General features: G+C 42.1%; 2 protein-coding genes across 6 annotated transcripts in view; one reads left to right on the plus strand and one right to left on the minus strand.

The window, feature by feature from the left end:
- The window catches only part of MCC (MCC regulator of WNT signaling pathway), a 387038-nt gene extending 364630 nt beyond the window's left edge, over positions 1-22408 (minus strand). Inside the window, exon 1 of one of the 3 annotated variants that reach the window (XM_061624167.1) lies at positions 21982-22408. In XM_061624167.1, the coding sequence (XP_061480151.1) occupies positions 21982-22136 (155 nt within the window). In that variant the 5' untranslated portion in view covers positions 22137-22408. The remainder of the gene's footprint in view (positions 1-21981) is intronic. The other 2 variants (XM_061624176.1, XM_061624184.1) reach the window with 2 other exon arrangements.
- A 28839-nt stretch (positions 22409-51247) lies between these two features.
- YTHDC2 (YTH N6-methyladenosine RNA binding protein C2) lies at positions 51248-118566 on the plus strand. Of its 3 annotated transcripts, none has more exons than XM_061624231.1 (31): positions 51248-51627; positions 54243-54333; positions 56836-57032; positions 58003-58202; positions 60088-60254; positions 61447-61549; positions 64011-64167; positions 65875-65982; positions 71292-71437; positions 71737-71872; positions 72760-72886; positions 74785-74850; positions 76439-76617; positions 77106-77202; positions 77288-77375; positions 77455-77535; positions 78252-78334; positions 81493-81598; positions 83232-83351; positions 83835-84107; positions 85401-85527; positions 86342-86547; positions 100981-101176; positions 106537-106646; positions 107516-107808; positions 109148-109210; positions 109875-110055; positions 110964-111167; positions 115642-115824; positions 116174-116276; positions 116742-118566. In XM_061624231.1, exons 1-30 carry the CDS (start codon positions 51426-51428, stop codon positions 116252-116254), a joined length of 4371 nt encoding a protein of 1456 aa, XP_061480215.1. In that variant the 5' UTR covers positions 51248-51425; the 3' UTR covers positions 116255-116276; positions 116742-118566. The 3 variants fall into 3 exon arrangements, 2 of the variants coding, with proteins under 2 accessions (XP_061480215.1, XP_061480226.1); XM_061624242.1 differs by having other exon boundaries at positions 51249-51627; positions 109878-110055; XR_009762306.1 differs by lacking the exons at positions 116174-116276; positions 116742-118566 and adding an exon at positions 114541-114698 and having other exon boundaries at positions 115642-115728.
- The last annotated feature ends 25613 nt before the right edge of the window (positions 118567-144179 follow it).

Raw genomic sequence — 144179 nt, forward strand, 5'->3', positions numbered from 1 at the left:
GCTGAAAGCAGCTCACAACTAAGCAAATATACAAATATTTCATTACTACAACAATCAAATACTAAACTATTTCAAAACAACACAACAATCCAACAAATAACTCAGTTTGTTTTATGACTTTAAAATTTTATAGTGCTCTATAATGAAATTATCATTAAAATGTATCACTTATTAATAAACATTCCAGTGCAATCACATATCAACAATAATATAACCAGTAGCCACTGTGTAGCAGACTGGCAGTCCTATACCAAATGGTACAAAAACGAATGAAGTGTACAAAATGTTTCATAGTGACTAAAAATTTAAAGTTGATATATAACAAAATGAGCACATTAATTGCATTCACAGAAAACTTTACATCCAGCCCTAAACTATGGTCCACAATTGGTGCTAAAAGTCATCCCAGAGCAAGAGGAAAAGCCACAATATGCGCATAGCATCTAAAATCAGAATTATTTATTTATTTATTTATTTTATTTTATTTTATTCAATTTCTATACCGCCCACAGCCAACGGCTCTCTGGGCGGTGTACAACATAAATATAAAAATACAGTAATATAATAAAATCACATAGTAAATACAAACATACCACAAAAATTCCCCAGAGCTAAAAACATATTACACAATTTAAATTTAGAATACCAGAATGTGCTAAATATGCTAAAATATGTTAAAATGCCTGGGAAAAGAGGAAGGTTTTAACCTGGCACCGAAAGGATAACGAAGTTGGCGCCAGGCGCACCTCATCAGAAAGACTATTCCATAGTTCGGGGGCCACCACTGAGAAGGCCCTAGTTCTTGTTGTCATCCTCCGGGCCTCTTTATGAGTTGGTACCCGGAGGAGGGCCTTCAATGTTGCACGCAGTGTACAGGTAGGTTCATATCGGGAGAGGCATTCCATCAGGTATTGCGGACCCGCGCCGTGTAAGGCTTTATAGGTCAAAACCAACACTTTGAATCTTGCCCGGAAACGTATAGGCAACCAGTGCAAATGGGCCAGAACAGGTGTTATATGTTCTGATCGGTTGGTCCTTGTCAACAGTCGAGCCACTGCGTTTTGCACTAGTTGCAGTTTCCGAACCGTTTTCAAAGGCAGCCCCATGTAAAGCGCATTGCAGTAGTCCAATCTTGAGGTTACCAGAGCATGGATAACTGAGGCGAGGTCATCACTGCCCAGATAGGGACGTAGCTGGGCTACCAACCAAAGTTGGTAGAACGCACTTTGTGCCACCGAGGCTACCTGGGCCTCAAGTGACAACGAAGGATCTAAAAGAACTCCCAGACTACGAACCTGCTCCTTCAGGGGGAGTGTAACGCTGTCCAGAACAGGTGGAGTATCCACCATCTGATCAGAAAAGCCACTCACTAACAGCATTTCAGTCTTGTCAGGATTGAGTCTCAGTTTATTAGCTCTCATCCAGTCCATTATCGCAGCCAGGCAACGGTTTAGTACATTGACAGCCTCACCTGAAGAAGATGAAAAGGAGAAGTAGAGCTGCGTGTCATCAGCATACTGATGACTACGCACTCCAAAACTCCTGATGACCGCCCCCAGCGGCTTCATGTAGATGTTAAAAAGCATGGGGGACAGAACTGACCCCTGCGGGACCCCATACCGGAGAACCCATGGAATCGAGCAATGCTCCCCAAGCACTACCTTCTGGAACCGAACCCAGAACTTAGCCGCCCTCCTCAGTGCTCTCACCACCATCAGGTTGTTCTGCGGCTACCGGACATTCACTCGGGCGGCTCCGCGTTGTTCTCCACCCGGCCGCCAGGGCCGTCCCGTTCCTCCAGAGCCTTCTTCCGCGGCGTTCTCCACGCCCAGAGCCTGGCCTCCCTCCGCGGTGCTCTCACCACCGCTGGGCCCAGGCTCTCTATGGCCTCCGCACGCGACGCCCCGAGCTCGGCCGCCTTCCTCAGTGCTCTCACCACTGTTGGCAGGCCAATTCTCTCCGTGATCCTCGGCGGCAAAGGCAAGCCCAGCAGTCCAACCGCCTCCACAGCGCTCCTGCTCCTACTCCACGACAAGGGGGTAAGCCTCATCAAGAAAGGGGTGTGTGAACTATATATCGCCACTCACTTATGAGGGTGTAAAGGCGGTGAATTCAGTTCATGGAGCTCCGACTAGTACGTCTGCCCTCTATGCCGCCATCTTAGAATCAAAACAGTAAAGGTCAGATGTACAATAGAGCAGCTCCTCTAAACAGCTGCTTTTCACAGAAGAGGAGGATGGGCAAGTCTTTCCATTGGGTGTGTAGCTCATTGGTCTAAATTCACGAGTGTATATTAAGAAAGGAGCTTCTCGGACTTCCCGGAAGTGAGTGCTCAGCTGGTGACTGTCTCTGAGAGATCTCTGCCTCAGAGGAAGCTTTTTTCAGTTTAAAAGACAGCCAAGAGGAAACTTTGACTGGCTTAAATGTTCTCCAAGGTATAGGAGAACCGATCAGATTTTCCACAGGACTTCGTTGAGCTGTCGGCTGCTGGAATTGATCAGGAAATCCCTGAGATAAGAAGGCATGCCGATTGGCTGAAGATGGAGTCAGGACTTCCAGCAAGCTGTACTGGAAAAAAGCGAAGCGTTTTTTTTTCTTCTTAAAAAACGTCCTTAACCAGCGAGCCTACTTCTGTCTAAATCTTATCATTTGGCTTAAATTACTACAATAAAAGGGATTTGTTTACGAATCAGCAACTGAGAAATCTGGGTGAGTCATACTTTTTCTCTTTTAAATATAATTAAGGAAGAAAGAAAATGTAAACAACTTATAATTTTTTACGACAAAAAGCTGGCCTGAATTTGGAGTTTTAAAGTTTAAAAACGGATGAGAGGTAATTATTATTTGATGGAAATATATTTTGGACTATTTTTCTCCTTGGACTATTTCTTTTTGGATGAATCTGCTGTTCGTATATGTTACTAATCGCTTGGTGTTGTGAACCAGAATTGTTTTGCATTCCTGGACGTAGAAGAACTGTGCTGTGCTGGCCGGACTATAATAACAGGCCTGGAATATTAACTCTTTTGTTGGTGGAGGAAAAAAAAAGAAATAGACTGCCTCTAGGTTTTGGAACAGTGGTTAATATCAGAAATTAAAGGCTTCTTTCGAGAATGACAACTAAAAAAGCAACTAAGGCCCAGGAGCGAAGAGGTTCAATTGACCCACAGGAAGGGGCTATACCCCCAGATATGTTTCAAAAAATAATGGAAGGGATTAATGATATAAAACAGGAAATGAAAACTGAATTGATAGATATAAAAGACTATATTAAAACACAAGTGGATGAGATTAAAGGGACAATTGGGCAAATAAAGGAGGATGCAAAATATACTAAAGAAAAGGTACAAATCTTGGAGAATAGAACAGATATATTAAATCTGGAATTAGAAAAAAACTTGGACTATATGGCTGTGACTGAATTGAGAAATAAAGAACATTGTTTGAGATTCCGTGCAATCCCTAAGGAAACAGGTGAAGACATCAGAGAGAAAATTGTTAATGCTTTAGTAAAATTTCTGGATTTGAATGAAGATCGGATGAAATTTGAAATAGACAAAGTTTATAGAATTAATTCCAGATATGCAACAATGAAAAAAATTCCAAGAGATGTGCTTGTTCACTTTATAAAGAAGACGACCAGAGATATGGTATTACAACAACACTTTAAAAATACCTTTAAAATTGATGGTAAGGAAATACTGGTGATGAAAGAAATTCCTATTAGACTTTTACGTAAGAGAAAAGACTATGCTTTCTTTACAGAAAAACTTAAGCAATGCAAAATTCAATTTAGATGGGATGTTCCAGAAGGAGTGATCTTTACATTCAGACAACAGAAATATCGATTGAATACTGTTCAAAAAGCAAGGGACTTCTTGAGAAAAGCTTCAAAAGACATGGAAGAAGATAAACTCAAAGATATGGATATAATTCCTGGGAAACAAAGTCAACAAGAACATGCAGAGGAGGGGAAGGAAGATGATGGATTAAAAGGAGCATCAGGCACATTTTAAAATACACGCTTAAAGATGGATTACAAATATCTAACTTGGAATATAAATGGAGCTAACACGGCGCAGAAGAGGAAGAAAGTGTTTCATTATTTGAAAAAATTAAAATTGGATATAATTTGTTTACAAGAAACTCATATTAAGAAGAAATTCCAAATATTTGATTTGTAAAAATTTGGGTGAAGAATTTATTTCGGCTGGACCAAAAAAAAAAAATGGAGTTGTTCTTTACATTAACCCACAATTGCTTCCTAAATTGGTATTACTGGATGATAGTGGTAGATTTGTGGGGGTTGAAATTACTTTACAGGGTACAAACATTTTGATAGTGGGTATTTATGCCCCCAATGAAGATAAAACAAGGTTTTACACAGGACTTATGGAAAAATTGTCAGAGTTTTCATATGATCATTGGTGCGTCACGGGTGATTGGAATGGGGTAATCTCACCAAAAATTTATAGACTTTCTGAAAAAAATATTAAAGAGACACAGGGTAAATTACCGAAGATTTGTTTTGAACTGATGGAACATTTAGAATTGGTGGATACCTGGAGATATATAAATGATAACGCAAAGGAATTTACTTATTTTTCAGAAAGACATAAAACATTCTCGAGGATTGATATGATTTGGATGTCTAAAATTCTAGCGAAGGATATTTTTAAAATGGATATATTACCAAAAACTTTTTCGGACCACAATCCTGTGATATTAACTTCAAAAAACAAAAAATCTTGGATTTAGATGGAGACTAAATGAATCTTTATTACAGAATGACAAAGTAGTACAAGAATGTAAGAAGAAATTAAAAGAGTTTTTTGAACATAATTTACATAAAGGAACAAAGGAAAATATTGTTTGGGATACAAGTAAGGCATTCATGAGGGGATATTTTATTAAATGTAACTGAATTAAAAAAAAAGAAACAACAGAAAATGCAATTAATTTTGGAAGAAATAAAACAAAAAGAGGAAGAATTGAAAAAGAATCCAACTAAAGTTTCTATTGTAAATCAAATTAAAATGTTACAGAAGCAAGTATCAATGCTGACAGTTAGAGAAATTGAAAGGAAACTAAATTTTGCCAAACAAAGGACTTTTGAATTTGCAAATAAACCAGGGAAATGGTTAGCATATAAATTAAGAAAAGAACGTCAAAAAAATATTATTTTAAAGATACAAGAAGGAGATGAGACGCTGACAGATAATGTAAAAATCAAAAAGATTTTTCATCAATATTATTCAACATTGTACAAGTGTCAGGAAATTCCATCTGAAAAAATAGAAGAGTATATATCTAAACAGAATTTGCCTAAAATTACAGACTTTCAGAGACAAGCTATTAATGGCCCTATTACGTCAAGAGAGATATCTGAAGCTATAAACAAAATTAAATTAGGAAAGGTGCCAGGACCAGATGGGTTATCTGCAATGTATTATAAATGTTTGGAGGAAGAACTCTTGCTACCTTTACAGTCTACAATGAATTTTATTCTGCAAGAGAGAAAGATACCGGATAGTTGGAAAAATGCTAACATAACATTAATACCTAAAGAGGAGCAAGATTTAACTAAAACAAAAAATTATCGGCCAATATCTCTATTAAATAATGACTATAAAATTTTTACAATGATCTTGGCAGAAAGATTGAAAATAATATTGCAACAATTTATCCAGGAAGATCAATCAGGGTTTTTACCTAAAAGACAATTACGTGACAACGTCAGGAATGTCTTGAATGTGTTGGAATATTTAGAACAACGAAATGATAAACAAGCAGCTTTGATTCTTTTAGATGCTGAAAAAGCATTTGATAATTTGAATTGGAAATTTATGTTTCAGGTTTTGGAGCAAATGGATTTTGGAGACAATTTCATAAAATGGATTAGATCGATTTATACATCTCAGAAGGCTCAGATAATTGTTAACGGAGATTTAACGGATTCATGTGAAATACAAAAGGGTACAAGACAGGGATGTCCATTATCTCCCCTTTTATTTATTCTGGTCTTAGAAGTGCTGCTTAGAGATATAAGGCAAGATAAAAGGATTTTGGGATTAAAGATAAAAAAAGAAGAATATAAATTGAGAGCATTTGCTGATGATTTGATAATTGTACTAGAAAACCCTTTGGAAGAAATTAATGTATTGATGGACAAATTAAAAGAATTTGGACCGCTAGCAGGATTTAAGATCAACAATCAAAAAACAAAGATGTTGGTGAAAAATTTAACTTTAAGGGAACAGAAAGAGTTAATGGACAAGACAGATTTTACAATAGAGAAAAAGTTGAAATATTTAGGTATCATTATGACAAATAAAAATTCAAAGTTGTTTCATAATAATTATGAAAAATTATGGACAGAGATTAAGAAAGATTTGCTAAAGTGGGATAAACTACAATTGTCATTAATGGGTAGAATATCTGTGATAAAAATGAATGTATTACCGAGAATGATGTTTTTGTTTCAAACAATACCTGTAATATCCTCTGATTTACCTTTTAAACAATGGCAAAAAGATATCTCTAAATTTGTATGGCAAGGAAAAAAACCAACAGTTAAATTTAAACTAGTACAAGATGCCAAAGAAAGAGGAGGACTGGGATTACCAAATCTGAGACTTTATTTTGCTGCCTGCTGTCTAGTCTGGATAAAGGAATGGATCTTATTGAGGAATAAAAGACTATTGGATTTGGAGGGCCATAATTTGAAGTGGGGATGGCATGGATATCTATGGTATGACAAAGTAAAAGTAAATGTAGACTTTAACAATCATTTTATAAGACGTCCTCTGTTGAAAATATGGAATAGATATAAACCAAGGTTTTATTCGAAAATACCATTATGTGTCTCAAGTCAAGAAGCGTTTTACAGAAGAGAAATGGCTGGAAAAGAGAAATGGTTAACTTATCAAGAACTATTAGAAAATGTACATGGAGAATATATAATGAAAGAGAGAGAACAACTGACAAAAGAAGGATATAGTTTTCAATGGTTTGCCTATTTACAATTGTTAGAAAGATATAAAATGGACAAGAAAATGTATGGGTTTGAAATAAGTAAATCTGATTTTGAAATAGGATTGTGTACAAATGATGAAAATATAATTGCGAAAATGTATAAACTCTTACTGAAAATGGATATGGAGGAAGAACAAGTAAAAGAGTGTATGGTAAAGTGGGCAAAAAATTTTGGTTATAACATACAAATGGATCAATGGGAAAATATGTGGAAAAAAGGCTTGAGATTTACACTATGCTATAATCTTAAAGAAAATTTCTATAAAATGGACCATTGGTCTCACCTGAAGGGTGATTTTCCTATGAGTCCGGACATCACAGCGGGTATTAGCTCCACCTATCGTGCGAAGGCAAGAATGTCTTTGAAGTCAAGACTAGGGGCGTCAGGCCCCTCCCACTCTCCAGTTCATTCGCAGCGAGTCTAAGGAGAGATATCTAAAAATACAAGAACAAGGCCAACAGGCCTGGCAGCAGGAAAATAACACAATAGTACCATGCATAGTAACATGACTCCAACATAGCGGTATAACAGAACTAGAAGTCTTGACTTCACTTTTAAATTTAAATATAATAGCGTAACAGTAATATATAACACATTAGAAAATATATAGTCATCCTCCAACTGGGAGGGTCGTGATGTCCGGACTCATAGGAAAATCACCCTTCAGGTGAGACCAATGGTCCATTTTCCCTATGAGTCCGGCCATCACAGCGGGATGTACCAAAGCAGCCCATACAGGGTGGGACCGGATGCTAATCCTCATTAATAACCCGTTGCAACACTCGTCTGCCAAAAGATGCGTCAGCAGAGGCATAGCGATCAATTTTATAATGCCTTATAAACGAGTGTGGGGTAGACCAGACTGCAGCCCTACAAATATCGGCAACAGGAGCATTAGTGGCAAAAGCAGCCGAAGTGGCAGCTGACCTGGTAGAATGAGCCGTTATACTAGCTGGAACTAACAGCTTCAGAGACTCATATGCTAAAGTAATACATGCCCTCAACCAACGGGATAAGGTAGGATTGGATACTTTATGCCCCATAAACCTTGAATGAAAGGATACAAACAGAGACTCCGTTCGTCGAATCTCTTGGGTCCTAGACAGGTACGTCTTGAGAGCCCTCCAGACATCTAACGAATGCCAAGACTTCTCGAGAGGATGGGTAGGATTCGGGCAAAAGGAAGGCAAAACAATGTCCTGGTTGCAATGAAAAACTGAATCGACCTTGGGACGAAAGGAAGGATCAGTCTTCAGCACAACAGAGTCCTTATGGAAGACGCAGAGGTATCGAGCAGAAGACAATGCGCCCAACTCCGAAATGCGTCTGGCAGATGTGATTGCGATCAGAAACAAGACCTTGAAGGACAGCATACGTAGGGGCATAGTCCTGATGGGTTCAAACGGAGGGCGTTGCAAAGCCTGCAGAACTTTTGGCAAACTCCATGAGGGAAACCGATGGACAACAGCCGGAGAGCGAAGGGCGACTCCCCTCAAAAAACGTTTGATGAACGGATGTGAAGAAATAGGAGCTCCAGGAGAGGACACTGAGAGAATGGACGACAGAGTGGACGCATGTCGATGTAGAGTGTTGGGTCGAAGTCCCATCATAAAGCCGCTATGGAGAAATTGCAGCACCTGATGCTCAGTGGCCTGGGATGGATCATGGTGGTGGGACTGACACCACTTGGAGAAAGCCACCCAGGTATGTTGATAAATATGAGTAGTGGATGGTCTTCTCGAGGCCAAAATAATATCAATCACAGCGTCAGACAGTCCAGCTGACCTCAAATGTCCCCGTTCAAACACCACGCTGTTAGATTGAGCCAAGTAGGGTCCTGGTGCAGTACTGGACCCTGGGATAGGAGGTCTGGCCTGATTGGAAGTGTCCAAGGATCCATCATCGACATTGCCAGAAGATCTGAGAACCACGGTCGGCGTGGCCAAAATGGTGCTATTAGAACCAGCTGTGCCCTCTCGGCTCACGCCTTCCTCAAGGTTTTGGCTAACAATGGTATGGGAGGAAAGGCGTACAAGAGACCGTCTGGCTACGGTATTGTCAGAGCATCCATTGCTTCCGCTGATGAATCCAGGTATCGGGCAAGGTACCTGGGAAGCTGGCAGTTGCGACTGAAGGCAAACAGGTCGATTGAGCATTCGCCGAACCGACTCTGAAGACGATGGAAAATGGCTGAGTGAAGTTTCCATTCCCCCGGAAACACCTGTTGTCTGCTGAGCCAGTCTGCTGTCACATTCCAAATCCGTCTGAGATGTTCTGCTTTCAGGGATTGTAGATGTTGTTCTGCACAGACGAAGGTGAGGGAGGCTAAGTCCTGTAGAGGACGAGACCTGGTGCCCCCCTGTCTGTTCAAATGTGATTTTACACGCGTGTTGTCCGTTCGAATGAGGACATGGTCCAAAGGGAACAGAGACTGAAAATGAATTAGAGCAAAATGTACAGCTTTAGCTCCAGCCAGTTGATGCTTTGAGTCTGCTCCGTGGTGGACCAAACCCCCTGAACGTACTGGGAGTTGCAGTGGGCTCCCCAGTCTATGAGGCTGGCATCTGTGGTTACAACAGATCTGTGTGGTTCTCTGAACGGCGTGCCCTTGGAGAGGTGTTGGGACCTCGTCCACCAGCGGAATGATAGGCGCAGTGCGGGGATCAAGCGAACTTTGCAATGGTTGGAGCTGGCAATGTCCTATTGAAAGGGCAGTAAAGTCCATTGCAGATGCCGAGTGTGGGCTCGAGCCCATGGCACAATATGGATTGTAGAAATGAACATTCCGAGCACCCTGGCTAGAAGCATGATGTCTGCTGATGTTTGTTACATCAGGGACCTTGCGATGCTTGTGATGGCAGTGATGCGATCTGGAGCCAGGAATACCATTGCCTGCAGGATATCCAACATTGCCCCTAGATGTAGTAGGCGTTGGGTTGGTTAGAGATGGCTTTTGTCGACGTTGACAAGCCAGCCGTAGGTCTCTGCCCTGGAAGCGTTGGTTCCAGGAGCCCCTGAATGAATTGGGGTCATAGAATCTGACATTGTGGGCTCGTCCTCCTGGCCGCGTTCCTCGAAAGGACTGGTTAGTACGGAAGGAAGGAAAGCGCCTGGAAGGCCTGTGGTCGATGTTCTGGACAGTGGCCAGAACCGGTTTGTGGGCGTCTTTGGGATCAACCAGCACTGCCTTTAGAGCTTCCTCGCCGAAGAGTAACGATCCGGAGTAAGGAGACCTGGCCAGATTCATTCTGGCCACTGAATCAGCCTGCCAGTGGCGAAGCCAGAGGGTCCGTCGAGCGACTATCTGAGCCGTCATGGCTCGTGCCCCCAAATGAGTGGCATCCAAGGTGGCATCGGGCACAAAAGCTGCTGTCTTACGCAACTTTACCAGTGACCTTCTGAGGGCGACAGGATCAGGGTTAGTGTCCTCTAGAAGACCATCCAGCCACATCATAGCTGCTCTGGGGAAAATGGAGGCTGAAGCGGAGGCACGCGTGGATAGGGCAGTGGCCTCATGGTTTTTGCGGAGGGTGAAGTCTATTCGACGCTCAGTAGTGTCCTTTAGTTGGGATTCCCCTTCCCTGGGCAAAAGGGATCGTGAAACGAGGCGAGCGATTGGTTCGTCTATGCCAGGGACGTGTAACTTGGTGGCAAAGTGCGGAGCTAGGGCGTAAAGCCTGTCAGCCAGGTTCTTGAAGTGGCGAGATTGAAATGGGTGAGCCCATTCTTCAGATACCAATTTGGCAATTGGGTCCGGCACCGGGATGTAGTGTTCAATAAGTGCAGGAGATTTGAGAACCTTGGCCCCTTTGATGGCTGGTGCGGAAGAAGTTGAAGGCGCAGTCTGTAGACCAAGGGTATTAACTACCCTGCGTGCCAGGGGCTGATAGTCTGAGACATTAAACAAGCGATACGATGTATCCTCCTCATGATCTGAAACGTCGCTCCAGTCATCTCCTTCAACGTGGTCAGTGAAGGTTGACTCCTCCGCATACGAGGCTTCGTCAATACATCTGCCTCTGGCTATATCGAAGGGATTTGGTGAGCAGGAAGGATGAGCTTCATGACACGCACGTTGGTCCATGTTGAGTTGAGGTATGGCCGGAACTTGTGGTAGTGACTGCATTTGGGTGATAAATGCCAGCATGGCTTGAAGTTGGGAGAGGGAATCAGGGGACAGCTGTAGCCCGGTTGTGGCAGATGTTTGTGCCTGAGCCGGTATTGGAGCAGATGTTTGGGGCGGTAAAACGGAGGGAGGCTGGTTAGGTGAAAACTGAGTGGAAAAGCCAGCAAAAACCTTCTCGTCAGAGGAAGCAGCAGGGGAATGAAGTATATCGTTTATGTGTGCCTGAGCTGCTGTGGTAGTGGTGGTGGTTGGCACAGAGGCATAGCGTGGCCGCTTTGGTTTGTTATGGCTGGAAATATGTTTTGTCTTAGCCATTACTTTAACATGCTTAGACTTAGTCACCTTAGAGTGTTGTGGCTGGGCTGTTTGTGACATGCCTGGCTGATCTGGCATCATATTGGCTGATTGCGACATGCCTGGCTGTTCTGCCATCTTATATTAACTTGGGTGCAGTACACTGCCACGGAGGGGGCAGGATGTAAAGACCCGAACTGGCACAGCGTACAACCACGGAGGGGGTAGAATACACTGGCAGATGGCTAAGTGCACTGCCACAGAGGGGGCAGAATGCACTGTGGCATCAGCGTTAGTATAATATAGGCTGTATTTTAGGTTTGGTACACGGCCACAGAGGGGGCAGGATGTACAAAATATAGTTCAGATTAGTGCTGTAGGCTGGATTTCAGGCGTGGTACACGGCCACAGAGGGAGCAGGATGTACTGAATATAATTCGGATTTAGTACAAGTCAGCACTGATATTAAAGCTCCAGCCTTGATGATACTGAATATAATTCAAATTTATTACCAGTCAGCCACTGATATTAAAGCTCCAGTCTTGATAATACTGAATATAATTCAGATTAGTACAAGTCAGCCACTGATATTAAAGCTCCAGCCTTGATAATACTGAATATAATTCAGATTTAGTACAAGTCAGCCACTGATATTAAAGCTCCAGCCTTGATAATACTGAATATAATTCAGATTCAGTACAAGTCAGCCACTGAAATTAAAGCTCCAGCCTTGAAAATACTGAATATAATTCAGATTTAGTACAAGTCAGCCACTGATATTAAAGCTTCAGCCCTGATAATACTGAATATAATTCAGATTTAGTACAAGTCAGTCACTGATATTAAAGCTCCAGCCGTGATAATACTGAATATGATTCAGATTTAGTGCAAGTCAGCCACTGATATTAAAGCTCCAGCCTTGATAACACTGAATATAATTCAGATTTAGTACAGGTCAGCCACTGATATTAAAGCTCTAGCCTTAATAATACTGAATATAATTCAGTTAGTAGAAGTCAGCCACTGATATTAAAGCTCCAGCCTTGATAATATTGAGTATAATTCAAATTTAGTACACGTCAGCCACTGATCTTAAAGCTCCAGCCTTGATAATACTGAATATAATTCAGATTTAGTACGAGTCAGCCACTGATATTAAAGCTCCAGTCTTGATAATACTGAATATAATTCAGATTTAGTACAGGTCAGCCACTGATTTAAAGCTCCAGCCTTGATGGTACTGAATATAATTCCAATTTAATACAAGTCAGACACTGTATTAAAACTCCAGCCTTGATGATACAGTCACAGTAATTTTGTGTGTGAGGAAGCCCTGTGTAACTCTGTCTACAACACACAGACAACACACAGACAGATAGCTTGCAGGGAAGGTATCCGATGGTTAACAAAGGTAACAAAAAAGGCGGGAAATTTGAATTCAACAAAAATGATCTAAAAATGGCGGGGAAAGACAGAGCAATGGCGGCCGTCTGGTAACGAACTGGGGGAAGGGTAGCTCAGCACAGCCTCGCAGGGGGAGCCGCAGGGCCGATAGCCGCACTAGCGGCTCCAAGAAACCCCCAAGAAGAAAGAGCAGATAGAAGCCTGTGCGGGATAAGGCAGCAGTAGGCAAGCCGCTGCCGCCGCCGGGAGCAGGACTCTCCGCGGCGAAATCAAAGTGCCAAGAGAAGCCTGTAAGGGATGAGGCAGCAGGAGGCAAGCCGCTGCCGCCGCCGGGAGCAGGGCTCTCTGCAGCGAAATTAAAGTTGCGGAGAGAGAGCCGGATCACCAGGCTCTAGGGAGGCAGAACCCCGGCAGGTAAAAATAGGTTGGAAAAAAGGCAGGGAGCCGCAGCCACAGGCTCCCGCCTGGGAGAGAACCGCAGCCGCGGTCTCTCCAAGGGCTCCACAGAGCGCGGCTTGAGGCAGGGAAAAACCGCTACGGGAGAGAAAGAGCTGCGATCTCCCGAAGCTCAAAACAGCCAGAAACCACAGAACACCGCAGCCGCGGTCTCTGTGGGGGTCCTCAGACAAGAAGGAGAATAAATGAAAAATAAAAGGTTAAAGACCAATCAGGGAGAACCTCAGCCGCGGTCTCTGAGGAAAGAACCTCAAACAAGCAACAGAGATAAATGACATATAAACACAAAGTAATAAATTAGCTAAATTCTACGCTATAGGATCTCAATGATAGGATTTCAATCTTGTTCGCAGGAAGGCAAGAATGAACTGGAGAGTGGGAGGGGCCTGACGCCCCTAGTCTTGACTTCAAAGACATTCTTGCCTTCGCACGATAGGTGGAGCTAATACCCGCTGTGATGGCCGGACTCAAAGGGAAAATGATGTACCGTTGGTACATGACTCCAGAAAAGTTGTCAAAAATGTATAGTAATGTTTCTAATGTTTGTTGGAAATGTAAACAACAAGAAGGATCATTTTATCATATGTGGTGGCTGTGTAAAAAGGCAAAATCATTTGGGGCACAGATAGGTAGGAAGATGCAAAAAATTCTAAAGATAAATATTCAGTCAAAACCAGAATTTTTTTTATTGGGTTTTATGGATAAACAAATAGAAAAGAAATATGGAAGAATAATATTATATATGATTACGGCAGCAAGATTATTATATGCACAAAAGTGGAAAATGGAATCAACACCAACAACGGAAGAATGGCTATTGAAATTAATGGACTTAGTAGAAATGGATAAATTGACATGTCTACTTAGAGAAAAATCGACAGATACATTTCTTAAGGAATGGAAGCCTCTCTTAGACTTTTTGTTGAAAGATCAAAATAAAATGATGATATTGGGATTTGACGATTAACTAAGACAGCCTATGGAGAAAAGTGATCCTGTATGTATACATTAAGGGACAGGTTTGATGTATATTATATACTTATAGCTGATCTGCGACAAATCGGAAGTCAACTATTTTATTTTTATTTTTTTTGTTGTATTGTTATGTTTTTTTACTTTGTTTTGTTTGTCTTTTGAAAAATTTGAATAAAAATTATTAAAAAAAAAAAAAAAGGAAGGAGCTTCTCTGCAACAGAAGGTCCTTTCCCTAACAAATTGTCCTTTCCTGTAAGTCAAATCAGTTGGTTCAGATATAGTCAGCAGTGGATACAGCTCTTCTTTAACATAAACAATTTACTGTTTCAAATGTTCAATAAAATTATTGCCACAGGAACTATTATTATCTGGACAAGTGCTCAACTTGCCTTTACAGTTGCTTATTCCCATTCAGGTTTCACACATCAAAGAGGCACCTGTAGTAAGAAGCACAAAGCAGAAGAAAAGTGCCACAACAGCCTTCATGGTGATGGCAAGATCTCAGTGTGAGACCTAGGGCAAAAATGTTGAAAATGAAGCAAATGTCACGGCATGAAGGATCTTTGTACTGTAGGCTAGATCAGTGGAGGGTGGTAGAACCTAAACTTGGTGGGGCGCCTCACACAGGCTGAGCCTATGCCTGCTTCTTTTTAAAAAGCAACATACTTTTGAAATTTTCAGGCTATGATGATTAACTAGACACTGACAGAATTTTCAATAATCCTATCTTATTTTTCACCTTATAATATAGAATAATAAAGGGAAAGAACATATGTTCAAGTTATCACAAACTATATGTTGCTGTTGCTTGTGCAGTGCATTGCTGTGTAGTTGAAATTAATGCTCTGAGTGAAGGAAGAATAAAGCACACCTCCTATCTATTTAAAAAAACAAAGCCCCACAAACCGTATGTAGGGTACACAAAGAGAACTATAAAACACATTTGTGAACTAGACTCATTATTGTATTCTCCTATGTCATTGGTAATTAAGGTGGCCTGATTTCTAATTACAAACCTTATCTAGTGCAAACATACATGACTGAACACAAATTTAAGGCTTACAATGGTTTACAGAAAAATCTGGGAAAGCAATTTTGTAAATCTGTAAAAATAATTATGACGCAAAACAGAAGTGTACTCTGAGATAATGCAGCATTTTCAATGTTTCTGACACTAATTTATATCCTGGATTGGAGCACATGACTCAGCTTTCAGGTTGCCTATTAAAATTACATGTGTAAGCTTGCAGGAAACAAACCACCAACTTGAGAAACAAGGTACAGAGGGGTCTAAGGAAGGCCACCAGTGGGGCAGGGAACAGAGTAGGAAAAGATAGCCACAGAGAAGCACACACACCCAAGCCTAGGAAGGACCATGAGTCCATATACCAGGGAAGGCAGGGGGACAAGATGCAGCTATGAAAATGGCTCATAGTTCCCTGCAAAATGGAGCTTATAAGAAGTGACTGAAAACACCAGATCCCAACAACCAGAGTTTGTCTTTCTTCTGGTCAGGCCAGAGAAAAATTCAGTCATGTAGAACTGGTTCCTCAGTCCTGGCCTGGAAGCTATGTCAGATCATTTCAGAGAAAAGATAAAGTGTGGCTCAGGGAATGAAGAGTCTGTCTTCAAACTGACAGAATGAGAGAGAGCCCCCCACCCCAACCCTCAGTGTCTAGGGTAGACTACTGGATAACAACACATAGGGAGAAAATTCAACTTGGTCTAGCACATATCTTTTATCAAGTACTTTTTAGCAAACAATAATATACATCCCATGTTGACCATCTTTAAACTAAACCACAGCTCAAAACCTGAGAGGCATCTTTCCTAAGAGTCCTAATAATCCTATCAGACATTCAGTAGTTTCCCAAGAAACATCTCAGCTTCTCAGCCAGTAGTCTCATCATTTTATAGCTAGGATACTAGCTTTTTTGCAAGAATAGCTAGAATAATCTTTCTTCCACATGCGAAATTGAGTCACATGTAGTTTCACCTGCCAAGATGTCTTTGTGTGTGCAAAAATTGCAGTGACTGCGACCTGCCTCAGAAGACCAATAGGAGGAAGAGGTTTTTAAACCATTCTGATGGTGTTTCTGCTGAAAATGCCACCTTTCCATCAACTTTTTTTCCCCTATAGGAAAAATGCACCCACCTCAGTGATGTATATAGCTCAGCCCAAAGATTTTGTCTATATTATGTAACCTCCAATGTCTTGTAAGCCAGTGGTGGGCAGAACATAGACTGGGATCTATATCTGCCCTGTTTCCAATAGATCAAAAACGTTCAAATTCCTTAACAAAATGAAGAACATCATGGGTTTTCTGACCAAAATTAGAGTACTGAAATGAAGAAAAAGAATGAGGAGTAGACTTCAGTGTGAAAGGACTGTGAGCTTAATTCTGGTACTGCAAACAAATTCCAAGACTCAGAATGTGCCGAGAGGCATCCTATTCTTTAATTCTAATTGTATGTCCTTTGCAGCTGGTAGATCTTGGGGTGCTATAAAAAGCAAAAATCTAACGAGCCTTGAAGTCTGCCCCTCCCTGTCGTAAGCCTTTCAAACAAGCAAAACTAGAAGCTTCTGATTTAGGTAAGGCTCAGAGCAGTTGAGTTTAAAACGTCCCACTAGCCTTCCCAGCCATACCTGGGAGGAAGACTCATCTCCCCTCTTTCTTTAGTTAGATGTTTATTTCCTGCAAGCCCACAGATGTAATGTTAATAGATAACCTGAAGCTGATGTGTTCCAAGACAGGAGCAGAATAGAATTCAGTTAATTCTAAAGGTAGCAAGAATATTTCTAAACTTTAACCCCAAATAGACAAAAATAAAATAGCCTATTCCCTTTAAAACAGTAAGGATGGGATTTAACACAGTAATATGCCTAAATGTTTAAAATTCTAGCTACCATCATTTTTTATTTAAAAAATTACCAGAAATTTTACTGACATGCACTACAGTATTCTAAGTAGACATTATTGCATTTTGATAATTTAGTTACAAAAATGTCTATATTCTAGCTTTGCTGACCATATGGTCGTAATAAACTATCTATCTATCTATATTCTAGCAGGAAAACATAATGCATGCCATTTAACTAGGTGGGTTTCAAATTATGCTCCACTACCAAATTTAATTCCCTTCCAAAATCAGTCAGCAATTATTCTTTTATCTGCCATTTTAAAATGTCAGCTTAACTATCCAAAGACTGACAATTAATTGTTCTCTCAGGAGGTGCCCTTTTCTCTCTCCATATGTGGCTCTACTACCCAGCAAGTATTTAGAGTTTTCAGTTTAATGTACAACAAAGGATTCCAACAGCTGAGACTCTATATAACTTCATTATGTATGCAAATAGCTCATCTCCATATCCTAAATGAAGATATATGCAATGGAAAAGTGTTTGCCTTTACTGCAAGAATAAAAATCAGTTCTCCCGAAAACTTAAGAAGTTTCAGATGGTTTTTAACGCCAAGAAGCAATTTCACAGACATGCAAGTAAAGGGAAGAAAAGTACTTTTTAAAAGGCTACATTAATTTCAGAGCTGCATGAATTACAGAATTGATTTGAATTTTTTTAAATATTCATAACCCTCAGAACAAATTGAACAATTAGAAGAAAATTATTCCAGTCACTCTCAAATTGTACATTGTGACTGTTGGTGGTCTATCCAGGATTTACTGGTTCAATGGTGCTCAAAGAGTTGGGCATTTATAAGCTTTATGTTTCTCTTCTTCCAGTTACGCATACAGATGTCTGAACTATTTACTGCAGAGCAAAGCAAAGCCTACAGGCTTGCCTCTGGAAACAAGCAGTTAAAATTAACCTTCAGCTTCTACTGGGGCATGACTATGTCTTGAGAGGAGGCAAGGAAACATAAGCTACACCCAAATTAATTCTATCAGCATCCAGGAGGGATGGCAAATACAGCAAAGCAGGCTGGAGAGCTCAAGATACACAGCCATTTCCCAGAGTGTCTCAGAGCACCTTTATAAATGCTTCATCTCTGATTCTTGCTCCTATGTTGGTGTGGATATGCATAAAAGCCTTAGCCCATATGGTTCTTCTGGAGATTTAGTATACCACACAAACAACACCCGGTACCTCACTTGCACGTTATGCTAAACTTACCACCAGGGCAACTGTGCAGAAAGAAGATTTACATGGATCCAAATTGCTGTGGAAGAAACTAAAGGGGAAGTGGTAACTAGCTGGAAGCACATGTAGAGTATGGTCATCGTGCAAGAAGAGATTAATTGAGGGAACATCAAGAACAAGCAGACATTAGTACACAGCCTGAGGCATAAAAACTGTGTCCATTCTCTCTAAATTTATGGGACCAAGATAATGCCTTGGTTTGTCCCAGCCACTAATCCAAACATATGTGAATGATGCAAGAGAACACTGACATTGTCTTTCCTGCCTGTAGGGTTCTTGTCTTGGACAAATATGAACATTTGAGATAAACTCCATATTATAACCACTTATAACCACTTCAAGACTAAAGTAGATACAGACTTATGTTGTACTTAGACAATTTTACCCTCCAAACTTGTAAAAAAATCCTACTCATATGTTATACAAGGAATTATAGAAACACAGTAGAGCTGTAAGGAGTCTATAAGGCCATCAAGTCCAACCCACTGCTCAATGCAGGAATCCAACTTAAAGGAAGGAGTTTCAGATAAGCAAACTGCCCATTAAAAACCATCAACATGCATGGAAACATTTTTACTACACTAAGGATGAAATACAAAGATGTGTGTGGTGTACTAGTAGCAAGAGATATACACTTTGCCTCCTGGCCCAGTAAGAATGTAATACAATGATTTGAGAGTGTCAGTAAGTATCTGGAGACTCACTAGTCTTTCTGTCTCCCTATGAAGACTTACCTTACACTTTGAGACTGATAGCAGTGCATTCAAGAGACAGCTCCAGATTCAAAGGGTCCCCAAGAAGGTGCCTCCTTTCCCTGGCCATGGGCTAACCTGGCAGCCGTAACTAAATCTATGACACTTCCCACTCTTTAAGTGTTAAGTGCTCTGGGACACTGGGAAATGATAGCTGGCTTCCCAGAAACTAGCGCTGCTGCCAGACAAGCCTATGGCTGAGGGAACAGCAAGGTGGGAATGCCAAGGCAGGCATCAGCCATGCTGGGTTACTTGGGCCCTGGCAGTTGCTAAAGGAAGCTTGGAGCTTAACATCAACACCTACCCTGGACATTTTATTCTTAACCTGAAGCAGTTTCATTACCCTCATTCACTTAAATGCTAAAATGCTCATTTCCAAAAAGCACTCCACTGCTGGAAAGCACATGATTCTGCTCACTCTTGAGCTGCCATCGCCCAAATGCCAGGAACCCCTTGGCACAGACAAGTCCTAATAGAGAATGTTTGGAGGCTGACAGGTTTAGGGAGTGGGAGAAAAGAAAAGGGTATTTAGTGCTCAGGAGTTGTGAGCCCAATAGCACAGTTTCCAACCCTGTGTGTGAAAGAATATCCTCTGTTGACCTTTAGTCAAGTTCTTCTGCATGAGATTCTGCATGTATGTTTAAAGGTGCCTACACAAAGTTTTGCACCAAAGCACATAGTACTATTAGCTTTCCAGTCATTTGCCCCTTGTTTTGCTTGAAGAAGTTACTTGTTGTAACATGTTAGGTGGTTGTTCAAAAAAATGTATGGTATTATCCAACTGTGACTTCTGGATGCTTACAATCAGTGCTATTCAACAGTGAAAAGGCTCTTCAGAACTTTATGTAGAAAATGCTTAAGAACCTTTTCATAACCCTCATTCACTTCAATGCTAAAATGTGCACTTCCAAAAAGCACATCACTGCTGGAAAGCATATGATTCTGCTCACTCTTGAGCTGCCATCACCCAAGTGCCAGGAACCCCTTGGCACAGACCAAGTACTGACCAATCACCATTCAAGTAACAGTAAAGACACACTCTTTGCTCTAAATTGGGCATATTTCTATGTCTATAAGCAGACAGTCTGTCTGGAGACTTGAGAATTCCAGCCCAACAGTCCAGTCTTAAACTTCCAATGGGATAACTTTCCAGTAAGTATGCTTCAGATTCTAGTCCTAGGCACTGTCTACTAATTGAACTCGCATATTTATGAAGATCACTTGGAGCAGCTTCTGAGAAAACACATTTAACATCCACTAAATTCAACTTGACTTGTGCATAACTGTTCTTAGAACTGGCATAAGAGTTGTACATTTCATCTTGATTTCATATTGGGAGTAGTCTATCAGGAATTTGGTTGCTTCTGCTCTTGTGCCTCTACCCACTAGAGGAAAAACAAGGAACATGAACATGGGTTCCCTACCTAAAAGGAATAGTATATAAATGACCCATCTAGACTAGTTCGTTTATTTATTTATTTATTTCTTAAATTTATATCCTGCCCTTTTTCCCAGGAGGAGGAATACTGGTACTGGTGTATTGGCAGCACTGCAACTATGTAGCCTCTTTATTAAAGACACTCTTCACAAGAGTTATATATGAGCATCCTCTGTTTCTTCCAAAGTGCTATCCATTGGAGATCATCAACACAACCACATCAAGGATAAGCATTACCAAGTCTTTTGCTATCCATCCACTTTTTTTAGTTACATCACTCATTCATAACAAATGAGGCCATCAACCCCAGGATCATGAAGGGTCCCAGTATTTATAACTTCAAACAGATCTCAGCAATATACAGAAGACCACCAGTGGGTTCTTATGTTATTATGTACAGCATGGGAGCTACAGTAGTGCCTCTCCATCCTCCTCCACCAAAGTAACATTATATATATTCTGGACCAGAAAGGAGAAACATGTGGCCCTCCAGATGTTATTGGACTACAACTCTCATCATCCTTGACCACTGACTATAGCAGCTAGGACTAAGGGAGCTGGAATCCAAGAAAATCTAGGTCACAGGTTCCCCACCCCTGTCCCCTATGCAGGGAGAGCCCACATTTAGGCCAGTGTCCAGTCCTTTGACAATTGAGTCAGCCATTGGACACATGTGGAGGAGCAGGAAATGTAGCCTTCCCACTCCTTGGCATGCAGAAAGCAGTGTGCTTCTGCTACCACAATGCCAAGCTAATGCAATCCAAGCAAAAGGACCTTAAAATTCAGGTATAAGAGAAAAACTGAAAATCTGGCTTCTACTTTTAATTTGTCCCCTCAACTTCTATACAAATAAACCTAAAACTAACCGCTCAGTTTAATATGAACTGGAGCATAGTATGCCTCTGGGCATGAACGGGATGCCTAGAGACACCATCCCTATATAACTACAATCAACACTTGTATATTTAGAGGTTCTCTAAAAAAAAAAAAAAAGCAGCACAGCACCAAAAGGAGAATAAAAGTCTTTGGTACCAACTCATAGCTTCAAAAAATAGCTAAAAACAGTTAACCACCGATTTCTACGAGAAAAGTTTCAGAATTACAACGACCAGTTTGCTAGAAAGGTCGTCACGCTGAACTGTGTGCGCTGTTGATCCATCCCGCGCCCCTTGCACAAGAAGCACCAGTCAGCGTGTGGGCACCTTTTTTGCACCACTGTCCTGCAGAGTGCACTTTCAACGGAGAAACTTGCTAAGAAGTTAAGCTGCCACTTCCCGCGGGTGTGCATGCTCAGAAAAGCTCCTATTTCCTATCCCTAGCTGCACCAGCGGCTGCTGTTACCTGCTGATATAACCGTCGCCGTCGCCGTCGCAGGTCTGGAAAAGGCGCCTCATCCTCTCCTCCTCGCCCGTGCTGGAAGTGTCGCTGCTGCTACTCCCGGTGCTGCTCATGCTCACCTCTACCACCACGGCCGGGACGGCCGCTGCCGCCATCATGCGCGCTTCTCCAGAGGAGGAGGAGACCACAGAAGCCCAATCTCTCGAGTTCCTCGGAGACTTCGGTCCACGGTCCCGCAAACACAGACGCGCGCACACACACAATTCCTCCCGGCCGGGCCGTCGCGCATACAAAGCGCGAGCTGCAGCACAATGCAAACAAGAGGGTGGGGAATTACAGGCGCTTCTCCTCTTCTCGGGCACGAATTCAGCGCGCGCCGTCAAACGCGCCAATCAGCAGCGTCCTGAGTACGCGGCGCGCCTTTGCAGGAGCAGCCGTCTTCAGACACGTTCTTCTTGTGAAGGAGAAGGGGCCGGGGTTGCGCGGTCTGTGGGAAGGTCTGAAGAAAACGACTGGCGCTTGTCCGGTTGCAGACTACTGCCCACTTAGTGGCATAGGAGGAAGCAGAGCTGGATTGTCACCCAAGTGCGGCTCAGCCCTAACAGCACATATTAAGAGTGTCAAGATTTAGTTTTGGAAGATGAAATAAATAATAAAGAGTATCTGAGCGTGCACAGAGTGCATTTCCATTAATAAGCGCAGTTTGAAGTTACAGATTCCAAGTAATGGGTCGTTACTTCCAGGCAGCTAGTGTCCTGATTTTGTTTTTTTGTGTTTTTTTTAACCCTATCTGGAGCTCTGTTCTTTCTGTGATTCTTCTTGTTACAAGAAAACACTTGATGTATGACCACACCAAGCAAACCTTACACGACGTGAAGAGTGTGTAAGTCTTGATTAGTACACTGCCGACTCGGAAACTACAGTACCTGTGTTTATAATGAACGTCTTTATAAGAGTAGTATATGGATATTCTGAAGTTTAGCCCAACATAAACATCATTCGTCCTCTTTGTTCCAAAGATCCACCCTTTCTGTAAGGGAACATATGTGCAAAGAACACACAAAAGAATGTTAGCAAAAATTTCCATCCATGCACATTTTTATGTACCCTTTATATCACTCATTAATCACATGTCAATCCTCATTACCCTCAAAGCACCTTTTTGTACAATCGCATTCCAATCTGACTTGCAGAAATCAAACTTTGTTAAAAATCAAGTGTAAATACCTATTGAAAATAGACACTTCCCCAACATGACAAGAATTATTGCTTTCAGCTTCATGTTTGGTGACCTTATATTTTTAGATTATCGTTACAGGTCTTATATTAATTCATTTCCATCTTAAATATACAAGAAAATAAAATTGTTTAGTTCCAAGTTTGCATCTATTATGTATATTTTGATCTCTTCACTTGCTGATGAGAATTTGGTCTCATCTACATTTGTGCAGGTAATCCCATGCATGTCTGCTCAAAAGTAAACCCCATTGAATTCAATGGGGTTTACTCCCAGGTAAAAGGGATTAGGATTGCAGCCTAAATCACTGCTACAGTCCCTTAAACATAGGAAGTAGCTGGCTAAGTGGTGGCCAACAAGCCCACAGAAAGGCACAGGCCAGACACTTGACCTCCCCAAATCTCCTCTTCATTTTTCTATTCATTATTCAATCACATAATTTTTTTTGTGCCATGTGATAGTAATAGTTGCTAATGCAGTCAACTTAATCTGTGCTGCTTGTCATTAACACTGCACCACAGCAGTTCTCATGCCTTATTTTGTGTGCTGCTCTGTAAATGCAATAGAATGCAAAATCGGGTTAAAATTCAAGGGTCCCGAACCCATCGCTCATGGGATCAGGTAGTGCCTAGAATTATTTTCAGCAAATATTACTACACAATAAGTGTGAATGAATGTTAAAGAATCCCCCTCCCCCCAAAGGCAAATGTTAAAACTTTGCAAAGAGGCTTTGTCATGTCTCCTGCTTTGTAGGAGCGAAAGACCAGGAACTCATTTAGAATTCACTGTATAAACTATAGCTGGTATAAATTCATGGAGGATACAGCTACCAATTACTACTAGCCATGATGACTCTATTACTTCCAGGTTTGAGGCAGTATGTCTCTGAATACTAGTTGCTTGCATACACAAGTGGGGAAAATGCTGCTTTGCTCAGATCCTGCTTGCAGGCTTCCCGTAGGCATCTTGTTGGCTATTGTGAGAAAAGAATGCTGGCCTAGATGGGTCTTTGCTCTGATCAGCAGGGTTATTCTTATGTTCATCTTATGTCTTCAGATAACAAGTCTCAATGTGACTGAAAAAACACAATCTTCATGTCCACCAGATTTTGTTTTGGCCAAGTTCTCTTTGGAATGTTATTATTTATCTATCCCCTTTATAGACCACAAGATTCTCACAAACAAGGTGGTATCTGGAACACCACCAGTACCTGCCAATTGGGGACCATCCTGATGACTAGAACTTGGAATTGTACAATGAACATAGGAAGCTGCTTAATACCAAGTCCACCTAGTTCAAGTATGCTGACTGGCCGAGGCTGTCTCTAGTTTGAAATATTTTTTCCCAGCTCTTTCTCAAGATGTCAGGGATGTCTCAAGATGTAATAGCTAATAGTAGGTCTTCATATTGTTTACCAAATGCTGAGAGCAAAAAACTTTGAATAGCTATCACTATCAAGACCAGCTTTTCAACTTCCCAAGAACATCTGGATTACCAGTACTAGAATTAAAATGCTGGACTAAATGGTTCAGCCTTCCCAACCTTGTGCCCTCCACCTAATCTGTTGCTGTAGTCCAAAGCAGCTAGAAAGCACTAGGTTGAGGAAGGCTGCAAATCCAAAGAGCAGATAAAATGTCTTCTGTTTGCATGTATAATATAGAGAGCAGCCCCATCCTAACCTAAAACAGCAGCTACCTAACAAAGATATGGCCACAGGGGGCAGACTACTCTGGCAACACTTAATAAGGTCACCCACAAAATCAGAGATTCACACCTCTTCTTTCAGTGTGATATATGCCATCATATGCTAGCAATGAATTCTGCATAGGACAAACAGGCCAGTCTCTACACAATATAATTAACTAATAGACAAAAAAAACCATGCAGTTTAAGAACATACCGATAGCCCACAGGTATTTCTATCAAACTTTAAAAAGCAGGGAAATTGGGCAGCTATAGTGAATGCACCATGGGAGCATGAGACCGGACCTCCTCTCTGAGATATTGGACTGCCCTACAAATTTGTAAAAATGCAAACACAATTTGAGTTGGTCTTTCACAGTCCAATCCACTTTTCTGTAGCTTCCATGAAATCATGCTTAAGATAGGTAAAATCTGACCATGGAGGAGGAGGAGAAGGGGGGAGGGGAGAGAAGAAGGAAGGAGGAAGGGAGGGAGAGGGGCAAGGGCAAGGGCAGGAGAGCTGAAGGAAGGGGGAGGGAAGGGGCAAAAGGGAGGGTATAGGAGGGAGGAGGAAAAGGACAGGACGGCAGGTTTGATCATTTGCATGCTTTTTGAGTTCAATGGGATTTCCTCCCATACAATCATATTTAGGATAGGTGAAACTGAGCTGGGGGGAGGGGGCAGGGGGAGAGAAGGGGAGGAGTGGTAAGGGTAGGGAAGGAGGAAGGAAGAAGATTGGGTGGGAGGGTGGGTGGGTACTGGGTAGAGGGAAAACCCCTTTCCAAAAGGAAAACATTGAATACAGTATCATTGTTTTTCAGGGTTTCCCCCCATCTTTTTATTCCACAGCAGGCACATGTTGTCTCCCACCCAAATTTAAACCAAAGCTGACCTTAGCAACATCCACACCAGACCTTTATTTCACTTTAGACAGTCATGGCTTTCCCCAAAGAATCTTGGGAAGTGTCGTTTGTGAAAGGTCCTCAGAGTTGCTAGGAGACGTCCTGTTCCCCTCACAGGGGTACAATCCCCAGAAGTGGGGCTGACTGTTAAACCACTCTGGCCGCTGGAGCTCTGTGAGGAGAATAGGTGTCTCCTAACAACTCTCAGCACTCTTCACAAACTACACTTCCCAGGATTCTTTTGGGGAAGCCATGACTATCTAAAGTAAAACAAATGTCAGGCATGGGTGTGGCCACATGATTAGCCAAGCCAAACAGCTGTGAGTCTGGCTTTTAGAACATTGATAGCTGGTTTTTACTGAGCATGCACATGCTTATCATTGACTCCAATATTAATTTTTTTAAATTAATTAAAAATCAGGCAGGCATTTTTTAAACATTTAAACTCCAGAAGATGAAGGTCAGAGTATGGGGCAAGGTCAGTAATGGGATTTCAGCTACTCTGTGAACATGGCTGATTTTTCATTAATTTCACAAAATATGAGATCTCTGACAGAAAAAAAGCCAACATGGGTCTGGATTTTTTGTTCTCTTTTGTTTTACACTTTGAACTCTTGTTATAATTGTACTTATATGTTGTATTTTAATTTTTATGTACGCTGCCTAGAGTGGCCGTTAATTCGGCCAGATAGGCGGCTTAGAAATAAAATTTTATTATTTTTATTATTATTGATTCTCTCTGAGTGTTTTGTGTATCACCATGAAAACTTAGAGGGTTGTTAACAAGAGTTTCTGAGTTCAGGAATATACGTTTTGTAAGGTTTTGTTTTGAAATGAACTTGTGGGAAACAACATAATGGCATGAGGGGTATTTTCAATTTAACATTTCAGAATGTGAAAAATCCATGCTGGCTATAGCATTCAGCCACTCTCATGGCTATATAATAAATGGACACAAATCTCACATCAGCTGCAATACTGAAAAACCAGTGGGGAAATATTTCAACCTCTCAGGACACTTAACAGAGAACTTCAAAGGGAGTCTACAACATGAAACCACTGAATTACAATTCCTCAAGAGATTCAGGCCCCATCTGCACTATACATTTAAAGCAGTATTATACCACTTTGAACAGTCATGGTTTCCCCCAAAGAATCCTGGCAACTGTAGTTTACTAAGGGTGCTGAGAGTTATTAGGAGACCAGTATGCCCCTCACAGGGCTACAGTTCCCAGAGTGGTTTGACAATCAACTCCTCTTGCCAGGGAACTCTGGGAATTGTAGCTGTGAGGAAAATAGGGATCTACTAAGAACTCTCAGCACCCTTAACAAACTACATTTGCCAGGATTCTTTGGAGGTACCACAATACTCTCTGATATTTTTGCTGCAAACAATATGCGTATTTCATGTCAGTCATATATCAGATGGGGAAATATGTCTAAAATGTTGAATAGACCTAAGATACTATAACTTTTTTATTATTCTTGTTTGGCTACTATGTGGTTTTCATTAGGCTTGGCATTAGCAGCTGGCAAGCTAGGTGTCTCTGCCTCAGGTCTATTATCAAGGGAGCACAGCCTGGGCCACTGCTTCATCCTGCTGATGCTGTTATAGCCCAGTGGAAGAATGTAATAGCAGTAAGGAGAAGGCACAGCATCAGAAGCAGTGTTCTCTCACTTGGGGCCTCCAGAAACCTGGCACTAGGCCTGGTTTTATTTACCCTAATAAATATTTTCCTCAAGTAGGAAGGTTTTCCCAACTCTTATTTACTACTTCTGTCAAGCCACTTTGTTCAATTCCATTCTGTTCTATTTAACTGAACATGTGCTAAACTTCCCCATAATATTCACACTGGTTTTTCACAGGTCTAATTTAAACTAAAGGACGGATAGCTGTCAGCAAACCCCTCCCCTTTTCATATTCTGAAGAGGTGTGCTCTCTTTCTTTCACCTCCAGTCAGAGTAATGCACAAGAAAACTTTAATGTAAGCAGGGAAGTGGGTACACAACTAAGCTACCCAGGCACAGCAGCTCCAGACACCTCCAACATGCCTCACACATGCTGATGTGGGCCCTTCTGAGGTGTGGCAATGATGCTCAGCACCACAGCAGATAGCAGGCACTTGTGTATTGGTGGTAGCGGCAGCAGCACAGAGACCCCCATCATGATCGCAGCCTGCACCACTCCCAATGGCCACATTCCCCTGGGCAGCAATCCAGCCACCTGGATCACCTCACAAACGTTCTCCATGCGTTGGAAAACGTGATCAGCTCAGAGCTGATTACAAAAAGTAATTCATTACTTTTTTGAGGAACGAGTGGGTAATTCCTTTACATTTTTATTGTAATAGAACTAGGAGTAATTTTATTACTTTTGTGGAGTAATTGTAATGTTTCCAGCCTTTCCTTTGGGCATTACTTGGGGTGGAGAAGCAGGGGAAGTCTTCTGCTCCTCTGATTTGTGGATGAAAATCATGTGCCTCAAACTGGTCTTCTGTGCAGTCTCGCTCTTCCCTCAAGCTCTGTGGGTGGGTAAGAGGCGACAAGGGGCAGGGGGAGAGTGAGAGTGAGAGGGGTGGAGTGGAGAAAATAATTGTTTAAAAAAATGGATGGTGCTGGTGAAGAATGGAGCGGAGGGAAAAAGGAGTCAGAGGGCAAGAACATGGATAAAGGAGGAGAAGGAGGCAGCAGCAGAATGGAGATAAAGTACTGTGGAGGTGAAAGATGATAGCGTGTATGTGTGAATACTTGGCACACAAAGTGGCCTCCACCACCCTCTCTGGCTATTGTGCTGCATTTGCAGTTTTTAACTTTTTTGCATCTCAGGGGAAAATGTTTGCTTGGGTGAGTGTCCCTTAGTTGGTGGTGGGCAGGTTCCGGGAGGTGGTTAAGTGAGAGAGATTATGCTTGCTGGCTGAGTGGGGGGGGGCACTTAGTTTGATGTGTAAAGATCTGAGTAGTGGTCTCTGCCTCCCTCCCCACCTCCCTTACCAGCGCAGAGACCACCATTGCTAACTTATGGATGAAAAGAGTATGTGTTTGTTTATTTTTAGTGTTGTTTTAGGCAACTTAGATGTACAGCAGCCAAGGCCAGCACCTTGTAGGCTTTTTTTTAAAAGTAACAAATGTAATTGTAGTGATTACTTTTGAGAAAAAGGAAAGTAATCAGTTACTTTCAGAGCAATTGTAATTTTAACGGTAATTACTTCTATTTGGGGCCAAGTAATTGTACAGTAACTGTAATTTATTACTTTTTAAAAGTAATATTCCAAGCTCTGGATCAGCATGAGGCAAGATGACCTCCCCTCAGCATGCCCTGCCGTGCCCCATTGTTGAATGTTATGCTGGGCAGATTGGTAGCAGGCTTGTGTTTTGCCCACTGGTTTACCCATGGGCAAATGGATGGATTTCCAAGGTGAATATATTTCCACGCATGTGGGTTCCCCTCTACTGAGTTGTACCATATCCTAACCTCCTCCGACCTTGGAGAACCAGCACAGTAAATCTGGATCTTCAGATTAGGAGGAAAGACGATTTAATCAAGTGCCTATAAATTACCTTTGTTGGTTTATCACTGGTAACCTCTCTGTTTTACGTTATTTTAAATCTACTTTTTGAACACTTGTTGATACACTAAAGCTTAAACTAAAGCAAAGCTTTATAATTTTATGGTATAATTGATCTCTGTAATGAATTTGTATTTTAAGTAAAGGATCAATGCAACACCTTTTGTCATTCTCTTAGTAAAGTTTTGATCAGTTTCTGATAGGAAAATGGGACCCCTGTGCCTAATTTATTTTCAGTTAAAAAGTGGTATTAGCCCATTAAAAGTATAATGCTAATCTCAAATGTTTGCTTAATCAAGCTTTTTTATCATGTACAAATGTCTCTTATGCACTATCTACTTGTTTACAATGACAAAAGTTATTTTTGGTATTTTGAATGTGTCTGTATTACCAATCATATGAACAAATCAACTTTAATCTGTAGACAATTTGGATTTATGCGACATCTCCAACAAATTAATCTTCTCTTTGTTTTTAGGTAAATTGGTTGTGGTGAAGTAAGATCATGGAAAAATAATATTAAAATATTGATTATCACAGTTCTGCTTACTAGACCCAGCATCAGCACCCAGCATATTGCCCAGCACTTGCCAAACTTACATGGCTCCTAGATGCAGGTGCTTCCCAAATACAGGTGTGTGAGTGGTGGAGGGAGGTTTGTGTATTTACATATTGGAAAATGCTACATTGGTTCATTCTCTGTTCTAAAGTTGGCATTATTCTATGTTCCTACTTCATATGCCTTCCATCAAGCTACAAGCTATTGCCCAAGAAGCTACATTTTCTGTGGAGACAATAACAGTGTGTTACAAACAGGCTGTCCCAGCTCTGAAGTAGTTTCATTACTGCTGACACTGCATCTTTAACTTTTTCAATCTTTGCATCACCGCACAATCAGGATCAGATCTCTTCTCCTGCACTTTTTCTTTAATCACATCTAGAAAAGGCCTCCAGTAATTTCCTGCATTGTATTATATCTTCAGAACATCTGATTATAGACTAACAGTGCAATCCTATGTATGTTTACTCAAAAGCAAGTTCCATTGTGTTCAGTGGGCCTTACTCCCAAGTAAATATGTTCAACGTTGCAGCCTGAATATTTTTTTATTGCAAGTTTTTCACAAGTATAATTTAGAAGAAATATACAATGAATAAAAGAGAAAACATTCTTCTGGATATCCACCAGAAACAATTTGCTACGTTTGTTGAGATATTTGTTCAGATAGATAAATATATTTTAAACAGATGTTAATAGGAAATAATCCAGCCTCCTCCTCCTCCTTCTATTATTAATTACCCGCCCTTCACCAGCAGGTCCCAGGGCAGGTTACAGTAGCTTAAAATTCAATATTAAAAACAAAACAAATTACAATGAACAGGAATAGGCTCTTGAATTGATAAAGGCCTTGTCTGAACCAGCTCAATGGCTATGTTTTGTTTTTACTGTTAGGAAGGAGCCATAGTAGTACAGCACATGCTTCATATGCAGAAAGTGCTAGGTTCAATCCTTGTCACCTCCAGGTACAAGAACCTCAGCCAGCGAGGGTGGGAAGGACCCTGGCTGAAATCTTGGACAGCCACTGCCAGTCAGAGTAGACACTATTGGACTATTGCCCAAATATTCCATTCAAGACAAGGCATCATTATTATATATACTATCAGCTCAGTGGTGCCAGAGAGATTATTTCTAAAGTATATTGAGGGTGTTCTACTGAAAGTATTGCCTTCAGGGCATAGCAGGATAGTAGAAAGACACAATGAGTACTTGCTTTTGTAATAATACACCAGATGATGATTCATATAGCAATAATGCAGGGCTGTCTACTGCCTTCTTAGCAGCACCCAGCAAGGTGAACAAGACAATCTTAATCCATGCCTACAGATTACATTAAAAATGCTCCAAGAATCAATTGCAACAGTCTTATACTTCTTCTAGAGCTTGATTCTACAGCAAGCCTTCAACCTCCTTTTATGAGAACTTCCTGATGGCATGAGCTGTTCCAACAGTGGAACACATTTGCCTATGAAGGCAATGGGCTCTTCTTTGTTACAACCTTTTACAGATGCTGTAACAGTTAGCCAGACTACATAAACTTTGAGGTCCCTTCCAATTCTATGATCCAATGGCACAAGCCTTCTATTGTGTCATTAACTTCTTCAAGGACAGAACAGACTGCCTGTTTCTGATAATCCTCACCCACAGGATCAACATCATCTAATCCACTATCATCATATCTGCACTTAGGCACTCTACGTGCTTGATTGTACATCTTACCTTCAAGAAGTTCCATTACTAAGTCTGCACTGAAGCAGGCATCACTACAGAAAAGGTAACGAAGGCCAGAATCCTGAAAAAGCTGTATACCAAAGGACTAATAATCTAAATTACTGCCTCCCTGTTGTAAGGAGGCTTTCTCTATGGATGTTGATATGCTGTGATGGGGTACAGAGTTTTGCCATCCTGTACTCTGTCATTGGGTGTTGGGTAGCAAGGAGTAGGGTAGGGTTTTGTTTTTTTCAAATAGCCCCTGCCCCGCTTGGGTTCCATGGGTGTAATTGTAATTATGTCTGTTCTGAGGTAAGTGCAAAGTTGTGTCATCTTTGGCGGCAGGAACAGAGTTTAAAGCAGTATAGGATTGAGCATAAATCTGCTCCTCTGATGTCCCACCCGCATCACCATCCCATTTTTTGGCCTTAAGCTGGTGGAGTAGATGTGCCAGCAGAAGACTGCACTGTGGTAATTGTGCAGTTGTGCCAGTGTAACTCAAGGTGTGCTGGTGAACTTTATTTTTTATTACGTTATCTTGAATATTGGATTGTGCCCTTAGCTCTTAATTTGAAGACCCTGCATATTAAGCTATGAAAGTATTATTGATTGTTGTTATGACTATTAATATACAAATTTATAGACTGTTTCACAGCATAAAGTCATTGAAGCACTGTACAAGATAAAAACAGAATACACACACACAACCTCTAAAGCAATAAAATCAGTTAAACTAACTCTAAAAACAATGAAACCATCCATGCAAACTCTAAAAACAAGAAAACCATTTCATTAGATATAAAATTTATAATTCTAAAAATGACTGGGTTACACCTCAGCAAAAGCATTCCTAAACAAAAGTGTCATCATTAGACATCTAAGCATCATCACACTAGGTGCCTGTCTGATTTCAGCTGGCAATTGATTCCAGAGAGCTGGAACTCTAACTCTAAAAGCCCAGATTCTAGTAAAAACATTTTATACAGTAGAGCCCCACTTTACGGCGCTTCGCTTTACAGCACTTTGCTAATGTAGCGGTCTCAATTAGATGCAATTAGACTAAAGCCCCACTCATGCAGCGCTTGTTCCGCTTTTATAGCAGTTTTCGGGCATCACGTGCCATTCTATTCAATGAGTTCTGCTTTTTGGCGGTTTTCGCTTTTCAGCGGGGGTCTGGAACATAACCTGCCATATGAGTGGGGCCCTACTGTATATAAAACGTTTTATAAGGTTTTGTTAGAGAGACCCTCTTTCACAAATGGTCCCAGACTATGGTCTGAAAGCACATGAGGCCAGCTCCCAGGTTCAGGTCTGGTCAGTGCCTGGATGGGAGACTGACTGGGAGCCATATGTAAGCTGCCTTGGGTTTCTATCATGAAAAAAGAAAGACGGGGTAGAAATGTAATAAATAAATAAGTGGTAATTCTAGCTACTGGCAAATTCCAGTATAGTTCCAGTGTATTTGAACTTAATATGTTAACCCAGAGAAGGCAATAGCGATGCAAGTCTAAAAAGGACCAAATTTCCCTGCTATCTTTTTGTTTGTTTTATTAAGGCTTATGGAGTCTTACCTTCTCCTCCAGTGAAATAATACATTTTCCAGGTTGTGACATGCAACTGGGACCCAGTCTCTCTTGGATGAGAGACTGATTTTCTAGATCTGTTTCAATTAGGGTGTTGGCCCAGTTTTAGCACAGAGACTGCCTTGCTCATTCATCCTGTATGGTGACCTTTGTTAAAGAAACATGGGGAGTGTGTCCCTGTTTATCCTCTTTGATTTCTCAGCAGCTTTCGATACCATCAACCATGGAATTCTTCTGGAGTTGCTATCCTAGTTGGGGATGAACCCCACTGCATTGTAGTGGTTCTGATCCTTCTTGGAAGGCCATCTCCAGAGGGTGGTGTTTGAAGAGTGTTATTGACCCATCTCCCATGCTGTTTAACATCTACATAAAACCACTGAGTGGGGTCATCAGAAGTTTAGAAGTGCACTGGCACTTGTCAGCAATACGCTGATGATATTATACAGCCACAAGAGTGGCTGTATACTATAGTCAGTGGGGATTTTTCACATTCCACAATGTTAAATGGAAAATATCCCTCCATGCCATTCTGAGGCTTCCCATAAGCTCATTTCAAAACAAAACCTTACAAAACTTATAGTTCTGAACTCAGAAATGCTTACTTAACAACCCTGTCAATTTTCATGGCGATACACAAAACAGTCAGAGAGAATCGAGAGTTCAAAGTCTAAAAAGAGAGAAAAAAACTCAGAGCCCTTTTGGACTTTTTTCTGCGAGTTCTCATAATCTGTTGAAATTCATTAAAAATCAGCCATGTTCACAGAGTACCTGTAATCCTATTACTGACCTTGCACCATACCACAAGGTAGTATTGTCCCTTCCCCCTACCCAACTGTGAAAGATACAGAAGACGTCTTGGTTGGCAGGCCCAGCCTGGTCAATTTTACCTATCCTAATAATGATTGCATAGGAGTATATCCGATTCAACTCAATAATCATACAAATGATCAGACCTGCCTTTTCCCTCCTTCCCCTTTCTTCTCCCTTTCTCCTCCCCTCTTCCTTCTTCTGCCTTCCCTGCCCACTCCAGCCCTCCGTCCCTCCCCCCCAGTCAGTTTTAGTCCCTCCCCTCCAGTCAGTTTTACCTATCCTAGTCATGATTGCACGGGAGTAAATCCCACTGAACTCAATAAACATGCAAACGACCACATCTGTCCTTCTTCTCCCCTCCCCCTCCTGCCTGCTCCCATCCCAGTCCTCCCCTCTGCCTTTCCACACCTCCCTCCTCCCCCTCCTCCCTTCCCCATCCCCTGTGGTCAGTTTCACCTATTCTAAGCATGATTGCCTGGTGTGTGTGTGTGTGTAAATCCCACTTAACTCAATAAGCATGCAAATGATCAATCCATTCTCAGCAAACTTGCACAGGATCCCATTTCTTACCTCCCGGATTAAAAAGCAGGGAAATTCACTAATAGGCAAAAAACCTTGCGGTTTAAGAATGTACCTATAGCCCACAGATATTTCTACCAAACTTTAAAAAAGCAGGGAAATTGGACAGCTATAGTGAATGCACCAGGGGAGCAGGAGACCTGAACTCCTCTCTGAGATATTGGACTGCCCTACAAAGTTGTCAAAATGCAAACACAATTTGGGTTGGTCTTTCACAGTCCAATCCACTTGCTGTGTAGCTTGGAAGAATTTGGTAACATGTGCCTCTGAGCATATGGTGAGTGGTGACAACACCTGTAATCAGCCCAAATAATAGAAAGAAGATATGTCCTGTGCTGATCTTGTTTTAGCCGGGAGGAAGCAACATTATTAAGACAGTTGATATAGTTCAGATGGTCACTTTAAATGTCTGATTTACTTTGCAATTTTAGTGAAGTTTTCTATAGGAAATCGTTTTCTTTTGCTTTTGTTTCTATGAATATGTGAAGTACAGCAACACTTTGCAAAATTTATACTAAAAAAACTCCAAACATAATTGTGGAATAATGGCACTGACTTCTGCAAAATAGTCTCCAGTGGACCTCAGAAGTGTCTCAATTTGCGCAAGATAAAACAGTGGGAGGTGAAATATATTCTAGCAAAATTCTAGGTGTGCTCTATGTTTTTAATTGATCGTGAACACCTTGCCTTAAATAAAGTGGTTTAAACATAGCAGGCTGAAAACATGCATCCTCTTTTTTCCAACAACTAGAGTCATTGCTAAAGTAGCAGCATATTGTAATCAGTCTGATTTTACATTAAACTGCAGTTTCAGGTCCAACTGTTAATGCACCCAAAATAGAAATAGACCATAACCTCCAGTTTGAAACAAAAAAGGCTATATTCACTATCATATGACATTGACCAATAAAAAGGCTTTGAAATTAATAAAAATAAATTTGACACAGATTTCTAGGATGAATAATGAGGGAAATACAATTTTCTAGTTTAGATTCTCTGTAGAAACGTTAGTAACACAGGAAAGAAGCAAAGTAAGAAAAACACCAACAAACATACAAAAATATAATTCTCCATCTTTGGAGATGGCAGGTGTTGCCACCACTCACCATATGCTCAGAGGCACATGTTACCAAATTCTTCCAAGCTACACAGGAAGTGGATTGGACTGTGAAAGACCAACCCAAATTGTGTTTGCATTTTGACAACTTTGTAGGGCAGTACAATATCTCAGAGAGGAGTTCAGGTCTCCTGCTCCCCTGGTGCATTCACTATAGCTGCCCAATTTCCCTGTTTTTTAAAGTTTGGTAGAAATATCTGTGGGCTATAGGTACATTCTTAAACCACAAGTTTTTTTGCCTATTAGTGAATATATTTACAAGCTTCTCATATAAACATAAGAAGCTGCCTTGTACAGCATCAGTCCATTAGTTTCTTTATCCAAGTACTGTCTACTCTGACTAGCAGTAGAATGAGAGAGGGGGGTGCCAGATATTGAACTGGGAACCTTCTGTATGCAAACTACACATGTCATCTACCCCTAAGCTATAGCCCTAGACAACCCATAATCCTCTTTTGCAAAGTCTGGTCACTCATACTTTAAGTGTTCTATCATGCAGCACGATTCTAAGTATATTTATTCAAAAGTAATTCTTACTTAACTCATAAGGACATACTTCCTAGTAAATGTGTTTTCAGCTTTATGAGAATCCTGTAAAGTATGCCAGAAATGAGGCATAGTGGTTTGCTTAAGAAGAAAGAGTTTATGTAGGAGTGAGAGATTATGCACCATTCATAAACTGCTTAGAGGTTTTTACAATCAAGCAGTATATAAGTTTTGTTAAATAAATAAAAAATAAATTACGGGTAGGATGTCATATGGCATCTACTCCTTCTCTTTTAATACTGGCTGCCATGATGCACTAAGATCCCACAATCTACATGTGGGTTGCACATTATTTCCTACATGTAAGTAATTTCTATGTAGCAAAAACAAAAGTGGCAACTGACCCCTAGTAGTGATAGCAGGAAAAGGGGATAAGGAGTTATAGAATACTTGGACCCTGGGCCGGCTCCAAAGGGCAGCCAGGTGGGACCCTGGCTGAGGGTCCTGCAGCCCACAGGAGCCCCTGAAGGGCCCCTTGTTATGGCGGGGGAGTAGCGCTCCCCTTCCATAGCAGGCTCCCTGCTGTGGATTGCAGGGAGGGAGATGCTCGCCCACTCGCCAGCCTGCCCATGCCCACTTGCCTCCCCCCTGCCCACTTGCCCTGCGTCCCTGCCCGCTCCCTCGCTTGTCCTCCCCTCGCCTTCTCGCCTTCCCCCCTCCTGCTCGCTCGTCCTCTCCCAGCCTGTTCACTCAGTCGCCCTCTCCTTCCGCTCACTCACCCATCCCCCTGCTTACTTGCTCTCCCGCTGCCCCCACCCACTCCCTTGCTCACCCTCCCCCCGCTCACCCTCCCCCTGCCTGCTCACTCACTCACCCTCTCACCTCCGCTCGCTCGCCCACCATCCTGCCCCCCACCCACTCACTTGCCCGCCCGAACTCCTGCCCCTCCACCCATGTGGTAGGTAGGTACGTGGGGCGTGCATGCGTGCAGGTGCCAGGGCCCAGGGCAGGCTGGCGCCCAAGGGCCCCGGCATGCCTGTGGCCGGCCCTGCTTGGACCTCTAGTTTCACTGTAGTATATAAAGCTAAAATACTTCATAATAAAGCATCAAAAACATACAGAAAGTTAAGTCGAACATCCTAACCCCATTTTCCTGGTAGTAAGCCCTACTGAATTTAATAGGACTTACTTCTAAGTAGTCATGGTTAGGTTTGTGCTGTTCATTGTTTCAATCAAGGGAGATGATGGATGAAGAAACTGACACAACAAACACAGCATGTGAGCACATGAACAATGGCTCTATGTTTCCAGTCAAAAATATTTTTAAAGATCTTTCAGAGCTTCAGTTACAGACAAAGATTAATTTTGATTGAACTGGAGTTTACAGGCCACATGTTTATAGGCTACTAGTTAGGCCATTGGATCTTCTAGACGGTTATTTTTTCAGCAGAAACACTTCAAAACTGTTCTCGCACTAGGTGGTTTATCTCTAAAGCCTTTCAAGATACCAGTGCAAAGGAAACTTTAATTATTAAGAACATAAGAACATAAGAACATAAGAAGAGCCTGCTGGATCAGGCCAGTGGCCCATCTAGTCCAGCATCCTGTTCTCACAGTGGCCTACCAGGTGCCTGGGGGAAGCCCGCAAGCAGGACCCGAGTGCAAGAACACTCTCCCCTCCTGAGGCTTCCGGCAACTGGTTTTCAGAAGCATGCTGCCTCTGACTAGGGTGGCAGAGCACAGCCATCATGGCTAGTAGCCATTGATAGCCCTGTCCTCCATGAATTTGTCTAATCTTCTTTTAAAGCCGTCCAAGCTGGTGGCCATTACTGCATCTTGTGGTAGCAAATTCCATAGTTTAACTATGCGCTGAGTAAAGAAGTACTTCCTTTTGTCTGTCCTGAATCTTCCAACCTTCAGCTTCTTGGAATATCCACGAGTTCTAGTATTATGAGAGAGGGAGAAGAACTTTTCTCTATCCACTTTCTCAATGCCATGCATAATTTTATACACTTCTATCATGTCTCCTCTGACCCGCCTTTTCTCTAAACTAAAAAGCCCCAAATGCTGCAACCTTTCCTCGTAAGGGAGTCGCTCCATCCCCTTGATCATTCTGGTTGCCCTTTTCTGAACCTTTTCCAACTCTATAATATCCTTTCTGAGATGAGGCGACCAGAACTGTACACAGTATTCCAAATGCGGCCGCACCATAGATTTATACAACGGCATTATGATATCGGCTGTTTTATTTTCAATACCTTTCCTAATTATCGCTAGCATGGAATTTGCCTTTTTCACAGCTGCCGCACACTGGGTCGACATTTTCATCGTGCTGTCCACTACAACCCCGAGGTCTCTCTCCTGGTCGGTCACCGCCAGTTCAGACCCCATGAGCATATATGTGAAATTAAGATTTTTTGCTCCAATATGCATAATTTTACACTTGTTTATATTGAATTGCATCTGCCATTTTTCCGCCCATTCACTCAGTTTGGAGAGATCTTTTTGGAGCTCTTCGCAATCCCTTTTTGTTTTAACAACCCTGAACAATTTAGTGTCGTCAGCAAACTTGGCCACTTCACTGCTCACTCCTAATTCTAGGTCATTAATGAACAAGTTGACAAGTACAGGTCCCAATACCGATCCTTGAGGGACTCCACTTTCTACAGCCCTCCATTGGGAGAACTGTCCGTTTATTCCTACTCTCTGCTTTCTGCTTCTTAACCAATTCCTTATCCACAAGAGGACCTCTCCTCTTATTCCATGACTGCTAAGCTTCCTCAGAAGCCTTTGGTGAGGTACCTTGTCCAACGCTTTTTGAAAGTCTAAGTACACTATGTCCACTGGATCACCTCTATCTATATGCTTGTTGACACTCTCAAAGAATTCTAATAGGTTACTGAGACAGGACTTTCCCTTGCAGAAGCCATGCTGGCTCTGCTTCAGCAAGGCTTGTTCTTCTATGTGCTTAGTTAATCTAGCTTTAATAATACTTTCTACCAGTTTTCCAGGGACAGAAGTTAAGCTAACTGGCCTGTAATTTCCGGGATCCCCTCTGGATCCCTTTTTGAAGATTGGTGTTACATTTACCACTTTCCAGTCCTCAGGCACGGAGGAGGACCCGAGGGACAAGTTACATATTTTAGTTAGCAGATCAGCAATTTCACCTTTGAGTTCTTTGAGAACTCTCGGGTGGATGCCATCCGGGCCCGGTGATTTGTCAGTTTTTATATTGTCCATTAAGCTTAGAACTTCCTCTCTCGTTACCACTATTTGTCTCAGTTCCTCAGAATCCCTTCCTGCAAATGTTAGTTCAGGTTCAGGGATCTGCCCTATATCTTCCACTGTGAAGACAGATGCAAAGAATTCATTTAGCTTCTCTGCAATCTCCTTATCGTTCTTTAGTACACCTTTGACTCCCTTATCATCCAAGGGTCCAATTGTCTCCCTAGATGGTCTCCTGCTTTGAATGTATTGATAGAATTTTTTGTGGTTGGTTTTTATGTTCTTAGCAATGTGCTCCTCAAATTATTTTTTAGCATCCCTTATTGTCTTCTTGCATTTCTTTTGCCAGAGTTTGTGTTCTTTTTTATTTTCTTCATTCGGACAAGACTTCCATTTTCTGAAGGAAGACTTCTTGCCTCTAAGAGCTTCCTTGACTTTGCTCGTTAACCATGCTGGCATCTTCTTGGCCCTGGCGGTACCTTTTCTGATCTGCGGTATGCACTCCAGTTGAGCTTCTAATATAGTGTTTTTAAACAACTTCCAAGCATTTTCGAGTGATGTGACCCTCTGGACTTTGTTTTTCAGCTTTCTTTTTACCAATCCCCTCATTTTTGTGAAGTTTCCTCTTTTGAAGTCAAATGTGACCGTGTTGGATTTTCGTGGCAATTGGCCAGTTACATGTATGTTTAATTTAATAGCACTGTGGTCACTGCTCCCAATCGGTTCAACAACACTTACATCTCGCACCAGGTCCCGGTCCCCACTGAGGATTAAGTCCAGGGTTGCCGTCCCTCTGGTTGGTTCCATGACCAACTGATCTAGGGAATAGTCATTTAGAATATCTAGAAACTTTGCTTCTTTGTCATGACTGGAACACATATGCAGCCAGTCTATGTCCGGGTAGTTGAAGTCACCCATTACTACCACATTTCCTAGTTTGGATGCTTCCTCAATTTCATATCTCATCTCAAGGTCTCCCTGAGCATTTTGATCAGGGGGACGATAGATCGTTCCCAGTATTAAGTCCCTCCTGGGGCACGGTATAACCACCCACAACGATTTTGTGGAGGAGTCTGCCTCTTTTGGGGTTTCGAGCTTGCTGGATTCAATGCCTTCTTTCACGTATAGAGCGACTCCGCCACCAATACGTCCTTCCCTGTCCTTCCGATATAGTTTATATCCAGGGATAACCGTATCCCACTGGTTTTCTCCATTCCACCAGGTCTCGGTTATGCTCACTATATCAATGCTCTCCTCTAAGACCAAGCACTCCAGTTCTCCCATCTTGGTTCGGAGGCTCCTAGCATTAGCGTACAGGCACTTGTAAGCAGTGTCTCTCTTCAAGTGTCTTTGGCACTTGTGGTTAGGCCTGTGGTAATTTTGCTCTTCTGAATTTATATCCTGTGCCCCTGCTCTCACAATGCCTACTTCTAGGCCTACCCCTTTTAAAATTTCATCATTTCTTTGGTTTTTATCCCAGGGGGGAGGTTTATTCCGAACCGGACCTTTCTCAGCTCCTGTCGGGTTTCCCCCCTCAGTCAGTTTAAAAGCTGCTCTGCTACCTTTTTAATTTTAAGTGCCAGCAGTCTGGTTCCATTCTGGTTCAAGTGGAGCCCGTCCCTTTTGTACAGGCCCGGCTTGTCCCAAAATGTTACCCAGTGCCCAGTGCCTAACAAATCCAAACCCTTCCACCCGACACCATCGTCTCATCCACGCATTGAGACTGCGAAGCTGGGCCTGTCTGGCTGGTCCTGCGCGTGGAACTGGTAGCATTTCAGAGAAAGCCATCTTGGAGTTCCTGGCTTTCAGCATCCTACCTAGCAACCTAAATTTTGCTTCCAGGACCTCACGGCTGCATTTCCCCATGTCGTTGGTGCCAACGTGCACCACGACCACTGACTCCTTCCCAGCACTGTCTACCAAACTATCTAAACGACGGGCGATATCCGCAACCTTCGCACCAGGCAGGCAAAAATTAATGAGCAATATAAGATATAATATAAGATGCTTACAGTTAATATTAGTTTTGTTTCTTTTATCTTATACTTTATTCCATACAAGAGAATTTTCCTAGGAAGTAACTTGCATAGACACAGAGGAGAAAGTAAGTGTCTAGACAATGACAGACAGTTGTACTAACTGTTATTAATACATTTCTACACATGAAGCAAGGATGAATGCTGTCTTCTCCATGTCAGCATGGAAGCTCTATTCCACATGTGGGGAACCTTTGGCCCTCCACACGTTGCTGCACTACAACTCCCATCAGCCCGAGCAAGCATGGCCAATGTGCAGGGTTGATGGAAGTTGTAATTCAGCAACATTTAGAGGGCCAAAGGTTCCCCGCACCTGCTGTATTTGAAGATATATCCATAGGGACAGTTTACAGCAGCACAATGTACCATTCATTTTCCCAAGAGAGAGCAGAAACTAATACCAGTGTGACAAGCTGGGAAGGAAAAAAAACTCAGATAGGCCAGAAACATCTACATATACTGCAGGTTGGTAGTGTTTATAAGATTGCAATATTGTGGGATTACTAAGGAAACAGCTGTAGTACTGAGGGACTGGAGAAGACCTGCCCTGGGAGTGAGTATCTGAGCATTTGGGTGCTTGCTTGCTTGCTCCTCTGGGTTGCTGTCTCTTGAGACAGCTGAAGTCCCTGGTACGTGCTGCAAGGACTGGGACCCCCTGCCAGACCCTGACTCCAGAGAGAGGCCGCAGTTAATCTTTCAGCCCCTTGTATCAGCTCCTGCCTGGATCAGGGGGAATAAAAGCCCAGCTGCCCTTGAGTGGCCAGTCTGCTGCCAGCAAGGTCACCCCTTGGGGAGTCCCAAGGGTGTGGATGTTACCCACTGCTATTTTTTTTAACCAATCCAAGGAGATTGTTAGGGGGGAGGGTGTTTGGTGAATGTGTAGTTCCTGTGTAGGCTGAGACTGAGAGCTTGTGCAGTGAACTGAACAATAGGAGAAAGTCGCCAGATGCCTTCAGAGTGAAAATCTGTAACAAGCAGAAGGCTGACCCTCCCTGGGTGTGAGATGGGGGGGGAGTAGATGTGCCCTGTGTGAAAGATATTGACTGGGTCTGTTCCCAATTCTCTCAGAGGCCTACTAGGATAACTGGTTCAGGTAGGTTTTGTTGGTGGGCTCTTGTTGGGTCCATATCAGGTGTATAGGAGGCGTCTTAGTAAGGAAGAACATGGGTGATGCCACCCCAGTTTCAGTGATCATGGGTAGAGGGAGGTATAACCATGGGGAGGTAGTGAACTACTATAGAAGATGAGGACAAGGCTATCTATCTCTTGTTCCTCGCTCCCACTCCGCTCATGGATGGGTTCCTTGTTGCTCATCTGCTATGCCCACTGGCCTATGTGAGTTGTTGTCTACAACCAGGTCGGTACACAATAAGACCACACTCATCCATTATTTGATTGTGGATGAAGGTGCCGATTTGGTGTGCATTACCAAGACATGGGTGGGTGAGCTGGGAGGAGTTGATCTGACCCAGCTTTGCCCACCTGGATACTCGGTGCAACACCAGCACAGGCTGCAGGGACAGAAGGGAGGAATTGCTGTGGTCTATAGAACGTCCATCTCTGTCACCAGGAAACTACTCTGTCTTGGAGCTGGCTGTGAGGGCCTGTACCTTGTGTTGGGCCAAGGAGAAAGTAAATGAGGGTTGCTGCTGGTGTACCATCCACCCTGCTGTGCAGCAGCTTCTCTGACGGAGCCTGTGGTATTGGAGGAAGCCAGAATGATAGACCTGGGTAATTTCAATGTTCATGCTGAGGCTGCCTCTACTGTTCCTGCTCAGGACTTCATGGCCTCCATGATGACCAAGGGGCTGTCTCAAGTTGTCACTGGCCTGATGCATAGGGCAGGGCACACCCTTGACTTGGTTTTTGCTCCAGATATAGAAAGGGGTGGTATGGATATGAGGGGGTGGATGTCACCCCATTGTCATGGTCAGACCACTTCCTGGTGAAGTTTAGACTTATGGCTCTGATCCTCCACTGCAGGGGTGGTGGACAGATTAAGATACGTCACCCCCCGGAGACTAATGGAATCCACTGGATTCCTGAATGCCCTGGGCGTGTTCCCTGTAGATAGAGCAGGTGACCCTATTGAAGCCCTTGTCATGCTGTGGAACAGTGAGGCGCATAGAGCTCTTGACATGGTTGCCCCCGAGCACCCTCTCCTGCATTGTGGAGCCCAGTTTGCACCTTGGTACACAAGTGAGCTAAGGGCAATGAAAGAGTCTGGATGACAACTAGAACGCAAGTGGCGTAAGACGTGCTGTGAGGCTGATTGGGCACGAGTAAAACATCATAACAGTGCCTGCTGTGTGGTGGTGAGGGTGGCGAAGAAGGCCCACTTGTCTGCCACCACTGCATCCTCAAGTAGCCATCCAGTGGAACTTTTCCGTATTGTCAGGGGTCTGTTGACAACAACTCCAGGAAACAGAGTTTTAGACCCTTCAGAGGCTCACTGAATTGGTTGCAAGGCACTTTGAGGGTAAAATTGCTTGCTTCCTTAGCAATCTTGATGCCCCATCCACATCTACAGTAGTGAGGTGTCCAGTGCAACATCTGCTACAACCTCTTGGGAATGCTTTCAGTTGATGCAGCCTGATGTTGCGGACAAGGTACTTGCAACGATGTGGTGAGCAACATGTCCTCTCAACCCTTGCCCTTCTTGGCTTATTAAAGCTTGCCGAGAGGGTTTGACTGAGTGGATCCAGGGTGTGGTGAACGCATCTTTGTGTGAGGGAGTGGTTCCAGCCGCCCTGAAAGAGGCGGTGATCCAAATGCTCTTGAAAAAGCCTGCCCTGGACCCATTGGTTTGTGACAACTACCGAACGGTTGCAAATACTCCCTTTTTAGGCAAGGTGATTGAGAGGGATGTGGTGCAGCAATTTCAAGTACTCTTGGATTAAACAGATTATCTTGACCCATCTCAGTCTGGGTTCAGGCCTGGTTATGGGACTGCATCGGTCTTGGTCGCCCTGATGGATGACCTTTATTGGGAGAAGGACAGGGGGAGTGCGACCCTGTTATTCTTACTTGATATCTTGGCAGCTTTTGATACCATTGACCATGGTATCCTTCTGGGCTGACTTTGTGAGATGGGTATTGGAGGCACTGTTTTACAGTGGTTCTGATCCTACCTCAAGGGTCGTTTTCAGAAAATAGCATTGGGCAATTGTCTTTCAGCCCCCTGGCAGTTGTGCTATGGGGTGCCTCAGGGTACTATCTTATCCCTGATGCTGTTTAACATCTATATGAAGCCCTTTGGAACGGTCATCAGGAAATTTGGGGCGAGGTGTCAGCAGTAAGCTGATGATACCCAGCTCTCTTTCTCTGCAACATCTGAATCAGTAGAGGCCATGCAAGCTCTGGACCACTGCCTGGACTCAATGGCGGGTTGAATGAGGGCCAATAAACTGACTCTGAATCCTAGCAAGATGGAGACACTGTGGGTTGGTGGTTCCCAAATTCAGATAATTGGTCTGTTGCCTGCTTTGGATGGGGTTGTACTCCCTCTGAAAGAGCAGGTCCATAGTCTAGGGGTGCTCCTTGATTCATCTTTGTTACTAGAGACCCAGATGAACTCAGTGGCTAGGAGTGCTTTTTACCAGCTTTCGCTGATAAGACAGCTGGGGCCGTATCTGGACCGGGATAGCCTGATCACTGTTGTCCATGCACTGGTAACCTCCAGGCTGGATTACTGCGATGCGCTCTATGTGGGGCTACCCTTGAGGTTGGTCTGAAAGCTGCAGCTGGTGCAAAATTTATTTATTTTATTTATTTAATTTTTTAGTCGCCCATCTGGCTGGTTGTCCTGCCACTCTGGGCAACATACAAGATAAAACAATACATTAAAACATTAAAATTTAAAACCATAACAGTAAAAACCTAACCCACCCCAAAAGTCTGCCTGAAGAGCCAGGTCTTCAAGGCCTGGCGGAAGCTTATCATAGAAGGGGCATGGCAGAGATCATTTGCGAGAGAGTTCCACAGGGTGGGGGCCACTATTGAAAAAGCCCTCTCTCTAGTCCTCACCAGTCTAGCTGTTTTAACTGGTGGGATTGAGAGAAGGTCTTCTGAGGCTGATCTTGTTGAGCGGCATCCCTGATGATGCTGGAGGCGCTCCTTCAGATAGACTGGGCTAAAACCATATAGGGTTTTAAAGGTCAAAACCAACACCTTGAATTGGGCCCGGTAAACAACCAGTAGCCAGTGCAACTCCTTCAGCATTGGAGTGATGTGATCTTGCCGGCGGCTGCCTTTAATCAGACGAGCCGCCGCATTCTGTACCAGTTGCAGCTTCCGGACCGTTTTCAAGGGTAACCCCATGTAGAGCGCATTACAGTAGTCTAGGTGAGAGGTGACCAGGGCATGTACTACTGGTGGGAGCAGATGGTTGGGAAGGTAGGGGCACAGCCTCCGTATCAGATGGAGTTGATACAGCACTGCCCGGCTCACAGCCGAGACTTGAGCCTCCATGGTCAGCTGGGAGTCAAGAATGACCCCCAGGCTGCGGACCTGGTCTTTCAGGGGCAAACGTACCCCATTGAGCACCAGGTCCACATCCCCCAGCCTTCCCTTGTCTCCCACAAACAGTACCTCGGTTTTGTCAGGGTTCAGCTTCAGCTTATTCCTTCCCATCCAGCCACTCACCGACTCCAGGCACTAGGACAGGGTTTCTACAGCCAACCTTGGTGAAGATTTAAATGAGAGATAGAGCTGCGTGTCATCCGCATACTGATGACATTGCAGCCCAAATCTCCTGATGATTGCCCCCAGCGGCTTTATATAGATGTTGAACAGCATCGGGGAGAGGATGGAACCCTGTGGCACCCCACAAGTGAGAGGCCAAGGATCCGAAACCTCATCCTCCAATGCCACTCTTTGGTACCTACCAGACAGGAAGGAATGGAACCACTGCAATACAGTGCCCCCCCATGCCTAACCTCTTCAGGCGGTCCAGGAGGATAACGTGGTCAATGGTATTGAAAGCCGCTGAGAGATCAAGGAGGACAAGGAAGGTGCATTCGCCCCTATCCCACGCCCTCCTCATATCATCTACCAAGGCGACCAAGGCTGTTTCAGTCCCATGTCCAGGCCTGAAGCCCGATTGAAATGGATCCAGATAATCCGCTTCCTCCAAGTGCGCTTGCAACTGTTTTGCCACCACCCACTCAATCGCCTTGCCTAAAAATGGCAAATTTGAGACTGGGCGAAAGTTGTTCAGACCTTGCGGATCCAAGGAGGGCTTCTTTAAGATTGGTTTTATTACTGCCTCCTTGAGCGATGATGGCATTACTCCCTCTTCGAGAGATGTATTTACCACCATCTTGATCCCCTCACCCAGTCTATCTTTGCAGCTCATAATGAGCCACGATGGGCAAGGATCGAGTAAGCAAGTGGTTGGCTTTAAGGTTGAAAGCACCTTGTCCACTTCATCAGATGGAAGAAGCTGGAACCGATCCCAGACCACCAGAGCACCACTGGTCACCTCTGGCTCGCTCACTGTGTCCACAGCGCACGGAATAGCACTCTTAATACGATCAATTTTCTCCGCAAAGTGTTTAGCAAACTCGTCACAGGAGGCCTTAGCATGTTCCATTGGTTCCGGAGCAACTGGACCGACCAGGCTCCGGACCACTTGGAACAGTCTCCTGGGACAGCACTCTGCAGATGCAATAGAGGCAGCATAAAAATCTTTTTTTGCTGCCCTTATTGCCACATGATAGGCTGCCGCAGCCGCTCTAACATGTGTCCGATCGTCATCAGAGCGAGATTTCCGCCACCGGCGCTCTAGCCGTCTCACCTCCCACCTCAGAGTTCGCAACCGTGGGGTGAACCACGGTGCCGTCTGAGTTCTATTCAGGGGGAGAGGGCATTTTGGAGCCACCCAGTCTAATGCCCTGGCGATTGCGGCATTGCACCCCTCCACCAGGGTCTCAGCTGAGTGACTGTGTGCATGCTCCAGAGAATCCCGAAGCGCATTCAGGAATCCATCTGGATCCATCAGACGCCTGGGGCGGACCATTTTAATAGGTCCTCCACCCCCACGGAGGGTTTGTGGCACCGAAAGGTCCAACCTCACCAAGTAGTGGTCTGACCATGACAAGGGGGTGATGGATGTACCCCCAATTTTCAGATCACTCCCCTCCTCTCCCGAGACAAACACAAGGTCGAGTGCATGACCGGCTACATGGGTGGGACCCATTGTAATAAGGTGCAGCTCCCAGGAAGCCATGGTTTCCATGAAGTCCCGAGGCGCCCCAGTAAGGATGGCCTCTGAATGTACACTGAAGTCCCCCAATACCAGCAGGTTTGGGGACTGTACACGCACAGCCGAGACCACCTCCAGCACCTCGGCCAGGGAGTCCGTCGTGCAGCAGGGTGGGCGGTACACGAGCAGAATCCCTAGACTGCCCTTTGGGCCCAACCTCCAGTACATGCAGTCTGCCACCTTGGTCTCACAGAGAGGAGGTCTGGTGAGAACCAGGGACCTTCGGTAAATAACCGCCACTCCCCCTCCCCGACTACCGACCCTCGGCTGCTGTGCATACGAGAACCCAGCCGGACACATGGCCGCAAGAATAGGAGCAGCAGCCTCATCCAGCCAGGTTTCTGTAATACATGCCAGGTCCGCGCCCTCATCCAATATCATATCATGGATGAGGGATGTTTTTTGGGCAACAGACCTGGCATTGCACAGCAGCAGTCGAAGGCCAGAGTGTGACGTCAAGCATCCCCCAGCTGTCTGTTGGCTCTCGACAGGCCCGGAACAGGGGACAGATTTTATGCATCTCTCCCTAGTTCCTCTTACCTGACGTGACCTGCCCCTAGCTTTCCCCAGCATCTGCCGCCCAGCCTCGGTATACATTGGCCTCCCACCCTTCCCCCATCACTCCCCTGTGATTGACACATGCCCCGATGTAAGCTTCCACCACTCAGGCAGGCACCCAACCTTAAAACAACCCCCCCAAAAGAAAAGAAAAGAAAACAAAAACAAACAAACAAAAAACAGACACAGCACACACAAAAAACCCAGGCCACCTCAGCCAGCCAGCTTATGTATCCCTCCAAGAGGGACAGGTGATGGGAATCAGTCACAGCTGGCTGGGTACCTGGGGCCTGGTCCTGCAGATGTACATCTGCCAGGCAGAAGTCCACAGGGAAGGATGGTGGAGATGGTGATCCAGCAGCAGCAGCAGCAGCAGCAGCAGCAGCAGCAGCAGCAGCAGCAGCAGCAGCAGCAGCAGCAGCAGCAGGAGGAGGAGGAGGAGGAGGAGGAGGAGGAGGAGGAGGAGGAGGAGGAGGAGGAGGAGGAGGAGGAGGAGGAGGAGGAGGAGGAGGAGGAGGAGGAGGAGGAGGAGGAGGAGGAGGCTCTCTTTCCCTGGGCAGTGGTGTTCTTCTCTTCCTGCAGGTACTGGGTCTCCCAGGCCACCTCAGCCAGCTGGCTTATGTATTCCTCCAAAGAGGGACAGGTGATGGGAATCAATCACAGCTGGCTGGGTACCTGGGGCCTGGTCCTGCAGATGTACATCTGCCAGGCAGAAGTCCACAGGGAAGGATGGTGGAGATGGTGATCCAGCAGCAGCAGCAGCAGCAGGCTCTCCTTCCCTGGGCAGTGGTGTTCTTCTCTTCCTGCAGGTACTGAAGTGACAAGACTGCTCACTGGGGCAGGGTATTGTCAACACCTATACAGCTTAGGACCAGGATACCTGAAATACCGTCTTATCCCTTATATAATCAGATGAGAGCCTCCTGCAGATATCATCTTATCAGCAGGTCCATTCTGCATAACACAGGAAACGGACCTTAAGTGTAGTTGCGCCTACCCTCTGGAATTCTCCCCCTAAAATATTAGACAGGCACCATCTCTGATAACTTTTCGGTGCCTACTGAAGACCTCTCTCTTTCAACAAGCCTTTTAATTTTAGACCTTATCCCAGTGTGCTTCTGTGTTGGAATTGCTTTTTAATATGTTTTTAAGCCTTTAAAACTAAACAATGGCCCACAGACTGGAAGTGTTCAATATACATCCCAGTTCCAAAGAAAGGGGATCCCAGGGAATGCAGTAATTATCAAACTACTGCCCTAATATCCCATGCAAGTAAAGTAATGCTCAAGATTCTACAGCAAATGCTCTTACCATATATGGAGCGAGAAATGCCAGACGTCCAAGCTGGATTTAGAAAGGGAAGCGGCAACAGAGATGATATCACAAACATACGTTGGACAATGAAATGGACCAAGGAATTTCAGAAGGAAATCACCCTGTGCTTTATAGATTACAGCAAAGCCTTTGATTCTGTAGCTCATGAAAAATTATGGAATGCTTTAAAAGAAATAGGGGTGCCACAGTATCTGATTGTCCTGAAGCGCAACCTATACTCTGGACAAGAGGCTACAAGAGGGTTCCCCATCGGAAAGGATGTGAGACAGGGATGTATTTTATTACCCTATTTGTTTAATCTATATGCAGAACATATACGGAAAGCGGGATTGGACCAAGATGAAGGAAGTGTGAAAATTGGAGGGAGAAATATCAATAATTTAAGATATGCAGACGATTCCATACTACTAGCAGAAATCAGTAATGATTTGAAATGAATGCTGATGAAAGTTAAAGAGGAAAGCACAAAAGCAGGACTACAGCTGAACGTCAACAAGACTAAAATAATGACAACAGAAGATTTATGTAACTTTAAAGCTGACAATGAGGACATTGAACTTGTCAAGGATTATATACCTCCGCACAGTCATTAACCAAAATGGAGACAATAGTCAAGAAATCAGAAGAAGGCTAGGACTGGGAAGGGCAGCTATGAGAGAACTAGAAAAGCCTCAAATGCAAAGATGTATCACTGAACACTAAAGTCAGGATCATTCAGACCATGGTATTCCTGATCTCTATGTATGGATATGAAAGTTGGACAGTGAAAAAAGTGGATGAGAAAAATCAATTCATTTGAAAAGTGGTGTTGGAGGAGAGCTTTGTGCATACCATGGAATGTGAAAAAGACAAATAATTGGGTGTTAGAATAAATTAAGCCAGAACTAGAAGCTAAAATGATGAAACTGAGGTTATCCTACTTTGGACACATAATGAGAAAACCTGATTCACTAGAAAAGACAATAATGCTGGGGAAAAAAGAAGGGAGTAAAAAAAGAACTGGATGAGCCTTAAGTATGTATAGGATTTGACTACATGTTTTATTAGATTTCACAAAATAAGTTTAATTCTTTGGTGATATTGTCAGACCCAGGTCAAGTGATTTCGTACTGAGCCTTCACGCACGAAACACAAGACACAGTTGCTGGATTGGCACCACCTTGTGGCAAATTTATTTTTATGCGGACAAAGGTACAGAGCCTGAAATTTCTTGCGCAGTGCAGCATGGTTTTCAGGGGTGTGCACACATTTTTAATTTGTCCCATTTGTTACCCTCGGTTAGACAGGCAGGTCCTGTAGTGTTCTTCTATCTCAGTAGGGGATTAAATCCTACTGAGAACAGAGCAAACTGTTTCCAAGCAACTACGCATAGCATCGGGCTCTACATACAGAACTTGTTTTGGGGTTTTCCAGGTATTTAGGATTATAAGAGCATAAAGAGAAATCAAGTCGGCTTGACCTGGTATATTGTGTAAACTTGAATGTAAATCTCAACAAGCTAGTCTACTGGAACGTGAAAAGTGCAATAGGGCGTGCCCGCGCTCTCGCTTAGCTCCTCCCCGTCCCCGCCCATTTACAAAGTGGTCCTTCTCCCCCTCCTATTTCTAGCCTTCGTTTCCCGCCCAGGAGCTCGTGACGTCATCACGCGCAGCCTCAGACCCCGCCCTTCGTGACCATCCTAGGAGGCGCCGCCTCCTTTCACTTTCCTTCTCGGTTTCCGGGCGCTTTCGGCCTAGCCCAGCCCCCTCTAGCGGCGCTGCCGAGATCCGGGCAAAGTTTGAGCTCCGCGGCTTTCGGGGATGTCCCGTCCGAGCAGTGTGTCCCCCCGGCCTCCTGGCAGCGGCGCCCCAAGCGGGGGGCCGTCGACCGCCTCCGCCGGTTCGTCGTCGTCCTGTTCCGGCAGCGGCCGGGCCAAGGGGCTGAAGGACATTCGCGTCGATGAAGAAGTGAAAATCGCTGTGAACATCGCTCTGGAGCGGTTCCGATATGGGGACCAACGAGGTAACGGCTCCCTTCCTTCCCCGAGGGCGGTGGAGACCTGGTCAGAGTCGTTCCGTGCAATGAATTGGGGAAGGGGAGGGACCTGAAAGCATCCATGAAGGGCTCCGGGATTAACAGAGACGAACTGGTTTGTTCTGGGTCTTCCTAGGTCAGTGCCTATTTCACCAGGGTATGATGGAGTTAAGGTAACCAATTGCAATCGGGGACTGGCCTCGTATTAAAACGGAACTTTATTTATTTATTTATTTTTGCAACCTTATACAATATGCTGAACTTCACCTGCCTGTTCTGGTTCTCGTACGTCGCTCATAAAGGGACTGGAGTCTTGGCCTCTACTGTATGTACTTGCTACAGATATGGCAGCCTAACTATACGCATATATATCAAGCTTTGTTGCTTATTAGATTTGTTAGTTGCTTGATAGCCGAAGGTCTCCAAGTGACTTACAACAATGTTACGACAAAAACAAATATATCATACTATAAAAACAAAACCATTAAACAACAACACTGCTGTGCAGCCACAGGAAGCTCTGGCAGCATACTAAACAGACAACATCACCACATTTCAGCCTATCAAATGCCTGGGAAAAAAGGTATGTCTTTATCTGTCTTCAAAAAGATGTCAATGAAAGTTCCAGGTGGATATCACTGGGGAGCGTATTCCATGGATAGGGAGCCTAGGTCAGATCATCAGCCCCTCTATTTTACTGGCTGGCTCCTCTCTAGGCCAGTGGTTCCCAACCTTTATGAGCACGGGACCCCCTTTATAAGCTGAAATTTTTTTGTGACCCCCTCCCCCCAGGGAGGCAGGCTGGTTGCCAGGAAGGAAGGGGGAAAGCAGCCTTTCTTTGCAGGCTTGCTTTTTTTTTCTAAGTAAGGGCGTTGCCAGTAGCAGCAGTGCAAGGAGACTGGAATCAGTGATAGTAATCCCCTCTTCTTCCTGGTAGCTCCACCCTCAGCCTCCTTTGGCATCTGCCATGTATTTTATAGGCAGATGCCTGCCCTTAGTGCGCCTGAAAGATGCTTTGCCACTTCAGCAAAAGGCCTCCCCTCTTGTTTGGAGCAAGGGGGAGGTGTCATCTGCAGTGGCAGTGGAAAGCAGACAGTGTAGAAGGAGTGAAGACTTTTAAAAAAAATTAATAAATAATTCATTTCTTTACTGTTCAAGACCCCCTCTGGATTACTTCACGGCCCCCAGGTTGGGAACCACTGCTCTAGGCTAAGGCCTCGACCTTCAAACTATTTGGTCCTGCCGGGATCCACCTTCAGCTGAAGTATGAACATAGGAAGCTGCCTTCTACTGAGTCAGACCATTGGTCCATCTAGCTTAATATTGTCTACACTGACTGGCATGAGCTCTCTGGGGTTTCAGATAAGGAGTCTTTTCCAGCCTGACTTGTAAATGTCAGGGATTGAACCTGGGACCTTCTGCATGCAAAATAGATGCTCTACCATTGAGCTATGGCCTTTCCCACTAAATATGACCTTTGGGCCAGTTTCTTAACTTTTTACTGTATATCTATATTTTTAATATGTTTTATTTTACTATATATCTGTACTGCTAGCATTACCTGCCTTAAGTTTGGCTGTGACCTGCTAATGATCTCACCTGGTGAAAATGTGTACTAATCTAGGACAAGGATAGGGAATCTGTGATCCTCCATCTGTTGAAATGCAACTCTCATCATCCCTGACTGTTGGCCATACTAGCTGGGGCTGATGGAAGTTGGAGTTTTAACATCTGGAAGACCACAGGTTCTCTGTCTCTGTTTTAGGATGTCATTCAGTGAGACTTTCCCCCCACTTCCCCGATCTAGATTCTTTTCATTGACCACTAGCGTTGTCCAGTCTGACTGACTTGGCTATTGAGATTCTTTTAACTGGAGATGCTGGGGACTTTACCTGGGATCTTAGGCATGCAATGCATGTGTCAGGGCTGTGGAGTTGGAGTTGTGGAGTCGAAGCAATTTTGGGTGGAGTCGGAGTCGGAGTGGACAGTAGAAAAATAGAGGAGTCGGAGTCAAAGGTTTGACGTACCAACTCCACAGCCCTGGCATGTGTTGTATCACTTAGCTGAAGCCCTTCCCATATTTGAGTGTATATATACATGCATACTGCAATTATTTTTGCTTTCACATGCACTTATACAGCAAGGAGCATAAGAATTGTCATGCTGGATCAGACTAAGTTGTTGCACTTTGTTTCCAACAATAGTGAGTCTTACACCTTCAAAAGATCACTAGCCAGATGATGGCCAGCTCTCATAGTGGCCTTAACAGCTGATAGATGTATCCTTCAGTGATTTGACTTAATTCTTTCTAAAACCAATTACAGACAATTACCACATCTTGTGGCAGTGACACACTAATTGTTTTAAACTGCATTGTGTGAGATACCTCCTTTGTTATGTCTTCATTCTATTGCTAATCAAATTTATTGAGTGATACATAGTGCAATCCTATAAATGACTGCTCTGAAGTAAGCCCTATTGAATTAAATGGGACTGACTTCCAGGTGAGTGAGTGCAGGACTGCTCTGTTTACTTTCCTTAAGAAACAGTTGTTCCTGGTTTATGCAGGGGTGGTATATTTCTGCTATGCTTTTCCCCTCCAGAAATGGAATTTCCTTCATCCTTGACCAGTACTGAAAGAGCCTTCATTCACCGATTGAGTCAGTCTCTTGGTCTGATTTCTAAAAGTAAGGGGTAAGTCAGGACCTTGTTAAATAGTAGTTGCATAAATGGAAGACTATATGTCTTTCTGGTCCAGTTTTGTTTTCCTCAATTCTGAGTAGTGTCTTGAGACAGTTCAAGTGTCCATGTGTGCTACTGTTTCAAACAGTTCTATGTTCATTTACTGTCAGGCCTTGGTGAGATATATTCATGCTTGGGGAGCATTAATAATTTGGCCTTTGCCAGATTGCCCATGACAAGTAATTGCTGCTTTCAGGTAACCATATTTATCTGTTTTATTTATTAAGTGTATACTCTGCCTTACAAATGAGCCAATATGTTTGTACTTCAGGCCCTGGTTGGCAGCATGTATCCATTTTTACAATAATTTTTCACCTGCTGCATTCTACTTGCTTTTTGAGGCAGAAGAGACTAACTGTTGTAGATATAAAGCTGTCATTATCCTTCCTTTTTGAGAGCCAGTGTGGTATAGTGGTTAAGGTGCTGGACTACAACCTGGAGACCAGGATTTGAATCCCCACACAGCCATGAAGCTCACTGGGTGACCTTGGGCCATTCACTGCCTCTGGGCCTCAGAGGGAGGCAATGGTAAACCCCCTCTGAATACCGCTTACCATGAAAACCCTATTCATAGGGTTGCCATAAGTCGGGATCGACTTGAGGGCAGTCCATTTCCATTTCCATCTTTTTTCAGGTGTAAATGGCTTTTCAGAAAATAAGAGTAGAGATGAATAGCTGTCTTCCTCCTTTAGCAGCCCAAGCATTTCTGTGCTGAACCCAGAAGAGGAAACTTCCCTCTTGTAGCAGCCTGCTTGGATTCCATGCTGAGCACAGAGTTCTTTTACCAGACTATTCTCTCACTTACATACAATTCCTTCTTACCTGGGTGGCTAGTTGATTGTATACAAGGCTGTGTTAGGGTAAAATAAGTTCAGTTATCAGTTTCCTCCTATATAGTAAAAGCCTTTTCACAAAAGACAACTCAGTTTTACATATTGCACAAGCAGAAGTCCCCTTACAGTTCTCCCTACCCATCAGCCTCCCGGAAGTGCTCTGAAGCAGATTTGGAAGTGAATTGGTGGGGCTGGAGGCTGCAGAGGGAAAGAGAAGAAGTAGTCCTGTTGTGCAAGTGCAAGTCTGTTCCATTCATGGACAGGCACCATTGTATATCACCCACTTTATTTTACTTTAAAATATCGTACATGCTAACTAATACTATACCTACCAGTTTCATTGGGGCTGAATTGTCCTGGATTACACTCTCTAAACAGTTCAGGTTGCTGTGTTTGTGCACTCATGGATAGTTTAGAAACAAACATGAGCTACTTGGAGTAACTTGAGCAGGACGTTGTTAGTAATAACTTTCTGTGATGAAAGTCCTAAGAAATATATAATTTGATGTTGTTGTATAAAAAACTGGGGCCCTCATGGCTGATCCAGACATACCATATGTCCTTTGCTGCGGATGTTCTTTGCATAGGTGACTCTGAATCCTTGGGATACTGTAGTGTTCATTGAGGTTGGCTGGATGATAATATTTTGGCATGAGCCCTTTGTGCATGGAACATATTTACTCTTTCCTTCATTAAAGTCTCAGTTAAACCAGGAAGCTTCTAATTAACCATAGTTTCCTGTTTGGATCAGTTGAGGAAATCATTGTTACCAGATTTGGAACAAGCCTGGATATTGAACTACCTTCAAGCCATGGTTTAATATCTTGGCTTGTTCTGAAGCTGACAACCATAGTTTCCTTGTTTGGAAACTCTGGAAAACTATGATGTATAGATGCTTCCTTAGTAATTCATTTTCAGTTTTCCCAACCTGGACTCCCTAGACAGCATAGTGATAGTCGGAGATGATTGAAGTTGTAGACCAAAACATCTGGAGGGCACCAGGTTGGGGAAGGCTGGCCCTTGCTGTGAAGAGGCGTAAAGAGTTAGGGTTGTTCATATCTTGGCCTACTAAGCTGAGATATGATTGTCCATATCCCTAATGCGAGTGTGGGGAACCTTTGGCCCTCCAGATGTTGCTGAACTACAGCTGCCATCAGCCCCAGCAAGCATGGCCAATCACCATGGATGATGGGAATTGTAGTTCAATAACCTCTGGAGGGCCAAAGGTTCCCCACATCTGCCCTAATTGTGACCACTCTGTTAGGCAGTGAACAGATTCAAAACCTACCTACTGAAAAATAAGACCCAGCCAAATCATATTTGAAATTGAATGTTTAATATATAGTGAAAGTTAAGAGACATTGATATTTTATCTTTTGGCAAGTACTTAAAACCTGGATCCTAAATCTAGAGTGCCTAGACACCTGGAACTATATGTTAATAGAAACTACATTTTAAAAGCACAATGATATATATTTTGAAGTTTAATTCTTGTATTTGGGGATCCTTACCATATCTTAACATTTTGAGAAAGTTATTTCAAGTATGGGTCATCTAATTAATCTGTCTTGTAAAGGTTATTCCTGGTGCTACATGTGAAATGCCTCCATTTTTTTTTCAGGAAAGGTGCAAGCAGATACCTTACTGTGAAGAAAAAAGATGGATCAGAGTTGGCACACACAGTAATGACATGTAATTTGATTCCAAACACAAAATGTGCTATTAGAAGCCTAGTACAGCGATTTCCTGTCACCAACAAAGAGCGCACAGAACTTCTACCAAAGACAGAGAGAGGAAATGTATTTGCTGTGGAAGCTGGTATGTTTAGTATATTCTACTAAGAACTACAGGCATCCCCCGCTTTAACGTACGCAGTGGTACCGGAGCGTGTATGTAAAGTGAAAATGTACTTAAAGTGAAGCAATTATCTATGCATGTACTGCACAGGTATGGGGGTGTATGGAGCATGTACGTTATAGCGAGGCGACGTTAAGTGAAGCGACTTTAAGCAGGGTATGCCTGTGTAATGGTATGAACTATGGATGGAAAAATGTATTGCAGAACATAGGGTATGCTTAGTAAATGCTATAGGGCTATACTTATATGCCTATAATAACAGAATTACAATTGGATAATGTTTGTCATGACTGGCACACATATGTACCCAGTCTCTGAGGATAGTTGAAGTCTGTCTTTGTATCTAGAGATAACCATGCCCCAATGCTTTTCTCTGTTCCACCAGCTTTCTGTTATGCCCACTGTATCAATGCTGTCCTCTAAGACAGCACTTAAATTCTCCCATAGCTTCTAGCATTAGCATATACACACTTGTATACAGTATTTGGCACGTGTGTTTTGGCCTGTGGTATTTTGGCTTCTGTGGATTGCTATCCCATGCCCCTACATTCACAATGCCTTCTACACCTATCCCATTTAAATTTTCCTCAATTTATTTGTCATCATCCCAGAGGGGAGATTTATTCTGAACTGGACCCTCCACAGCTCCTGTTGGCTTTCCCCCTGTAATCAGTTTAAAAGCTGCTGTGCCATATTTTTAATTTTAACAGTTTGATTCCATCTCTGGTTCAAGTGGAGGCCACCCCTTTTGTACAGGCTTGTTCCAAAATGTTCCCCAGTGCCTAACAAACTCCCCCCCAATACTATTGTCTCATCCACGCATTGTCTGCAAAGCTGTGTCTGTCTAGCTGGCCCTGTGTGTAGAATCTGTAGCATTTCAGTTTAGATTAACACAAAGTTTGGTGTAGTAATTACTTTTGTCTTTTCATAGAGAATAGAGAAATGAGCAAAACAAGTGGACGACTTAACAATGGCATCCCTCAGATCCCAGTGAAGCGGGGAGAATCTGAATTTGATTCATTTCGGCAGTCTCTACCAGTTTATGAAAAACAGGATGAAATCGTTAGAATTATTAAAGAAAATAAAGTTATTTTGATTGTGGGGGAAACTGGATCAGGCAAAACTACTCAGGTATGTAGTCTTATCAGAATTTGTAATAGAACTAGTCTATAAATTGCATATCTGAACATACTCATATATTCCAAAATAATTTAAATCTCAAATATTGTTTAGTCTAGTATACTAATGGAAATAAACTTTTCATTTTGGTGACTTCATTTTTTTCTAGTTCCTAATAACAAAATGTTTCAACAACTTTGATTAATCTCAGGTTTTTCATTCTTGAAGAATCTTTCTTTAAGCATCTTTCTGCAGTGAACTAATCTTTATTTGTGACACTTTGAATGGATTTGGATATAATGCTAAATCAAAGATTAATGTTACAGGCACAAGCTCTTCCTCTCCAAACTTGGACAAACTGACTAATTTAAAGTATGGTTTGTCTGAACAAGCCAAGATCAAACCATGGGTTCTGATTCTGGTTTGTTCGGATATACAATATTTGAAGGCAACTGCAGTTTCCGATTTGGGTGAAATTGCAATGTGCAGTTAGTTTAAAATGCAAACAGGTATTTCTGATCTGCTCCTCATGGCCATGCTGGAGGGGAGGAGGAAAGCAGATTCATACCTGTAACATTGAACTCTGATTTAGCATTGCTCTTTTGGTGGTGTTTAGCATTGCTTTTGAAGAAATCATTGTGGTCTAGATTTTGTGTATGTTGGGAGAGGGATTATCGGATAATCTAATTTTACATGTAAAAGGTAATGCTGTCTCTCTCCCACCCTCCCCATTTTCCAATATTCTATGCAACAAAGGCTGTTTATTACAACAATGCCATTCTTTCTGGTATGTGTACCTTTTTTTCCTTATTGGCTCCAAATTGAAGCTTGGTGATTTAACAAGGCCAGAAGGCTATACAAAGAAACAGAGTGGGTACTCATGTTTGCAAAGTTGGCAATTGTAATGTATTGTGTTCTAATGGGGATATCTTAAGAGTGCTCAGCAAAAAGCTTTGTTTGTTCAGGCCAGTTGTATTTTTTTAAACTGCTGTATTGTTGTGAATTGACATGGAATCAATTTTTATTAACTTTATTGCACCTATGGAATCTATTTTTATTAGCTTTATTATGCCCTCACAGTTCAATTTGTCAAAACAGGACAGTAATTCTAAGCCAGTAACAAGATTTAATTGTGCGGTAGTGCAAGAGCATCTGAATTCATCGGGCCTCTTTCTAACAGCTTTTCCTGAAAACTCATTTTTTTAATTTGGGAGTTTAAAAGGTGGCATGGGAGGGTTAGAAGTGAGAAACTGTTGAAGAGCAAACACCATAAATTCAGATGCAGTTGTAACAAATCCAGTCTTGAATGTGTTGGAACCTTATAGTCTTCTCCAGTTATTTCTACTGAAAAGTGATTATAAAAATACCCTTGCTGGTTGATATCCAACTAAGTAATGCTCAGAGTAGACCCACTGAAATAATTTAAGTCAATTGATTTCAGTGAGTCTGCTCTGAGTTTGACTAAGGTTGGATATCACCTACTAATAGGCTTATTGTTATATCTCACTCTCAGTAGTAATAAACTATGGCAAGTTGTGTTAAGCCAAACTATAGTTTAGCACTGGTCATGCTAAGCCAAACTAAGGCTACTTGAGACAAGGTTGCAGTTCTTTGCTCCTTCTCAGTTCTTTTTTTCTGCTGCACCTAGGTTTGGTGTAGTATGACTTCTGAACCATGACCTGTATCCAAGAAGCCCAGTTTGGACAACACATTAAGTCAAACCTGGGCGTAGATTGGCACGGCACAGCAACAAAAGCACCTGAGAGGAGCAAAGTATCTGTGAACTCTGCTGTGGGCCCCCACATAGTTTGGCTTAGTGTGACATGTGAACCAGGCTTTTGTGACGAGGGTCCAAATTAAACCTTTTTTAGTGTTAAGACTAATTCTCTGTGTTCAGATTCCTCAGTTTCTACTTGATGACTGTTACAAAAATGGAATTCCATGTCGCATATTTTGCACTCAGCCAAGACGTTTGGCAGCAATTGCTGTGGCTGAAAGGGTTGCTGCTGAAAGAAGAGAGAAGATTGGACAGACAATTGGCTATCAAATCCGATTGGAAAGCAGGTCTTGCCAGTATTCCTTGTAGCCTTGGATAGAAAGTGTTTTAGAAATCTTTTAAGGAAAATTTGAGCCACAATGTAATATCTGTTGTGATGTTCTTGCAAATTAAAATTTAAGGGGAGTAATTACTCACTTTTTCTCTCCCACACACTTTGCTTTCAGCCCTTGGGGCTATATCTCTATTCTTTCAGAGATTAGGCAGGTAACCACAAAGGGCTCCAACCATTGTTGCTATGATGTTTTGCAAAACTTAATACTAATGACACCTGCTAGTCACATATGTACCTAGCCAAATGTTAAGGCCATCTTCTGAGTCTTTTCCTTGGATGCCTTTGCCGTCCAAGGTTAAGACTCACAGAAAGGTGTTTTGTTTTCAGTTATGGTGCTCCATTACTGAATGTTCACCACAGAGATGCTGGCCTGATGCAAATTTTTTATATGCATCAGGCAAAGACCTCTCTTTATTTGCCTAGGTCTCTCAAAATAGTCTTTTAGACCTGTTCCAATGGTGCTCATGTGGTCCTTCCCTTGTTCTACTGTTTTTAGAAACTTTTTTACTACTTATATTCTTGATTGTTTAAATTGTAAGTCACACTGAAACTTGTGAAATTGAAAGGGTGGTATATCAAATATTTTAAATAAAAAATCTATATTGCACACAGTCCCCATGCCATTGTTAAACAGGGCTACTTTCTGGAGCCTAATGGCATGACATTCCTTCATTGAAAGAAAAAGAGCTCTTTGACTCAGAAGGTCCCAAAATACATCATTATAAAAGCCCATAGAACTCATACATGTAAGGCTGCAAAAAGACAGTCTAGTGACCTGCTTTCAGAAGGCAGTGTGTTGAGCTGTTACCTGCATTCTGTCAGTGGGGGACAATGGTGTGTGTGTGTCATAAAGACAGTAGATGTTTTATGGGACCTTTCAAAACATATTACTGTAGAAAGCATGGCTTGTCCTGAAAGCAGCATGAGGGGCTGTTCTCTCTCAGGCAAGTGGGTTTTTACAATCTTATGTCAATAAAAGATGTATATCAAGTGCCATCTATACATAGTCAACAACCTTATGCACAGTTGGGGGTGATAAAATTGTGATAACAGTGCAGACATTTGCAGTGACTTCATTTCTGTGATGTGTGCAAATACTTTTCTGTAATGTTAAGCTCTAAAGCTATTTTGTACTTTTTAAATAGAGTTTCCCCAAAGACACTTTTAACGTTTTGCACCAACGGTGTATTACTTCGTACACTAATGGCAGGAGACAGTGCATTATCAACTGTAACTCATGTCATTGTGGTAAGTTTGACCGATTATTTCTTATGAAAGTAACTATCAATTTTTGAAGCTGTGAAACCTGGCTTAAATGTCTTTTTGTCGGTTCTAGTTTAAATTTTATTTATAAATTAACAGTGTGTGATCAGATTAATGGTCTTGGACTTGGCTGACATACAGAGACATTTTGTATAAGCCACTTGTATTCAGATATGCTTATGCCAGATGCCCAAGAGGCTATGAATGACTTGATAGGCACATAGAACTTTATAACTGCAAGGTTTTATTTAATCTTCAACAGATTCTAAAAGGGGAATAAATAGACTAAGCATTTAAAATTTCTTAAATTGTGATTACATTGGCTTTAAAAGCTACTGGGTTAAAAACTAGGCTTCTGGTTTTTACCTGGGAATATATTTGTTGCCACTCTTTAACAAAACATCTAATTTCCATGTTCTGCATCATTTTAAAACATGATCAAGTATCAGCCCCTTACAGCTTTCTGCAAGTGAGCCACAGAGTCGCATCTGGGACATTCTTATTCCAGACTGGTTTTCTAGACTGACTTGGGTGAGGCAAAACTTTGGATGACCTGGCAGTATGATTTTTAAAAAATTATTTTGTCAGATAGTAACAGCTAATACAGTGCAGCAGGAAGGATAACATTTTCATTTGTAGCAGGATCTTAATACTGGAGAGGAAAATGCAACAGTTGGAGCAAAAGTCATGTGAAATGAGCTAAAAATGAATATCTCAACTACAAAATGGCAGCATTACATGTAGCATTCAGAAGGCTTTGTTAAATCAATAGCAAAGTGATTGAAGTTCCAACAGAATACTAAAGCTAACGCTCTTTGGAGTCAAGTGCAGCAGGAGAAAGACAGCATGAACCCAGCTGTAATTCAATAAAGTTGACATTGTTTGACAACAAATTGCCAATAAAAACTAAAAGATAGTTCAACTGTCATGTTTGCTATCATTTATGGTGACAGTTCTTTATCAGTAAGCTGGAGAAGAAAACTGCTGTTAAGCAAAGAACTGTGGAATGATACGTGCACTATCTCTTTTCCTGACCAAGTGAAGGAAATACAAGAGTACACAGGTGTAACATGTATCCTACAACATCAAATGTGCTAGGTTGATGAAATGGTGAAGCTTTGTGCTCAGCAGGGGAAAGAAATGTTCATAAGAGAAAGAATGGGTTGATAAGAGAATAGAGTGGTGTGTCTGGAAGAATGGACGAGTAGGAGCTGGATAGAATATAATACCTAATATGCTTAATACACTTAAACTAGTAAACTGTTAGTCATAGTTCTTAAGAATGCCTGGTTTGTAAGGTTGTTAACTAAAATGGTTCTGTAGCAAGGAATTGTGGGGAAAACATCTTGCCTGAATTAGGGCCCCTGAGAGGCCATGAGACTGCCAGTTCTCACAGCTGAACTCAGTTAATTAAGCAGTAAGCAAGAACACCTGCTTATCAGCCTGAGACTGGTACCTCAAGGCCACAAGCCTGGAAAGGTTGGAGATGCCTGTGACCATTAGGCACGAAAGCTCCAGAAGATGTCATCATCAGAAAGCCCCCTGATTGGCTAATTAATTCCTGGCTGTTGCTGGGCTTTTCCCCATAAAAATAGAACTACGAGTCTTTGTTCCCCAATGTTCTTTGGTGCTGCCTGATGTTGCGGTTCCATCTTCCATCTGCTATCCAGGCTATAAATCTCTGGGGAGATGTGGAACCATGAAGTTACTCTGCTGGTTTACCTATATGGTGTGTAGAGATTAGGCTAGACAGCTTTGTTATTTTTTACCTGTCACTTGAACTCTCTGCCTTTTGTATATTACCTAACCTTTGGGGTGTTTGCTTTAAGGGATTATTTTGCTGTTACAGTTTTGCACTGTTATTTTAATAAAGCTACCTTTTACTTACCAGTGTGTGTTCATTTCAGGGGGAAATTGGCTCTGACTCCAGCACCTTGGCCAATTAGCCACAGACTACCATATAGTTGGGTATTTTGCCTTAAGGCTCCAAGATGAGTGCATCTTGGCTCTTGTCTTTTGGAATCCTTGGCAGGTCTATTTCTGGCGCTTTGGGTTTCCCCTTGGCCCAGAGTGGGTGACCAGATTTAAGGTGTGGTGGCAGTCTACCTACCTTGCAGGGTTGTTGTTGGTTTAACTCAACCCTGGTAAGGGAGGCATGGGTTGTGCCTGGCTGGGATCAATTGCCCTGGGCTTGGGAATTGACCCCTGTGGGAACTTGCAAGTTCTTGACAATAGTAAGTTCTTCTAACACTTCTACTAATATGAAAAAGATTAGTGCTTCTGGATGAATATCATGTTAATTCTATATAGATAATGAGACATGTTAATTGGCATGTTTGCAAAGGATATACATCTATTGCCAGCGTGCCAAGATTTGTAAAACAGGAGTTATGTGGTACCGTCTGTCAAAAGTTTTGTTCTGAAAAGGGCTGTCTTAATGTTGCAGGATGAAGTCCATGAGAGAGATCGGTTCAGTGACTTCTTGTTAACAAAGTTAAGAGATACGTTACAGAAACACTCATCTTTGAAACTCATCCTTTCTAGTGCTGCCCTTGATGTGAACCTCTTTGTCAGATATTTTGGAGGCTGTCCAGTGATATATAGTAAGTTCAAATACTAGTAGGAATCTAGCTACTCAATTTAGTTGAATACATTGTCCTCAGCTTGGTGTAGTACATGCCAAATGTTAGTAACAAATCATGGTAACAATTAGCATACCTTGAACTTTGTCAGATATCAAAGTATTAAAGCTGCATTTTTACAAGTCTTATATTGCTTTTGTTTTATACATGTTTACTGTCTGTACATGGAATATGACAAATAAATGTGCTGCCCTGGGCTCCTACTGGGAGAAAGGGCAGGATATAAATCTAATAAATAAATGATAAATTTAGCATCTTGGAGCCTGTAAATTGTAATATATTAACATTTACCCTTGGGGTTATATACTCAGAATTCAAAACAACCCATTATTGGAGATGAAGGAACAGACAGTATGCTTCTTAGTGTGTGTACTAAATGGAATTGGGTTTAGTTGAATAGTGCCATCTTAAGATCCAGTTCTGTAATCTTCAGTTTCAAATTTAGACTGGGAGTCTAAAAAGATGCTTTAAGCGTGTTCAAGGATGTGCACATGCCTATTGTTTTTAACATGTGCCTTTGAAATTCATGTTCATATGATATGACCAACTGCTGTTATAAACAGCCCTCTTTAAAAAAAAAATGGCACAGGGTGGAGAGATGTGAGAAAAACAGTCTAAAGTCTCCTTGTATGCATAGAACTATTTGTGTAGTTATTAAATCATAGTTTAAATACTTTAGTCTGTTGCATGGTAGCATACCTTCTCCCCTCCCCCACTTGCAATGTATTTTGAACCTCAAAGGAATTTCAAAGGCAGTTCAGTATGTAACATGGGCAGCAGCTCTTCAGAGTAAAAGCCCCCTGAGCTTCTGGAAGCCTTTGGAACTGTCTAATGGAGCCATCTTAAGGATTGTCTTGTTTATGGCATTTCTTTCTGTGTGCTCCATACTTGGTAGACAGTGAGATTGAAATTTGCTTCATTCACTGCCAACTTTGTTAGTTTGCAGTGTTCTTAACATTTGTATAGGGTTGTGTATTATTTTGGCAATTGGAAATTTTTGGCTCCCCTACTTTTGGTTTGAGATGAGTCTCGTTGCTAAACTAATGTAGGATTTAGAGACCCACTTTTCTGACATTGTGGTGATCTTTTTCAATCCCCATACAGTACATTCTATGCACAACTAAATTATGCAAGTTATCAGGTCCACAACCCCTGTATTTTCAGTGATTCAAACTTTTTTGAAAATGCAATAGACAGAGTTGATCATCTGTTGAGCCTGAGAAATGCATATGGGTCCCGGTGTAGTGGGCTTTGCATGGGACATGGGTGCAGTGGTTTCTACAAAGTGGTCTCAAGCTAAAGAATAATGAAAGGAAACTACTAGTGAAGTGGACTTTTAGCAAAATTGATATGGCCATGGACTTCCTAAACTTTTATTTTTATACCACTTTCAAAACAGAATAGAAAGACAGGTTGTTTGATTAGTACTTTTGAGTTTCCTGATTAGATACAATGTATTCCTGTATTAGCAAGAGATTTTTTTGGACCAATTTGTTACCAAAGTGGATGACCATGAGGTTCATGAAATCAATTAAAATGTGAATGTTCTGAAATTTTGACTACTCTTCTATGTTCCCTAATAGCACATGTCTATTGATTACAGCTTTAGGTATGATATTCATAATCTAGCATAACCCTGATTATTTATATTTCTGCTTATATCTTTAGTACCAGGAAGACCATTTGAAGTAAAGGAGATGTTTCTGGAAGACCTGTTAAGGAGTACAGGCTATACAAATAAAGAGATGATCAAATACAAGAAGGAAAAACAGCGAGGTTATTTATTTATTTATTTATTTATTTATTTTTTATCCCGCCCTTCCTCTCAGCAGGAGCCCAGGGCGGCAAACAAAGCACTAAAACACTTTAAAACATCATAAAACCAGATCTTAAAATACATTAAAACAAAACAGCATTAAAAACATTTTAAAAAAAACCTTAAAAAGGGTTAAAAACATTATTAAAAACATATTAAACAATTCTGACATAGATGCAGACTGGGATAAACGCCAGATAGGTGCATGATAAGATCTCTCTCATTCACAATTTAATTGTGGATGAGGCAGCCGATCTGGCGTGTATAACCAAGACCTGGGTGGGTGAGCAGGGAGGAGTCAGTCTCTTCCAGCTATGTCCACTAGGGTACCTGGTCCAGCATCAGGGTAGACCTGAGGGTTGGGGAGGGGGGGTTGCTGTGGTTTATAGGAGCTCCATCTCCCTCTACAAGCACCCTGTCCATGTGACTACTGGTCTGGAGCGTTCGCACCTTATGTTGGGTCAACGGGACAGACTGGGGATTCTGTTGGTGTACCGCCCCCCTGCTGCCCAACTGAGCTGACGGAGGTGGTCGCGGGGATACTGTTGAGATCCCCCAGACTGTTGGTTCTGGGGGATGTCAACATTGATGCCGAGGCCGCCTTATCTGGGGCGGCTCAGGATTTCATGGTTTCCATGACAACCATGGGACTGTCCCAATACGCCATTGGCCCAACACATGTAGCAGGGCATACTCTAGATCTGGTTTTTGCGACTGGACATGGAGTTAGTGATCTGAATGTAGGGGGGCCTTACATCAGTCCCTCTGTCATGGACAGATCACTGCTTGCTGAAGTTTAGACTCACAGCAGCTTTTCCCCTCTGCAAGGGTGGGGGACCTATTAAGTTGGTCCGCCCCCAGAGACTAATGGATCCATATGGTTTCCAAAGGGCTCTGGGGAGTTTTCTGGCTGATAGGGCTGGCGCTCTTGTCGAAACCCTGGTGGAACTGTGGAATACAGAAATGACCTGGGCGGTTGGCATGATTGCTCGTGAGCGCCCTCTCCTGTGTAGAGCTCGTACGGCTCCATGGTATACCCCAGAGCTGAGAACTATGAAACAATATTGGAGACTGCTTGAGTGCAGATGGAGACGAACTCCTTGTGGATGCAATTATACATTGGTAAGTGCCTATGGTAAGCTGTATTTAGGGGCAGTAAGGGCAGCAAAAAAACAATATTTTGCTGCCACTATCGAATCATCACTCTGCCGCCCAACGGAGCTCTTCAGAATTGTCCGGGGGCTATTACGCTTTGGCCCCAGGGACAAGGTAGAACCATCTGAGGCCCGCTGTAATAAATTTGCTAGGCACTTCCAGGATAAAATCTTTAGCATTTGCCAGGACTTAGATTCCAATGTTATAGCAGGTGAATCAAGTGGGGTATCCAAAGCACAGCCTTGTCCTGATTTCTTGGATGAGTTTCAGTTGGTGCAGCTTGAGGACGTTGACAAGGTTCTTGGAGAGGTTCGTGCAACCACTTCTGTGCTGGATCCTTGCCCTTCTTCACTAATAAAAGCTAGCAGAGATGGAACAGCCAGCTGGGCCAGGGAGGTGATTAATGCCTCTCTGTGAGAGGGGGTGGTCCCTGGCTGCCTGAAAGAGGTGGTGGTGAGACCACTCCTGAAGAGACCCTCCGTGGACCCAGAAAATTTTACTAACTATAGGCCGGTAACAAATGTTCCATTCCTGGGCGAGGTCCTGGAACGAGTGGTTGTGGGCCAGCTCCAGACACTCTTGGATGAGACCGATTATCTGGATCCATATCAGTCGGGTTTCAGGCCTGGTTTTGGCATGGAAACAGCCTTGGTCGCCCTGTATGATGACCTCTGTTGGGAGAGAGACGGGGGAGTGTGGCTCTGCTGATGCTCCTTGATCTCTCAGCGGTTTTCGATACCATCAACCATGGTATCCTGGGGAGACTGTCTGAGTTGGGAGTGGGAGGTACTGCATTGCAGTGGTTCCGCTCCTACTTGGCAGGTCGCCTCCAGAAGGTGGTGCTTAGGGAACATTGCTTGGCACCCTGGACTCTCCAGTATGGGGTTCCGCAGGGTTCAGTTCTGTCCCCCATGCTGTTCAACATCTACATGAAACCGTTGGGTGCAGTCATCCAGAGCTTTGGAGTGCGTTGCCATCAGTATGCTGATGACACGCAGCTCTATTTCTCCTTTTCATCTTCTTCAGGTGAGGCTGTCAATGTGCTGAACCGGTGCCTGGCTGTGACAATGGGCTGGATGAGGGCTAATATACTGAGGCTCAATCCAGACAAGACTGAGATGCTTCTGACCAGATGGTGGATGTCCAACCTGTCCTGGATGGGGTTGCACTCCCCCTGAAGGAGTAGGTTCGTAGCTTGGGGGTTCTCCTATAACCATCTCTGTCACTTGAGGCTCAGGTAGCCTTGGTGGCACAGAGTGCCTTCTACCAACTTCAGTTGGTGGCCCAGCTACGTCCCTATCTGGACAGGGATAACCTGGCTTCAGTTGTCCATGCTCTGGTAACCTCCAAATTAGATTACTGCAATGCACTCTACGTGGGGCTGCCTTTGAAGATGGTTCGGAAACTGCAGCTTGGGCAAAATGCAGCGGCCAGATTGGTAACAGGGACCAGATGGTCTGAACATATAAAACCGATTCTGGCCCGCTTGCACTGGCTGCCTGTATGTTTCCGAGCTCGATTCAAGGTGCTGGTTTTAACCTATAAAGCCTTACACAGCTTGGGACCACAATACCTGATGGAACGCCTCTCCCGACATGAACCCACCCGTACACTACGTTCAAGATCAAAGGCCCTCCTCCAGGTGCCTGCTCCAAGGGAAGCTTGGAGGATGGCAACAAGGGAGAGGGCCTTCTCAGTGGTGGCCCCCAAATTATGGAATGATCTCCCTGACGAGGTGCACCTGGCGCCAACACTGTTATCTTTTCAGCGCCAGGTCAAGACTTTCCTCTTCTCCCAGGCATTTTAGCATGTGTTTTATACTGTTTAAATTTTTAAATTGTGTTTTAAATTGTTTTTATAAGATCTGTTTTAAATTGTATTTGTTTTAATGTTTTTAGTTACTGTAAACCGCCCAGAGAGCTTCGGCTATGGGGCGGTATTCAATTATAGTAAAATAAATAAATAAATAAATAGGTCTCAACTTAAAAGGCTTGTTGAAAGAGGAAAGTCTTCAAAAGGCGCCGAAAAGATAGCAGAGATGGCGCCTGCCTAATATTCAAAGGGAGGAAATTCCACAGGGTAGGTGCTGCCACACTAAAGGTCCATTTCCTATATTGTGCAGAAAGAACCTCCGGATAAGATGGTATCTGCAGGAGGCCCTCACCTGCAGAGTGAAGTGATCGACTGGGCGTATAAGGGGTAAGACAGTCTTTCAGGTATCCTGGTACTGAGCTGTATGGTGCTTTGGACGCCAAAACCAGAACCTTGAACTTGGCCCGATAGCAAATGGGCAGCCAGTGCAATTCTTTCAGCAGCTGGGTGACTTGTTGGCGGTACCCTGCTCCAGTGAGCAGTCTCGCCGCTGCATTTTGCACCAGCTACAACTTCCGGACCAACCTCAAGGACAGCCCCACATAGAGTGCATTACAGTAATCCAGCCTAGAGGTTACCAGTGGGTGGACAGCAGTGGTCAGGCTATCCCGGTCCAGAAACGGCCGCAGCTGTCTCACCAGCCGAAGCTGGTAAAAGGCACTCCCAGCCACGGAGGTCACCTGGGTCTCTAGCGACAAAGATGGATCCAGGAGCACCCCGAGGCTATGGACCTGCTCTTTCAGAGGGAGTACGACCCCATCCAAAGCAGGCAACTGACCGATTATCCGAACTCAGGAACCACCAACCCACAGCGCCTCCGTCTTCAGTTTATTGGCCCTCATCCAGCCCACCACCGAGTCCAGGCAGCGGTGCAGGGCTTGCACAGCATCTCCCAATTCAGATGTTACGGAGAAATAGAGCTGGGTATCGTCAGCATACTGCTGACACCTCGCCCCAAATCTCCTGATGACTGCTCCCAAGGTCTTCATATAGATGTTAAACAGCATGGGGGACAAGATGGTACCCTGAGGCACCCCACTGCACAGCTGCCAGGGGGCCGAAAGACAGTCACCCAGTGCTATTCTCTGAGAACAACCCTGGAGATAGGATCGGAATCACTGTAAAACAGTGCCTCCAATACCATGGTCAATGGTATCAAAAGCTGCTGAGAGATCAAGTAAGAACAACAGGGTTGCACTCCCCCTGTCCTTCTCTCGATAAAGGTCATCCATCAGGGTGACCAAGGCCGATTCAGTCCCATAACCAGGCCTGAACCCAGACTGGGATGGGTCAAGATAATCTGTTTCATCCAAGAGTACTTGCAGTTGCTGCGCCACAACCCTCTCAATCACCTTCCCTAAGAAGGGAGTATTTGCAAGCGGTCAGTAGTTGTCACAAATGAATGGGTCCAGGGTGAGCTTTTTCAGGAGCGGTCGAATCACTGCCTCTTTCAAGGTGGCTGGAACCACTCCCTCTCACAATGATGCGTTGACCACACTCTGGTTCCACTTGGTTGGACCCCCTCAGCAAGCTTTAATAAGCCAAGAAGGGCAAGGGTTGAGAGGACACGTTGCTCACCGCATAATTGCAAGCACGTTGTCCACGTCATCAGGCCACATCAACTGAAACCGTTCCCAAGAAGTTGCAGCAGTCGTTGCATTGAACATCTCATTGGGGACTACTGTAGATGTGGATGGGACATCAAGACAGCTACGGAGACGAGCAACTTTACCCTCAAAGTGCCTTGCAAACAATTCACAGTGGGCCTCCGAAGGGTCTAAGACTCCCATTTCCTGGAGTTGATGTCAACAGACCCGTGACAATACAGAAAAGCTCCACCGGATGGCTACTTGAAGATGCGATGGAGGCAGAGAAGTGGGCCTTCTTCGCCTCCCTCACCGCCACACAGTAGGCATGGTTATGATGTTTTACTCGTACCCGATCAGCCTCACAGCACGTCTTTCACCACTTGCGCTCTAGCCATCATCCAGTCTGTTTCATTGCCCTTAGCTCACTGGTGTACCAAGGTGCAAGCCGGGCTCCACAGTGCTGGAGAGGGCGCTTGGGGGCAACTGTGTCTAAATGTGGTTGGTGTCTATATGTGCAGGTATTGGAAGGATGATGTTTCTATTGCTATTCAAAAGTTGCAAAACTAGTACTGAGAAATACTAATAAGAAAATATATGTTCTCATTTTTATTCTCTTTCTTTCTGTAAAACAAACAAACAAAAATGTGCTTTAGAGGAGAAACAACAGACCACTCTGACTGAATGGTATTCTGCACAAGATAACAGCAAGCCAGAATTCCAACGACAGAGAGCAATTCCAAATGTAGTTGAAGAATATGATCTTTTGGATGATGGTGGTGACACAGTTTTCAGTCAGTTGGTATGAACTCTTATAAATATTTCAACATTTCATGTTGATAGGAACAACAAATAGGTCCACTGTGTATGGCTCTCCCTGCACATTTCTGTGGACTTTCTTCCACTTTACATAATGGATTTCTTCCAGGTTGATAGTCATGAATAATAAACAATATAGAAAGTGGCATTATTAAGTTATGGAAATTTTGAAGCATGCTATTTTGTCTGTTTCAGGATATATATGGAAATACCTTAAAACAATAGAGGGACTGTTGCTCTTAGATAGCTTTCAAACAGAAGGTGGTGTTTTCTTATTCACAGGCTGAAAAAGATGTCAACTGCCTTGAACCTTGGCTAATTAAAGAGATGGATGCTTGTCTATCTGATATTTGGCTGCATAAAGACACTGATGCTTTTGCTCAGGTGTTTCACCTTATTTTAACTGAAAATGTCAGTGGTAAGTTCACATTGGTAGCTTCCCCTTACTCAGCTGTGCACCTGAGCCATAAATGCATTGTAATTTGCCTTGGGAAAAAAATCAGGTTCATACCTTTTACAAATAAGACGTGTTGTTTTGGAGTTCCAGTTTTCAGGAACTCTTTAGAACAATTTGTGGCATATTTTAGTGTTCTGCAAGATTAAACTGAGTAAGTGGATTGTGAGTCATGACTGATCACTATAGACAAGTTCCAAACCTCTGGAGCGAATTTTGAGATGTGTGCAGGAGGCTGCAGGGAGGAGGAGAGGATGGATAAGTTCCATTTCCACAAGAGAAGTTGAATGTGCAAGTGGGATGCCACAACTGTAAATACCTGGTATTTTTGCGATGTTCATATTTTCCCAAAACATAGGGAACTGCCTTATACTAAGTTATACCACTGGTCCATATAGTTCAGTATTGTCCACACTGACTGACAGTGGCTTTCTAGGGTTCAGACATGGGATGTTCCCAGCCCTTCTTGCAGATGCTGGGGATTGAACTTGGGACCTTTTGCATGCAAAGTGGGTGCTCCACCACTGAGCAACTCATTTTCCTTAAACATGCAGCTTAATTCTTCTTCATATTTACTCTGGAGTAAGTCCAACTCAGTATGCATAGGATTACACCCAAAGTAATAAGGATGGTGAATTCATGCAAAGGGCAGTTTTGGATCCTGAGTTAGGTTAAATCAATGGAGTATGTTATAACTTAATTTTTTATTTCAGTGGGAATTAAGTGCAATTAACTTAGTCTGGATCCAACCCAGTATGTTCTGAAAATCTTTTGGAAAAATAGTTAAAATAGTTGGAGCGATTGAGCAATTCTTTAAGAAACACTAATGTTTTTTCTCCTTCCTGTTCTAGTTGATTACAGGCACAGTGAGACAAGTGCAACAACTTTAATGGTAGCTTCTGGAAGAGGTTTCTTGAGTCAAGTAGAACAGTTGATTGGTATGGGAGCAAATGTTCACATCAAATCATCCAATGGCTGGTAAAATAAAAACAGTGCAACTTTTTGACATTAATTTCTGTGTGTGTATACCTGTCTGTGTATGTAGAGAGAAATCATGGATTATTGGAAGCGGTAATACATTGAGGATAACCTAATAATCCAGTTGTTCCTAAACATTTTATCCTCACAGACCACTTGAAATTGCTGATGGTCTTGGTGAACCACTTAATGATTTTTCTATCTGCTGTTGCAATTTTAAGGTATATGCTAGATGAGATATGATTTGTAATTGTGATTTTATCGCTTTTATTTCTTATTTTATAATTCATTGTATTTCAGTTTGCATTCTATAAGAGTCAAATTGTAATCCAATAAAATACAAGAAATAAAAGAAACAATAAAATACAATTAAAAATCAGTATGAATATTTAATGCTGACATGCCACAGACCACCTGAAAGAAGCTCAAAGACCACAGTATGGGAATCCCACCTATAAGCTGTTTGTTGTTGTTTTTAAGCAACATTATTTTGTTAGTTTCCACACTGCCAGTGCTGTACTCTGGATTGCCAGCAACCCTGCAGACCTAATTGTCAATGGTGCAGCCTGTTGTAATAGAACCTACTGTTTAATTAAACATTATGCTAAGGTAGATAAAGAGATTTCAACAGTAATTTATTATAGAGACTAGTTGAATGTTATATAGTGGGGATCATTTGCAATGCACAGAAATGTCTTCTTCTTGCCCTATGAGATATTAATCTTCATGGTCTGCTGTGCATTGCACTGCTAAAGCAACTAGCTCATGGCTGGTTTGCTACTTTCACTTTTTCTTCCTACCTCTCCACTTTATTTTTTTGCCTTCTTCTCCCTCTGTTTGTTTCTCCTTTTTGCCGCCTGCATGGAATTAGGTTTAGGGTTACATTTGGCCTGAGGGCCACAGGTTTTCCCACCCTTGATACAGTGTTTTACTTTACTTTGTTCCAAAGTTAAAAAATCTCCCAGATACAGCTGTTTTATGTCTACATTTCATTTGGTTGGGCTGTATAATTTATATTGCCAAATAAGAGTTCAACTAATAAATAAAAGTTATTTGGAATCTGTTACCCAAATTTTGTATTAGTTTTTTTCTTGTACAGATCAATGGCACTCTATTCACACATGGCTCTACCAAGATGGAGAAGTGAGTGTGTACCTGCTTCTCCCACCCCCACTATGTCTTCTTCATCCACATGGTAGATGTCATGTTGAAATAGATACAAGCTAGATCTCCATTGCCTCCTGCCTTTGAGAAGTATTTCATCAATTTGGCCTATGCACACTGAGCTCTGATTAGGTTCTGTTTTGGTCTGAGTTCAGTTTTCAGTTCAGATTCAATTTGACTCTCAGGTTTAAACATGAATTGTTTGCAAGAAACTCATTCTACCTGCTTCAGGGACAATTGGGAAAAGACATGGTCCAAGTTCAGAATTGAGTATATCTCTCTGCAATAAATATACTGAGCAGAAAAAGGCTAAAAATAGTATCAATATAGCACTTTTCCTACTAGCTGAAAGCCTATACATTATCTTGTTAAATACATATAAACACAAAATTACTTATCTCTTCACACCTTATAGATTAGAGCTTCTTATTTTTTTAAAAAAAGCTTTTGATCTGTCCTTTTGGCTCTACTTTCATTTTTTTTACTTTTTTTTTTTAATTCTGGAAACATATACTAGAGTCCTAGCCAAATGTTTTTTGTAATTTACCCTGTGGGATGATTTTTGCCTCTAGTCATATACAGGCTAATTAATTCTACATAAGAAGAGGAGTAAAATAAGATTAGAAATGCCATCCTGAATGTAACTAAAATGATTGAAAATGTACTTTGCTTCTAAGTTACGCTTTTGTGCTAAACTAAAATGTTTGTTTAAATGTCTTTTGCAATGATTACAGGACAGCTTTGGACTGGGCTAAACACTTTGGACAGACAGAAGTGGCTGATCTGTTGGAGTCCTACTGGTAATGTATTTATTAGCTCTGGAATGTGCTAGACTACATGGCAGACAGCTGCCTCTCCATCTAAAGCAGGAATGGGAAACTGGATCTGGCTAGTGGACCAGATCCTTATCTGTCCTGTCCCTCACAGGCCAATTTTGACAAGTGGTTGAGGGCCCCCACCTGTCAATCATCTAATGTCATAATGACACTGGGTGATGGGCATTTTGAAGTCTACCATGCTTTGAAGCACAGCTGTTGAGCAGCACTTCTTCAAAGTGCTTCAAACCAGCTGATAGGCACTTGGTTAAAGCCCTGCTTTGGAGCTGGCTTGCGCTCGCTACTAAGCTGATCGGCAGTGAAAGCAAGCCCCTTCCCAGTGCACAAGTGGGAGTGCAGTTTAAGGTTCCTGTGTCTCCACCTGCCCCTCACCTGACTTTGCATATGAAACATGGTTTGGGGAACATGGCCTTGCAGACCAAATTGGGACCCCCGCCAGACCGCATTTGGTTCATGAGCTGCAGGTTCCCTAACCCTGTTCTAAAGGTAAATGAGAGAGCCTATTGTAGTTCCCGCTTATGAAAGGGCCACTGTTTAAACTTGTCTTATGAAGAATCTTATTTAACTTGATTCTACTTGGTATCTGGAAATGTTTTTTAATGGAGCCTAATGAAGTATAAAGAAGGAAAATTCAACATGACGTGCAACAGATTAAGGAGTTTCTAAAGACAATTTGAAGGCACTTTTAGTAAAAGTCTGAAACAGTCCTAAGAGAACAGTCCTAAGCTATTTTGTTCTAGAAACTGCATTTCATGGTCGCTTTCCTCCCCATTGCTTATATTAATTCCAGGTTTGGGGCCAAAATACTTCAGAATTCTCTAGTTCAGGATGGGGAATCTTTGGCCCTCCACATATTTCTGAAGTACAACTCCATCATACCTGGCCATTGGCCATCCTCACTGGGACTGATGGGAGTTGTAGTTCATCAACATCTGGAGGCTCAGAGGTTCCCCACTCCTGTTCTAGATCATAATATATTAGAGGTTCTTGCAAAATTAGCATGGTATTTGTTTCTATAAATTAGACTTTACTTAAGAGACATCAAACTGGATGAATGGAAATATTCTAAAGTACTGTTGGAATAATGCAGTATATAAAGAAATAGTACTTTCACCTATTTTTGTTTGGGGTTTTTGTTTGTAAAAATGGGTTGTAAAATGGTTGCTTTTTGTTGTAAAGGTTCTCCTGTACAGGAGTGTCAAAGGTTCAGCCTGTAACTACATTCTCAGGACAGCTTAATAACAAGATAAAAACAATTTAAAACAAAATAACCCAAATATACAACTAGAAATCTGCTCCAGCGGTTTGGGACTCCCTGGAACAGCATGGGGGGAGGGGATTGCATAAGAAACTGACAAAAATCACATACTCCTCATCTGTTCCCAAGCACCTCCACTGAATCAAAGGCTCCTGGGTTCATGGAAGAATTCCTTTGTGATTTTCAAATATTACTGGAATTAAATCAACAGCTTGAGGAAGTATATCTAAACCTGTTTCCACATTGCACAACTATTGTCAATTTTCTGTAACTGTGAGTATGTGTGTATTTTAGTGCCTCATTGGAGTCTGGTAATCTAGATGAAAGTTCCTTGGTCCATGCTAATGCTAGTGAACTTAGTGAAGAAGACAGAGAGCTCCTGAAGGCTTATCATCATAGTTTTGATGATGAAAAGGTGGATCTTGACCTGATAATGCATCTGCTGTACAACATTTGTCATAGCTGTGATGCAGGTAAATACAGGTGTAGTACTTACTTTCATTTTAATAAAATACTATATGCACATGTTTTAGCCTATGTTCTGTCATGTGGACTCTGTTGCATGTAACATTTGGTGTAAACTAAAGACCTACATATTCCACTTGTGAGCTTGCGAGAAGGAAAGTACTGGACTAAATTGATATTTTGTCTGATCAGCAAGATTGCTCTTACTTACAGCTGCATTTGATTGTGATTTTTGCCCCATCCTCCTTTTGCTGTGGATGGATTTTGAGCAGGGCCTATATGTGTAAGAATGTAGATGGGCAGGCTTTGCTTTATACTAAAATATGTGTGTGGGGGGGGGTGCACAGACTTGCTATCCTCTCCCCTGCCCCCTCCCTGACATATGTAGCACATCCCTGTCTAGGCTTAGTCTGAACTCGGACCATAATGAAAAAACAGATATTAGCATAGCTTTCTCTGATTCTATCTCCTTTAACTCTGGAGTTTTGTCTTAAAGGAGCAGTTTTAATTTTCCTTCCTGGATATGATGAGATTGTTGGCTTGAGGGACCGCATACTATTTGATGACAAGAGGTTTGCTGATAATGCTCACAGGTAAAAGTCTGCCCCTCTTTTATGTGGTGGTGATTTTACTCATAGAAAACTACATTGCATTTCATTCATACTTCTTTGCTACTAGATTCCAGGTTTTTATGCTGCATTCAAATATGCAAACATCAGATCAGAAGAAGGTTCTAAAGACCTCTCCTCCAGGCATCCGCAAAATAGCAAGTATCAAATGACTTTTTCTGTGAATTTTCACTTTTTTCATATTAATTGTTATTACAGCTTAATGTGTTGTTGCAGATACTTTCTACAAATATTGCCGAAACTAGCATCACAGTTAATGATGTTGTCTTTGTGATTGACTCTGGAAAAATGAAAGAGGTATGCTGTTTGCTTACTTGTTTGTTTTTTAAAGATAATACTTAATATATTTTTTGAAATACTGTTTAATCTCTAAACTTTTTACATAAAAACAATAAAATTATGACAGTCAATAAAACTTCCTAAAAACAAGATGAAAACAAAACCTAACTGTATGTCACAAATAAAATTCAAATTTATGTCAAACTTGAGTTTTAAATTAAAATTGTGATCTGGTATTGTATTGAACACTTGTATTGTATCCCCCAACGATATAAAGTGTGCTGTAATGAAAGGAAAGCATCTCATTGTTACCTATTTAAAGAAGGATTTTAATACAGTGTGTAAAATAGTATGGGTGTGACGCAGACTACACATGGATGGCAATCCATCCACTACATGGTCTACTGGAGGGAGTTGATTTTTGCTAGTTCCTGCTGCGGGCCTTTGTGCCCCTTAAAAGCTGCTTAAGAAAGTCAGAGGACCCTCAAACAACTTGGGAGGGGAAGGGGAATCGGAGAAAATCACCTCTCCCCTTCCTCCAGCAGGAACATCCACTGGATCTCAGTGCCTTCTGTGAATGGAAAGAGACCTTCTGTTCTTGGAAGTGCAAGTCTGCATCCAAATCAATGTATGACAAAATCGCTTAATGGAACCCTGTTAATTTATAATGCAAGTGTTCATGTTGTCTTGGTGTTCTAAATCTTAGTTGTAATAGTATTTTCTTAACATTTTAGAAATCCTTTGATGCGCTGAATTGTGTCACTATGCTAAAGATGGTATGGATTTCAAAAGCTAGTGCTGTTCAGAGAAAGGGCAGGTAATGCAAATATCATGAATTTTTTTCTAAGTTCAGGTTACAGAGACTATTCTTACTTGTTCAGTAAGAATGCATAGTATATCATTGATTGAAAGGAAAAAATCTTTTCATAATAGCAACCCTGAAAATGAAATAAAAGGTAGCATATAGTTGATTTAAATAAAAATAATAATTCTTAGAATTATTTATTTATTTATTTAAAATATTTCTATCCCGCCCTTCTACCCTGTAATAGGGCACTTAGTGCGGCTTACAAAAATAAAATAAAATACGTACATAATAACATTGTAAACAAAAAAATCACAAAACATTAAAATAAATTAAAATACATAAAATACAGTATATACACACACACACATATATACATATATATAGGGAGTGGTACTAAAGGGGACTACAACAGTAAAATTTAACATAGAAGGCATAAAATCAGTGTCAGGCTCTACCTTCAGTCGCTCCCAAAGGCTCTCCGGAACAAGATCATTTTCAGAAGTCTCCGCAAAACCATCAGGGAGGGAGCAGAGCGAACTTCTTGGGGTAGGGTGTTCCAAAGCTTGGGGGCCACAGCTGAAAAAGCTCTCTCCTGCGTGCCTGTCAGTCTAACGTCTTTCACTCCAGGCATGCAGAGGAGACCAGAGGCAGATGATCTTAAATCCTGGGCAGGTACATATGGGCATAAGCAGTTCCTCAGGTACATTGATCCAAGGCCGTTTAGGGCTTTAAAGGTCAGAACCAGCACTTTGAATTGGGCCTGGAAGCAAATTGGGAGCCAGTGGAGTTGATAAAGCACAGGGGTGATATGCTCCTTGCGCCATTCTCCAGTTAACATTCTGGCTGCTGCATTTTGAACCAACTGTAATTTCCAAACCTTTTTCAAAGGCAGCCCCACATAGAGTGCATTACAGTAAGCCTCGATGTCACCAATTCTTGTGTCGCTGTGGCCAAGTCAACTGCCTCCAGGAAAAGACGCAGCTGGTAGACCAGTTTGAGTTGGCCAAAAGCACTCCTGGCTACCACAGCCACCTGATATTCAAGCAGCAGGGCAGGATCCAGGAGGACTCCCAAACTGCAGACCTGCTCCTTCAAGGGGAGTGCAACCCCATCCAGAATAGGTTGCAACCCTATCCCTGGCACGGTTTTCTCCTTGACCAGCAACACTTCCATCTTGTCTAGATTAAGTTTCAGTTTATTAGCCCACATCCATCCCTTCACAGCCTCCAGGCACCGGTTTAGGATGAGCACTCCCTCCCTGCAATCAGGTGGGAGGGAGAGATAGAGCTGAGTGTCATTACTTAATCAAGAAAGTTTTCACCTGAAACAGGTTAAAATTTTGATTTTTTTTTTTAAAAAAGCCTTGAATGTTAGTACTTTGATTAAAAAAAAACTTTTTAGACCGTTTCTGGAAAGAATGTCATCTTTCTGTGGTAATTTTGAAGACATCTGGTCATGCTTTTTACACTATATTCACTTTAGATCACCCCTGACCTGGGTTTACAATATCTGTTATAGTGTTATCGATCTCACTATGTCTCCAAATTATTTGAGCCGTTAACATAAAAGTTATAACGAATTACACTTTTGAAAGTGCTTCTTTTATGGAATGTATTACCTACTTCTGAGATACCTTTGGGCCCATCCATACAACTGTATAATCTGCAATGTAATTGCTTTGTGTCCTCATTAATTCACCGTCGCCCATATGACATTGCAAGCTAGTATGGATTTTCGTGTTAACAAATCTGCATTAGAATTAACCCTGAAAAACCTATAAGCTTTCCTAAACCGATAATCAGTGGCATTAACATCCATGGGCTCAGACGCAATGCTGCTGGCTTTCCTGCAACAGGCGGTCCATAGGTGTTCCTCTGTCATATGCCAAGCCCCTTCCCCCACCCTCTGTCCACGCCTCCTCCTTTCTTACAGTTCATTCCTGCTTCTGGTAGTGAACTGGGGTACTTCCTCCTTCTGGCTTCTGTAACTGTATTGCATTGGTTTTTTTAAAAAAAGCTAGTATTTTGCGATCAAACGTAAAATCAAATGTTTAAGGAAAAATTCTTCCACTTACAAGCTATTTTGTGATATTACACAAACAATTCATTCAAAACATGGAGTTTAAAGGAGGAGGTTTTTGACTGAGCTTCCTTGGGCTGATGGGGGAAAGAGGTTGGAGGAGTGAGCTGTAGTACTTTAATGTGGCATTGATGTTGCAGCCAATCCACCAGCAGGCGAAGCCTCTCTTGTCCTGCCCAACAGCTAATGGGGATGGGAGGGAGAGCTAAACAGACCAAAGAGCCAAAAATCAGGGCAATGAGAGGAAGGGGAGATCAGTCTCTCTCTCTCTCCCTTTCTCTCTCCCCCTTTCTCTCTCTCTCTCTCTGAGTGAGTGAGAGAGAGAGGGGGGGAGGGAGGGAGAGAGAGAGAGAGAGCACTAACTGTAAGTTGTGTTCTTTTCCTCTGAGCCTGAAACTGACTAATATGGGTTCTCCCTTTGCTAACTTGAAACTGAATAAGAGATGATCTCTTGCTTTCTCATATGGTGGGCAGTGGGGATCTAATACAGTTTGGGATGAGGAGGCATGAAGAGGAGATCCGGTGGGTGCACTGGGCAGAAGGTAACAGCGGGAGATTGTGGGAAACAATTGAATACGGAAAGGCATTTGCCTCTCAGTTGGACAAATTCAGTGGAATCAGGAGTAACCAGTGGTTCCCATCCTTCGTATGCCCTATGTTATATGTAACAATCCAGATGTTTATTTTGCTTGCACTTGGGGGGGGGATAACATTGCCCTTTTGCACATCTACCAACCTGCGCATGTGTAGGAATTTTAAAAAAGATACACGTTTCTGCACTCTTCTGAAAAAGCACGCAAAAAGCTAATGACCGTTATGGAGCAATCACTGAAAAGTGGTGGACAGGGGAGCAGCCAATGAGAAAGCAAAAACAAAAAAAAAAGCCCACACGTATGGACGCTTGATAATTGGGTTTTCACAATAAACAGACCACAAACAAGACATGTATGGATCTTGAGGCCACCAACTGAATATGGAAAACGCGGATTTTGTGGTTAGGTATGGATGGGCCCTTTATCTGCTTTGACTGTTTAAATTTCACCTACCTATATTTTGACATGTCTTAAATAATACTTTCTGTTTCTAAGGGCAGGACGTTGTCGACCTGGAATTTGTTTCCGACTTTTTAGTAGACTCAGATTTCAAAATATGCTGGAATTTCAGACTCCGGAACTACTAAGAATGCCTCTACAGGTTAGTGATCTTTGTTGCTTCATTAAGTCCATATAGCCTCATGGGTTCAGCCTTATGCCAAACCATAGCTTGTACTATCCATAATTTAGGACCCAAGCCATGGTTTAGAGGTCTTTGTTTGCTTTTATTTTTTGTTGTCCAGCACTCAGAAGCTCACTTCCTTATTCATAATACTGTAGTCTTTGGAGCAATGGCTGTTTAGGTGCTAAACTATAGATAAGCTTCTTTATTCATGGCTTGATGCAAGGAGCCAACATGGTGCCCTTCAGATGTTGTTGGATTCCAGCACCCACCTAACATGGCCCACAATCAGAGATGATGGGAGCTGCAGGGTAAGAATATATAGAGGCCTCCACGTTAGCTACACCAGCTTATTGTGATGTCTGGACTGAATCAATGGCTGTGTTCACACATCACTCTAAACCAAAGTTTAGCATGATGTGAATGAGCCATAGCAACATGTGCTCATGTCTCCAGTAAGATGAGTTCAGAATTTTTTGGCTTGTTTAAACTAATCATTGTTAAATTAACCACCATTCTGAGTCCAAATGACACAGCAAGCTGTGGTTAATTGGAAGGGCAGCTATTGACCTTTGCTTCCCACTTGTACAGGAGGGGGTGAGGATAATGTGCAAGTCCAAGGCTCACTGTGGCTCATTCTTCCTGATTCATGTCACACTAAGCTATTATTTAGCAAGTTGTGCAAAGATGGTTAATATGTGGAAAGTTGCTATTTTTGAAAAACTTACCATTTTTATTACCTAAAATCACTCTTATTTCTGTTCTAAAATTGTGAATGAGATACTTATGTAAGGTCTTGCCAGCTTTAAGATACTACGTGGAAGAGTTGTCCTGCATTTCTACTTCACATCGTACCAAAAAGCAGCTTTGGACAATGCTGCAAAGTTGTAACTGGTGATGCTTGGTGATGATGCTGGTTTTGTTTGCCTGTTTACATTGCTCTGTAGGCATAGCATTGTGTGAGAGAACTTGTGACATTCCACAGACGTTCTGTGGTAACTTTTTTCTTTGGTTGCTTTTTACATATTGAGGCTTAAGTAGAAATGAGCATTTGATGAACTCGAAGCCTTAGGGTGTAATCCTAGACAGGATTACTTGATCTCACTGAATTTGCAGGTATTTCCTTTTGTGTGGGAGGATTCTATAGGATCAAGTTAAAAATCTGCTTGTACCGTAGACTTGCTTTAGTGACATATAGTGAATATTTTTGGTTTCTTTCTGTTTTGTTACAGCTTTGCCACATATTAGGGTAAGGGATTATTAAAGCTGAATATTTGATTTCATTTGTACTTTAGTTCACAGATTCTCAAATGTCAGGGTGCACTGGTAGTTTGCAAAAGAGCTTATTAAGTATGGGGTAGCAAGCAGTATTTTCAGGGGTTGTCAAGTTAATAGAAGACTTAAGGGTTTTCAACCGAGACTGAAAGACTGCTATTCTGGTGGATGTTTTGAATAAAATATAAAAACTACTTAATCATGCACCCCTGTACAAACTTCACTGACAGTAATCCCTGTTGAACTCAGTGGGACTTCTGCGTAAGCAGGTATAAAATCGCACTGTAAAGTAAAGGCATTATCTTTTGGCTTCTCTGAAAATTGTCTTAATTTCTAGGAGCTTTGTTTGCATACCAAATTGCTAGCTCCCATCAACTGTCCAATTGCTGACTTCTTAATGAAAGCTCCAGAACCTCCTCCTGCGTTAATTGTGAGAAATGCTGTCCAGATGCTTAAGGTGAGCAAATGAAGTAAAGCTACACTTGTTCCTGTATTTCTAGTTATTACTTGCTTTTATCATGTTTCCTAAATGGAGTCCAGAACATTACATTTCTCTGTATAAATACTTAGTTACCGGCTCTGAAAAACTGTTAGTATTATTTATTAAATTTCTATCCCACCCTTCCTCCCAGAAGGAGCCCAGGGTGGCACTTTTCCCAATTTCACTAGCACCTCACCTAATGCTTTTCCTCTAAAGGATTTACCCCTGGAAATAACTAATCAAAATTGGCTTAGTTTAGGTAGTCATACCAATAGAAAATGCCAAATGAGAAAATATGAGTCTGTTTGAATTGTTGGTGGGAAAAAAATTCCCTTGCATTTTCAAATGAAATCATGACAGGAAAAATACATGCTAAGCTAATTCAAATTTGGAGCTCTACCTAGTTCTGAATTGTGCATTTTTTTATATGTTGATTTTGTTTACTGTTATTGATAATAGACTATAGATGCTATGGATACCTGGGAGGATCTGACAGAACTTGGCTATCATCTGGCTGACTTACCAGTAGAACCCCACCTTGGTAAAATGGTGTTGTGCGCCGTTGTTTTGAAATGCCTGGATCCTATTCTGACCATTGCGTGTACCCTTGCATATCGCGACCCTTTTGTGCTACCTACGCAGGCCTCCCAAAAGCGTGCAGCCATGCTGTGCAGAAAACGATTTACTGCAGGAACGTTTAGTGACCATATGGCCCTTCTCCGAGCTTTTCAGGTATTGCTAGCCTACTAAAAATATTTATGATCTTTGTTAGGTGTATCTGAAAGTGATGAGGCACTTTAGCTAGATTAACTCTCCTTGAAATGCTACCTAAGGACAGTCTTTTAAAAATATATTTTTATTGAGTTTTTGGAAAAGGAAATATAAACATCAAACAAAACAACACAACCAGAAAAGAAATGAGTGTACACAGTCATGAGAGCTCAAAACAATGTTGAATTAAATAAGTCCATTGCAGAGTTGAATTACTGGTAACTCTGTTAACTGAATACAGTTCTCCATAAATGTCCAGGTGTGGATGGTGGTTTACATGTATATCCTCAGAAGATGCAAACTCAGTAAACTTTTACCTAATGCACTGGTATAAATTAATGGTATCTGAGGGTAGAGGCAGTTCCCAAACCTATGTACACCTCATCCATATTGCTACTGCTGCTGCTTCTTGTCTCCCCTTCTTGCTGCTTGCCATTTGTCACTTGTTTCCTTTCCATGCTGCTGCCAGCTAGAGAAGCAGCATTGTGCATGTATATTATCTTCCTTTCCCCCCTCTTGCCTTATGAGACCACTACTAACAGCATATGCTGGGGGGGGTAAAGAAAGGCCGGGGAAGGAACTGGCAATCCCACCCCATATATACGGTCTGCCTAATAAATGTCGCAAGACGTCACCCTAAGAGTCGGAAACGACTCGCACTACAAGTGCGGAGACACCTTTACCTTTTTTATTGCTATAAGCTGAGTTGAGGGTGGGGTGCAAGTGCAGCTTTCACTTGTGTAACATTGCTTTAACAGTCAGAAAAATAAATATCAACATTTCCTTGAGCCATGGTTTTAATCACCTGGTTTGTTTTCAGACCTTTGTATGGATCAGTTGGAATAAGTTGAATTATCATACAGATAATGTTGAGAACTATCCTATGTCCCATCCCCTGGGTGCGCTGAGTTGAATTGCTCTAATATTATGATAAGTTTGAATTAAAGTTACTTTGACCAATGGTGCCAAGTAGGAATGTTAATAACCTTCTACCCATGCTTCCTTGGACACCTTGTCTCCCTGTTGGTGTGAAACACCTAGACCCGCAGTTGGATTCTTGAATGTAGAGTGGTATAGTTCCTATCGCTGTTCTGGTGGTTGCTCAAAGTAGAGAAGCCCTCAAAATCTGGACCTTTCTCAAATGTAGTTCCTTCCTTTCTTACTGGCTTTGTTGTTCATTTGTAATGGTCACTGAAGGTATTTTGCAAAAAACTACTCTATTTTCAAAGGCCTTTTAACCAACTTGTTTTGCAGGCATGGCAAAAGGCACGAAGTGATGGCTGGGAACGGGCTTTTTGTGAGAAGAACTTTCTTTCTCAGGCAACGATGGAGATTATCATAGGAATGAGAACACAGTTGCTTGGGCAGCTCAGAGCATCAGGTATGTATATCTCTCTCTATTAACATGAAAACTGCCCCACAAGGTTTTTAAACATTCTTCCTGGATTTCACAGCATTATTCATTCCTATGTATGAGATCAGGGATATGGTTGCTGTCTTTTGAGGTGTTACTTTGGAGTGTTTATCCTATGACTAAGCCTTGGGTTTACTTACACAGAAAGCATATTCCATCTGTTATCACAATTGGAGGTGCTGTGTGGTTACATTGGGTTTTAAATAGGTCCCAGTTATGTGTACTTGAGGTTACACTAGCAGTATTTGCTGAGGAGCTTACTACTTACTGTTCTGTTACATAAAAACAAAAGCACACCTATGGCTGTGTGTAGATTAATAATAGAATTAATAATGTTATATTCACTGGCTGAAGATCATGGAAACATATTAGTTAAGAAAAGTGCAAGTAATTTATACCAAAAGGTAACAATTTAAGATGAATTATACCAGCAGGATTGAGCTACCAGCTTCTGGTGTTCTGTTAATTTCTTGCTCTTAATTAATCAGTTTTGGTCTAATTTTGGTTGCCATTCCTCTAAAATCTGGAGCCTTTTCCCTCCATCAAATATTCATAAGGGTGGAGATTGACGAGGAGATGAAGGGCCACTAGGAGACTGCTCCCCTTGTATCTGCAGGGTCCTTTGCACCTGAATGCTCAGTTCCCACCATTCAGATTAGTACAGTATACCATAAAAACAGAGTGGGAGCTAAGAGGCTAACCTATATCAGACATGTATATCTGAAATTAAGAATTGTTTAACTAACACAATATACTTTTCTTTCCCCCTTTTCTCCTTTAGGTTTTGTTAGAGCCAGAGGCGGTGGTGATATAAGAGATGTTAACACAAACTCGGAGAACTGGGCTGTGGTAAAAGGTGCCTTAGTAGCTGGAATGTATCCAAATCTAGTTCATGTTGACAGAGAGAACATCGTCTTGACTGGACCAAAAGAAAAGAAAGTCAGATTTCATCCTACCTCAGTTCTTAGCCAGCCCCAGTATAAAAAGGTACAATGGTATAAAGTTTTTAATATTAGGATGGGAGACCTGGGCAGCTTAGTTGTTCAATGAGCAGTCTTAATGGCTTTGAATGCTTTGCTTATTTACACCTGTTTTAAATAATACAGCAAGTTATCATTCTTAACAAAAGTACTGTTTTGGAAAGCAAGAAACTAGTAGGATAGTGTAGCAGAAGCCTTTGCTAAATTTCTTAGTTTGGCTTGTTTTAGCAGTATTTCCTGATCTTAGCTCAGGACATGTATGTTATAAAGGTTTTTTTTACAATATTCCTCATGTGGACTGTGTGTATTGCATGAGCTAGAGGCCAATCTCTGTACTGTTCCTTCAGTTTGACTTATGGAGGACTAGATGTGTCACATTAGGCTTATGCAAACACATCTTGGTTTATATAAGAAAAGACAGCTATAATATTGTGGAGATAATGTTGCCTGTATGTACTTTGCCCTTGGATTTAAAGTTGAGTCAGTTTAGCGTGTTGTGAAAAATCTTGAGGCAATGAGCAGGTCACTTCCTAAAGTATATGGGAATTATCTCTTTCATAATTTAACAGATTGAAGCAGGGGTAGATAACTTGTGACCCTCCAGAAGACAACTCCCATCATTCCCAACCATTGGCCAAGCTGGCTGGGACAAATGAAATTTGGGAGTTCGACATCATCTTTTGCTCTGAGCAGGCTGAAGGTGCTACCACACCAACCACTCTTGCCTCTTTCTGTGGCAAAATGCCTAAAGATCAAACCAGAGGTTTATCAGAGCACTCTAAAAAAATAAAACCAGCAACCAGAAAGTGGCAAGAGTGGTTGGTGTGGTAGCACCTTCAGCCTGCTCAGAGCAAAAGATGTTGGTTAAAAATACAAGCCGTGGCAGCGCACTTGGAGGCAGCTGCCATTTTGGGCAACAGAAAACAGCCTCACAGGCAGTGGGCAGCCCTTTAACTCTTGCAGTAGCACAGAGAGTGGCCAGTAACATGCACAAAAACATTACATACCTTGCAAGCAGTGCAGTAGCTGAGCAATCGGGGAGTGAAAATGCTGCCAAAACTAAGGAGAAAAATAAAAACAACATTATTAGAGTGCAGAAGAGCAGCTCACGTGGAGAGCAAAGCCAGCACTGGGTGGCAACAAATGATGAGATGCTCTCTAAGGATGAAGGGGCTCCACATTCTTTGGTCCTTTTCTGCTCAAATTCAGAGGAGGAAGAAGAATTCACTGGATTAAATCACATTAGAAGAGCCCCGATGGATGACATTTCTGCAGAACTAGCTGCATTTCACCAGTCTGTTTAAGTAGCACTTGCACAGATGCAACAAGATACGCAATCACATCCTGCATCAGTGAATAATCAGTGACCTTCCAATACATTGCAGCACAGTGCTCGTTTGAGTCAGCTAAACGATACTGTTAATGAGCCGGGGGGGGCAACAGAGAATACGTGACAATGCTTCACCAGACCCACATGATGTATCCAGAGGTAGAGCACGGAGGCTGATGGTACAGAGGTTTGGCAGGCAAACCACTGATACACAACAGATTGTGTATGATGATTCAGTTGTCTCTCCGGAGAAGGATATAGATGGTTCACAGATGGAAGAGCAGTCTGTCTTGAGGCTTTTCCATAAAGGATGGCAAACTCCACTCCTGATGTCTATGGAATTGTAAATTAACTGTTTGGTCTGAGTAACTCTGTTTCCTCAGTAGTCTTAAGTAGTCCCATGAAGGGTGAGCCATCTATCACATCCGTGGGGCAGTGATTGGGCAGCAGCTAACAGCCACTGCAAGGGCACCTGAGTTGCTGGAGACCAGGAAAACAAACTATATGAGGGAGGTGTGGCCTGGATGCCCTGGTCAGCTGAAGTACATTAATTCAGCTCAGCAAACGACAAATAGGTATGCAGCCGAGCTCCTGTCAAAGGAGGGGGATGTGCAGCAGCAACCTCAAATGCAAGTACTAGGGGCTGCTTCATGTGTGTTATCTTCATCATGATGAATTTGCAGGCTTCCACCCCGGTGCATGAGCAATAGCCAAAGACGCTTAGGCCATAAAGAAAACACAAGGGCTATATGTGCTGATTGCCTACATTCAGATTAACTGAGCAGGACACTCAGTCCATGTGGTTATCTGATCTGCATCTGTTTTGCAGCAGATAAGTGAAGCCTGCCTGGGAGATGTTTAATCTCTCATTTGCTGAGATACAACTGCTCAAGTGCATTCAACAGCAGCATTTAGTGGCACGCTGGGTGCCCAACAGTTTTCTAATTCACAGTATGTAGTTTCTCAGCCCAGCCATAGCCAGGCTGATCAGCCTGGTTATCCACAAATTGTTGCTGCCACGTCATGTGATGATGATGATGATAATATTAGCCTGAGGCACAGTCAGATCAGGACAAAGCCATATCATGGGCACAATTCCTCTTCAGATGAAGAGGGTGCTAATTTTTCCAGACTCACATGCAATTCCAAGGGGCCGGGGGCCAGAATTCAGAGTGACATTACAGGTTATTAGAGAGCAAGATGCTGCTATGAATACTGATTCCCTTGATACTCAGGTGACACCAGATATTGAGGAGGGGGGAAGGAAGTAATGAGGTACGGATTGAGAAGAAAATACCTAACATGCTGTTAAAGGATGAACATTTTATTCATTTGTTCAGTAGAATGTTAGCAGCATTGGATCATCCTGACAAACCAGCTGATCCAAAGCGCAAAGGTCCCCAAAGAACCTAGTACAAACTAACTGATTCAAAGCGCAGAGGTCCCAAAAGAACCTAGTACTAATCACGAGGTGATTCCGGTCCTGCTCCTAAGCAAGTAACTTAGATTGAATGGGAAGTACTTCTTCAAACTAAAAGACTAATGGTTTCGGCAAAGAAATACTACTTTCCATACCCAGAGTTTATGCATAAACTGAACACTGACAATTAATTTGCTGGTGGTTACTTTATTGTCCAAAGCTCATCTCCCAAAAGAGGAAGCACAATCATAGGACATGACTGACAGAAGAATAGGTTTGGTGCATGAAGTGCATCCTACTGCTGCAGTCAGCCTCTCAAAGGCAGAGAGCTGTCACTGCACTCCATTCTAATGTGAGTAATTGTTTCCATAATGTCCCATAGTGGGCAGTCTGCTGCTTCATTATCAGGGCAGCCTTTTTTGGCTCAGTACAACATTAGATCATTGGGGTTAGATATAGTATGTTCTGAATGTAGAAAGAAGTGATGAAATGGTCTCTAATTGTGTTTCGGTAAATCATGGCCTACACCTGTTTTTTAAGGCCATGATAGTCCTGGACATGGTGCATCATGTGCAAAGTCCATCCCTTCTACTTCACAGGGGTGTTTGCTGCTCCTGATACAAGTCTCAAGGATGGGCTATTTCTGTTCCTTCTCTATCTCAAAAATTGGTCAGGTTACAGTGGCATATGCTAATATGTTTTTTCTTGTGTGACAGACTGCCTTGATGGCCATTATTAGCTCCCTGAACCATGAGTTCCTCAGCGAGAGGAAAATAAAATGAAAATTATAATGATGATGATGATGATAATAACAATAATGGGATGTCACTCAGTGATTATGGGGTTGTTACATTGGTCATTCAGGAGTGTTGCATAAGATCCAACTACAAGGGTCAACATCTCTTCATCTGCCTTATTTTTTCCAGTCCTAAAAGTTGCCAATTCAGAGTTATTTGGACCCTAGAATGCTCATACAGTGTTGAAGGGGTTATAAGGACATATCTGTGGAGACTGTTAGGGTTTCCCCCCTCAGAACTCACCAGAATATTGGCCCTTTGGGCAGTGAAATGGAATGGTACTCTGAGGAGAATTTCCTGACTCTCCCCAAAGGCATTAGCTCACTATTTCTTCCTAGAGACCTGACCCTCACTTCCCCAGTGTTTTTCCATGAGCAGTGGCAGAAGAGTCTGTTGGCTCCTCTAGAGGACCAGAGGCATATAAGTAAATAGCAGTTACCTCATGAGCTTCATGAGAATGTGAAAGTTATTTCTAGCAGATGGCCCTGTGTATTTTTATTTGGAAGTATTTTTCAAAAGTAGCAGAACATAGCCCAGGTTTGCTCTTCTGAACAGTTGCAGTCCTTAATAACTGAAGAAATGGATAATTACATATATCTTATCGATTGTTGAGGAGTTTGAAGGGTCCCGTAGAGGATGACCTTAACAATAATTATTAAATAACAAATAAATAGAATATAGATGAGCTTGTTTTTTCTTTCTCAAGGTTTCCATGAGGCTTCAGCCATATCCTGTGCAACCACATACTGACTATTATCTTCTGCAACGACATATTCACTATTATTCTCTCAGAGTTTTCAGTTCATTAACGAAAGAATTTTTGGAATGGTGCTGATGTTCAATTCATTACCTGCCCTTCACCACCGGGTCCCAGGGCAGAGTAAAACAGCTTATAGATCAATATTGCAACCACTGGAAGAAATTAACCTTTCATAGAGCTTACTACTCTTAAGTAATGCTACTATTAAGCAAGCTTAGTTTCAAACAATGCTTAAGAAATATCTACCCATGGAACTCCCTGGAAACACTGGATTAAAATGAAGACTTCCATTATTGCAGCATGTGAACAAACTATTGGTTACCAAACTAAGAAACATCAGGATCTGTTTGATGAGAATGATACTGAGATTGAACATATCAACAAGAAAAGGAAAGTCTTCTGGATATCACAGAATGACATTAATTGTGGTGCTAAGAAGAAAATCAATGCCAGTGGAAAGGCTGAGGTATAGCAAAGGACTAGAGAACTTAAGAATGCATGGTGGATAAAGAAAGCTCAAGAAATCCAGCATTTTGCAGATGCTCATGATGTACAGGGCTTTTTAATGCCACAAAGGCCATCTATGGACCAAGAAATTATTGTACGAATCCCTTACATTCAGTGGATGGTACCAAACTTCTTAAGGATAAACAGTCTATTGCACTGCGTTGGAAAGAGCATTACCACGATCTCCTTAATCGTAACTCTGTTGTGGCTGGTGAGATCTTCTCACAAATTCGGCAACAACAAATTATAGACGAGCTTGCAGTATCCCCTAATTTGGATGAAGTCAGTAAAGCCATTAATCAAATGAAGAACAACAAAGCTAGTGGACCTGATGGGATTCCTGCTGAAATATTTAAAGGAGGTGGGCCTGAACTTACACAACAACTTCATAAGCTCATTGAAAAGATTGGATAAGGGAGGAGATCCCAGAAGATTTTAGGGATGCCATGATTATCACCCTTTTTAAGAAGGGTGATAGAACAGATTATGGGAACTATCGAGGGATCTCTTTTCTTGCTACCGCAGGTAAAATCCTTGCAAGGATCCTCACAAATCGCCTCCTACCTATCTCAGAAGGTAACCTCCCCGAATCCCAAGATGGCTTTCGCTCTTCCAGGGGGACATTGAACATGATCTTCACTGCACGACAGCTTCAAGAAAAATTCCGGGAACAAAACTGACCTTTATATATAGCGTCTATTGATCTGCTTAAGGCCTTTGATACTGTGAATCAAACTGCTCTCTGGACCATCCTTCTGAAAATTGGATGCCCTGATAAATTTGTGAATATTTTGCGACTCCTTCATGACAACACGACAGCGACAATTTTGGATAACAATGGCTTTCAGAGTGATTCATTCAGAGTCGGATCAGGTTTAAAACAGGGATGTGTCATTGCTCCAACCTTATTTGCTATTTTCATTGCTATGATTCTACACCTTATTGAGGGGAAACTTCCTACTGGTCTGGAAATCAAACAAATGGAAAGCTTTTTAATCTCAGTAGGCTGAAAGCAAAAAGTAAAGTAATTACAACGTCTGTCATAGAACTTCAATAAGCCAATAATAATGTAGTCTCTGCACTTTCAGAGAAAGATCTTCAAACTATCCTAAATGTCTTTGCAGAAGCATATGGAAAGCTTCGGCTCTTGCTTAATATAAAAAAATCCAAAGTGCTTCATAAGCAGGTGCGAACTAGTCCCTCTGTAGCACCATCAATCCAGCTTAATGGTGCAATGCTGGATAATGTTGATCTCATATCTTGGCAGCCATCTCTCTGTAAAAGCTGACATCAGCGCTAAAATTCAACATTGTTTGAGCTCTGTGAATGCCACATTCTCCTGAATGAAGCATAGAGTGTTCGAGGATTGGGATATTATTATAAATAATACTTATTTACAAAACCATTGTACCAACCTTACTGTACGCCTGTGAAACATGGACCATTTATAAACTCCACTCCCAAGATTCCACCAACGCTGCCTCTGGGAAAATCCTGCAAATTACGGCAAAGACCACCGGTGATGAAACAATGATCCTTCAACATCAACTTTGCTGGACCGGCCATGTTGTTTGAATACCTGATTACCATCTTCCAAAGCAGCTACTGGAAAAAGGAATATTGGTGGACAGCACAAGAGGCTTAAATATGTTCTTAAAGATAATCTTAAATGTAACATGAGCATCGAGAACTATGAGGTTTTGGCCCATGAGCATCCCAGTTGGAGGTTGGCTATTATCAAAGGTGCTATGGACTTTGAAGAAGCATGAGTACAGGGCAAAAGGAACAAATGACCTAAGCAGAAGGCACATCAAGCAAATCCTCATTGTGACTGTCTTCCATCTGGAAACATATATCCTACTTGTGGAAGGCTCTGTGGATCTAGGATCGGCCTCCACAGTCTCTTGAGAACCCACTGTTAAAGACCTTATCTTGGAAGACAATCTTACTCGGTCATGACTGATCACCAATGAAACTACTCTGCATAACAATTCTGTTTCTTTTCCTCCCTTGAGGAAGTTCAGTAACAAATTTAATGCATGTTTTATGTGTAAGTTAATTTGTCTTTATTCCTTGTCTTCAACAGGCAGATAGTTATTTATATAGTTCTTTGAGAATGTGGGCAACAGAATCAAAGTCAAACACATGCTTCTTTCATGGATGACAGAGGTCTCCATGTGTGACAGAGGTCTCCACGTGGGTACTATAGCTCCCCCTACAGCTTGAAGACAGGAAATGCTTCAGGAAATTTTTTTGCTCCTCCCTTCTTGCTGAGGCTCAGTTTTCTTTCCTGTCTCAGCTCGGAGGACACCCTTTCTGGCTGTCTTCCTTTCTGGCCTAGCTTCTCTCCTCCCTTTTGCCTATATTCCAGGTTTTTTGGCCTATCTTCCAGTTATCTATTTTTCTACTTGTTTTATAATCAAGGGTCACAGCCTGTTGGACTTTTCCATTACAGCGATAGAGATGCCAGCAGATCCAGCAGCATTGACCAAAAGGGAGAACTTTTGGATTTACTCTCTGGACACATTGGCACCACATGGCCTGAACCTGGAGGACAGTACCACCACTACCTAGCTTCTGCAAATGAAGCCCCTCTGAGCATTCCATCCTCAAAGCTCTATAATTACCACCTTGGTAACAGCATTTGTATGTTGGCAGCTGATGAAGGCGAAAGCTGGAACGTTTTGTTAATATAATAAAAACCTCTGTTTGGTTAATCACAATTACGTTCATATATACATATATATATTACTTACCTTTAGTTCTCTGTCCTTCTAGTTTCACTTTCATTTATTCTTCCTTCCGCTCCCTGCAAGCATGGAAAAGACGGCATTTTACTCTTCGAAGAAGAAAAAATATTCAAAAAAGGCAGGGCAGTACTCAGCCTCGGCTGCAGTCAGCTCCCACCTGCCCCAGATTCCCGCCAATGTTCAGCAGCAGCTGCTTATTGGTGAAGACGACCCTCTTGAGGGCACCTCCTCTCGGATGGACTCCATTGCTCCCTGCAAGCTTGCCAGAGTCAGTGAGTCCCCTCCACTTACCTCCTTACCACAGGGACTTTTAGCGGAGCCGTTTTTGGCTGCTCATGATTCGGCGCGTGCCATTTTGTCTGAGAAACACGAGGCGGCCACCATTTTGGATTGGCACTTGCCTGCTGCTTTTCATGCTGCTCCTGCACTACAACAAAAAAGGGCACTTATTGAAGCGGATGCTTCCCATGGCTTGCCTTTACTCCTGCCTGAGAATAGCGCTGTGGTCCTCTCGGCGACACAGCCTCTGCGCTCCCGAGAACCCCCCCACCTTGTTCCTATCGGGACTAGGGAACTGGAGCGTCTTTCATCTGAAGATGAGGAGCAAAGGAGGTACGATTCCCCAGTTCAATGCATGCAGATTACCCCCACATCCCAGCCTGGGATGCAATGCCTCAACAACCGCAGTTGTCCCTATCTGATCTGCTATCTCCCGCTGTATTGCAACAGCTTAAGGAGGCCATGATTGGGGAGCTTGTTACAGAATTAGCAAGCGGCAGGGCAACCAAAGGGCATTCTCCCTCCACACGGGATAATGCAGACGTACCACCCCCACCCTCCAAAAGGCCCTCAATTGCGTATCCACACCTTGATAGGGTGCCTTCACCCTCCCCACATGCTGTTGCTAGAGGCCACAGCACTCAGCAAGACCTCTCTTTAGACGCAGGCCAGTCTGATGACGACAGAGATCCTGATATTGAAGAAGGGGAATGGAGCGAAGGCTCAGATATGGATGACACTGAGTCTGCTAGATTATTTGTAGAGGCTCATTTTGCCCCTCTTTTCCATAAAGTAGTGGCAGCTTTGGACTTAAATGTGACGCAGAAACAACAGGACCCCTTATCTAAGAGCTCTCTAGTGCTCCCTGTCCCTAAGCCTTCCACTAGGTGCATGCCTTTGCCCACCTCTTAAAAATATTATGAAGTTATAATGGGACTTGCCTCTCCAATGCAGACAAGGTAATAACTATGCCAATAAGTTTTATGTCCTAGATGCTGACGTTATGAACCAGCTTCACATTCCAGCTGTGGATGGGCCCATTTCCGCTCTACTCTCCCATGCCTTCTTGCTGCGGGACGGAGATGCTCAGTTAAAGGACCCCATTGAGCGCAAATCTGATGCAGCTCTGAAGCGCTCTCATGAAGCTAATGCGCTCTCAATAAGAGCCTCTACTTTGGCTTCTGTATTTGCCAGAGCAGCGCTGTTATGGACTGAAGACCTGCTTGACGATGTTAATGGAGACCCAGCTAGACTCAGAAAGACTCTACTCAAGATATCTAGATCCGTGGCATTCATACCAGACGCCACTATGGACTCTGCCCAATTTTCCTGCAGAGCAATGGCAGCAGCAGTTGTAGCTAGAAGACATCTCTGGCTTAACCACTGGGATGTGGATGCAGCTTCACGTGCCAGCCTAGCCTCTGTCCCCTTCTCAGCTGCCAAGCTCTTCAGCTATGAGGCACTCAAGGAAGTCCTCATAGACACCAGAGATAAAAAGAAAGTGATGCCATCCCAAAAGCAAGAGGATAGGCGCACTTTTAAGTGTCCTGCCTCTTCTTCTTACCCTTTCCAGTCCTTTTGTGGCTCCAGGCTCACCAGGGCACGTGACTTCAAAAGCGGGTGCTCCTACTGGACCAGGCAGAGATTTCCACAGAAGTCTCAGACTCCTTCTTCCAGACCCTTCCCCAACCAAATTAGACAAGGATGTCAGAACCAACAACGCTTCTGACTCACCTCTGACACCACAAGTAGGAGGTCGCCTAACCCACTTTGCTTCTCGTTGGCAACACACGACCCAGGACAAGTGGGTACTCACCATTGTCAAGGAGGGGTACCGGATAGAACTTAGAGTACCCGCCCACCAGATTCCTTCCCTCTCCCTTAGCCACTTCCATCAAAAAACACCAAGCAATATTAGGCGAGATTCATCACCTGTTGGATATCTCCGCCATAGAAGAAGTACCATCAGGAGAGGTTTTCTCAGGTCTTTACTCCATCTTCTTCGTGGTCAGGAAAAAGGACGGATCCTGGCGCAGGGTACTCGACCTCAAATTCTTAAATCATTTGTGACCCATAGAACCTTCAGGATGGAGATCCTTACGTCCATCACAGAAGCTCTTCTTCCACGGGACTTTCTGGCTTCAATAGATTTAAAAGAGACCTACCTGCACATCCCCATATTCCCATCTCACAGGCGATTACTCCGCTTCTATTACAACAGCCACCACTTTCAATACAGGGCCCTTTCCTTTGGTCTGGCTTCGGCTCCACGTCTATTCACCAAGGTCATGGTGACATTAGTAGCGGGTCTTCAGATGCAAGGATTGCACATATACCCATATTTAGACAACCTCATCCTGTCCAATTCCTTCCATCAAGCCCAACAGGACGTCCACGTTTCACTAGACTTCTTGCAAGGTCACGGCTTTCTCATAAATTCCCAAAAGAGCCATCTATGCCCTTCTCAGCAGCTGCTCCACCTTGGGGCGACTATAGACACGGCTCAACAGCTCATTTCCCTGTCGCCACAGAGGGCCCAGAACATTGCCTCACTAGCAACTACTTTGTCCCAACTTCGATCCCCAGACGTGATGTTGCTTGCCAAACTACTGGGCATGATGGCATCAGCAATAGGGATCACTCCCTGGGCGCGCCTGCACTCCCGCCCACTTCAAACCTTTTTACTTCAGTTCCAGTCAGACATTGCACTACGCAACTATCGTCACATTCTCCTTCCATCTCCGGTCAAACACTCCCTCACCTGGTGGTCGGAAATACGGAACCTATCGAAAGGAGTCCCACTACAGGATCCTCCCCAAACAGTCATCACCACCGACGCCAGTCTCCATGGTTGGGGAGCTCACTGCCAGGGGCAATATGTTTAAGAACGCTGGTCGACAGCAGAGGCGACCAGAAACATCAACTGGTTAGAGTTAAGGGCAGCATACCTAGCTCTTCTGCACTTCGCACCAATCCTCGCCTTTCCAGATGTCCTCATTCGCACCGACAACACATTGACTTGTGCTTACCTGATCAAACAAGGAGGTACCCACTCAAGGACTCTGAACCTAGAGGCTACCTCAATGCTACTGTGGGCAGAAAGACACCTGTCCTCAATTTCAGCAGAGTACATCCAGGGTCGCCTGAACATAAGGGCGGATTGGCTGAGCAGACAGCAGCTCTTCCCAGGCAAGTGGGCTCTGAATGTGGAAGTATTCCAGTCTCTCCAAGCAAAGTTCGGCAACTTCGAAGTAGACCTATTCGCTTCGGATGCCAATCACCAGACAAAGAGATTCTTCTCACGATTCAGGAGTTGCAGAGCAGAAGGACAAGATGCTCTGGCAGTAAGTTGGCCAAAAGGCCTCCTCTACACATTCCCACCGACTCCCTTACTGTCCAGAGTACTGAAGAAAATCAGAACAGAAGCAGCTCACGTGGTCCTCGTGGCCCCCTATTGGCCGAGACGCTCCTGGTTCTCGGACATAGTTCGCCTGGCACAAGGCCCTCCGCTTCATCTACTGGCACAACACAACCTGCTTCATCAGGGTCCTCTCCTACACCCGGACCCACAATGGCTCAGACTAACCGCATGGAGATTGAGCGCAATAGGCTGTTAGCGTTAGGATTCTCCTCTGAAGTGGTGAATATCATCCTGTCAGCGAGACGCCCTTCCACCATTAAAAGCTGTCAATCTACATGGAAAGCTTTCTCCTCCTGGTGTACCACACAAGCTATCTCTCCAGAGTCAGCAGTGGTCGCTCAAGTTTTGCAATTCTTGCAAGATGGTCTGAAAAAGGGCATGCGGCCAAATACTTTAAAATGACAAACATCAGCTCTCTCATCCATCCTGCTACCTACCAGCAGTACTTCTCTAGCTGCACATCCTCTTCTTAAAAAGTTCCTCCGAGGAGCTGTTGCCTTAAGTCCTCCAGTACTGCATAGATTTCCATCATGGAGCCTGCATTGGACCGTCCTCAGCGCTCTTCAGAAACCTCCCTTTGAGCCGCTTGCATCCGTTCCTCTCAGGGTCCTATCCTTCAAATTGATATTCCTCGTAGCTATAACCTCGGCTCGCAGAGTATCTGAACTGCAAGCCCTCTCAATACAAAAACATCTGTGTACATTCCATAAAGATAAAGTGGTGCTACGAACTAACCCAAAGTGAACTCACCATTCCATAGGCAGCAGGAAATAATCCTACCTTCCTTTTGTCCTAATCCCTCTCATCCCAGAGAAAAAGCGTGGTACTCCTTAGACATTAGACGTGCTCTGAAAGTCTACCTTTCTAGAACTGAGTCCTTTCGTAAATGTGATTCCTTGTTTGCATAATTCCATCCGCCTACTTTAGGAAACAAGGTCTCACGAAATACCTTGGCTAGGTGGATTAGAGCGTGTATATCTCTAGCATACAAAGCTCTGCACCGGCCTTCTCAATTGATCCTTATGGCTCATTCCACCAGATCAGCCGCTACTTTGGCGGCCTCCTCCACTGATGCCTCCATAGAAGAAATTTGTAGGGCAGCCACCTGGTCATCCCCATCTGCCTTTACTCGGGTTTACAAAATTGATCTTTATGCATCAGCGGAGGCTTCATTTGGTCGCAGAGTTCTCGAACAGGTCCTGCCTCCACCTGACCCACCCTAGGTCATAGCTTTAGTACGTCCCATGTGGAGACCTCTGTCATCCATGAGAGAAGGTACAGTTTGTACTTACCGTAAATGGTGTTTCTTCATGGATGACAAGAGGTCTCCACAGCCCTCCCTAACCTGGCTGGCTATATGGGACAATATTATGGGGTGCCACGACTACGCACATTTCTGGGACTCTCCCAGACTGGTTAACTGTTTCCATGTTCTTACACCTATTGTGTTTTTTCGATGTGTTATATATTCTATGATGAGCTGAGGCTGTTGGCAGAGCTTTACAAGAATGAAAACTGAGCCTCAGCAGGAAGGGAGGAGCAAAAAACATTTCCTGAAGCATTTCCTGTCTTCAAGCTGTAGGGGGAGCTATAGTACCCACGTGGAGACCTCTTGTCATCCATGAAGAAACACCGTTTATGGTAAGTACAAACTGTACCTTCTTATATAATACCTAACTAACTGGAAATTAAGGCTACCAGGCCTTCTGTTGTTCCTTTATGTTCATTTAAACATCACGTTAAGTTTCAGATTACTGGCACTCAGCAGGTTCTCATAGCATGGCAGTATTTCAGGGATTACTTTGTAGGTATGAGAAGTTTCACCTAGTTGGAGTTTTCCTGGCTGCTTTTGAATCACTCAGGAGGTTTGGTTGCATGAATTACCAGGTATTCATTAAGGAATTCCTCCTAGCTGGAGCTTCTCTGGCTGTTTCTGAAGCATTCAGGGGTTTACCTTACTCTGCACCTGGTATCGTGGCACATTCAACAAATGTTGCTCTGCAAGAGATTTGTCGGGCAACCACTTGGGCAAACTTGGATACATTTATCAAGCATAATAAGATGGACATTTACGCATCTGCAGAGGCAGCCGTGGGGAGGTGAGTTCCTTTGGAGGTGCTGCTGGATCATTAAGGGGCACATACCCACCCACACAGAAGGTCAGTTTTGGAACATTCCACTTCGGGGTGTTGTGGTGCCCACTGGAGAAGGAACCATTTTATTCACCAGAAAGGTATTTCTCTGGGGCCAGCAGGACGCCGCCAAGGCCTCCTGGGATGTAACGTGAAGAAGAATAACACAAGGAAAATGGTGGGAGGTTGAAGGGTCAGGGAACTGACCTAGTAGTTTACAAGTTCATGTTTCATGTTGGCTTCAGCAAATGCAATGTTGTTTCAGTCATTATGTTGTTAGTGTTATAAGCGTAATACTTTCAAGCTTGCCCAGATGGCAAACTGACACTCTGTGGGAGGGACTAAGGTGAGAGTCCTTTAGAGTGCTCTTTCCTGCCTGAAGCAACAGGAGAGGAAGGCAATACCCACTTGGTGGTTTCCTGGTGCCCCCAGAGAAATACCTTTCTGCTGAGTAAAACAGTTCCATATGTATTGCATGTATTTAAAGAGTTTGTGTGTGGCACACACATATACAGAGAGACAGAGAGAGCAAAATTTTAAACTTCAGGATATCTGACCGTGTACTTCTGTTTTGTAGAGCTGGTTATTCTGCTGTTCCTTTAGAAAGCTCATATGTTTTTTATATGTTAATATGTTTTTTAATACTGTTTTTAACCCTTTTTAAAAGATGTCTTTAAAGCTTTTTTTAAAAAAATGTTTTTAACGTTTTGTTTTAATGTTTTTTAAGGTCTGTTTTTATGATGTTTTAAAGTGTTTTTAGCGCTTCTGTTTGCCAGCCTGGGCTCCTGCTGGGAGGAAGGGTGGGATATAAATAAATAAATAGCTAGCTAGCTAGCTAGTGGTTTATATGGAGCTCCAGTAGTCTCCCATCCATTCAGTTATGATTTCCACATCTTTTAAGATTCAGCAGAACTATAACATTGAGTGCTCTTTGCCCATTTTCTTCAGAATGCTGAGAATGCTGACTTGCAAAAAGATGTTTTAAATTGTCCTTTTTTATTGCAATGAAAGAAGAAAACCTGTTAATTCTATCTATGATAACAGATTCCTCCAGCAAATGGTCAAGTGGCAGCTATTCAGGCGCTTCCCACTGACTGGCTGATATATGATGAAATGACAAGAGCCCACCGAATTGCCAATATCAGGTGCTGCTCAGTTGTGACTCCTGTCACTGTGGCCCTCTTCTGTGGATCAGCTAGATTGCCAAGTAATGCTTTGCAAGAGCCTTCATCCTTCAGAGGTATAGTGCTTGAATAAGAAATACTCTCTTTCAATATATGTATAGGTCAGCCTACAAGGATTTGTTATAAACTATTGTTTCAAGATGGGTTGGTTCTAGGGTTGCCAGATTCTTGGCCTGATCCTGATCCTGTATCTTTAGGAGAAGAGAAAATCAGCCAAGTGCAGGTGTTCTTGCAACTCTGTAATGGGAAAAACCACAAGGTGGAATTCTCCCTTGCCCCTGCACAACTTTTAAAGATACAAAAGACCTCGTGGTTGCCAGGCCTGGCCTCCAAGAGGTCTTCTGTATCTTTAAAAGTTGTGGAGGGGGGAGGGAGAATTCCACCTTGTGGTTTTTCTAATTACTGAGTTACAAGAACACCTGCACTTGGCTTGGCTGACCTTCTCTTCTCCTAAAGATACGGGATCAGTCTCAGGCCATGGACCTGGCAACCCTAGTTGGTTCATATCAGCAGTTGTACATTTTTGTTTCTTGGGTTGCTTAGAGTAAATCTAAACATTTTTTAATGGAATGGGGAATGAAAAACTGTGGCTTACTTGTTGCCCCCCCTGAAATTCCAGCTGAGATTGTTGAGTTTTGTGGATCAGCTAGGTTGTCAGTTAATGCTTTGCTTCATGCATAATGTTTCTTGCATGAAAAGCACCTCAGTGTAAGGAAAAAGTGTATGTTATCTTGTTTACGTGTGTGTATTCAGCTGATTTACATGTGCTTGGAAGCAATGATTAACTACAGCTTCCAGTTAGAGATGTGAAAGCCTGGGGAAAAAATGAAAAATTTTGGGGAAAAATTGTTTTTTTTCTGAAGCCTTTTTTGTTATTTTTTCTGAAAAATTGAAAAAAAAATAAAAAATGAAGAAAAAATGGATTATAGAATTTTCTTTGTTATTAATGTTGATGGTTTCTTCTGGTTTTTTTTAATTATTTTTTGCCTGCTCCTCATAAACTGGCAAAACAGGTTCCTTACAGTTCAGGTGTTCCTTACAGTTCAGGATCTTGTAGATCCATTTATTACAAAAAGGTAAAAATTTAAAAAAGTAACTTCAATTTGTAATAATTGCTTGAATAAAATGTACTTTTAATATACCAAATGTGATATATGCAAACCAACTTGTACATAATTACATTTGATGTTCCTGAAGTAACACAGTGACTTTCAATCTTTAAAAAGTGCTAATATTGCATTTTTTTCAATTTTTCCAAAAAATTTCATTTTTTTCTGAAAACACCCCCCCCCAAAAAAAAACCATTTCCCCCCCCCCGTGGCTTCAGAATTTCCAGAAATTTTACATCTCTACTTCCAGTACATTTACTTTAGCCAAATATGTCACAGAACTGTCTACCTGAAGTTTAATAGAGAGGTGGCTAACCTGTGACTCTCCAGATGGTGTTGGATGCTATTCTGTTTCAATTCCCATCAGTACTAGCCAGCATGGAGTCAGCGACAATTGGAGTTGTAGTCCAACATCATCTGAAGGGCCATGGATTAGGTTTCTAGAGGAGAAAATGTGAATTGGTGCTCAGTCTGCTTTATCCCTGAATTGAGTAGCCATAATAAGTAGCTATTGAGCTCACTGTGGAATACATATACGAAAAACAGTTGCTACTATAACTTTTTATGCATTTTTTCTTCTACCAGGATCACAAACTAACAAAATTTCAAGATACTTTTGAGCCAGTCATATTGAAATCATTTAAACGATCTCTTACATGCCCACGTACAGATTCGAGGGTTCTTCACTTTTCCCTTAAGCCTAAAGCTGTTCAGAGTTCTTGTATGTAGCAACTGCACCTAGGGTTACACAGCTATCACAGCAGTGTATCTGAATAGGCAGACTTAAAGAGGAAACTCCCACCAGAGATTTATCTCTGAACTAGGATAAATCAGGGTAAAAAAGAATGGAGTTCCACAGCATAAGGAGGTTATGCTTTTTATTGACTACACATTTCTATATGAGTATATATGAGCATGCATAAGTCTGGTCATAGCCAGTTAATTAATAAATCAGGATTAATAATACAACATGAAACCAAAGGATATTAAGCAATATAATATTCTTTTACAGTCTAGATATCTTAACACATAGATAGAAAAGAATGATGATTTAAATCTCACCCACAGGGGCTCAGATAAGCCTCGGAATAAGGCTCAGCAATTAGGCAAACTGACAGCTGCATATGTGATTTCCCTTTTATAGTCTCTCAACTAAATCTTTTGATCTGAAATTGCATCACCTTTCCGTTCTCACAGACATTCTCAGATCTGTATCTCAGATCTCACCTAAGGTTACTACTGAACATCCAGAGAATCCTAATAAGGTATTCTTCCCAGTCTCTTCAATGTTTACAATTAAGCTCAGACTTGTTGATTTAAGGGGTACACTCTGGCTCTATGCCCAGACTTCCTGGAGGGGGAGAATGGGTGCAGAAACGGTTTGCCTTTTTAAAAGTACATTTTACTACCACTCTGAGGGGGGCAACTTTAAAATACTCTAACTATATAGACTTACATGATACATATATATTATTTAAAGGGGCATGTAACAACACATAGTGACATGTCAAAGCTAAATCTAAATAAATGGAACCCTTTGTGCAGAAGTCTGACATTGCTTCATTCTATTTTTTTCATAGACAGTTAAGATCCAGCAGACCAGCAGTGTCATAAAAGAGATGTTTTAACTGGAGAGAAAAAAATGAAACTTTTGGATATTCTTTCTAGGATTTGACAGGTGAATCAAGGATAAATCTGTCTGCATGAAGCATCTTTATGACATTGCTGTTATGTTGTATCTGCCACCTGAATTGCTTAGAGACACGTATCATGATAGATTTCCATTACTCAAGCTCCAGTAAACCTGAACCACACCTCCTTCTGTTGATACAAATGTTTTATTTCGGTGTAGTTTGTATCAAGAAGTACTTTGAAGGATTAAAAATTTTGTTGCAAAAAAGTATCAAGATGATTAGTTATTAGGTGTATTCAGTGGGAAGTTATACTATCACAAAACTAATTTGGGGGGTTATATTTGATGCAGCACCAAAACATCCACAAGAACTTGACTTTAATCTACTTATTGCTTCAACAACAGAGCTTGTTAATCAGGATGGAAGACCATGTTCCAGGAACTGCTACAAAAAACCATGAGGTGGTTCATATGAATACACCTTATGTGTTGATGGGGGAAGTGGGGTTGCATCTGGGGGACATGTTTCCCCATCAATGTTTGTATAACAATCTGAACATGTCTTTTAATAACACTATGATAAGAAGTATGATTAGAGTAAATATCTAATGTTACTGTAGTAAATAGAAGTACTTTGAATAGTCTTGTTAGTAGGTCATAGGTCTAAAGTGTATCTCCTTTGCATAAATTTAGTATATTGAATTTTTCTTACTAATTGAAACAGTGTATTGTCTTCTGCAGCACTTTCAAAGTCTTAGTTTGCTTAACAATATATTTTTAAAATACAATACAGATGAATTTGCTTACTGTTATATACATTAACTTGGATAGGTCAAGGTTGTGAAGACCGAATTACTTACAGATTCCAGAAGAACAAAGCAGAGCTATTGTGGCCTGGAAGGAGGAGTCAGCTCCACAAATTTAAATCATATTTGAGGGACTGGAATGTTAACTTTATTTTAGGGAAATTTTTAAGACAGGTTAACTACTTATTTTATTTACCTATACTTTTTATACTGCTTAATGTAATAAACATCTCTAAGCGGTTTACCTAAAAATAAAAATAGAACAATATTTTTTTCTAAAAACTAGATAAAAACAAATTACAACTGTATTTTGCAAATAAAACAAAACATTAAAGTTTAAGAGTCAGAGTCCAGGAAAGCTTAGGTAACCTCCCTGGTAGATTGTGTGAATGTTGCGGACTTAATACATCTTGAGTTCAGCAAAGCTTTTGACAAAGTGCCCCATGATATTCTGATTAGCCAGCTAGCTAAATGTGGGCTGGATGGAACAACTATCAGGTGGATCCACAGTTGGCTCCAGAATCGTACTCAAAGAGTGCTTATCAATGGTTCCTTCTCAAACTGCCGTGGAGGTAACAAGTGGGGTACTGCAGGGCTTGATCCTGGGCCCTGTGCTCTTCAACATTTTTATTAATGACTTGGATGAGGAGGTGCAGGGAATGCTTATCAAATTTGCAGATGATACAAAATTGGAAGGGATAGCTAATATCTTGGAAGACAGAAACAAAATTTAAAGGGATCTTGATAGGCTGGAGCATTGGGCTGAAAACAACAGGAATCAGTGCAAAGTTCTACACCTAGGGAAAAGAAACGAAAAGCACAGTTATAAGATGGGGGATACTTGGCTCAGCAATACGACATGTGAGAAGAATCTTAGGATTGTTGTTGATGACCAGCTGAATATGAACAAACAATGTGATGTGGCTGCAAAAAAAGCAAATGCAGTTTAGGCTGCATTAACAGAAGTATAGTTTCCAAACTGAGTGAAGTATTGATTCCCCTCTATTTGGCACTGGTTAGGCCTCATCTTGAGTAAAGCATCCAGTTCTGGACACCACACTTTAAGAAGAATGAAGACAAACTAGAATGGGTTCAGAGGAAGGCAATGAGGATGACCAGGGGACTGGAAACAAAGCCCTATGAGGAGAGACTGAAAGAACTGGGCATGTTTGACCTTGAGAAGACTGAGCACTGTTCAAGTACCTGAAAGGTTGCCACATAGAGAAGAGCCAGGATCTGTTCTCGATTGTCCCAGAGTGCAGGACACAAAATAATGGGCTCAAGTTACAGGAAGCCAGATTTCAACTTTAAACTGAAAAACTTCCTAACTGTTAGAGTGGTCCTATAATGGAACCAATTACCTAGGGAGGTGGTGGGCTCTCCAGCACTGGAGTCATTCAAGAGGCAGCTGGACAGCCACCTCTTGGGTATGTTTTAATTTGTATTCCTGAATTGAGCAGGGGATTGGACTTGATGGCCTCATAGGCCCCTTCTAACTCTGTGATTCTAACTAGAACATTTTAAAGGTCATTTATGTGTCCACTGCAAGAGTGGCCCAAGGAAGGGTATTCCAGAGGGTGAGTGCTGTCATTGGGAAGTCTCCCTTCTGTGTTGTCACCAAGCAGCTAGGTCTCCTTGGAAGATCTTGAAGATATTATACTAGGCAAGGTGATCTGCTAGTTATCCGGTTTCAAGTTGTTCAGGGCTTTAAATGTTAACAAAATGAATTTAGCAAGATTACAGATTTATATTAATACAAGTTAAGAATGCACATCTCATTTTATTGTTGGCTCTAAGTACAGAATATGTACAGTACAGTATACTATTTGTAAAATTTAATTTATAGGATCTGTGTTTTTCTAATATAGTGGATGGTGTTCCTAATGACAGCAGTGATAGTGAGATGGAAGACAGAACTACTGCTAACTTGGCTGCCTTGAAACTCGATGAATGGCTACATTTCAAACTAGATCCAGAGGTGGGTACGAAGAAAATGGTGGATCTTGAGAATATTCAGTTTAGAATAAAATTCCAGGGGGGCATCAGTGAGGCTTCAAAAATCATGCCATGATGTCAGGACAATAGATGGAGGTTTTTCTCCCTTGCTCTGAATTAAATTGATTGGCACTAGATTCAGAGAGTCATAATTAACATGGAATATGCTATCATAAAATGTGGTGATGACCACTGACTTAGATGACTTTTGAAGGTGGTTAGATTGATCCTCTATAAGTATCTCTTATAGAAGCTTTTAGATATGATAGCTAAATGGAACCTCCAGCTTCAGAGGCAGTATTCTTCTGAATATTAGTTTCATGTTGGAGCTGATGAATGCATAGAGGTTGGTGGTAGGAACGACAGGTATAATCCTTTGTGCTTTGTCTGTGTGTAAAGGGTTAATGTTTCAATCATTTCTTGATGTTGGTTTAGATTGACCCTCTTGCTTAGCCATTCATGTCCTTTCAGCCATGTGAATGGTGCTCCAAGAAAGCTGTGCAAGTGCAGTTTGCTTCTGGCCTTATCCTAGTTCTTCCTCTTATCACTGAGAATGAAAGCCCCAGCTTAGAAAGTTCTGTGTTTGAAACACTTTGCATATGTGCAAAGAGGAATGAAGTATTAATTCAACTGCAGGAAAACCTATTCTAGGAGAAAAGGGTGAAAAATGTAAAACGTAGGCAGTGTTTTCAGGACTCATGTCACTGACCTTCAACTTCCTTATGCAGTATAGCTATCAAAGTATTGGATTTATAGAAGCTGTTTTATACAATTATATGGATCCTGCCTCTTGGACCTCAAAAGGATCACCAAGATGAATGTGTATTAAAATAAAAATGACATTTATTACAGGCTGCTAGTCTACTACTGCAGCTGAGACAGAAATGGCATAGTTTATTTTTACGGCGCATGAGAGCTCCTTCAAAGCCTTGGTCTCAAGTTGATGAAGCAACTATACGAGCACTCATCGCTGTTTTAAGCACAGAAGAACAGATTGCAGGTCTGCAGCAGCCTTCAGGAATTGGGCAAAGACCAAGACCCATGTCATCTGAAGAACTTCCTTTAGCATCTTCCTGGAGATCAAACACTAGCCGGAAAAGCTCAGCAGAAGCAGAATTTGCAGATGATGCTTTTAATGCTGAAAGGTTAGTATCTAGTGACCAAACACTTATCGCAACACTATCTTCCATGTCTGCAGAGGACAGGAAGCTAGGGTAGGAGGATAGGAAGAGGATAGGATTTTCTGTGAAGGGTTTAACCCAGTGAGATATCTGTATGCTTTGAAACCAGAGTGGCTAACCTTGGCCCTCCAGAGGTTGCTGAAATACAATTCCCATCAGCTCCAGACAGCATGGCCAGTGATCAGGCATGATGGGAATTGTAGTTTAATAAGTTCATAGTAGCAGGATGTGTTGAAGCTGTGGATTTTCTCTCACCAGAGGCAGAACTAAAGAAGCAGCAGAGCTGACCTAAGCTCCGTTCTCTGCTCCGTCCCTTTATTTGTCCCTCAGCAGTTGCAAAGTATAGTTGGGTAACCTCAAACTAAGAGCTTATATTTCTTGACATGGGAAGGGTTTATTCGTGCTCTTGACTGGTGTAGAGCCTGCATGCTGGCAGAAGAGTGAAGGACCTCAGATTGTCGTGTCCTGTTTTGATACTTTGCTGTGCGCCTGGCTTTGCCACAGCATGACAGTGCATTTACATAGAAGGCCACATTGTGGTCATTATTCTTTTGCAAGCAGAAGTGAGACTTGAGGTTCTATGCCTACCTAAATCTGTCTTGCATTTAGGTTTGACTTGTTCTTTTCACTGGCCAAAATACTGAAAGCTTACTGAAATGTGTTAGGAAAAAATGGGGATAGTTTGACCAAAGCCTGTTTGACTTCCCTTCCTCTGAACTTCTCAGCAGTACCTCTCCTGCTTGGCCCAGCAAAGCAGTTCATAGAAAACATATGAAAGGATATTTCAGAGAATACCAGTTTTATGTTTGGGAAGGGGATGTGTACACATGCGTATATATGCACACATACCTACATAAAAAGATTTTTTACTCCCTCACAATATACTCTTCCCTTGTGTTCTGCTAATAACCAAATAAAAATTGTCGTAATATATAACAGACACAAGTGTGTTACCATTAAAGCTTAACAAAATTTCTGCAGTGTTAAAAAGGTAATTGAATATTTCTGGAATATATTCAAGCCAAACCTTTTTAATAATTTTGAAATGAGTTTCCACACAGCATTCATGGCTAGCAGGGTGGTTCACTTGGCCATGAAAAATGTAAACAGCATGAAGGTCAACATTCAACTCTGTCTTCCTCCATTTTTTTTTAAAAAAACCGAGCAAGTCAGAACCACAAATACGTAAGAAAACAAAGGAATATTCCATGAAGGATTTGAGCATCATACGAACTTAGTCTTAATATGTTTGTAAAGTGTCTTTAAAAACAATTTGAATATATATAGCCATTTTGTCTTTCAGAAATCCCCCCAAAACAACTTTAAGCTATGATATAAACAAAGAACAGAACAATACAATATTGAGGTAATGATTTTTTAAAAAACGTTTTAAAAGCACATTTTTCAAGTAATTTGACAAGAAAAAAATAGATTGAACCGATTGGTACCACGAAAATATCAACATAGTAAATTGCACTCTCACTTCTCCAGTGAGCTAAGATTACTTGCTCATAGGAACTACAGAGGAAGGAAAACACAAGATCTTTGACACTAGCAGCCATTCCACCAGTCCCCCTTCTTATACCTAGTTCCATGATGAAAAATCCCAGTGCTAACTGGCAAGCAGCTGCTGTGCGCTCTGTGTAACTTGCCTGGCAACCTGTTCGTGTTGCTTGTTTAGCTCATTTTGCCCCTATGCCTCATTTCAATGCATATTGGTTTGCTAGTATGTATAGAAAATCTGCTTCTTCCGTGGAGCAGGAGGACCAAGAGTTTTTAACCCCATAAATGTGAGCAACTGACATCTTCAAGGAACCTCTTAGAACAGGAGTGGATAACCTATGGAGCTCCAGTTGCTGTTGGATTCCAGTTCTCATCGCCCCAGCCAGCGTGGGTAATGATCAGGGATGATGGGAATTGTCGTCCAACGTTTGGAGGGCCAGAGGTTTAGCCCCCATCCTAGAACATTAAAACTTTCTGTTTATAACTGCTTGTGCCTTGTTAAATGCTGTTTTCTGCTTTCAACTTAGCAGAGTTCTAATGAAGTCTGCATCTCCAGCTTTTCACCAGCCACTGAAATACAAAGAGAGAAGTGTTCTGCATTCCAAACGAAGCACAGATGACAGGTCAGACCAGTCATCTGTAAAATCTACAGACAGTAGCAGTTACCCCAGTCCCTGTGCCAGTCCTTCTCCTCCATCGTCTGGGAAGGTATAGTACTTGTTCTTCATCCAGTTTTTAATGTTTGGAAACTGATTAATGCTTGCTGAAATAATAAAATCAGACATGGTACCCACTGATTAATGACTTCTCCTAAGAGCCAAAATACTAACAAGCCAGTATCTCTTTCCATCCTTTTAGCTGACTTAGATTGGAAAAATATGACCTGTACTTCTATGCAACAAGATTTTTTCAGATTCAGTAAGGGCTGCTCCTAAAATGACAGACTACTTCTAGACACCTATTGAAAGCAGACAGAGAGGGGACAGAGTTGCTTGGTGGTCCCTAAGCTGCAGTTGTGTTAAAGTTCCCAACTCACTAATTGAAATGCAGCCCACTTGACTGTAACATTTCATTATTTCTTTAATTTGCAACATATACTATTTGCATTCCTTTTGGCATTGAAGTAGCTGGCTACTTTCCACAAATATGGTATGATATTACTAAGACTGTTTTTTATAACAGGCTAATCATTGACCTGGTTTGCACGTAATCCTAAGGCAACCCATGGCTTAGTGTGAACGAGCAAACACAGGTTCTCAGAGCAAAGATTGTAGTTGCAGTGCTTCTGTCCCAGTCCTGCTGCTGCCGTGCTATCTGGAGCCTCTCTACAGGCCAACCCCAGGTTGTAACCATGGTTTGTTCTTGATTTACTGCTTTTGGTTTGTCTGGGGGAGCAAAATCACAAGTCCAGATTTGGATATAATGCTAAGCCAAACTCTAACTTACTCCTAAGTAGTGCAGCAGTAGCAGGACCAGGGAAGAATGCTGTGGCTGCAGTCTTTACTCTGGGAACCATTTTTTTGCACCAAGCCATGGCTTGACTTAGTATTAATTACAAGCTGGGCCATAGTGTGTTGCATGTGCCCAAACATCATAAAAGGGTTCTGTTCTTGCAGGGCTCCAAGTCTCCTTCTCCCAGACCAAATATGCCAGTTCGGTACTTTATTATGAAAAGTAGCAACTTGAGGAACCTTGAGATTTCACAACAGAAGGGGATTTGGTCTACAACCCCGAGTAACGAGCGAAAACTGAATCGAGCCTTTTGGGAGAGCAGCGTTGTTTACTTAGTGTTTTCTGTTCAGGGATCAGGACACTTTCAGGTAAGAAATTGATATACTGAAGTTTGCTACCCTGTTAGTATGCTTAATTGTCTGTTGCAAAGCTATTAGCAGAATATAACTGCTGCTATATTCACAATAGTTACTTCATTGAAAGTGGCCCTTTCCCCTTACTCCAATAACCTTTGGCTCCCGCTCCCCCCCCCCGTGTCATAAACTCCCTGCACGTGCAAAGAAATTAAGTTGTATCCTTCCTTACATCACATGCAGGAAGACCTTCATATGCTTGCTGGTTCATTCATACAATTCTCCCTTACTCTGTACTCTGAGATGGTACAGTCATGTGAAAACTCCCACGTGCTGTATCTGAGTACTCTACAGAACTGAAGATGTTCCTTATTTACTTATACAGTAAAGAGTAAGTTGCAGGTATGCAGGTTGTTAAGATGGAAAGTAAAAGGATAAGCAGTTGAAGTAAAAGATAATTAAAGCTAAAAACAAAAGTTGTAATCTTATCACAACTCCCCACCCCTGGCATAATCCTCTCCGTTGTTCTTCCAAACAAGTGTGAAAGGAATTTCGATTTGATCCTTTTAGGATATCCTCTGGATATTCTAAGAATCAATGATTGGAGCTCGAGCCCTACAGAGGATTTGTTGTTGTGGAGAAAGAGAATGCTTAAATCAGAAGCGAGGGAAAAGCACCAAGTGGTCAGTTTTAACTACCTGCCGCTGGGCACCCTATCCCAAGGAAATACCAGATATGGGGGAGACAAATTCAAAGCCTGCAGAGCTCCCTGAAAAGGGCACTCCAGCAGCTAAGCTGCATGAAAAATATGGAATGGCGCCCATAAAATATCTATCACTCTGGCATGCTCATACTAGCAGCTTAGGGAGAAAGCTGCAGTGGCCAGAGGAAGGATCATTTGACATTGAACTAATAAAGGCATTAAGAAAATGGCTTCATGATTTTGGTGCACAGGTTCCACAAGAACAATGGCAGTCATTCAGGCTATGGGAATTGGAGGCTAATTTAAGGAAAACAGCTTCTCAAGTTAGAAGCCTTAAAAATACAAAAACCCAAGTAACGGAGCAATTGGCTTCCCTCCAAAAGATACAGTCACTCCAAAAAACATTACAACCAAGCCACAGCAACTGTCAGAAAGGAGGAATCAAAAGGCAAAGTGGAATTGTATCCTCTAAAGGGAATTGTGAATGAAGGATTTCAACCTCCAATAGAATCAACCGAAGAGGATATTATTGATCTGTTTTCAAGCCTTGCCCCAGCAAATTGTGGAGCAAGTCTTGCAGCAGAAACAGCACATAGTGGACCTGGAGAAGCGAAGGACTCTTGTGTAGTTCACATTGATTTAAACCAAGGTAGGGTTAGCTCTCCTGGTAGCGCAAGTCAACTACCTGTAGGAACGTGGGCACAGCCTAGGCTGCCACAAAAAGCTCTCACATGGGCAGGGCAATGGGGAACGGGGAACCGGACTGTCCCCCACCTCTCCTGTTCTCTCCCAAACCACACAGTTGGATTTACCGGATCCATTTAATTCTCCCCTACAGAGTTCCCCCCAGAAGGGGGAATTGATTCAATTAGGGCAGGGGGGAAGTATACCTTTCCTTGATTTTGTTCCAAAAGATTTTCAGTTTAAGAATGAAATGATGGGGTTGGGAGAAGAACTGGCCAGTAGACAAGTACCAGCAATGAATACCCGCAGTAAACTCCCTACTACTTCAACCCCTAAAATGCTGCTGCCAGTAGAAACCCAGGATTTGTCACAATTAAAACCGGTAACAATAAGGGGGGGTCAACCCAAGTATTACAGGGAATATTTCCCTTAAGACAGATGCCTGGTGCTCATGGTGATTTGGTTACAGTACATGCTCCTTGGACCTCAGGCGATTTGTTAAATTTAACAAGAACATTTCCAAAAATCAGAGATGATCCTCAAAAATTTAAGGAAGAATTAGAAACGGTATTTACTTGTTATAATCCCAGTTGGGCTGATGTGAATCAACTACTACGAGTTGTAATGCCTGCTGATGTGGCAAGACAACTTAAATCTCATGCGAAATGGCCTGAGGAGGATTGCTGCTTAGGACTTTTACCCGAGTATAGACAAGAATTATTAAATGCAATTTTGGAAATTTGTCCCAAGAAAGCTAATTGGATTAAAATTAATAATTGTAAACCATTAAAAATTGATCAGGGAACTCAAACCGAACCAGTCAAAGTAATCCCTTTAGTTCCCATAGCTCCAGTACAAATAGATTTGTTATAACCTCAAAGGAAAACTATGCATCACCGAGATTACAGCTGGTATGCTTTACAATGTGCTGTAGAAGCAGTAATCAATAATACCATGAGCTCAGTAGTAGCTGCAGTGGTTTATGGCGTACCCCGTACCACCATATGGGCTAGAGCCAGGACTTGGAGACTAAAAAATGGGGATACACCATACCCCCCAGTCAAATTGAAGTTCCCATTTGTCCATGTCCTCCGGGAAAATCGTGTCGCAAATGTTTCAAAGTCGTGGATCTTTCTGGATGGAAATATCCTTCTGATCAGGATGAGTAAAATCGAAATTCCCAGTTGAACGGACCGTTCAAAAGAGAGGATTGTGAAAGGAATTTCGATTTGATCCGTTTAGGCCTATCATATTTACTCTGGTCTGCTGTGGGTATTTCCATAGATTGTTTGAAGTGCAAAAAGCATGTTTATTTAGATTCTCTTCAACAGAAGCATCTATGGTTTGTGGTTAAGCGCTTCCTGAGTTCATTGTCAGGACAACACAGTAAAAGAGGAACTAACATGCCAGAGTGTGTTCTATGCAGAAATTACATAGGCTGATTATATATTGAGTGAGGTTTAGAAAATGTTCTTTCTGAAGCTGTTTTTAAGAATCTTGTCCTGTACCTTATGAAATGTCAAACATGGGTCAGAAAGGCGAAAAGCCCTTCCTCTTTTTGGTAAAACAGACGAAAACAGTTTGAGATACTGGGACCAGGTACCTGCCCAGTAGGGAGGATACCAGGGCAGGGATTGGTAACAAGGGTCATAAGATACAATGTATGTATGACGTATCAATGCTTATAAAACCTATGTACACTTATTGATTGTCAGAGTGCGAGGTTCCAAGGAACTCCCTCTCCCATTATGCATACTGGTTTTCTGTATTATTGATCAATAAACCTATATCTTTTGGAGCATAATCTTTGGTCTGGAAAGTTTTCCTTCGACACAAGTAGTACATTGTGCCTGCAGCAGGAGTAGAGAACAAGAACTAACACAGGATTTGGTTCTGCTTATTGCTTATAGCTTCCATGAACTTGGTTTTATACTAGCAAAGATGCCCTGATGTTGCTGATACCTATCCCCTGCTAGTGTAATTGCTCATCCTTCCTTCTAGGTGACCTAGGAGGAAGAATGATGTTGCTGCAGACAGTATAAACCACTTGGGCTGTCTGCAACTACCTGCCTGGAGTGAATTGTTGTAGTACAAACCTGAATGAAGTTTCATGACAAACAGTTATATACCAGAAGAGGAATCACTTTACTATGAGGAAGGTGCTGCTCTTTGTTCCAGTCAGAAAGTCTGTAAAATACCTTACTTGCTCCATCAACCAACAGTCCAGCCACTTAACATTTACAGTTTTCTTTCTATAAACATAAAGTGCCTAGGGGAAAAACATCCCAAGAAACCAACTGAAACTTACAAATGGGGTACTCTTTTACCTGAGGCAATATTAACGTATTGGGATTTTAAAGGCTCTATACGGGTTTTTTAAGCAGAAACCAACTCAGAGAAGCAGATAAGTGGCCTTTCTTTGACATACTACATGTGAATTTATTTTGGGGCATTTTGCTACTCCAAGATGCATTGAATTTGTGTCTAAAACTCTGTTTCTGTTTTAATAATTGATGTGTTGAGCTTAAGAAATGTCCTACGAGGTTTTTCAAGCAAAAACTAGTCAGAGAAGCAGATTAAAATGATCCTCTTCTGACACAACACCTATGGCTTTGTTGGGGACAATTCTAATATCCCATGATATATTGGAAGTCAGGATAGAAAACTACCCCATAAACCTAACCAACTAAGCCATACTTGGGGTAGATCTATTGAAATCAATGGACAAGTTAATTGATTCCAATGGGTCTATTCTGACTTAGGCCCCATCTGTAGTATCATCCCACTTTAAACAGAATGGCTTTCCCCAAAGACTCCTAGGAACTATAGTTAAGGTTGCTGAGAGCTGTTGGGAGACTCCTATTCTCTGGGAAGAGGGGTTGATTGTTAAACCGCTCTGGGAATTGTAGCTCTGTGAAGAGAGTAGGAAACTTCTAACAACTCTCAGCACCCTTAACACACCACAGTGACCAGGACTGGTGTAATACTGCTTTAAATATATAGTGCAGTTGGGACCATAGATACCACCTGATGCATTAAATGTACAAGAACAATTCATAATTTGATATCATTTAGATTTCTAATCTTTTTAATGTGTTATAGGGGTTTGCTCGAATGTCTTCAGAGATCGGACGTGAGAAGAGTCAGGATTGGGGTTCTACTGGCCTAGGGGGAGTATTCAAAGTGGAATGGATCCGGAAAGAAAGTCTTCCTTTTCAATTTGCTCATCACTTGCTCAACCCTTGGAATGACAACAAGAAAGTACAAATAAGTCGAGATGGCCAGGTATGCTGGTTTTACAACCTGAGTACAAGGATATGAACAAGACAAAATGTCTTGGTTTCCTTCATTGTCAAGAATATCTTGACATAGTTCAGTTTTTAAAACTAATATTGGACAGTTTTATCTCACTATTGAAAATATCAAGATGTAAGAAATTTCCTTTTAGAGTGAGGGAGAACATGTCTTGGGCTTTGTAATGAAGACAGCCCTTAATAAGGCTGTTTTCCATTTTCATGTAGTGGTCTGCTTTTTATAACCTGGCCTATAACTGTTATAAGTATTAAGGGTTTTTATAATCTGGCCTATAACTTCAGCACCTCAACAAGTCTTTATTCTATTCTCTCTGGAGTAGGAACTGGAACCTCAAGTTGGTGAACAGTTGCTACAGCTATGGGACCGTATTCCGTTAGGAGAAAGAAACACAGCTGATTGAAAATATGATGGCAAATTTTGAGGTATATACTCTCTCCTGATAGCATGTCGACAAATTTGTTTGAGGATTTTCTTCTCCTGTTAATCATTTAATTTTTTTGTGCAATTCTTTTGGATTAAGATATAGCTTGAGGGAAAGTAGTAGCAGCCCCCAAAGTGGTAATGAATGTAATAATGGGTAGCTCCACTCATGTCACTAGACTTGAAGGCTAGACATGGGAGAAGTAGAGCTGTAATATCACATTATGGCAGCAGCTGTAGAGGGAGGATCAATAGAGCAGGCTAGTGAAGCAGAAGATTGGTGACCCCTCCTCCTAATCTATTTGCCAGGCCAGTGTAGCAATTTCATTTGCTCTAAAATGCTCTTCTAAAACAAACTTAATGTACATAGTGGACACTTGAGAAAACTGCATTGTTGTTTGCCAGAAGAAGCTTTTAAGTAGAAGCTTTTGTTTTGGGAATAAAGACTTTGTCATTCTCCTCCACAGTTGCACCTCCTGTGAAATAGTCTGCTCAAATCACCAACACATCTATAGAAAGAAATACCAGAGTGAAATGGGCTGAAGGAATTCAGTGGCACTTCCCTAGCACAGACTAGATTTGATGCTGTGTTCTACACTGAAGGAAACTGCGGGCTGCTCTTACTTTCATTGAGAAATTTGTTCTTTTTGCTTCACTTTGAAATTTCAGATGTTAGGATATCAAAGCAGACTGAAACCACTGGTGAACTTTGCACAGTGTTGTAATTTAATATATATTTTAGAAGAAGAAACAGGTCTGGGAACAATGAGTAATACTTACCTCAATAGAATCCTGTTCAGACAAGCTCTAGAGAAAATATGCAGGTATGCCTTCAAAGTTAAAAGGCATGTGAACTGCTTCTGCTACTGCAGTAAAACACTGAGTAGACACATTATTGTGAAACCATCCTCCCCTCAGATTAATTCCATTTAAAATTGTAACATAATGAATGCAGTTTGTTAGAAAGCTGGCTTTGGGGTGTTTTAATTACAACCATATTCTTTGTCCATTATGCACTTGCAGAAATAGGCATGGATTTTTAATTGACAGTAGCAGGTAGATCAGGAACAGCCTCTTCAGTTTTGAAGGAATGGGCCATTTTATTTTTGTTAGTCTTCCTCTCTAAACAATCACCAGCATATTTTTTCTCCTTACCAAAATTGCCTATACATTTCTTCTAGTGTAGTCTTTATTTTTGTTTTTCACTTCCTCTGTATTTCTTAGGAGGGAATTTCTGAGGATTTCTTTGATTTTTTAAAATAGGTTCCTCCTGATATGTTGTACTTCACTTATACAACCCCACTGTCTTTGCTATCTGTGATTTGGCCAACATATCTCAAACTACAAAACACGAAGAAGAAAGGAGAAATATCACATTGAACTGGGAGGAGACAGGATACTGTGTTTTTCCACAGAACATTTGAATAGGAATAGTTTAGGAGGCAACTGTTTAATTATTGGGTAGTCTTTTAAGTTAATATTTGTTTTAAAAAAATGCCAATTCTTTGCTACAAACCACTAATGAAAAAGCATAAACTACAATAGATCACCTCAGTACAAGTGGGGAGAAGTGAACACTCAGATGAACACTATGTTAGCATTTTAATGAAGATTTAGGATTTGAATTTGTTGGCTTTTGCATTTCAGTATTAAATGTTTTTTTATATTTTCATGTATAGACTGACTCATTTGTGATTTCTGAGCATGGATTCCTCTGTATCTGTGAAGCATTTTCTTGTTAACTTTCACTAACTGATGTTAGCCATTTACTAGTTTACAAGTTTTAAGTTGGAATGAAATTAAATAAATAAATAAATAAATAAATAAATAAATAAATAAATAAATAAATAAAACAAGGTGTCTTTAGAATAAAGTTGTTTTGTTTTTAGTTGCATGGTGTTTTGGAGTAATTTGTACAGTAGAGGGTCACCTGTTACCTGAGTGCTACATCAACCTAGGACTGGCTCTTTACCTCGGATTGTTAAATTGCATTCATCATCAGTTTGTATATAGCAACAATTGCTCTGTTCTAGTTGTTCTGCAAACATCATGGATAAACAGTGCAGTAAACTAATGCAGCTTAACACAGAAATTAGCAAGAGTCCTGTCTTGCCTGTTTCCTCTAAATGTCTTCAAGATCAGAATTCAGATGCAGCTGTTCTAAGGTATGAAGGAATGTGATCGATTATATGCTTTTTGCTATAGGTTGGTTGTTTCTGAAGCACAAAGTAATAATAAATTATTTGAAAATGTAATGTCAACATAATTGGGTGTATGTAAATTCTCCCCCTTAAATAAAGCTTACGTGCAAACAGGTCTATTAATCCTGTTTAGTGAAGTTCATATACTTCTTGAAATCGAATAAACTTTTTTTGCAAGGGGACTTATGGGTAAACATACAGGGCCTCTCCCAGTCACCACTAGGGGCTACTCAGGAATTGCCCTGGGGGGAGGAGAGAGTGAAGACAGAAAACCCTGTGGAGCTGCCTATCACATAGCTCCCAATATTCCAAATGACGTGACTGTTCCCTCTTTAATCACCACCACCATGGGACTCCTCAAAAACTATCTTGCCCTGAGGGGAGAAGAGATCTAGTTTTCAATAGTTTTTGTCCTTGTGGCTGGTCTTTGCTGTTTTATTTATATAGTTTTTAATTTATGCTTGTTTTAATATTTCTTTCTTAACTACTTTGGGAAGTTAGTCTGAAAAATAGTGTATAAACAGATTGCTCGGTGGGTGGGTGGTAAAGAGTGAGAAGGTAAGATAATACAGAGTAATATCCTAACAAACATGTTCAGGCCTAGGTAGTGGAGCTAGCAGAGTTTTCTAGTGGTGGTGAAACTAGCAGAAGCTTAATCTATTTTGAAGAGCTGCAGAAGGAGGTGCAGGCAGGTCCTCATTCCTAGGTATTTTTAGTGGGAACCTAAGTGAAACATCTCTGACCTAGATGGCAGTTAGCATACTCCTTTCCTCTGTTCAGTTAATAATCTTGCCGTGGCTGCCTTCATTTCATGGTATGTCTGATTTTTTAATATTTGTCTGGGTGTGGGGGCTGGCATTGAACATCCCCAGGGAGTCTTTCTTCTTTGCATTCATGGAACTCCCCTCCCTGCTGAAAATAGTTTTTTTCTTTCAGATTTGAAAACTGAAAAGTCCTGCCTCAAAAGTAGTTTGCAAACAGTCATAACCAAAACCTTGAGTCTTCTCATGCAGGAAAACATACTTGTTTTTATTCCAGGAAGCCATTCTGGAAATGCCCCTAGTTTTAATGGCAGGTGGCATCTTCTCTTGAAAGTAATGCAAAGCTCCCCCCTCCTATCAACAAGGAGAGAACTTTAAAACTGGAAACTGAAATATAAATACCTTTGTTATAGCAGTATTCCACATTCAGGAAGCCTATTTGTCTTCAAAACATAATCCATTAAGTATATAACATTCCTTCACTACAACAGCATTTGCAGCCAGTTTTGGGATATCTCTGAATTCTTTGCGGAATTCTGTTGACACTTTTGCCTGGTCTTCTCTAATTTTGCATTCAAAAGGAGGATCCTTTGGAGAGTTCTATAATGTGCTGATAAATTTCTAAATAACAATTATGCAATAATTCCCTGCCCTTCGGGTGTCAATATTTGGGAATATATTATAACAATCTGATTTGGTGGTAAAGGATCAGTATGGTCTTTTAAGCTATTGGATGACACAGAAGTCAGATGAAATGGGATGATTTAGGTTCTCCAGTGGGCACCAGGACACCCCAAAGTGAGTATTGTCTTCCTCTCCTGTTGTTTGAGACAGGAAAGAGTTAACACCCCACAGGACTCTCATCTTAGCCTCTCCCACAGAGTGTCAGTTTATTTTCCTGCCTGCCTTGATCAGTACTGTTTTCACCCTGCTCTTCAGTCTGGCTGGCTTATATCCTTATTTAGAATCCCAAATCTTTCCCTACTGTTTTTTATATTTTTATTTGGAAGTATTTTTCAAGAGTAGCAGCACGTAGCCCAAGTTTGCTCTTCTGGACAGTTGCAGTCCTTAATATAACTGAAGGAATGAATAATTACGTCTGTCTTATCAATTCTTGAGGAGTTTGAAGGGTCCCCTACAGCATAACCTTAACAATAGTTATTAAATAACAAATAAATAGAATATAGATGAGCTTGTTTTTTTCTTAAGGTTTCTGTGAGGCTTCAGCCATATCCTATGCCACCACATATTTGCTATCATCTTCTGCAATGACACATTTACTATTATTTTCCCAGAGTTTTCAGTTCATTAGCTAAAGAACTTTTGGAATGGTGCTGATACTCAGTTCATTACCTGCCTTTTGCCACCAGGTCCCAGGGCGATCAATATTTTATTGTTTTATTTATTATTTGATTTATATCCCGCCCTTCCTCCCAACAGGAGCCCATATTACAGTCGCTGGAACAAATTAACCCTTGGCAGGGCTTACTATGCACAATTGCAGCTGCTTATGCAGCACATTCAACAAATGTTCCTCTACAAGAGGTTTGTTGGGCATCCACTTGGCCAAACCCAGATATGTTTATCAAGCAGGATAAGATTTACACATCTGCGGAGGCAGCCATGGGAAAGTGTGTTGGCTTGTGTGCGTTGTTGTGTGAAACAGCATACATTACGTTGGAGTTAAGTTGAGCAAGAAAACGTCTTCAGAGCATGTTAAGAGTCTTTATTAAGACATTAAGGCCAGAGGCTTAAGAGTAAATACATGTAGAGATTCTTCAGTCACCCCCCTTCTGGTACATCTCTCTCCATAGATGAACACAAAAGACAGCCTCTCAGCTCAGAGGCATAATTCAGAAGAGCACAACACATAGACTCTGTTAGAACTTTCCCCAGTCGCTATCAGATGGCTACCATAGCAACGACCCTGGCAGTCCGTTCCCAGACAGAGCATAGACATAACTCCCCCTTAACCACAGTTACGTCTTCACACTTGCAGGCTTCATGGAAAACTACTAGAGACAGTAATGCCAACTGGTCACCAGCCCAACAAAGTGAGTTCCTTAGCAGGTGCTCTGGATCATTAAGGGGCATGTACCTACCCACACAAGGTCAGCTTTGGAACATCCCACTTGGGGGTGTCGTGGTGCCCGCTGGAGAAGGAACCATTTTACTTACCAGAAAGGTATTTCTTTGGGGGCACCAGGACACATCCAAGGCCCCCTGGGATGTAACATGAAGAAGAACAACACAAGGAAAATGATGGGAGGTTGAAAGGTCAGGGAACTGACTTAGTAATTTGCAAGTTCATGTTTCATGTTGCCTTCAGCGAATGCAATGTTATTTGAGTCATGAAGTTGTTAGTGTTAGAAGTAGGGTTGCCAGGTTCAATCCCTGAGACTGATCCTGTATCTTTAGGAGAAGAGAAAGTCAGCCAAGTGCAGGTGTTCTTGCAACCCTGTAATGGGAAAAACAAGGTGGAATTCTCCCTCCTCCCTGCACAACTTTTAAAGATACAAAAGACCTCTTGGTTGCCAGGCCCAGCCTCCAAGAGGTCTTCCGTGTCTTTAAAAGTTGTGGAGGTGGAAGGGAGAATTCCACCTGGTGATCTTTCCCATTACAGGGTTGCAAGAACACCTGCACTTGGCTGACTTTCTTTTCTCCTAAAGATACAGGATCAGTCTCAGGGATTGAACCTGGCAACCCTAGTTATAAGTGTAATACTTTCAAGCTTGACCAGACAGCGAACTGTAAGGTGAGAGTCCTTTGGAGTGCCAAGTCTTTCCTACCTGAAGCAACAGGAGAGGAAGACAATACCCACTTGATGGTTTCCTGAGGCTCCAGAGAATTACTTTTCTGCTGAGTAAAACGTTTCCTTCTCTTTCTGTTTTGGGGAGTGGTTTCCATTATATACTGTATTCAGTCAGGCAGCATGGAGCCAGCATTATGCACATATGTACACAAGAAAGGTTCATTAAGCTAAATGGGATTAACTAAGCATATTTAGGATTGCTGCCTGTGACTCTGGAACACTATAATTGACGAGCTAAAGATAAAGGACAAAACCTCTACCACAGTAAAACTAGACTTTCCTCCTTTGTGTGTGTGGGGGGGAAACCTTATGAGCCCACACAAATATTCTGCTAAATTAAGATGTGCAGATATGATCTAAGTTCAAGGAATCTTTTCTAGTTTGCCATGCTATCAGAACTAAGAATATATATATATGAGCCTTCCTTTTAAAAAAGCAGCAATTTTGCTCTTGATGGGCTGCAGAAAATAGTATTGTGCTAGGTGGTACTATTGCATAATTTTTAAAATGGGGAATACCCTTTTTAAAAAAGGAACTACCTATTTCAGTCTGTTTCCATGGTTATTTGGTATGTTCCCTGGCACAAATGATGCTTATATGAATTTGAACATAATTTATTAATGGTCCACCGACCACAAATATATAATTAGCAAAACGCCCATCATGAGGGCAAGAAGAATGTGGAAGATGGACCTGTATATGGGCCTATATATTTTAAGCCTGGAGGAATGTAACACATTACAGCCCCCTCTTGCAGGAGCCCTGTCAGTGTGGGGTAGTCCACACAGAGTGAAAAATAGGGAGCAGATATTGTCTTTTACTCAGCAATGTTTTCAACTGTAACATAAATCAAGCCTGCTCCTCCCTGCAAAGTCTTGCTCTTGCCATAATAAGTAGAGCTCCATCCTTTGTCTGCTTTCTTCTATCTTAGTTTTGTTTGTTGCTGCTCCTTATTTTTACACTTTGCTACCCTACTTTTTAATTCAGAGGAATCTTGTGGCTTAAAGCAGTGGTTCCCAACCTTTATGAGCACGGGACCCCCTTTATAAGCTGAAACTTTTTTGTGACCCCCTCCCCCCAGGGAGGCAGGCTGGCTGCCAGGAAGGAAGGGAGAAAGCAGCCTTTCTGTGCAGCCTTGCTTCTTTTTCCTTCACAAAAAGCCCTCTCCTCTCATTCTAAGTAAGGGCGTTGCTAGTAGCAGCAGTGCAAGGAGACGGGAATCAGTGATAGTAATCCCCTCTTCTTCCTGGAAGCTCCACCCTCAGCTTCCTTTGGCATCTGCCATGTATTTTATAGGCAGATGCCTGCCCTTAGTGCGCCTGAAAGACGCTCTGGCACTTCAGCAAAAGGCCTCCCCTCTCGTTTGGAGCAAGGGGGAGGTGTCATCTTCAGTGGCAGTGGAAAGCAGACAGAGTAGAAGGAGTGAAGACTTTTTTTAAAAAATAATAAATTCATTTCTTTACTGTTCAAGACCCCCTCTGGATTATTTCACGGCCCCCCTGGGGGTCCCGGCCCCCAGGTTGGGAACCACTGGCTTAAAGCATGATTTGCTGCACATAGAAAAGCAAAAAACTAACAATCCTACTACTACCTAGCAAAGAGCAGAATTAAAATAACAAATGTAAAAGGCCTGGGAAAATATAAAGGGGTGTACCTGCCACCAAAATGTTATCAAACTTGATGTCAGGCAAACCATCCTGCAGAGAGAATTCTTAAGTCAGGGCAACACCTCTGAAAAGAATCTGTCTCTGGTCATCACCTGCCTTGCTTCAGGTGCTGGTGGGATAGCTACTAAGCTATTAGCTTTCTTAAAGGGCTATCATGGGTTTGAACTATATAAATATTCTGGAGAAACCTTTGTTTGAATACCAGTTTATACCATTGGTTCATCTAGCTTGGTATTACTGTCTACAATGACAAGCAATGACTCTCCATGTTTTCAGTCTTCGCCAACCCTGGAAAGTGGCAGTCATTGATCCAGGGATGTTCTGGATTCAAGGTACAGGTCCTACCACTGACCTGTGGCTTGAGAACATACTAACTATGCAGTATTTGGGAATCTAGCAAGGAATGTACACGTCCTTGCCATATTCAACCTTAAGTGTATCAATTCTGTCCACCTGATTCCAAAAAGACTATGTACAACCAAGACACAGTTTAAATACTTTTGTGGCCATTGGTTTCAATAGGGAAGTTGAAAATTTGCTTCATTTGCTCCCACCAAAATCAGTAGGACATAGAGGTGCTCAGTTTTGTCTAGATTGTGCCCAGTGTTTTCATAACTGCACCTCATAGCATAGTAAAAATGTAAATTTGATTCCAACTTATGGAGACCCTATGAACAGGGTTTTCATGAGGCTGAGAGGCAGTGACTGGCCCAAGGTCACCCAGTGATCTTCATGGCTATGTGGAGATTCGAACCCTGGTCTCCCAGGCCGTAGTCCAACACCTTAACCACTATACCACACTGTCTCTCATCATAGCATAGTAGTGTAAGCCAAATTTAGGATTCTGTTGGATGACAATGCACACCAAATAGAATTTGAAGCAATAAGACTATTTGATTATAGGATCATAAAGAAAAACTTCAATTGCAATAACAGGAAATAAAGTGAACACAGCATTCTAAGGCACTGCCCTTCCTTTAGTTAACAAGATACCATGTTTTCAGTCCTAAAGGTAAGGTTCCAGTGTTTAAGCAATTTACAGTATAGAGCAGCAGCATAGAGCAAATTTGTCTTAGTGCATCTGTGGATACAGCTGTCACTTCCTGGTGGCTATTCACATGATCACTAGGGAAAAAAAAACACTGCTGGGCAGTGGTGACCATATCCATGGATGGACTTGGTCTTTCTAGCTACTTTACATAGAGCAATTTATAAACATCTGTGCCAGTTCAGTTACACAATTTCAGCACATTGGACAGCTCATCTTGCCCCACCTTTATTATAAAATATATTATTTTAAAAAGATGGCTCTGTGAGGGCTGTATTTTTCCCTTATGGGGAAAACTGCATCTCTAAGGGGCAATTGTTTGATTAGAAAAACAGCCTATGTTGCAGGTCTGAAAAAATGAGCAACTCCCTGCCTTCCTTTAAAGAAATGAAAAATAGAAGAGTACTTTGGTCCTAAGTCCACCCTATGGAAGGTCAAATGAGATGCAGACACTAATGGGCCACTTTATTAAAATCTTAACATTGAAGTAAAATCTGCAGAGGGGGATTATAAGTGTGGGGCGGTGTGTGCAAGTTAGGCCAAGCCTATTAGATCAACCAATCCTTGCTGGGGCAGAAGCAACCCATTTTGCCCAGCCTGACCCCCACCACACCCTGAAGGTGAGTAGGGAGGCCTTCCTACATCACCATCCCCGGGTCCCCAAAGCTCTGGGCAGATGAAACAAGTTAGCCCCAAAGGCGGCCTATATCCTGCCCCCAGGCCCTGTAGCCCTAAGCTGTAGGCTTCAGGAGCCACCTGTTACCCCCAAAGATGCATAAAGGTGTCACCTGGCTGCCCTTATCTGTTTTCCCTCTCCTCCACTTTCCTGCCATAAAAGGGGGTAAAAAATAATTCTAGCACATGGAAAACTAGGCAAGAACCTGCAATCAAGTAGAGTTTTGATGTTTCATTTGGAGGAACATTCATTCCTGTTAGTGCTTAGCCACAACCTTGAAGTGGTATTGGTTTACTACCTCAGAAAGCATTAGGCCAAAACAAACTAAGGAGGTGCGATACCCAAAAGGTCCAGTTAATCTCATGCTTAATGTTCACAGATTGAATTCCTTAATTGTCCATGTAGACTTCAGATTTAACCAATGGCCAGTTCTTGAAAGCTCAACTTTCTACAGTTTTATGTATATATTATATATATGCTATATAATATATTAAAGACTTTAAAATATATTAAAACAAAACATATTTAAACACATCTTTGTTTAAAAAACTTTTAAAACATCTTAAAAAGCAATTTCAACACAGACGCCGACTTAAGGTTTCTACTTAAAAGGCTTGGTGAAAGAGGAAAGTCTTCAGTAGGCGCCAAAAAGAGATGGTGTCTGTCTAATATTAAAGGGGAGGAAATTGCAAACGGTAGGTGCCACTACACTAAAGGTTTGCTTCCTATGTTGTGCAGAATGGACCTTCTGATAAGATGGTATCTGCAGGAGGCCCTCACCTGTAGCACATAGTGATCAACTGGGTATATAAGGGGTAAGTCGATCTTTCAGGTATCCTGGTCCCAAGCTATATAGGACTTTGTACATCTAAACCAGAACCTTGAACTTAGCTTGATAGCTAATGGGCAGCCAGTGCAATTCTTTCAGCAGCGGAATGACATGTTGATACCCTGCCCCAGTGAGCAGTCGCACTGCTGCATTGTGAACCAACTGCAGCTTCTGGACCAGCCTCACAGACAGCCCCACATAAGCACATTACAGTAATCCAGCCTGGAGGATATTAAATCAGTTGTGAAATCACCTGTGGTTGAAGAACTGGTGATGAGCTAACCAAATATCTTTGTAAGCAGTTTGTTTACTTATCTAGCCAGGCACGGAGGTATGATATATCAAAGAATAATTAGACTAACACTTAAATGCCAAAGACTGGAAGTACATTTTCAGGCATCCTTATATCACTTCTGCAATATAACATAACAAGGGGCTGCTGCCCCTGCTCACTTTGCTAGCCAACCGTTACCAAGCTCCCCCCCATAGTAACCCCTTAGACTTTCCCCTTTTACCTTCTGCAACCTCTATTTATTGATTGCGGTCAAAGACCCATATGCAAAGGCACATAAAAATACATTACAGACAGGTTAAAAAATAAAATCTGTCATACATAAGGATTATACAGAACTCAGTTTGAGTAGAACAATGCAGATTGTCGGCATTCGATGGAAGCGCGTGTTATCTGGGCCACATAAACAAACTTGGCAACTTGAATGGTAATTCCTTTATCTGAGCCAGAGAGAATAAAAGCAAGCATGGCATCGGGAGGTTTGTATTTGTACTGTGGATTCATCAATAAGGGTTTAAGAAATTTGTTTCGAGTCTGGGAATATAAGGGACAATCGAGAAAACAGTGGAGGAGGGTTTCAATCTTATCCAATCCACAGGGACAAATACGATGTTCGTAAGGAACCTCCCTGAACCTCCCTTCAAGAATCGCAGAGTTGAAAGAGTTAAACCTAGCTTTGGAGAAAGCTAGACGTAATTTGGGAGTAGTAAGGAAAGACAAGTAAGGAGCAAACTTACCAAATTCAAAAGTTAATTTTAAATGCAGGGGAGAGCATGTTTTTGTAGCCATGATAATTGAGTTCTGGAAATCAATATCCTTAAGGCGGGATCGAATTGAGATTAATGCTTCTTTTGGTGAGTGGAGGACTAAATATTCTTTGGACAGACCCATTCTTAACAATTTTAATTCTATTTTTTTATTCCAAATGGAGGGGCAGGTATCTTTCCAATATAGAGATAGGAGGCCCGGTGGAGTGTTAGATGATATTTTCACCCAATAATTGACAGTCATTAACCAAGCCTGGCATTCCATTGAAGGAAGCCCACATTCGAGCCTGAGTGCCGCTGATGGTGAGTATCTTGGGACCCCTAGAAGACGGCGTAACAAAATAGAGAGGACAGCTTCAAGATGCAGCCTTGTCTCACCCCTGTAAACGTAGGGATGGGGTTTGTTAAACCACCATCCTTACCACAGCAGACTCGAAGGGATGTATGTTGATGTAATTGATAGATCAGGAAAAAAAAGTCTTTTATCGATGGAAGTTTTAGATAATTTGAGCCAGAGTTTGTCACGGGGTATAGAGTCGAATGCGGCCCTTAAATCAATAAAGGCGACATGCAAACCAATACCCTTATGTTTACTATATTTTGCAGCTAAGTGGTGTAAAACAAGACAGTGGTCTATAGCTGAAAAACCTTTTCTAAATCCTGCTTGTTCTATGCCAAGGATGTTTTGATCATCCATCCAGGACTGGAGTTTTATTTTCAAATAAGAAGCATAGAGTTTTCCTATTATTGATAAAAGACTAATAGGACGATAGTTGGAGGGATCTTGTCTGTTCCCTTTTTTGAAGATGAGAATAACTATTGCTTCTTGCCAGGATGTCGGGAAATGTCCCGATTCATTGAATCTAGTAAACAGCTTGGCTAATAGTGGGGCCCACCAATCTTGGAAATTTTGAAGGAGCTCGGCAGGAATATTGTCTGGGCCTGGTGCTTTACCTTTTTTTAACCCTGCAATCAATTCCCTTATTTCGGATTGATTAACAGGGGACCATACAGGAAGCATAAGGGGATCTGACTTCCCAGGAGGATCGCTCCGCCTGTGCTGCCTCTGGGACGGGCTCCCGTCTTGGTGGAAACTTTTTCAGTTTTAAAACCAGTCAGAAGGGCTTTTTGACTGGGGAAAATTTCTTCCGGATAAGGAAGAAACGTAGAGATTTTCCACAGAGCTTTGTTGTGTTTGTTGGAGGCTGGAATTCTGCGAAAGAAGGTCTTCCAGCAGCTCGGATGGAGCTAGGATTTTCAACCAGCTCAACTGATTAAGTGAGACTTTTTTTTTCTTCAAAGAAAAATGGATTAACAGGCAAGCATTCTCCTGTCTTTTCTCATTATTTTGTTATCAATACAGCTAAAGAGATTTGTCAAAGAACCAGCAATTAAGAAACCCTGGGTGAGTCATAGCTTTCTCTTTTATTCACGGAGCTAAGGGGAAGAAAATAGAAATAGTTTATCTTTATTTTTATTGCAAAAAGCTGGCATGGAATTCAGCATTATAAAGATTACAAACGGCTGAGGGGTTTCTAATTTAAAGAGAATTTTTTTTTTTATTTATAAGACTTTTGAGTAATATATGTCTGGGACTATTTTTTCCGGTTTACTTTTTTTTTTTTGACGAATCTGCTCATTCTTCCTGCTACTAATTATTTGGATGCTGTGAATTAAAGTTGTTTTGGCACTTTTGGACATACAAGAGATAAGGCAGTTCGTCTTGTCTAGAGGGTGACGTCAGCTGGCTTGAAAGATTAACTCCTTTGTAACTGTATAAAGAAATAAACTGTTCTTTGCTTGGGACATTGGAAATTGAAGGGATTGTGTTTTTTTTTTGGTTTTAAGAATGACAATCAAGAAGGTGGTTGAGATCATGGATGTACAAGAAGGGACTTTCTCTTTAGATATGTTTCAGAAAATAATGAATGAGATTAAGTTAACAAAACAAGAACTCAGACATAACAGACAAGTGATGATAAGTGAATTTGGCGAAATGAGACAGGAGCTGAAAGAAATTCAGGATTCTATGAGAAAGGAGAACAAAGATAAATTTGGAAAATTAAAAAAGGATGAAAGAAAAATTAAAGGGAAGGTTCAAGCCCTGGAGATTGGATTAAATATGGCCTTGGAAAAAGATTTGGATTTCCTGGCTGTGATGGATCCTGGAGACAAATATTACTGTTTGGAATTCAGCGCTGTCCCTGAAGGAATTGGTGAAGAGATTGGAGATAAAGATATCATCGGTTCGAAAAAATTCATGGACTGGAAGGATTTGATGGAACTTGAAATGGAGAAAGTTTACAGAATTAATTCCTGTTTTGTGACAATGAAAAACCCTTCAAGAGATGTGGTAGTGCATTCTGTAAAAAAGAGGAACAGAGATGCGGTTCTGCAACAATACTTCAGTGATACGTTCGGAAATGATGGCAAGAAAATATTTGTGATGAAGGAAATCCCTATCAGACTCTTATTATATGACTATGACAGCAAGATTATTGGGTGCGTAAAGATGGAAGATGGAAGATGGAATCAACACGGATAAAGGAAGAAGAGCGATTTGAAATTACTGGATTTAATAGACTTGAAGAGTTGGATTAATTGACATGTCTATCTAGAAAAAAATTGATGGACATATATCTCAAGGATTGGAAACTTCTCTTTGACTTTTTGTAGAAGAATAAAATGATATGATGTTAATGAGATTTGATACCAACTAAGATAACTGCTGGAGGAAGGTGATTTTATAATTTATCAAGAGACAGGTTTGTTATATATTATAGACCTATAGCTGAACTACGACAAATCGGAAGTCAATAGTTTTTTTTGTTTCTTTTTATTGTATTAGTTTTAATTTGTGTTTTTCTTTTTGTATTGTCTTGATTTTGAAAATTTGAATAAAAATTAATTGAAAAAAAAAGGAAGCATAAGAGGATCGAATGACAAAAAGGAGATTAAGTTGTTAGAGCATTCGCGCTGGTATAAGGTCTTGAAGTGACGTTCCCAGGTCTGTGAAGGGATAGTATACGTAGCTAAGGAGAGTGGTCTAAAACCCTTCGAAATAATAGACCAAAAACTTTCTGAGTTTTTTGACCTGGATGCACAAATAAGGTTATTCCATTCCTCTTTAAGTGCCTGGTTCTTTTTAAATGCAAGAGTTGCCTTATATTTTAATAAATAATAATAATTTAATAATAATAATAATTTATGTGTCGCCTATCTGGCCAATGGCCACTCTAGGCGACGTACAAATCAGTTGCATTAAATGCAGCACAATAAAATACACATAAAATACAATATAACAAGGAAACTATAAATAGGAATGATAACAGTTCAGAGTAATAGGCAGTTAGTCCTGACAATTAATCCTCCCCGGAAGTCCCAAAGGCCTGTCTGAAAAGCCAGGTCTTCAAGGCTTTGCGGAATACATTCAGGGAAGGGGCATGCCGAAGATCGTACGGGAGGGAGTTCCAGAGAGTGGGGGCCGCCACTGAAAATGCCCTCTCTCTAGTCCCCACCAACCTAGCTGTTTTAGTTGGTGGGACTGAGAGAAGGCCCTGAGTGGCTGATCTTGTCGGGCGGCATAATTGGTGACGCTGGAGGCGCTCCATCAGGTAAACTGGTCCAAAACCGTGTAGGGATTTAAAGGTTAGTACCAACACCTTGAATTGAGCCCGGAAAATAACTGGAAGCCAGTGTAGATCGAATAACACTGGAGTGATGTGTTCCCGGCGGTGACAATTTGTAAGTAGTCGAGCCGCAGCATTTTGTATAAGTTGTAATTTCCAGGCCGTTTTCAAGGGTAACCCCACGTAGAGCGCATTGCAGTAGTCTAAACGAGAGGTGACCAGGGCATGTACTACCAGTGGGAGCTGATGAACAGGGAGGTAGGGTTTCAGCCTACGAATGAGGTGTAATTTATACCAGGCTGCCCGGCTCACTGCCGAAATCTGAGCCTCCATGGACAGCCTGGAATCAAGAACAACCCCAAGGCTGCGGACCTGGTCCTTTAGGGGCAATTTTACCCCATTGAACATCAGGTCAACATCTCCCAACCTTCCCTTGTCTCCCACAAGCAGCACCTCAGTCTTATCGGGATTCAACTTCAACCTGTTCCTTCCCATCCATCCACTCACGGATTCCAGGCACTTGGACATGGTCTCCACAGCCAACTCTGGCGAAGATTTAAACGAGAGATAGAGCTGAGTGTCATCCGCATATTGGTGACACTGCAGCCCAAATCTCCTAATGATTGTCCCCAGCGGCTTCATATAGATATTAAATAGCATGGGAGAGAGGATAGAGCCCTGTGGCACACCACAATTGAGAGGCCAAGGGTCTGAAACCTCCTCCCCCAATGCTACCTGTTGATGCCTATCGGAGAGAAAGGAATGGAACCAGCATAGTACAGTGCCTCCTATTCCCAATCCCTCCAGGCGATGTAAAAGGATACTGTGGTCAACAGTATCAAAAGCCGCTGAAAGATCGAGGAGGACAAGAAAGATGAATTCTCCCCTATCTAATGCCCTCCTCATATCATCAACCAGAGCGACCAAGGCTGTTTCAGTTCCATGTCCAGTCCTGAAACCCGATTGGTATGGATCCAAATAATCCGTTTCATCCAAGTGTGTCGACAACTGATTAGCCACCACTCGCTCAATGACCTTGCCCAAGAATGGTAAATTCGAAATTGGGCGAAAGTTATTCAAAACCTGGGGATCCAAGGAGGGCTTCTTTAAGATGGGCTTTACAATTGCCTCCTTGAGTGCTAATGGCATTACACCCTCCTTCAAGGATGCATTGACCACCGCCTTGATCCCCTCGCCCAGTTTCTCTTTGCAGCTCACAAGGAGCCACAATGGACAAGGATAATTTAGACAGGTGGTAGGCTTCACAGTCGAGAGCACCTTGTCCACATCCTCAGAAGGGAGAGGCCGAAACCGATCCCACTTGACTGGCTTGCAACTGGCCAACTCTGATTCACTCACTGCATCCACGGCGTACGGGATCGAGCTCCGTAAATGTTCAATTTTGTCAGCAAAGTGCTTTGCTAACTTGTCACAGGAGGTCTTGGACTGCTCCAAGGGTTCCTGAGCAACTGGACCGACCAGGCTTCGGACCACCTGGAACAACCTCCTGGGACAGCACTCTGCTGATGCAATAGAGGCAGCAAAGAACTTCTTCTTTTCTGCCTTTATTGCCACTTGGTAGGCAGTTACTGCTGCTCTAACCTGTGTCCGGACATCTTCGGAACGGGATTTCCGCCACCGGTGCTCTAGTCGTCTCACCTCCTGTCTGAGATTACACAACCGTGGTGTGTACCATGGTGCTAACTGAGTTCTGTTCAGGGGGAGAGGACGTTTTGGTGCCACCCAGTCCAGAGCCCTGGTGATCCCTTCATTCCACTCTAACACCAGGGAGTCAACCGAGCGGCCTTCAGCAGGTTCCAATTCCCCAAGCGCAGTCAGGAATCCTTCTGGATCCATCAGGCGTCTGGGGCGGACCATTCTAATAGGTCCTTTTCCCCTGTGGAGGGTGTGAGGCATCGAGAAGTCTATATTTACCAGGTAGGGATCTGACCATGACACAGGGGTGGAAGAAGCAACTATTCTTTTAGTTGAATAGTACGCTGAAGGGAGATGGCTCAAATGTTGCTGGTGGTAATTTAGATTGGAGTTTTAAGGCTAAACAGTCCTTGTCGAACCATTTGGGACGCTCGATCTTACTAGGATTGGGGATGGATGGCCGAGTGGATAATAGAGTATTTAGAGATGAGGATAAGGAATCATATGAAATATGGAGCTCATCTAAGGAATCCGAATTCATTAAAAGAGACCGAATAGCCATAGTATTTGAAGAAGTCAGGTATTTTCCCATCTTGGAAGCTAAGGAAGTTGTCCAGATGGACCTCTTATGGTAAGTAGGAAAGTTTACTGAAGAATTGTAATTGTGGGATAAGCGCAACTTCTCGTGGGTGAGACATGAAAAATTGAGAGGAAGATGATCGCTATTTAATTTTGTTCCAATGGCAAATTTTTCTATCAGATTGATTAGATTATGAGAAATTAGTACATAATCAATTGCACTGCTTCCAAGATTAGAAATATACGTGTACTCTGCACAGTCATCGACATTCTCAAGACCATTCAAAATGATCAGATGGGAGGCTACAAAGCGAGCTAAACCTCTAAGCCCCCTCTCTTTCCCCTAATTTAGATCTAGCCCCCCTTTCCCGTTTAGATCTCATTTATCCCTCCATTCCCCCCCTTAGACCTAGCTAAGCCCACCTTCCCCCCTGCAGACCTTTAGACCACATGGTCTGGAGATCGAGCGAGTGAGCAAACCAGGGAGAGGCGAGCAAGAGGTTAGCAGCAATGGCAGCAGCCTGGGTATGCCATGTAGCTGACTCGCCATCCCCCATCCCCGCACCACCGCACCCAAGGGGAACCCCAGTCTTCACCACAATCTGCATGCCTTGGCTGTTGAGCCACCACCCTGAACATCCTACACCCAGTCAGCCATCTTTGTTTCTTGCCACCCTGGTACCATGCCCCAGCCCCAACGTCACAATACATGACATCATGATGGTGTGATGTTGTAATGTCTTACATTTTTATGATATAGTAAGATATATGTTACTGTCATTTACAAGTGGCTTATGCTCTTATCTGTCACCCTACATTTATCTCTTGGGAGACTAGCTTGATCAGATAGAATTACGCAATGTGTTTGAATCAAGTCTTTGAAATTGGCATAAAGATAAGCATTGCATTGATGTGTAAGAGGTGAATACATGGCCAATCTGCCCACTGCAGAGCTATGTTTTTCAGGTCAAGGAAATACAAATATAGCATACAGTCAAAAAGCTGGTTACGTTATAGCTCTGTAGCACAGTTGTTATTGCTTGCAGAAATGTTAACTGCCTATGGCTAAACTACTGTTAGGGAGTATATATTGTGCTGGTTACCTCAAATAGTGCTAGTAGCATTATTGTATAGCTCCAAAAGGCATGTGTGTATGTTTGTGTTGCTTATCCTGCTTATCTGGAAAGGCCAGTGGTGTTCCATAAAAGGTGCTTTCTTGTCTAGATTATACTGGTTTTATATATGGAGGCAAAGATTAATGGGTAATATAAGATTGGTCACCTAAGCCATAAAAGTATGTAATACCTCATTTTTGCCTGGAAGGATACCCTGTGAAGGAATGCTTTGCAAATTGCACTAGTCTGGAAATGTACAACATTGTTAGGTACAGAAATTACTTAAGAAGGTGAGGAATAATGCAAGCTTGGTTTGAAGAAGCATTCAGACTCTTGGCATGTTTTTGCTTCTCTGTGGTGTTAGAGGCTTAATCCTCCCCAAAATAGGTCCTTATCAATAAAGAAGCTCTGCTCTGCAAAATCTCTTCAATTTACAGTTCAGCTGAAGCAGCAGATAGTTTTGAAAGTCACAGGCAGCCCCTTGGCTTTACTGTGTCATTTATCTCTGAATCAGAAATGTAAAAATTGACTATTTCAATGGGGCAACCTTCTGTCAGTTATTTGGACAAAAAGCATTTTGTCTGAGCTTGTTGGGAATTTAAACGCCGAAATGGCAGGGGAAGGAACCAGAACTTAAAGAAAGCAGCATGCAAACTAGTTTCACTAAATCTAAGGACAAAAATAATGTGTCAGCATTCTGTAAGAATTAAAGTATGATCTACTGTTTATGGAGAATATGTTCTAGTTAAAAATGCACAGAAAGCCCACTGATCATAAAGATGAACAGCTTTTGTCAGGTATATGATCTTTTGGGACATGTCTGCTTTTTAAAAAAATCATTTATACAGCAATTATAATTTTTCCTCTTCTTCTGGGAGAATTGTGCATGTATATAAAATAGTGTTTGTGGCAGGATTTATTATGAAACCGACACATATAAATTGAATTCATTCTCCTAAACGTTATTAATTGCATGCAAGTCAACCTTTCTGATTGACTCTCTGTGATGTCATATTCATTTCAGTTCAACCCAGGAACTGTGTGGGTGGAGTAGCTTGATACTATTGAAATTCTCCATTAATTCTCCTGTCAGCCTACATTTTAAGCCTCCCCCCCAAGTTTTTGCCTCCTGTTTTGCTGTGCTCACTTGTGAAAGTGCAATAAGAAAAGCATAGTATCTTCTTTTGCGTTGAAACCATATTAGCTTGGGGTATTTGATTAGACAAAAAGTCATGTTTTAGTATTTCATATTCTTTCTTTACTGCCAGTAAAAAAAAAAAGGGTGGTGGTGTCTGGATGATAAATAAAAGAAGCAGCAAGTAAGTCTCGCACTAGGAGCCTCTTAACTTGCCCCATTCTGCTGCAACTTATGAAATCTGTGGTCTTGACTTTCAGCATTTTCTTTCTTTCTTTTCTGTACCATGCTGCAGGGGAACTTGTTTTTTGGCCTTTGATGAATATTCAGAATGACACCATCTGTCACCTTGTCTTTGCAGAGGATAGAGGCAATTGACTCTCTTACAAGAGTGCTTTTTAAAAAGTGAATAGTGATTGCTATCATCTGGGGAAGACTCTGGCATAACATCTATAGAATAATAAAAGCAGTATCATGAAATCTTCTGGAAATGAAGGGAGTTAAGTCTGAGTACTACAGAAAGGGGGGCACAAATATATATTTGGGCTGAGAGTTAAGTATTGCTCACTTTGCAGCTGATGAGCTGAGGTTTGGGGCTGTCACTCTGAAAAACATTGTACTGTCTGGTCCTGACTCCCGTTTCTGATTGCTAGCAGAGAAAGGCATTTCATCCCACATTTATGTTCTGAAGCTGGGTTACAACCAAAACAAAGGAGACATTAGGGCAGCCACAGATTAAAGTGGGCCCATTTCATGCCCCTATCACATATAAAACTCTGCAAGTCAGTCTATTTCCATAGAGAGAGCACAGCAGCAGCCAGGACTAGCTCCATGTTTTAGGAGGCCACTGGTGGAGTATTCTCAAGTGGGCCCCACACAGGACTACCTGGCGGCAGTGGCGGCGGCAACAACAGTGAGTAGCAACAGCAGCACTCAAATCAACACTGGGTGGGAGAAAACATTTAAATTTCCCACATTTCTCTCTCTGTAGCATCATTCCAGGGGATTGTGGGGAACTCAAATGACAGCTCCTAGATCCTGCTGTTAAGTCTGGGGGTACCAGAGGTGGTGTCAGGGGGGCCAGGGTGTGTGGGGTGCAGAATCTGAAACTGTCAGCTGCACACCTACGCAGGCTGACATGCTTATTGTAGCTATTAGAATCTTTTCTAATGAAAATAGCCTTTCACAGCTGTTCAGTGCCACTTTAGATTATAGAATTCTGAGGTGGCATCATGTTAATATAGCCTTCGCCAACTTATCCTTCAGGTGTTTTGGACTACAACTCCCATTAGTGCTAGCCAGCACTTCTGAGCAACCTGGAAGGCCCCAGGTTGGCAAACACTGTGTTAAACTCAAAAATATTTGCACAGTAGTAGGTTCTTGCTTCTTACCTCCCTTAAGGACTTATGAAAGGACGTCTTACAGTGATCCCAACGCAGTCTAATGAAGGTACACTCCCTTCTACCTGATTGTGGCCCAGACTATTAAGCAAAGTGAATTCTGGACTGTACAGAATGCATGTGAGAGTCATCATTTTGATTTCTCTCTCCCATGGTTAAAAAAACACACTAAACTTCCTGCATACATTACGCATACAGAATAGGGGAAAGGCTATCCTAATAACTTGGGCTGCAATCCTAACCCCACTTATTTTTGAGTAACCCCCATTTAATTCAGTAGGACTTACTTCTGAGTAGACACAGTTAGGATTGTTCTATAAGAATGTGACTTTTTTTGTAAAGAATTCAAAAATATTGTCCCTCTCCCACCTGAAGTCTAAAGTGCTATAGTCTAGAATTCTGCTACCTCATTCTATACCATGCACAGATTGGCTCTTAGTATTCCAATCTCCTCTTGCGACGTGCACAGACTTTAATCTTCACATTTCTGTTGATGAAGGATGTCTGGCTAAAAGCCACAGTTTTCTCCAAGCCTATAGCTGTCACCTCAGCTGTTTTTAAAACCCTCTTGTAGAGTGCCATTTATGTTTCTTGTGTAAACATACAAATGTCATAACAATAAAGAAATATAATTTGTCTGGTCAACTAGGTGCTGAAGAAGTATTATCAGCAAGTGCTTTCCCCATCATTCTCATTGCAGTGTAGTTTCAAGGTATGAAACTAGAAAAACACAATAATGAGACTGTTAACATGCGCCCTAGTTTGTGAAGGGTGCTGAGAATTGTTAGGCGACCCCTATTCCCCTCATAGAGCTACAACTGCCTGTGTGGTTTAACAGTCAGTCCCTCTTCCTAGAGAACTCTGACAATACTGTGTATTAAAATATCATAAGCAGAGCTGGGGTGGAAGGTCTTTCAGACTCTTTGCAAGTTGCTAGTGATGCAGACACACTATTAGATGCCTCTGTGAAACTTTAGGATAGCTTGACTCCCAGCTTCTTTCTTCTGTCACAATAAGGGATGATTTCCATGGCCGTTTCTCCTTCCCAATGGCAATTTTAACACAGTGAAATAGTCTTGACTGCATTCCTGTGTGGCAGAAAGTGCTCCCATTTCCCCAGAATGATATGGGTGCTTCCAGAGGACCAGCTTCCTAAGCCATCCACCTCCATCTTGTCTCTTTCCCTAGTTCAAAACACATGTGAATTGATCTTTAATTGATACTAGGAAGGAAGTTGTTATTCAGCCAGCTGTCTACTTAGGCATGAATCATCAACAGCTGACAGCCAGTCACATGAACTGTGAGACTACAAAAGAAGAAAAAATATGAAAGCCTCAGAGTAGTTTATTCTGCCACAGTGAACTAATAGTCCTGTTTCAGATCCCCCCTCCCACAGCTCTGATTTGCATTGGAAGAAAGATCCCATTGGAGGAAATGGGAGCTTTCTCAGCAATGTAAATCACAGGTACAGGAAGGACAGCAGCAATGCAGATCAGGATCAGAGCAGGCGAGTTAAAGCTCCTCTATTCCCCATGGGAGGTTCCCATTCTACATTGGACCTCATGCACCTGCCAACTTTTTAAATTGCTAATTGTGTGACTGGCATCTTGTCTAGTTTGGCTCACAAACCAACTGATGACAGAGCTCAGTTTGGGCTCTGTAAGATACCAATATGTCCCTGGAAATCTGTGGAGAGCAGTGAACTTTGACCTTAAATAAAGTATTTAAGCGGTGCATCCACTGATTCTCAACCTGTATATTTGAAAATAAACTCAAATACTGGAACATGATTCTAGTGATATTCTTCCAAAGAAAACTAAACCTGGGTACATGCTGAGTTTCTCACCACTTAGGGAAGAGGGGTGAGCATAATGCTATGCTGATACTGGAAATCCTATAAATAAAAGATTCAGCTGTGACAGTAGAGCTAGCTCTTTATTTAATCTGGTAAGAATTAGCCTCAAAAGCCATCTTGAAAGTTTTTCTAGATGAAACTTCACTTGCCTGGCTACAGGATTCCTCAGTAACACAAAATCAGTTCTGGGACATTGGAGGAAAATAGTATACCATGTCTCACCAAACATACTCCTAAATTCTTATTTGCTGTATTATTCATATGTTCTTCTTTAACTCTTGTGAGTTTTGTCGCATGGATAGAATGATTCTGGCCTGCTTGCATTGGCTGCCTGTATGTTTCTGAGCTCGATTCAAGGTGCTGGTTTTGACCTATAAAGCCTTACATGGCTTGGGACCACAATACCTGATGGAACGCCTCTCCCGATACGAACCCACCCGTACACTTTGTTCAAGATCAAAGGCCCTCCTCCGGGTGCCTACTCCAAGAGAAGCTCGGAGGATGGCAACAAGGGAGAGGGCCTTCTCAGTGGTGGCCCCCAAATTATAGAATGATCTCCCTGACGAGGTGTGCCTGGTGCCAAAACTGTTATCTTTTCAGCGCTAGGTCAAGACTTTCCTCTTCTCCCAGGCATTTTAGCATGTGTTTTATACTGTTTAATTTTCAAATTGTGTTTTAAATTGTTTTTATAAGATCTGTTTTAAATTGTATTTGTTTTAATGTTTTTAGTTACTGTAAACCACCCAGAGAGCTTCAGCTATGGGGCGGTATACAAGTATAATAAAATAAATAAATAAATAAATAAATGACATGACCCATACCGCTGATACCAAATAGTATGAAATCTCTGAAGAACACGTGATTCCAGCAGGATGAAGAAATATACTAATTAATCTACTTATTTATTTAACAAAATCAAAATGTGTATATTGCATGACTGTAAAAAATACCTCTAAGCGGTTTACAAGAAACATTGAAATTATCTCAATAAAAACAGTTTTTAAAAAGTAATAAAACATTTTTAAAACGAATGGCTTCCATTTAAGTAATGTTCAGACATAGAATTATAGAATCATAGAATAGTAGAGTTGGAAGGGGCCTACAAGGCCATCAAGTCCAACCCCCTGCTCAATGCAGGAATCCAAATCAAAATGATTATTTAACTTGTCATGGTTCAGTGCTGAATCTGTAAACTTACTCCATTGTAAGTCATTGTGTTTGTGGTGATATGGATGTTCTATGTCTGATGTTTGACATTTGACAGGTCATTCATATATACATATCATCATGCTGAATGATGGCCAAAAAGTTTCTACCTAGGACATTTCCTCGCTATAATCTCAAAATCTTCCAGTTCTGTGATTGTAGAAAAAAAATGGAAAAGCCACTCATCCATGTTATAAACACTATAAATGGAAATTAGAAAAGTTATTGCGTTTATAACACTTCATATTGGGAATTTTTGTTTAGAATTCATTATGATAAAGATAAATCCCTCTTAAAATAGATTTTGATTGAGGAACTCATTTTACAGCTGAAATAATGAAGGGTGCTTGCCAGGTGTTGGGAATGCAAGAGAAACTCCATACTCCTTGCCATCTTGCCTCTAGTAGCCGAGTGGAAAGGATGAATTTAAGTTTGAAGGGGAAAATAAGAGAGATATGTGCAGATATTGGTTTGAAATGGTTAGATGCACTTCCTATAGCCCTAATGAGCATAAGGTCAGCTTGTAACCGGAAGGTGGGTCTGTCTCCATATGAGATCCTGATGGGCCGATCGATGAGACTTCCATATTGCAGAGACTTGACTATGATGGATGATCACATGCTTATATACTTCAGAACTTTGTTGTCTTGCATAAGTTCTTTCCATGCACAGGTGGCTGAAGCACTCTCCAGGCCTGCTGAGCATCCCTGCCATTCTATAGAAGTTGGAGACTGGGTCTGCGTTAAGGTACACGTACGGTGGAATCCCCTGAAACGTCTGTGGAATGGTCCATTTTTGGTGTTGCTGACCACACACACGTGATCAAGATCCCAGGAAAAGACTCGTGGATTCACACATCCCACTGCAAAAAGGTTCCGCCTCCCATGGTAGAAGAAGCAAGTTTTGCCAAGCGACCCAAAAAGTCTCAACCCCAGGGATCAGCAGAGGCATCGGGGCATAATAAACCCCTCTACGAAAATCCCACTGTAGGCGTGAAGATGGTGGGTGAAGACAGGAGAAAAGACCTCAGCCACCTACCAGAGACCGCTCCTAAACATCGGGACCGTTATAATCTATGGCCAAGGAAGTGACAGTGCTACAAGCAAGCTTATCATGACAGGCCCACCCACTGGAATCAGGCAGATAAAAATTCTTAGGAAAGGGTTAGCTCTAGGATTTATTAGTATTGTAATGTTTCTCTTATTGTTGTTAGATCTGCATGTTTTTCTGGATTCCCCAGGAGGAGGTAAGAAGGGATCAAGAATAGGGGCAGGTTCCAGCTATGGAGGGATCTGAATATTGGCCGTTGATATTACCAATAGGATGGGCAAGGGACCGAAGGAAAAAGTCCATAAATCTTATAGGGAAAAGTGTGTCGTATTTGTTTCAAGGAAATGAATACTTCAGGATGGAAAATCCCCTCTGATCAGGATGAATAGAGAGAAAATCAGAATTCCACCGGTTGAACGAGAATGTTCAAAAGGAATTCTGATTTTATCCCCTTAGGAACCCATCTTTAAAGTAGGTTTAATTTGCTGAAGTTAAAATATAATGTTTGCAGTGAAAATCATAATGGGGAAGCATATTTGTTTGAATGTTCTAACAGTTTGTCAGAAGAGATTGTGGATTGTGGTTAGCAAGTTTCTGGAGCCACAATCAAGGCAACTCAGTGTTAAAAAGAGGAACTGATGCAAGAACGTTTTCTTAGGAGAAGCCACATATGCTGAAAATGTATTGTGTGAAGTGTTGATCATTATTCCTTTTTGAGATGTTTTTGGATGTCTTGTTATGTACCTTAAATGTGTCAAAAAAAGGTTAGAAGGGCATAAAAACCCCTTCCTCTTTTTATGTGGATGAACAAAAACAGCCCTTAGACACACAGGCCAGATACCTGCCCCCAGGGGAGGATACCAGGGCAGGGATTGGCACAGGGGGTCACAAGGTCCAATATATGTATGGTGTATTAATTATTATAAAAAGCAATGTTTTCCTGTTGATTGGCAGAGTGAAGTTCGAGAGAGCTTCCTCTCCCATTATGCATACTGGTATCTTTTGTTATTGATCAATAAACCTCTGTCTTTTGGAGCACAATCTTGGTCTGGAAAGTTTTTCCTACAACAAGTTCTACAAAGAATAATGCCTGTGGTCACTGAACAATTTTTTTGGACATCTTCTACAAAGTTCTACAAAGAATAAAAATAAAAGTTGTACAAAGAATAACGTCTGTGATCATTAAACAAGACTGACTGAGATCAAATAAAAGGAAGATGGAAGCAATACACTGAAGAACTCTATAAAAGAGATGCAAGGATGACAGATTCATTCATGGAGGAACTGTATGATGAAGAACCAGAAATTTTAGAATGTGAGGTGAAAGCTGCTCTTAAAATACTTGGAAGAAACAAATCACCAGGAACTGATGGCATACCAATAGCGTTGCTACAAGTTGCTACTGAATCTGTCCAAATTTTGACAAAAATTTGTCAACAAATATGGAAAAGAAAACAATGGCCCACAGACTGGAAGTGTTCAATATACATCCCAATTTGAAAGAAAGGGGATTCCAGGGAATGCAGTAATTATTCAACTTTTGCCTTAATATCCCATGCAAGTAAAGTGATGCTCAAGATTCTACAGCAAAGGCTCTTACCATATATGGAGTGAGAAATGCCAGATGTCCAAGCTGGATTTAGAAAGGGGAGAGGCACCAGAGATCATATCGCAAACATACATTGGATAGTGGAACACACCAAGGAATTTCAGAAGAAAATCACCCTGTGTGTTATTCACTAATAGGCAAAAAACCTTGCAGTTTAAGAATGTACCTATAGCCCACAGATATTTCTATCAAACTTTAAAAAGCAGGGAAATCGAGCAGCTATAGTGAATGCACCAGGAGAGCAGGAGACCTGACCTCCTCTCTGAGATATTGTACTGCCCTACAAATTTGTCAAAATGCAAACACAATTTGTGTTGGTCTTTCACAGTTTAATCCACTTCTTGTGGTGCTTGGAAGAATTTCGTAACATGTGCCTCTGCGCATATGGTAAGTGGTGGAAACACTTGCAATCAGCCCAAGTAATAGAAAGAAGACATGTGCAGTATGTAAGATAGTTGATATGGTTCAGATAGTCACTTTAAATATGCTTGATTTACTTTGCAATTTTAGTGTAGTTTCCTATAGTAAATCATTTTATTTTCTTCTGATTTTGGTTAATGACTGTGCCAACGTATTGATAATCCTTGACAAGTTCAATGTCTGAAGGAGGGGATTGGAAGGGGAGGGGGAAAGAGGAGATTGGAAGGGGAGGGGGGGAGGGGTGTAGGCAGGAGGAGGGAAGGGACAAAAGGGAAGTGATGAAAGGGAGGAGGAGGGGAGGGCAGGTTTGATCATTTGCATGCTTATTGAGTTCAATGGGATTTACTCCAGTGCAATCATGCTTAGGATAAGTAAAACTGACCATGGGGGAGGGGAGGGATGGGAAGGGGAAGGAGGGGGAGGGGGAAGGAGGGGAAGGGGAAGGAGGGGGAGGGGGAAGGAGGGGAAGGGGAAGGAGGGGAAGGGGAAGGAGGGGATTGGAAGGGGAGGGGGAGCAGGAGGGGAGGGGATTGGAAGGGGATGGGGAGGAGGAGGGAGGGACAAAGGAAGGGGGAAGGGGCAAGAGGGAGGTGATCGGGAGGGAGAAGGGAGGGAGGGTTTAATCATTTGCATACTTTTTGAGTTCAGTGGGATTTATTTCTGTGCAATCATGTTTAGGATAGGTGAAACTGACCTGGGGGAGGAGCAGAGAGGGAAGGGGAAAATATTAGGTGGGTGGGCACTTGTCAGAGGGGAAGCCCCTTTCCTTTCCAAAAGGAAAACATTGTGAACAGTATCATTGCTTTTCAGCATTTCCCCCACCTTCTACAACAGGCACATGTAGCCTTCTACCCAAATTTAAACTAGAGCTGTCCCTGGCCCCATCCACACCAGACCTTTATTTCACTTTAGACAGTCATGGCTTCTCTCAAAGAATCCTGGGAAGTGTAGTTAGTGAAGGGTACTGAGAGTTGCTAGGAGATGCCCTGTTCCCTTCACAGAGCTTCAGTCAGAGCGGCTGACTGTTAAACAATTCTGGTCACTGGAGCTCTGTCAGAGGAATAGAAGTCTCCTCTCAGCAACCGTCACAAACTACACTTCCCAGGTGTGGCCCCCTGATAAGCCAAGCAGCTGTGAGTCTGGCTTTTAGAACACTGATAGTTGGTTCTTACTGAGCATGCCGGACATTATCACTGAG

The sequence above is a fragment of the Rhineura floridana genome, chromosome 1, assembly GCF_030035675.1.
Source record: "Rhineura floridana isolate rRhiFlo1 chromosome 1, rRhiFlo1.hap2, whole genome shotgun sequence".
Taxonomy (NCBI): Eukaryota; Metazoa; Chordata; class Lepidosauria; order Squamata; family Rhineuridae; genus Rhineura; species Rhineura floridana.

Excerpts from the sequence above, each read along its gene's own strand:
- YTHDC2 (XM_061624231.1), top strand. The coding sequence starts at position 51,426 with ATGTCCCGTCCGAGCAGTGTGTCCCCCCGGCCTCCTGGCAGCGGCGCC. Across the intron at positions 71,873-72,759 it reads TTTAACTGAAAATGTCAGTG|TTGATTACAGGCACAGTGAG; the intron begins GTAAGTTCACAT and ends TTCCTGTTCTAG. Across the intron at positions 72,887-74,784 it reads ATCAAATCATCCAATGGCTG|GACAGCTTTGGACTGGGCTA; the intron begins GTAAAATAAAAA and ends CAATGATTACAG.